Genomic DNA, 144179 nt, shown 5'->3' on the forward strand with positions numbered 1-144179 from the left:
GTCCACCGACTCCAGGTAAGGCCAACCAGCAGGCCTGTGAAGCAGAAGAAAAGAGGCTCTGCTCCGGAGCGACAACGGGCTGCGGCTGAAGAGGTGGACAAGCTCCTTGGAGCCGGTTTCATCCGGGAGGTCTCCTACCCGGACTGGCTCGCCAACATAGTCCTCGTGAAGAAGGCCAACGGAAAATGGCGTATGTGCGTGGACTACACCGACTTGAACAAGGCCTGCCCAAAAGACAGCTTTCCTCTCCCGAGCATCGACCAGCTCGTCGACTCCACTTCAGAACACCAACTGCTAACTTTTATGGACGCCTTTTCAGGATACAACCAAATCCGAATGGCGCCAGAAGACGAGGAGAAGACGGCCTTCATCACCGACAAGGGCACCTACTGCTACAAGGTGATGCCCTTTGGCCTGAAAAACGCTGGGGCCACCTATCAGAGACTGGTCAGCCAAATCTTTAAAGACCAGATCGGCCGGAACATGGAAGTCTATGTGGACGACATGCTGGTAAAGAGCCAAGCGGCGGAACACCACATAGCCGATCTCAACGAGACATTCGCCAAGCTCAGAAGATATCAAATGAAACTCAATCCGGCGAAGTGCGCGTTCGGGGTCACCTCAGGCAAGTTCCTGGGTTTCATAGTGACCCAGCGCGGAATTGAAGCCAACCCGGAGAAAATCCGGGCACTGCAAGAAATGTCGCCTCCAAAGACTGTTAAGGAGGTGCAACGGCTCGCGGGGCGGATTGCCGCCCTGGGAAGGTTCGTCTCTCGGTCAGCCGAGCGATGCCTCCCCTTCTTCAAGAGCCTCAAACGGCCGAAAGACTTCCGGTGGACGGAAGAATGCCAGCAGGCCTTTGAGGAGCTTCGGAGCCTTCTGGCCTCTCCCCCGCTGCTCACCAAGCCCCAGAAAGGCGAGATTCTTTACTTATATTTGGCCGTCTCCCCAGCTGCAGTGAGCTCAGTTCTCGTCCGGAAAGAGGACAAGCTCCAAAAGCCGGTCTATTACACCAGCCGGGTTCTCAGGGACGCTGAGACCCGATATTCTAAACTTGAGAAGACCATCTTCGCTCTCATCATCTCGGCTCGGAGACTCAGGCCTTACTTCCAAGCCCACACGATAGCAGTATTGACCGACCAGCCTATGAAGCAGATATTGCAAAGGTCAGATCGTGCGGGGAGAATCGCCAAATGGGCGGTCGAGCTCGGGGAATTCGACCTCGAATATCGGCCTAGGCCGGCAATCAAAGCTCAGATACTCGCCGACTTCATCGTGGAGTGCACCCTTCCGGACGATCCCGAGCTGCCATCCGAATCCGTGGAAGAGGCCCCGAGGCAGCCATGGGTCCTGCACTCGGACGGGTCTTCGACCTCGGGGGGTAGCGGGGCTGGACTTATCCTCACCAGCCCAGATGGAGTGGTGGCCGAGCAAGCTTTGCGCCTCGAATTCCCGGCCTCGAACAATGAGGCCGAGTATGAGGCTCTCATCGCCGGGCTCAAGCTGGCGAAAGAACTAAAAGTGGAAGACCTGACGGCCTTCAGCGACTCCCAGCTAGTGGTGAACCAGGTCCAAGGAGATTTTGAAGCTAAAGAGCCATCCATGCAAAAGTATCTCCAAAAGGTGCGGGAACTCACATCTGCCCTGAATTCTTTCAATATTCAGTATATTCCCAGAGCGGAAAACCTCAGGGCAGACCAGCTATCCAAACTGGCCACCTCCCGCATGAGCGAGCTTCCCAAGGGAACAGCGCTCGAGTATCTTCGGGTCCCCAGCACGGAGGAACCCGAGCCCACTTTGTGCATCGACTCCGAGCCAAGCTGGATCAACGGGCTCGTCTGCTATCTTCAGGACGGAACTCTACCTCATGACGAGACGGAGGCTCGCCGAATCAAGCGCCAGGCTCCCCGGTATGTCTTGTACGAGAATAAACTCTATCGACGATCATTTACTTCTCCCCTTCTCAGATGCCTCCGCCCCTCCGAGGCGGACTACGCCCTCCGAGAGGTCCATGAAGGGATCTGCGGAAATCACCTGGGGGTCGGGCATTAGCCCATAAGGTCCTGCGACAAGGATATTATTGGCCCACACTCCAGAAGGATGCAACAGATTTCGTCCGGAAGTGCGATCGGTGCCAGCGAAACGCCAATATCCAGCGCCGACCTTCGGCCCTGCTGACCTCCATCATCGCCCCCTGGCCGTTTGCCCAATGGGGGATCGACATCCTGGGGCCCTTTCCCCTGGCCACCGGACAGAGAAAGTTTCTGGTCGTCTCCATTGACTACTTCACCAAGTGGGTCGAGGCCGAGCCCGTCGCCCGGATCACCGAGCAAAAGATGCGGGACTTCGTGTGGAAGTCCATAATCTGCAGATTCGGACTATCCCGTATCCTTATATCTGACAATGGTCGACAATTTGACAATGTTCATTTCAGGGAATTTTGCTCTGAGCTTGGCATTGATCACCGTTTTACCTCAGTCGCTCACCCCCAGACAAACGGGGAAACTGAGGTAACTAACCGCACTATTTTGCAGGGGCTCAAGGCTAGGCTTGATCGGTCCAAAGGACAGTGGGTTGAGGATTTGTACAATGTCCTTTGGGCGTACCGGACCACGTTCCGACTGCCCACGGGAGAGACCCCCTTCAACCTAGCATACGGCACTGAAGCCGTCATCCCGTTGGAGATCGGCCTGCCTTCTCCAAGGGTGGAACGTTACGACCCCGACACCAATCCTTCCCAGCTCAGGAGCAATTTGGACCTCGTCGAAGAGACAAGAGAGGCCGCCCGGGTCCGCATGGCGAGGTACCAACAGCGAACGGCCCAATACTATAACTCCAGGGTCAAGCCCAAGCTCTTCAAAGTGGGGGACCTCGTCCTCAGGAGAGCCGAGGCTTCTCAACCGACCGAGCAAGGAAAGCTCGCCCCAAATTGGGAAGGGCCGTATCAGATCGCCCGGGTGCAACGACCAGGGGCGTACAAATTAAAGTCCCTAGAGGGGACCCTGATCCCGCGAAGCTAGAACTCCGAGAATCTACGAATGTACTACCAGTAAAACCCCTAGGGGTTCAAAACAATCAGGACAATGGACTCAGTTCCTTTTTTGCAAATACTTCCCTCATCTGGATAGCTGTAACTCTCTTCTAACGTTGGGTCGTCTGTGATCCTCAGATTCTCCGGCCAAAATCGGGATGCCTCGAGGCTCGACCGTAGAGTCCCAAACTCCCTCGACCTCGAGAAATATCGCAGGACAATGGAACATCGACTTGGCGCAAAATTCCCTTGACTAAGGTCAGGATGCCCCGGTTCGTCGGGATGCCCCGAGACGTCGGGATGCCCCGGCCGTAGGGATGCTCGAGACGTCGAGATATGAGCACGGTCCTCTCTGACCAGACGAGCTCGGCTCGTTCTCCATCAACTCCCACCTATGAGCACGGTCCTCTCTGACCAGACGAGCTCGGCTCGTTCTCCATCGACTTCCACCTATGAGCACGGTCCTCTCTGACCAGACGAGCTCGGCTCGTTCTCCATCAACTCCCACCTATGAGCACGGTCCTCTCTGACCAGACGAGCTTGGCTCGTTCTCCTACCCCGACCAAGGTCGGGATGCCCCGAGGGTCGACCGTAGAGAACCAGACTCCCTCGACCTCGGAAAGCGTCGCAGGTCGACAGTGCGTACCCAGACCCCTCGACCTGACGAACGATTCCTCGACTAAGGTCGGGATGCCCCGAGGGTCGACCGTAGAGAACCAGACTCCCTCGACCTCGGGAAGGCGCCGTGAGGGGTGGAAAGGGTGGCTCCACCCGGGGTGCCACAAAGTGGACCCCCGGGAGCGGTCGACGATCCCCGATCCCCGAAGCGAGCGATCCCCCGACTAAGGTTGGGATGCCCCGAGGGTCGACCGTAGAGAACCAGACTTCCTCGACCTCGGGAAGCGTCGCAGGTCGACAGTGCGTACCCAGACCCCTCGACCTGACGAACGATTCCTCGACTAAGGTCGGGATGCCCCGAGGGTCGACCGTAGAGAACCAGACTCCCTCGACCTCGGGAAGGCGCCGTGAGGGGTGGAAAGGGTGGCTCCACCCGGGGCGCCACAAAGTGGACCCCCGGGAGCGGTCGACGATCCCCGATCCCCGAAGCGAGCGATCCCCCGACTAAGGTTGGGATGCCCCGAGGGTCGACCGTAGAGAACCAGACTCCCTCGACTTCGGAAAGCGTCGCAGGTCGGTAGAGCGTACCCAAACCCGCCGACCCGACGAGAGATTCCTCGACTAAGGTCGGGATGCCCCGAGGGTCGACCGTAGAGAACCAGACTCCCTCGACCTCGGGAGGCACCACAGGTCGGCAAAGCGTCCACGGATTCGCCAACCTGACGAAAGATCCCTCGACCAAGGTTGAGGCGCCCCGAGGTCCGACCATAGGGTCTCAAGCTCCCTTGACCTCGCAAAGAGCTACAATTCAATAAAGCCTCACCAAATCCTCTCAACCTCGGCGGGCGCCGTTGGGTCTATGAGAAGGCCGAGCCCCCTTTTAGTCAAGAATGACTCCGGAGGTCGACGAGGAAGAGAGGCAATCTACCCCACCATGCAAAGCATAACTCTAAGAATGCAAGAGGTACGTCGAACTAGACGCCCTCCTTGTCAAATTTTATCTACATACTGCCAAGCGGAATCTCGACGTTGGAGCCTTATTTCGTCCCAAAGTCGGGCCTCTCCAATAGGTCGGCTTAAGACCGACCCCCTAACTACATTATGCATGCTCTGTTCGTCAAGTCTCCGCAATTTGTACAAAGGCTTCATAAATTAGGGCCCAACTCGGCTCTTCTGCGTAAACTTCGACGTCCAGCTGAGAAAGTGGTCCCGGCCACGAGTATACCAGCCAAACACGGGTGCCAAGACAGCCTGTGGAAATCCCAGCCTTGCTTACCGAAATCTTGGCAGAGTCCGAGAACAATAACTACGAAAACCTTCGGCAATAACTTGCTTATTAGCCCGCGCCCCCTATGAGAGGTTTGAAGTTAAGTTCGGAAACCCGACTAAACTCCCCGAATAGCGGCACGCGCAGACCTAGTTCGGTCTTATTTAAAGGGCTAAGGCCCGACCTCGATGCCTTGGGATTTCCCTGAAGGCTAAACGTGGTGACTTCCACGACTCTCAGATCCGGGCTATAGGACCTGGAGAAATTTTCTAAAAAAACCTAAGACTCGGAGCTCCTTTTGGTCGGAACGACTGGAACCCGAGAAGGCTAAGACATAGCTCGGGAAAAAGGAGCAATTTCGTTAAGCAACCCGAAAACTAAAATGTGAAGTTAGAGGTCGACGAGGCGGTTAGCTAAGGCTCTAGCCTCGTTCGCAACAAAAAAGAAAGGCAAGCACAGAATGACAAAAATATCTTTTTCATTAACGAAGGGCCGGAAGACCAATTACAAAATTGGAAGTCGGCCACTCAAGGGCCGACCCCGGATACAACGAAAAAGAAAAGAAAAATATGCTAAGCCCTAAGCGGCAGGAGCAACATCCGGGGGGTCGTCCGGCACATTGATGACTTCGTGATCTTCATCCGGAACGGGCTCGGGGTCGGGGGCAGGAGGTTCGGGCACCACCTCCGGGACGGCGTCCATCTCGGCCGCTGGAGCCGCCTCTATGACGCCGTCCGCCTCGGCCACCCCCGCCGAAGGTTCGGCGGGGTCTTGTTCGTATATCCCCGCCTCGGATGTCAAAATGGCGGGGAGGGCTTCCACGTCGGACCCCCAGCCCAGGTCCTCCCTCGGACGAACCGTCGAGAGGTCGTACTGAGGGCAATACCGGAGCATCTGCACCCGGAAGTTCTCGAAGCCTCGGAGGAAACCGTCCACCGTCTCTTCCTCCAACATGTCGCGGAACTCTTGCGACTCTTTGAAGAGCTCCACAGCATGATCGGCTCGGTCGAGTGCCCTCCTCTCCCGGGCCTCAAGTTGCTCGATTCGGAGGCGGGAGACCCTGTCCTCATGCCTGAGGGCCGCGACCTCGGCCTGGATCTCCCCTAAGCGCGCCTCCGTGCCGCGCAAGGCCGACCTGGTTAGGGCATGGGCGGCCTTCTCCTCCCCGAGCCCCTCCGCCATAGCGAGGCGCTCAGCCTCGGTGGCCGCCCACCGAGCCTCGGCCGCCGCCCACCGAGCCTCGGCCGCGGCCAACGCCGCCTCCAGCTCGGCGACTCTTTTCTTGGCCGGCTCCAGCTGTTCGCCGAGCTGTCGGACTTCTTCCCGACACCCGTGGGCGATGAACGCCAAGGTGTCGAGCTCGAGAATATGCTGAAAAGAAAGAAACGAGGGTATTGTGAGTTGAGAAGCACACGAGTACGCTAGTAACACAAGGAAATTAAGAAGGAAGCTTACCCGGGCGGTGTTGCCGTAAGCGCTGCCCACGACCTCCTCCAGCGAAACATTCCGGAACACGGCCCGGTCCGCTGGAAGTACCGCACGCCGCAACATGGAGCGCGCGACCTCGGCATCCTGAAAGGCCGAACTCCCCTCGGGAATAGGGGAGTCTGGCTCGACCGACTCTTCTCGGAAAGCCCGGGAAGAACTCGGCACGACCGGGCCCGAGATCCCAGAGCCGCTCGCTTCGGGGCCTCGAGCAAGCCTGGGTTCTGGCTGCAGCGGGGCCACGGACGACTCCCCCCGCTGGGCAAGGGGGGCAGGGCAAGGAGGGGCCGACGGGCCCGCATCACTAACGACCCGCTCCCGCCTCGGGTCGGCTGCAGGGGCCTCCACCTCGGGGCCACTCCTCCCGGCCGACGTAGAAGCGCCGTCCGTCCTTGCCCTCTTCCGAGGCTGGGGCGCAGCACCCCCGGCCTCGGCCTCTCGCCTCCTTAGGCGAGAGAAAAGTGATGTGTTGCTGGTCGGCATGCGGGGAATATCTGAAATCAAGAATTTTGTTAAGAGTCAGACCAGTGACAGTAAAGACAGAGAACAAAAAATAAATAAATAGAATAATGCGACCGCCCTTACCCTCGGGGCGCGCCGAGCTCAGACCCACGCTTGCTAGGACGTCCTCCCGCAGGAGCTCGGTCAAGTCATTGCCCCTCCCGAGGGCTCGCACTGAGTCCAGAGTCCTCAACTCCCTCCTTGAGGGTTCGGAGAGCTTATTGAGGGCCTTCAACCGAGGGTACCCCCATATCGGGTCAAACCCCCAAGGCGCCTCGGACGCCAGAAAGAAAAACTTCCTCTTCCACTCGTGAATCGAGGAAGGGGCACCCTGAAAGAGTGACATACCGCCCCGAAAGGCAAAGTATAGCCACCCTGCGTCCGCCGGATTTTTCTTTAACAGAAAACACCGGCGGAAAAGGCCTACCGAAATCGGGATCCCGTGCCCGAGGCACAGGGACAAAAACCCGATTATGGTCCTCCATGAGTTCGGAGCCAACTGCGCCGGGACGAGCTGGTACTCGGCCAGCAAGTTGCTCACGAACTCATGGGCGAGAAAACGCAGGCCCGCCCAAAGTGTCTCGCGGTAAACCGCGATCCGACCTGGGGGCGGCTGCGTCACCCTATCCTCCGGCCCTGCAGTTTCAAGGCGAAACCCGGGCTGGAAGAAGAAACGGGAGCGGATCAACTCCAGCTCCTCCTCCGACAGACTCGACCCAACTTCTTCGGGACCCAAACCCATTCTCACAGAAGAATGGAGTAAAAGTTAAAAGCAGAAGATGGAAGTTGACGAGGAGAAGAAAAGAGGAAACCCTAGTGAAAACAGAAAGAAAACCTACTGGACATTGCCGGAAATCACTCCGGGCACCACCGGCAAGATTCGGTTGAGGAAGAAAGCAAGGGAAAAAGACGACGAAAATAAGAGGCAGCCAAACAAGACCTTTAGGGCAGACTCGTGGGGTTTTATATAGACCCCCCTGATGGCCCAGATCGACGGGGCCGGTTCCCATCCTCCCGATCGGGTTGCGCCACGTGTCGACCTCGGAAGCCGAAGCACCGTATTCACTCCGGTTTAATAAATCGGATACGAAATCGAAGCGTTGTCCCATCGAATTTCGGGGCCTCATCATGGGTCCGCAAAATCAAATCGTCTTGAGGAACAAGCGGGCGCCGCCCCCGTTCCCCTCATTTAATAAGACCTGGGACACGTGGAGCCTCGATGCGGCCTCCACCTCTCCAGAATTATGATCCAGTAACACGAAATCGGAAGCGTCCGACCTTGGGTCACGCCGCGTGTCCGTTTTAAGCCCCGTAACGGCACGATCATTGATGAGCGAGAGGTCTCGATTACAGGATCGAGGCACCGCCTCGACGAGCTCGAGGACCCGCATTATTAATCCGTCGTAAAGCTATCCTGACGACTCAAAAGACGCCACCACCGCTTCAAGAAGCGTAGTGATACGAGCTCACTGAATAAAGCAGCCTCGAGACGCCAAAGGGCGCAGGTCTCACCATGAAAGCTCCGAGAAGCGCAAGGGGGCGGACGAGACTCGCCCCCCAACCTTAGTGACAGACTTTACTTCCCACGTCCGAGCCCACAAGTCGCTCGAACTCGGAAGTCGGGGGGTAGTGTTGGGGGGAATAAGATTTTTCCTCCAAATGACATAAATGCCCCTAAGAAGACGTACAACCTCCGACCCCGGACGACCGAAGTCGGCGTCCGACCTCGGAACGTCCGACCTCACGACGACCAACCTCGAGACCTCCGACCTAAGAAAAACCCTGATGTTCGAGGTCTACTCTTGTCAACCACCTGCTACGGCCGTGCACCACTGAGGTCCGGCCAAGGACCATACCCTGACGCCCCTCTGGCATTTATTGCGCCTGGCCACTGTAACCCTCCGGCTTACTCCACAATAAATGCGGATCTCCGGCTTACTCCACAATTAATACGCATGGCTCCTGCCATCTACGGACTCTCAGCTCTCCACAGCAGATCAATCCAGCAGGGTCTAATCGACTATGATAAGTCTCTGATCTCGGCCATACCTCCGGCACCAATGCAATAATTCGCCTGATAGCGTGCTAGTTCGGGCTGTACGACGCCCTCACCGCCGACATCAGTGCAATAATTTGCCTGACCGTGCGCCGACCTGAACAACACGCCGAGCCGTACTGCGGCCTCGCCCTGTTACATCGCAGGTAAACCGACCCCCGCCTATAAAAGGGAGCCTTGGCCTCTCGGGAGGGGGGGGGAAAAAAACATTCATACACTCTAAAAACACTGTTTATCTCCCTTCTTTACACTATTTGCCCCCTTCCTGACTTGAGCGTCGGAGGGCCGGCGCCGGAAAACCCGGCCACCGGTTCGTGTGCAGGCACCCAGACGGAGGACGCCGCCAGCCGACGGATCGCCGCCCCGCTGCGAGGACCCGCTGCTCCTTCTCTCCGACCCCCCAGGCGGAGGACGCCGCCTGCTGACGGATCTTCGCCCCGCCGTGAGAAACCGCCGCTCCCTCTCCTCGACCGAAGATTGCCCCCGGGTCCAATTTCCAGCAACAGCTCTCTTTGGCACTCATTGCTTCCACTGTCGAATTGGGCCACAGCACTCCTCTCAAATGTGAACCAAATTGCTATCTGAAGCTTTTGCCTAGGAACATCAGCCTTCACACAAGAAGATGGTCAACATAAGCCTTATTGTATGCTATTGATTTATAAACTGGAACTTTCATCTCAGTACTGTGAGATAGAGGGGTCAGTACTGTGATCAATTGGAGTCTACTTTCAAGACATAGATTGAGATAGATGGGTCAGTACTGTGATCAATTGGAGTCTACTTTCAAACAAGCCAAACCCTTAAACTAAAGTTGGGACTTATTGGTGCACCAATTGGAGTCTACTGTCACTTGATGTTCAAAGGAGAACTAAAAGAAGTGACATCTGAAACAAAAATCCAAATTTTTGGAGTTGGATACAAGCTTTCACATTCTGTAAATTTGGAAGTAATGACATCCAACTAGCCTAACAAAAACATGTAGCTGTGACATAATTGGTGGAAGAAAAGTAATAGATTTCACTTTATGCAAGCATGCACATGGTCTCTTGTAGGGCATACACCTTCTAAGTCTATTCTTTCTCAATAATTTCAAGGAAGTAGCAACAGTGTTGCATCCAATTTAGAGAAATATCTCCAGACTTTGATTTGGTGAAGCAGAAGTTTGTTGGTCTATTTTTTATTTTAAAATTGTTCTATCAGAATTATAATCTTTTCTAGGATTCTCTTACCTTCATATGACAAATTCCTGTTATCTAATCAAGCAGACAACCTACAGAGGGTAGGGAAAGAGATGATGGAGAATCTAAGGTCAGGACCTTACATAATAGCAAGTCAGTGAACAAAATCAACAAAACAAAAACATAGAATCATCTTCATAATTTGAGATTATGAATATTTATCCAATTAGTAAACCTCTGTGACTAATCACATTCACATACTTGGTCTTCATATGTTACTAACATGTAATTCAAATATCAAGTATTATTCTAATAAAACTATTGCAAAACTCTAATCTATTAACTAAATGGACTTGTGTTAACACTAACTATTTTACACTAAACAGTCCAGATCAATCTTAGCTCAAGTGATTGCATTTAATTTGACAATAATGTCCTACATTCATCTAAGACAAGTAAAGAAACATCCCAAACTAAGTAGGGCTATGTTGAAAGTCCAGAAATTCTAGCGAATAGAATCATTGACTATTGTGTATTTCTTGAAAGACAATAATTTGAACAAAGCATCAGGTTGCTACCTCCTTAATATTTCAAAATACCAATCATATATTTGATTGGTCATACGCTTCTACTTTTTTATTTGGTTTAAGCCAGCTAACATTTTGTAACTTGTCCCCTTTTTTTTTTTTACAAATTATGCCTGTGATTAGTTTCAATTCAAATAGGATTATCCCATAAATAATATAATTTTGTAAGACTATGACCAACTCGGCCCAATGGGCCGAGTTGACTTGGGCTACCTGGGGCGGAAACCAGGCTATCGAAGCTCGACAGCCTGGCCAGAACTTGCTTGCGAGAGAGGGAAGCGTCGGTTGGAATCATTGACTCTACACCCAAGCTTTTCTTCCCGGTGAGCTTTCTTGCCGGCGATCATGAGGAAGCCGGATTCAGGCGGCCTCGTCCCTCCTATTTCTTCCCTTCCTTATTCCATGGCCTCACCCCACCTCCTTCCCCTTGGATCTCTCCACCATGACCTTGTTCCCTTCCTCTTTCTCTCTCTTCTTCCCTTCTCCTCTCTCAATTTCTTCCTCCCTCTTCCTTTCTCTACTTGGGCTTATCATGCCCTGTTTTGAGCTGCCGGATCCGCGACCTCAAGCTTATCGAAACCAAGGTAAGGTCCCTCTTTCGTTCTCTTTCTGATCAACCCATCAGTGGCTAGAATCCGGCAAAGGGTTGTCAAGAGAAAGAAGAAAGAAAGAAGAAAAAAAAGGACAACAAAAGAAAGAGAAGAAGAAAAATGAAAAGAGGAGAGAGAAAATAAAAAATAAATAAATAGATAAAAATAAAGGAAAAAAAGGGAGAGAAAATGGAAAAATAAATAAATAGAAAAAATAAAGGAAAAAAGAGAGAGAAGAGAGAGAATGAAAAAAATTGAAGTGATTCCCTCCTCTGGTCGAATCTTTTGCTCTCTCTACCTGACTTGTAGATCCGACTTGTGAGTTTTGTTTTTCTCTGTGTACCCATTGGGTGGATCCTGATTGAGGATCCAAGATTGGCATAGCTGAGACCCCTTAGATCAGTCTTTCTCTCTCTTTTTTTCGATTTGAGTATAAAGCCAGATCAAGTCCATCTCAATTCCCTAGAGCTTTTTATCTTGTATTTGGATTTCTAAATAGTTGAATGTAAATTACTTTATCTTCTTAAATGGTTGTGGATAAGTGCAATTATTTTGCCCATATCTTTAAAAACATAGTGGTAAGTGACCCTAGCACAAAATATATTAATTTTTAAATTATTGGTTGATTTTAATTTATATGAAGTATAAAAATATAAATTATACTGATATGATTGGTTTTGTATTTTCTTACAAATTTAGAATCAAGCATATGGCTGTGAATTGATTCATATTTTTATGGCATTGTCTCATGGATACTTTTGGGGGAAAGATTTCCAAATTATGAAAAAGTGCATTTTCTTATGAAGGTGATGCATATATGGTGTAATTATAAATTATGAACTTTTATGAATATAGTTGATTTACCGTAAATAATTTTATGAAAGTTTTATTATTAAAGATTATTTATGGATTACAAACTCTATTTTAATATCTTATTCACATATGATTCTAGAAAATATAATTTAAAAAAATGACTTAAGAAATGTGATTTAAAAAATAATATTATAGATTCTCATATAGCTATATATGGCGCTGGAACTGGCATACAGCTCCACCAGTGGGCATAATAGTTGGCAATCGGCTTAGCCAGCAGGCATAATATTTAGCAGACTGTGATATCCAATCGATTATGACCCTATCATGGGTATAAAATAACCATTACAATTAGTCTGAGAAAATTATTTTATGCCATGATATGGCTATTTATAGAGTTTGCATATGCAATAGAATAATTAGTTTCATAACATGTTTTATTATACAGTTATCATGAAATGTTCTAATTACATAGCATAATTGTTTAGTAAATTAGAATTATATTTAAGTTATATGCTTGGACCTGAATTTATGAATCTATATGATTTACACAAACATAGTCGGATTTTCATTTCGTGAACTGTTATATTTCTATCTACAAAATGATTGAGTTGCAATAAATGTTAGTTTCTAATGATGCGTTTAATCTTGTAAAATTTATACTTCATCCAATAGGGTAGTGCATGGTTATTTATTGAGCTGTGAAGTTCACTGTTCTTTTTATTCTTTTCAAACAAGTAAGGTTGCTAGGTGCAGAAAGAGATAATTCAAGTGGAGGTCGAGATAACATATTCCCTCCAGCTTGGCATTGTGTTCTAGTTTTCAAAACTACCATAGAGCATCTCAAACCATCACTGTTGTTGCCCATACTTCCGATTCCGCCATAATAAGTGCAAATTGAACAAATCGCCATCTCCAAGCACCATAATTAGTATATCTTGCCTAACCTGCTTCTGTTTCCCACCTGTCCTGTATTTCTCAGGAGAAAGAAGTGGCACCACAGAGGATCACATAGAAGGTGAGAAAAGTGCAATTCTCAGTAACCGATCAGAAGTTCATGTTCGTTAATGAGGCATTTTCGAAACACCACACAGGCAGAAGTATTCCGAGCAAATATCTCAGCAAGCATGCAAATGAAGAACATGATGGTATGTATAGTAACCAATCATTTTGGGAGACCATTTGAATACCCTACAAAGCATGCCAAAATTCCTAAGCAGGATCTCACAATAGGGTTAAAACTCATAATGTAAGGGATATTTCATCTAGATCTCATCAATGACCTCGAGAAGATCATCAACCTCTTGCCTCAATGCTGAAAGTTTCTGCTGCTGGGAAGCAATCCGATTCTCAATTTCTCGCCCGCCGAGCTTCTTCTCAAAGCAGTCAACTACAGTAGAGTGTTTCTGCATCAGTTTCTCTTGCATTTCTTTCTCCTTCGCCACCACCTCCTCTACCTATAGTATTAGAACCAAAGCACAACTTAATAAATTTATTGAATTCAAGACTAGTAGTAATAGAAGAACACGAAAACAAAGAATCATTATTACGTATAAAGACTAAAGAGAATATGCATTGATGTCACATTTTTGTAATCTATGAAAGTTGAAAGACACAGTACAATGAGTACAACAAAGAGAAGGCCATCTTATGTACCATTCGCTGAAGCAAATTCTATTGCATTACAATAAAAATCAATGCATTCACACTTACAGGCTCAGAAATTTTTCAGAAATATGTAAATCTGATATCAACATGCATGTAAAAATTAAAAAAAAAAATTGTGAAAGGGATGAGTCAATTGGGAAACAGCACCTAGTTAGAGACAACTTTCAGAACTTTGATTTCATCAGTAATATGAACTGCACCCTTTCAATTTACTGTCTAACCAAAAAAAATATAGTAATGCTTAATTGTCAACTCTTGAGACTTGCAAGGATCCGACACGATGTTTTTTTTAAAATCACAAAGGGAATAGATATGACAAACCAAACCTGAGTCGGCTAGTTCCAGGCTGATACTATGGAAACTGCTAGCTGATCAGGTTAACATCAAGACACCGCCAGAGCAGTGACCTGGCAAGATTTATTTGCATTAGTAAAATTATTCCCCCACATATCATACTTTTCATGCAAAGCAATAAGGGTGGCAATATGTCAGATTCTGGTCAGGTTGAGAGACAGGGTATTAGGGGAACCTCGTTAACCCAAACCCAACCAGTTTACCAAGCAGGTTAGAAATTAGGGCTGAAATCGGATCGGATACAAATCAAATACTAGTATATCCATGTCCATGCTTATTTTGTTTGACGCATACAAATATGGATACGGATGTTAGTCAGATGCGAAAATTCATATCCATATTGTTTTAAACAGATACGAATACAAATTAGATACCAAACGTATGAATATAAATACGGATATAACTGAATCATAAATCAAGTTAATAGCATGTTAATGTAATCATTTATTTTTCTTAAAAGTTCATTAGTGGTATATAAAATTAAATAGGATTACAAATGAAATCGGATATTTGGATACGAAGCGGATAGTTGTCTATCCATATCCATATCCATTTTTCTTTAACGGATATGGATATGGATATTAGTCGGATGCTCAAATTTCTATCTATATCCGGATAGTTTTGAATACGAAAACATATCCAGACGGATATTATCCAATCCACTTTCACCCTTATGAGAAATCCAAAACCAAAGCCAACCTATTTATTAAACATGTAACCTGACCCAACCTGCATAACCCGTTATCAGGTCAAGTAGGTTAAATAAGTTCCAAACAGGTTTAACAAGTTAAAAACGTCTTAATCATGTCAAATTGTAACCGTGTTGACTGACCAAATTATTTAACAGGACAAAACAAGTAAGACAAGTCAGGATTCTAAACCTGAACTTGGTCCAATTTTAAGTTGGGTTGAGCAATTTATGTCCTGAACCCATTTTTGCCAACCCAAAACCTGCTTATCCTAGGCCAGTTGCATGTGGATCAGCAGGTTGGGTCATAAATTGCCATACTAGCTACAAGGCAAGAACGTTTCATGGTGGGAACTAATTCAGTCTTAACAATGCCAAAAGGCCTGAAACATTTCAGTATCTTGCAACAAATCCTATATAGACTTGTCAAAGATCATAAATAGGAGAAAAGGCAAACTCATATCACACCTTAGGCCATATCTGAGAAGCCTGTGGAGATGACTGCAAAAATCCCAACAAGGGTTTTAACTCTTTGGTCAATTCTTTAAGTTGCCCATCAGCTGCTTTACGAGCTGCCTTACAGGATTGAACATCTCCTGTTCTGGAGAGATCTCGTAATGATGCCTCCAGCCTGTCATGGACTGCCAAAAAGTGGCTGATAATATTCTGGACCTGCTGAACTGTTGCCTGCACCTGTTCCGAGATCAAAAAAATGTCAAAATGAACTTTCCACACATTAGAAACAATGGCAAAACTACAAAGAAACTTTCTTCCCAGACATACATTGGAAAACATTCTTAAAGAATGCTCAGGTATACTGACAGGAAAAAGGAAACTGTCACAGCACTTAGAGATCCAGGAAGACAGACACAATATGAATATTTTATGGATAAACTAATAGGAAAATTCAAATTCATGTTTGTTTATCAATACTCTGCCATCAGAAAATTATCAGCTCACACCAGCGTATCACATAAACAAACTACAGCACAAGCAAATACAGGTCGGTACATGATTGGACCACTCATAAATACAATTAAAACATACTTAAGACCAAATATTTAATTTAGGAGGCCCAATTGATATCATTTCTCACCAAAAACTTTCTATCTTTTTTGAGCTACTTGTTTTCGTTGTTTTCTGTTTAATCTTATATAATACCTATTTAGGTTAGCCCATGGCTTAAATCTCAATTTTATTCAAATGTTTAGAACCTATTTCGAGGCAACAACATTTTGTCTTCAACATGATTTGAGATGTTTAGATCGCACCTAACAATTATTTCCATTTTATATGTTCAGAACATCCCTATTCATCATAAACCAATCACAAGTGGCATAGAACTTAAGGTTTCGCTAACAGCTCCAAAAAATACCATTGACCACCATATCAAAAATTATGCCAATTGTTCATCCAGTCCAACCTTCGACTGGAATCTTTTTGTCTAAAGTAATGACCATCAACGGCTGCTGCTAGTCATCACAGTAGGAAATAACAGGCAATAATAATGGTAGAATGACAGCATGATAATGATTGCCATCGTTCCCAAAATAAAATGCTGTGTTTTGAATTGATATGGAGAAGTACATTTAAACAAATATCATTCTAAGGAGATGAGAGTGTCAAATAACAGCAGGTTTTCCCACTATATAAAAGCTGTTCGACAAGATAACAGCTAGATGACAATGTAAGGGGATCTCTGAAACTGTCAGAAAGGCTGTTTATATGAAATAGTGCTATTATTTAAGATACGACTACTTCCAGCATATCTTATCATTCTATCACAAAATAGTTTAGAAATGTCACTTTGCATAGGTTTCCATTTTGCTTGCAGAGTGTCAGCAAGGTCAAATGCAAGCTCCTGAGAAGCACAAGCACAACATGTAATACATTGCATTAGTATAACTAAATAAACTATGTACAACAGTAGACGAGCCTGTGAAATCCATACTTCCTGAAGTTCTAGTTGTTATACTTGAATGTGTGCTCATTACTTGGCTGCCAAAAACATTTACCCAAGGTATCAGATGAATTCTGGTACAACATACCTGTATTGCTAATACTTTAACCATTTATTTAACGGATAATCTTTGACCAGTAAAAAAAACAGATTTCTTTCAATCTCACTTTTGCATAAGTCATACAATTTATTGTTTTGCCATTTTATACAACCAATATAACATGTGTTATTCAAGAAAAAATCATTACTCAGTCATATGAAAAATACAAAAAGAACAAATAAGTATATTATTGATAACTCATTTTGTGCATATCTTATCAATCAATGTATCTGTTCCTTGCCCTATCTATGCATCTATGCGACATATTTATACCAACTTGACTTGCATCATTAGGCAGTAGACACCCTTTCTAGTCCAGAAACCCAACAATACAACATTGTAGGCCAACTTGTTGTCCGACAAGTAATAAGTCGCTTCTTAAGACATCTTCAGCCTCAGCATGTCTTCATTGCTTTTTTTTTACCATCTTTAATAGATACAAGCAAACAAACAAGACTACCGTGGGATATCTCTTGGCCACTATTTTAAGCAAAGCCTCAATTTGATTTCTAGGTCCATTAAAATACTAGATATGCACTATAGGTCTACTCTATAAAGCCTTCCTCAATCCTTGTCTAACATCGAAACTATCATTCCATAAGAAAGCACATCAACCACAAATATCATAGCATTTGTTCTTTTATATCATCAGTAAATTCAATTGTTAGAGAGAATAAGAGAGAAATGTAGTCCCATTGTGGTTTCAAATTCACTTATCTCACTACAACTACAAACAATAACTGTCTTCGTTGTATGGCCCTAAAAAACATATAAATATAATCCTTTCAGCCTAACTCTCTTTTATAATACCTGTCAAACTATGTCTTGTGCTACTCTTTCGAGCTACCTTCAAAGTGATGACGATTGTGTATCTGTTCTCTTCTCACAAAATTTTTCTATCAGTTGCATAAGAAATTGGCTGATTGACTTTCCTACTATAAATCAGGATGAGTTCATATAAGTTGCAAACAAATCACATCCAACAAATAAATAGTGCTCGAACACAATGTATATTAGCAATAAAAGATAGCTAGCAGTAGCAAGATTGTGGCCATCTATAAGAATCCATAACAATTTCAATAATCATTTTGGAATATACTGAAGAGAAAAGCATCTGTAAGACAAGGATATCAAGTTAAAATTTCCTACCTCATCCCATTGCAGTTTTGCCAGATATGAAGCAGAAGACTTGGAGATTGACATATCAGTATGCATGTACACAATACAAGCAATAAATAGGAAGAAGAATCCAATAATCAGCATCATTGGCTCTCTAAGCAGTGACAGGTTGTTGAACTTGTAATACACCTAGAAGTCACTAAGAGACAATTAACAAAAGATTTCTGTAACATGTAAGCAAAGATGGCAGTAGAATGACTGTAAACTGACAATTTCATGACATAGTTCTATTACCAGATTCCATTAATTAAAAATATCCAAAATTCTTAAAAAAATAATTATGACATTGAGAACTACATGCATTTCTAAGTAGCAGCATTCAAACTGATATAGTTGGAAATTGGTGTTTCACTGTTTAACTTACACTGAAAGACATCATTTACAAATCATGATGAGTTGGCAAGTTTATGAAATAGAAAAACAGAAAAGGTGGAGATACATTTGGTTCATGTATGTAATACTCATTGCACAAGGTTTATTAGCTGAAATCCAAACAACATAAAAAGAACTTACGTAAAATTGAAATTTAAATCACCATTATGCTTTTTATCTTGAGATAACGCATAGGTAGATAAACGGCAGCCACTTAGGATGCACAGATAATTCAAATCACATATATCCAGCATTAGGAACCAATACATGTTAGATACTTCTCAGATACCTGTCTGAACTCGCATCATTTATCCAATTTTCAAATTAGAAAAAAATACTCCAAATACTTCCCAACTACGCTGAAGATCAAGATTCACCATTTTGGTACTGGACACCATACCAGTCAAATGTTGGTATAGTATCGGTATGTATGGGGTTAGTTTGGTGTACTGAGATCTGGTATGCCCCTCGTACTGAGTCACGTTTCGCTACCGATACGGCAAACCTTGCTCGAGATACTTCCCAATACCTCAAAAAATGAAAGGGAGGTACTTTCTTCTTTTCAATTAACCTTTTACTAGTGAATGGTCAATTCTGGAATCCATGATGTTAACATTCAAAAAAATATATGAAGTATGGTTTGGTATCTATGGATTGATGTCTAAATAATAAGCTTGTAAAACTTGATGCTATTGTATAAAGTATGGATTATGTTATTTTCATAGCGTTACCATGCCTTATGGATGCTTGTTTACATTACACACATACATGTGTGCACATATATGTGTATGTAGTTATGCATGCATGTTTCTCTAAATACATTTGCTTGTTGGCGTGCCTTAGCCATATTGTATCCTACTCTTCAAGATTTTTCATATCCATGTATTACTATCGTGCCATATCCATATCTCAAACCTGTGCCCATTCTCCATAGGTGCTCCCATGTCAAACAGGGCTAAATAACCAATGCAACATTTGTTAGGAACTTAGGAAAAAAATTAATCCTAATATTGGGTCAAGTGAGGTAACTGCAATACTAGTAAGTAGTCATTCATAGGACTGAAAATTGAGTGCATGACAATCATATTAGAATCCAACAGAAAATGAATGATGCTCAGCTACCTTATTACGTTTCCCATGCCAAAGGTATATGTCTGAAAAATACAAACTAATAACAAACAAAGTTAAAGAATTTTTATTCAAAATACTAAGATTTTTGCCTCATGGACTAAATAGAAGATAATATTACAGCAACACAGTAAGGAATGTAGAATGAGTGAATCGATTTTTCCTTGGCACAGTTTTTGATTGTCTGAGATATCTATTTGTAAGAAGTTGCCGGCAGTGAGAAATACTGGAAACCACATTACCTACATAGAAGAACACAATTGGGAACCCTATCTGATAAAAATTTCAAAAAATATAGTATGTTCATAAGAATCGGCTTTGGAAGAAATGTAGAATATATACTGGATGCATTGATGCAGAAATGTCAGAAATTATATAACTTCATAAATGCACTCCAAATTTTGGGAGATGTGCTTCCCTTGTCCCTCCCTTAAAAATGGATGTATTTTAATAAACATGGAAGTCAATATAGAAAATGGAGTGTGGTTGGGTCCATGGGGATGTAACTCACTGTCCTTGTATTTATATTGAAGGAATGATATGCCACAAAAGTAGCCAAGCTCAAGACTTTATTGTTATATAGCACAAGCATTTGGCACATATGCTGCATGTGAGGCATGTAGATGGCTACAATTTCTCCAACAAGGCATGTGAACACAGACTCGAGGCTCTCGCATAGGGATTCTATAGGGATGTGCAATAAGTGTCACCCCACTTTTCTCACTATTAGGAAAAAACAATCCATTTAACTCCAGTATTACCCTGGACATCTATCTAACAGAAATAATAAACAAAAAGTATTTTTCCTCCCTCTCACAATTGCGCTCTAATGCAAGTAACCAGGAGACTTCTGCATAAATCAATTATTATGCCCATCCCAAGCCCGATCATCCCAGGCCCATTGCACAATGCCAACTTTGAGTACGGATTTTGGGCCCTTTTTTGGAGGTTCAAGTTAGGCCCAAGCCTAAAAATTAAGGCCCATTTTTTTGGGCCAAGTCAAACTATACACTGGCCCAACCAAGCCCAGCTTGAAACATGAATTATAAAATTTAAATATAAATAAATACATTTTTATTATAGTATTACACATTATTAATATACTGAAACCTAGCCTTTCTTTGAATGAAAGGTTGGGATCTTTCTTACTTTAAATGAAAGTCTATTTCTTTCTTTTCCCTATCCATCTCATACCACCGACGTCCATCGCCACCTCCAACCATAATGACCTACCTTCCACTAGCAAATCACCTGATATCCAACTCCACCACCACCCTTCAACATCCACCTCCAGTAATGCAACGTCAAGTAGTGTCCTCTTCCTGACATCATGCCCTTCTTTTCCAGCCATGTCCTTACCTCCTCTATCTCCAACATCCTTTCCTCCACCTTCCCCCCATGTCCTAATGTTTGACCACCTTGTCGTTCTTCCCACGCAAGCAATCATTTCAAGTTTCAATGTCATCCCGTCTACAAATCCCACCAGCAGCAGCTTCATCTCCTCCAGCAAACCATTAATTTGATGATTTCATCTTCAGCCCAACAACCCATCAACCTACTCATGCCATCTCCTCCTTCCCATCTCATCAATCAAGTCTAGAGATAATCGAGCTTACTTTGGTCTCATGTCATGTTCGAACTTAGGCTCAGGCCTAGTCTTGAAAAACGTTTTTAGACTGAGGCACAACCCAACTCTAACCTCCTTCCAATCCTCAAATTCCACTAACACCTGAACTCGAACATTCAAAATTTCAAATCCCACTTTTACGAGCCCAAATTTAAATCACCAAAACAATTAATCTTATAAGGCTAGTGGCGTGATTTCTTGGAAAACAATTAGGTGTTTCAAGCCCTAGGCCAGGAGGGAGATAGGAGCTGATTGATCTAAATGTTTCACCACTATTGGTGGGATTTTTGACTCCCCCGCTACCGGATCGCCCGAATCACCTGCTGGATCTACTGTCAGATCTACTTTAGTATGGACTGGCGGGGAGGGGAGCTTTTAGACTGAGGCACAACCCAACACTAACCTCCTCCCATCCTCAAATTCCACTAACACTTGGCCTCGAACATTCAAAATTTCAACTCCCACTTCTACAAGCCCAAATTTAAATCACCCAAACAATTAACCTTATAAGGCTAGTGGTGTGATTTCCTGCAAAACAATTAGGTGTTTCAGACCCTAGGCCAAGAGGGAGACAGGAAGGTTTTTTTTATTATTATTATTATTTGTTGGGGGGGGGGGGGGGTGTGGCATCATCTTTTCCTTAATCTCCACTATTTTCCCTTTTTCGGTTTTTTTTTTGTAATTTCCCTTTTTCGTTGTCTATGAGAAAGTTCTAGAACTAAAGACATCATCTTTAGTTTTGGATATTAAGGTTAAAGATAACTTATCCTCCACCAACTACTGATCCTCCACAACAACCAAAAAATAATAAAATAAAATATACTCATGAACATATCATGTAGTTCAAACTACCACGTGTCTACTCCAGCTTTGTTTGCTAAATCTTAAAACCAACACTATTAGGCCGTGGTTGGGTTTAGAGGTGTCTTATGCATGAGCGAGTTTGCGAGGTAGAAATAGATAAGAACCCAGGCTATGTAAAAGCTTGAAGGTTAGAGAGGGCAAGAGGGTCAACCTTCCATAATACATTGGTAGTCCAATATAATACAAACCCTCTCCAAAACCAATAATTTCTATTATAATGGAAAAAGTCTAAGAAGACTGGTGTGCCAACCAAATCTATAGGTAACCAATACCACGAGGCACTACTGTATGGTTTATCACAACCAAAATGGAAGGCTTCAGAAATTGAAGTTCCTAATATATTAGGCCTAAATTTTAGTTTTTAATATAAAGTATAATAAAACAGCTTTTGAAAATTTGAATTATTGACCAATATCCTGGGAGACATCAAATTATACCAGCTGAGATAACAGGGTGGATATTTTATATATGTATCATATTTGTGAGTGGATAATATATTCAGATAATAGATAACTCTACCAAGATGAAAATCTTGAATAAAAATAACAGTCATTCTCATGCCTTTTGATCTTCAGTTGCATTCATGCTAAACATACATGTATGCAAATTTCCTGTTTACCACACATCCTTTTTTTTTTTGCTAATCACAACTACCAATTGCTACCACCGCCCACTATTATTAGTGTCTCTCGTCCTAGCTACCATCTTTTGCAACAAATACTTAACTCCTTGCAACCATTTGCTACTCTTTATTTTTAGCTAACATCAACTCCAAACCAAAACTACTATGTAGATGTTGCTTTGTGCTAGAGGAAAGGAATAGTTTTCCACGCCCTACGATAGGCTACGCCCATGAAGATTTAGGCAAAGAAATGTGACTCAACCTATCTCTACTACCAGATCAGCATAGGCCTCCATAGCTTGCTTGCTTCCTCTTTGATCCTACGTAATCTTTTATATTGTCAGCGCTCATGCTAAACCTATATAAATCATATCAGTAGAGAGATAAATGACTAAACTAAAATAACATACATCAAAGAAGGTCATTTAGGAAGGGGGGGCATGGTCCCCACTTAGATCCCATTCATAGCCCCCACCCTCCCCCCACCCCAAATAAAAAATGACATTTATTCGTTAATCAATGGTTGGATTTGATTAAGGTTAAAAAACCGATGGTAGATCACTCATGTAACATATCATGTAAGAGATAAGTTAATTCATTTAGCTTAAAATATATTTTAAATTTGTATTAAAAATCACATTCAAATACAGAAGTTAACTTTTTACCATAACAGGACTCTTAACAATTTAAGAATCAAAAGACTATATCAAACAACCAAATATGTCCACAGGAAAAATTAAGAAAACCTAAATGTGCTAAGGTTCGGGCTCAATTTCTTGGCTACTTAACTATCCTAAAACAAAAATGCTAATCATACATCCCTCTTCTAGTTCCTCGAAGCTTTCCTTCTTCCGCGATGGCCTCTCTTCTCTTGATAGTAGACTTTTTCATGGGTCCGACTCAAGTTGGGCCTTGTCCAAAGATCAACAAAATTTTCCAAGGCTTGAGCCTGGCCAAATCCAACCTTTGGGCCTACTTTCTAGGCCCAAACTCGGCTCTTACTGAAGCTTCAGACTTCGAGACGAGCTTCAAGCTTCATGACCATTATTAATTTTTTCTAAAAAACACTAAAAATTACTAAAAATGCTCAAAAACATTTTAAATTGTTTAATATGAATAGTTAAATATTTTCAACAACCTACAATATGTCTATTATCCCACTAAATTCATATATCAACAACAATTACCAATTAAATCTACAAACATATCAAATATGAACAAAAAACACAAACAAAATAAAAAATCGAGCCAAGCCAGGCTAGGGCCAAACTTTAATCCCCAAGACCAAGCCCGGCCAGTTTATTAAACGGGCCAATTTTTCAGGCCCAGCTCAGGCCGATGGGCCTAAATGTTTGACCCAAGCCTGCCCAAAAGGCCTCGAGCTCAAGCAAGCCAAGCGGATCGTCCGGCTCATGGATAGATCTACTTGCAAGGTAAGTCTTCTTCCTCATTAACACTCCCCTATTTGGCATGATGCAGTTATTGAACATAAATATATATATGATGTTTAATAATTAATAGTATTGGTATTATTATATTCTTTTCAAAGACAATGCTTCACTATTTGGTGAAATAACATGAACATAAGAAAATTTAAAAATAACTTTAATTCTTCTTATCTCTTTGTTCTAATAGAGGTACTGAATAAAATTATGGTAGCTTGTGATGATTGAATGCCATGAGATTTGTATAGCAATTGCATTGCTTATATGATTATAATATTTTATTATTTCCTTTGTGCGATGTATTTGCCCCCGCCCCCCAAGGATAATCTCTGTCCCTAGTGATAAGGGACATGCCTACAAGATTTTAACTGCTGCGTATCAATCATGCCATGGAATAGTACTAGGCATGTAAACATCAGTAATCAATTATGTCCCATGTCAGTCCAAGCTTGGCTTGCTAAGTGATAGTCCGTGCCAATCATCATATCTAGCTCTTCTTATGCATGCTTCCATAGAAGGTAAAAGTAAATGAACATTGATAATACATGGATGGTGATCTGAAATGACATCTAAAAGCCATAATGGGGGACTTTAATTCTTGTTAATAGGTAATAAAAGGTGGGATATGAATAAAAAAGAAAATTGAGAGAAAAGATTGGGATAAACTTCTTGAGGTTTTTTAAAAGCTTTAGTCTTTAATAAGAAATATGAGCACAAAACAATGAGACATTTTTTGTTAGGAAAGATTATGGTAGGGTTAGAACTGGGCTGGGTGGGGTCGAGGTTCAGTGCAACTCGAGCCCGGCTAAAATGATACTTTTTAGGCTTTGAGCTAGGCCCAAGGCCTGAAACCTTTTTGCAGGGTCAAGCCCGAGCCCCAGCACAAAGTTGAATCCAATCCCAGCATGGTGAGAGCAAAGAGAAAGGCAGCACCTAAACGAAGGCTAGAGGGAAAAGCAAGAGAAATGCAAGAACGGGGAAGAGGAGGAGCGTGCTTGGCGAGAGTACATGGTGAGGAGATGGAGGGGCGATGAAAAGCAAGATGAATGAGGCTAGTTGTGAGGGGCAGGGCAAGTGGGTGGGCGGCCATCGAGGAAGAGAACTTGGGGCAGAGGAGGGTAGGAGGGAGAGAGCGAGGTAGAGTATTGGAAGAGGATGTAAGTAGGAGAGAGGCGTGGCGGATAGAAAGGGGGTTAGGGTTAGGATTACAAGCCAAGTCTGGTCAGGCCCTAAGTCACGCTATTGGCCAAGCTTGAGTTAAGCCTATTTTATATTTGGGAAACGTCAGAGAACCGACCCAAAGCGGGCGGTTCCGCTTGTTTCAAATTGTACCAGTGGCTCATCGGTACGGTTCCGGCTCCGAAAACAGGACATGTTCCCGGAGCCAGAGAAGGAGAAGAAAGAGAGAACGAGCAAGGGAGGGAGGGAGGGAGGGAGAGCGAGAGAGAGAGGACGCCAGCGGAGGGCCAGTGGAGGCCGCGAGAGGGCCGGCGCCGGGAAAGAAGGGCCGCTTAAGCGAGCCTTCTTCCTCGGCGTCGGCCGCCTCGTGGGCTCCACCGGGCTCCGTCGGCGTCCCGCCCTCCCTCCTCTACTCTCTCTCTCTCTTCCTCTCTCGTTCTCTCTCTCCCCCATCTATTCTGTTGTGTCGGTACAGGCCCGACGCGGCACGACGCAGGCCCGTACCGAGCCGTCCCATCGAAAAACCGGTATAGGGTCTGGTACCGGTTCCTCCAACCTTGTATTTGGGTTCTACCAATGTCTACAATCTCGATATCGGATACAGTTGCGGTATAGTACATTACGCACTTTATACTGTGACAAAAATTTCAGATCCTTTTATCTCAATTTTTATCACAGTATCACCCAAAACCAGGTCGTACATGTTGGTACCCAAGCGGTTCTGCTCGGTTCAGACCGATACGGATTGATTCCCATACCAAACGAGCAAACTGACCTGGTTCCACATCGTTTGGTATAGTACATCTCAAACCAAGCGGTAAGGATCAATTTTGTAGTTCTTGGGCTCTATAACCAAGCCCAAGCTAGACCTAAACTTTCTCAGGCTTCGACCCAATGCTAATCCAAAGTCAACAAAACCTGACGGACCTTAGGGAGGCCCAAGCCCACTTCCAACCCTAGATTATGGTAATATAAATATAGAATTGGTCACACTAAACAAGTGAAAACTCAGACATTAGTCAAAATTTTCATCCCTAAGTTCTCAAAAAGGATTAAACAGAAAATGCACAATTAGCCATACATGAGAACAATTTCATTATATGTTCAAATAGGATATTCCCTGTCATCTCAATGATGATTTGACAACTAAGGCACATGAACATGCATCTTTTTTTTTGTTTGCTAAGAACATGCATCTTCACATGCATATGTTCCGGTCGGATGTTTACCTTGCATGCATATGGAGACAGAAAAATGTGTTTATATGCATCTATACATGCATATGTATAGTGGCATATAGCAAGAACATATACCATTACAATTTTTATGATGATATATATAAGAACAATTCTAGGTAGCTCATCCACTATCCTAGACAAATCTACCACGAACTTGGACCAGTTATTTCCAACCTAGGTGTCTACAATCACTGGGAAAACTGGTTTTTATGGTTCTAAGAAAATAAAAACAGCATTCCTATTGTACCCTCATAGACTTTGCTTTCCATGCTCTATCTTCACCCCCTCTTCATCTTCTCATTCCCACCTCTCCGTTACTTTTCACACCTTTACAAGTCCATGCCACCTCCAATCTACTCTCCTTCCATCTTAGCACTCCTCAACAATAGCAGAAAATGAAGATAATTGACATTGATCCTAGAGACGAGGAAAAAAGCCTCCATGGGGCAAACTGATCTAGATCAAGTAGTAGGATGGATTAAAAATTTCTACAAGGCATTTGATTTCCCATGACATAATAATTAATGATTATTTAGAACATTCGAATAAATCAAAAAAATCAGAAAGCTTGAACCGGCAATTGCTTCTAGCCAATCGTTCTTCTACCTCAAATCTCAAGGAATTTGAAAGCCTTGTCCTAATTATCGTGCCAAAGCAAATATAGAATCTTGAGATGAAAACAAGTCTGATATTTTAGAAACAAGTCAAGTAACGAAGCAGGTGTCAGTGCACAAGGCTGATATTTTAGAAACAAGGCTGATATTCAAGTTTGTTGCCAGGGTCGGGAGCATGGGCGAATGCAGGTGTTGGTGCACAAGGCTGATATTTTAGAAACAAGTCAAGTAAAGAAGCACTTAGGAAGTTTCTGATGCAGATGCTACACCCTTGGAAGAAGATTTGAGCTACTAAGGATTGGTTTGAGAGAAAGAAGGGAAAAGGAGTGTTATATTTGCTGGGTGGACAATAGATTGAGGCTAGGAAAGCTTGGCATGTGTTTTTTTTTTTTTTTTTTTTTTGATGAGATACTCAGCAGTGTTTAAAGGATATATTAGTAATAGTTCTTGGGGAACAGGCCTCTAAGATTTCTTGAGGCACGGAAGAGAATGTGGGAAAGCTACGTGTCACTCCTTGCTTTCTTCTATATATAATTATGTCTTTTCACTATCAAAGTAACAAAACTCGAAGTATTGCTTGGAATCATCTATACATCAAAGTCCAGCAAACAAATGCCGAGCTTTTAATTAAGTCAGAAAGACAATAATCATGCTAGATCAATACCTTAAATAGATAACATGTATATACTTAAACAACAGTTAAGTAAAATAGGTCCTTAGTGAGTCATAATGATAAGAAAAATAGAGACCCACCTGAAAATACAAATTATGCTCAGGAACAATATTATTCTTTTCCAGGACCACCACAGGTCTTCCAGCGATGTCCAGATGTGAATATTTTACCTGCAGTTCCGCTAAATAATGTTTAAAATAGAGCCCTCATGAACTAGCATGAAAAACAAAGAAAACAATTAATCCAACATTTTGCAAAGTTATTAAAGATTCAGGATGCTTTTGTTACCTCTTGCCATTGCCTTGTAGGAAATGGAGCAGAAACAGAAATAGCCTTCGAACCTTCAGGCAAGACAACCTGCAGCCAGCAAGTTAAATTTTATCACACAGAAGACGAAGATTCCAGTCCCAAATGCTTGCTAAAAAATTACTGTAAATCTAATTCCAAAATTTACTGTAAATCTAATTATTAGACCTGCATAAGTAGGAAATGTTATGTAACGCTTTGGAAAAAAATAGTTATATTAATTAAGCAACCTTTAATATGTGCAGAATATTCTGCTCAGGTATCTGAATTCATGAAGATGTATTGCAAAAATAAATGCTCCAAAAGCTAGTTGACCACGTAATCCTTAAATTTTAACAACAAACAAAGAATATTTAAAAGATGGTAAGGAAGACTGAGAACCATTTATTCACATTGGGGGTGAAAGTGGATTGGATAATATCCGTTAGGATCCATTTTCGTATCTGAATCTATCCAGATATGGATAGATATTTGAGCATCTGACTAACATCTATATCCATATCCATATCCATCAAAGAAAAATAGATATGGATATGGTTAAACAACTATCCGATCCGAATCCGAATATCCGATTCCATTTGTAACCCTATTTAATTTTATATAGCACTCATGAACTTTTAAGAAAAATAAATAATCATATTAACATGTTATTAACTTGATTTATCATCCACTTAGTAATATTTTTGATTATGTGGTCATAAAATTTAATTATGTATCCGATTTCCATACTATCAGTATCCGAGTTGTATCCTTATCCATTTAAAACAAATATGAATATAAACATTTGCATCCGACTAACATCCGTATCCGTATCTATATTTATCAAATAAAACAAATATGAATATGGATATGCTGGTAGCTGAACCGTATCTGATCCGATTTCAACCCTAATTCACATTAGGAATGCAACTTAGGCTAGGTTAACCCAAAACTAACCTGATCCAACCTGCAGTTTAGTTGGGTTGGAACAACACCAAGAAAAACTTGGATTGGCCAAGGTAGAAAAATATCGGTTACCTTAATGCAGTTTTGGGTGGGTTTCAGCTGGAGGCTTGATCAACTCAACCCAACCTAAACCCAATGCAAATTGTATAAAGTGGCTAGAACCCCTGCGCAACCTGAAGATAAACTCGATCTAACTCAAATATAGACATACAGTAATATTATACAAATTCTGATTATATAGAACCCAATTCAATCCAACCCAACTCAATTGTGTTTCAATTTGAATAATTTGAAGTAGGTTCAGGTCCAGAATTGAGTGGTCAGGTTCATTCTTGGATTGGGGAAGCTTAGGGTTGGATATTTTGTCGTCAGGTTGGATCTAGTCTGACTCTTCACCCAACCTATATAAGTTTAATCCTTAATTAACATAAATATCAACATCATGGACAAAATGCCACAGCAAAGATCAACTAAATGCTGCTGGCTCGAAGGAACTTGAGGTCAAGTTTTCCCCCAGCCTGGATATTGATATAATCATGGATTAATTAACAAGTTTGAGTCGCAAAAGATTGACCAAATCTCAGTTTAACCAACAAGTTGTTTGATAATGGAAAGCAGGATTCAGAACTCAGTTTCAGTTGACCATGCCAATTGAATTTCAGTTTCAGCAATTTTGGTGACTTCGGTGGTTAAGACTCCACTTTCAGCAACTTAAATAAATCACATAGAAAACTGTCAAAAAAAATAAAAGAATAAGAAAGCTATCACTACTACTATATAAAAGTATCAACATTTTTTTTATGTGAAAAAAATTACCCTATATCCAAATTCACACATAAAGTTTCTCTTATTATGCCCAGAATAAATCTATATGGACTCTAAATGTCCCCTGAGATATTGATCTTTTTAATTTACTTACAATCAGCTACTCCATCCTATCAGCAGTCATGTGCTTGTCTCCCAGCAGCTAAGAGAATGGTCTGCACTTTCTTCTCCACACTCCGCACCCACTATAGAAACACCGAAGAAGACTCAATGACATCTCATAAACCCATGCACCCTAGCCCTCTGCCAACTAAGCCATTTTTTTCTCTCATTCCCACCATGCTTATATGGAGAGGTCTGGTCATCACATTGAACCCTTCACCATCTCTACCACCGTCAAGACTCGCACTTGGCTCCCCCTCCAAACCCTCGCTAGAGTGATCCATGCCCAGCTCCACAAGCATAGCCTCCAGTGCCAGGTCTGACACCAAATAATTTAATTGACCACTACTCCAGTGTAGAAATAGCAACTTAGAACAGAAGAGTTAGAAGCCACCTAGAGGATCTTCAACAAGATTCTAGGGAGCAACATGGCATCCTGGAATTTGGTCTCAAGATATACCAACGCCAAGGACATAGGCCACACTACTGCCATATTCCAATGCATGCAAGAAAGAATACCTCTCGAAATGGGATGCTAAGTGGGTGCACTAATTAAGGAGATATGGAACTGATGAGGTAGATTTTTTTAACAAAATGCCAATAAGAAGCAAGGTATTTTGGATTGTGATGATTTCCAATCATATGCAAAGGCAAGTTGATTTTCCTGGGGAACTCTTTGAATATACAAAAAGGAGGGATCTTTATTGATTGGAATGTCGTGATCTCTCGTTATGTGGATGTACAAAAAGTGAGATCTAGAAAGACGCTTCAGTTACTCAATAGGCTACACAAGCTTGACATGGATGCACAACCTAATGAGATGACATTTTAAATTATTCACTTGTTAAACACAGACAACTTGAACGTTCGACAATTATATACAGAGGTCATATGAGTCAATTGGATCGCTCTCCCCCAGATTTACAAGGTTTTAGATGACGGAAGGTGAGAAGCAAGCGGCCAAGGGGTTGCTCAGCTCATAGGCACTAGGTGGGTTTTTAGGTGAGTACCCAAAGTAAAGAATACAGCACCGGCGGTAGTAGCAGCTAGAGGTGGCACCACTAATAGCAGCAACTGCTGAAGTTGCCACCACTCAAAGCAGGTATTGTTGCTAGAAGCAACCCTAGTGGCGCCTCCATGACTCCACCTTCCCCACCTAAAAAATAAAATGAAAAAAAAAAAGAACTTGAGGAGAGAACAAAATAGGAGGAAGAAAATGGGGAAAATGAGGCATTTACCTCAATTCGATGCCAATTGGCGAAAAGATGCCAACCAACCGGTGCTTGCCCATCTTCGATCAGTGACCATCACCCACAACCCACCGAACCACCACTAGGGTTTACTTAGGGTTTATGGGGAAGATAAGGGAGGATAGTAAAAGACATTGGAAGAGTGAGAGGTAATTGGTGAAGTTAAAAGAGATGCGTAGATTATTGGATCAGCTTGGGCTTTGTGGTTGGGTGCCCAAAACGTTGTAGACCCACATCCGCACCTTATTGCACCCAGATGCTTACTAGAACATAGAACTACGCATGGACGGCCGCCTTACACCCACCCCACAGCAAGCTGATTCAACCTGGCAAGGTGCTAGGGGGTGTGACCTGCATAAATTAGGCACTTGACCTATTTTTTTTAAAACACTGGCTTTTCAAAATTATCTCCTTAAGACCATGCCTCTAACTTGTTCTAACTTGACTCAGTTCTTACCTCAAATTTAGACCCATGGGTTTAGTATGTTTCACGTGCCAAGACCTGAACTCCACTTAAGTTGGGTATAAAGCTTAAGAAATTGGAACCAATTTCAACAAACTTGAATAGATCCAACATTTCCACCTAAGCTAGAAAATGCAGGCAGCTTCCTCAGTGTAAGTTTGGTGTGAATTGGTACCGAGTATTGCCAGGTTGGTAATTGGTACCGAGTATTGGAACCAATTTCAACAAACTTGAATAGATCCAACATTTCCACCTAAGCTAGAAAATGCAGGCAGCTTCCTCAATGTAAGTTTGGTGTGAATTGGTACTGAGTATTGCCAGGTTGGTAACTCACTGATTTACTACTGCTGATTCCATATGTTATAGATCATTATTTTTTATTAGCTATCTTTCTAGACATCTTACATTCATTAGCTTTTGGATTTACCACTTTCGATCCAACTTAACCTCTAAAAACCAACTTAGTGCTTAGGAGCCATGTGGGCCCTTGGCTACCTAGCTATGACCTATAATCATTTAAAATATTGAATAAGATCTAATAAACTAAAAATATTTGTTAAGAATCTAATCGAACCCCATAAACTCATACATGTCCAGAGTCCTAGACCATTAGGAAAGCATGGAAAACTTCTACTCACTCAAGTAACTCTACTTGTCTTGATAATTTACTTTATGCATCTCCAAAAGAGATAATAGCATGGTTGGTCGTACTGCCCTGAACCGTCCGATTCAGGACGTATCAAACGAACCAACAGGGAACTAGGACAATTCACCCTATCGGCTCGAAAAATTAGCCAAACCCCCCATTGGTTCAATTATAAAGCCCCACCCCACCCCCCTCGGGGCGGCTTGCGATCGTTTGGGAGAAGCCCGATTCGTTTCTTAACCATCTCTCTCTCTCTCTCTCTCTCTCTATCTCTCTCTCTCTCTCTCTCTCTCTCTCCCCCCCCTCCCCCTGCTAGGGTTAGGGTTAGGATTTAACCCTCGGCCCTAATAGCAGGTACAAAGAAGAGAAATGGCCACATCAACAACCTCAAGAAAACTCTCAGGCCTTAATTCTATTCGGTCAGCTAATGAAAGTTGAAAATTCAAAATACACAAAAGAAAGATGAGTTTACATGTAACCAGTTTCAGTATGATTATAAACTACAGCAATCCATCTATTTTTAGAAAAAGAAAAATCAACACATGTTCATCACACTACATGGAGAGGACTTCCAGTGACCCAAAAGCTAAATGTTAAATTATACTAGACTTCAACTAGTAATTGGACCTTAAGAAAGATCTTAACAGGTGCTCCCAAATGACTGGTCCTGATCTGGAAATCACCACTAAAGTGAGTGAGGACATTAACAAGTTAAAAGGTTTTATTTGTTAAACTTGCTAGATCATCATAGCTTAATGGGACAGGGTACTGTATTTTGGTCAATTAGACTAGTGCCCCAGCATCTTAAAAAGTATACCTAAAATTTAACTCAGTAGAAAAGTTATTCCACCAAAAAATCCTCAATGGACCTGGGGAGGAAAATAACTCCAAAATAATATCTAGTTCATCATCTGAACAGTTGAACACATCAAACACCACTCTGAGCAAAAAGAAATTCAGAATTTTTAGAAACCAGCACCCAAAAACAACCACCAAAACACTAAATTATAGCACCCAATTTACAGTCTTCAACAACACCATAGAAACTAGAGAAGAAGGGTCTACTACACTTGAATAGGTGGAAATGAAAAAACTTATGACATGGTAGGAGCCTGGAAAACTTCTCACCTTCCATATTGGCAAGCTGGCATGTTTTAAGATCCAAGCAACATTCTAGCAAGTATGTCCCATCAAGTTATGGAGGCGTCAGTTATGGTTGTGACTTGTGAGGAGAGAGAGCTGATAACTAAGAACAGTAATGTGGATCATTAAACCTACTTGTGGCTTGTACCTGAGTACGTACCTCAATCATACACCCTATGACCTCCCAGGCGAGTCAGGGTTTCACTTTTGAGAGGTGTAGTCCCTTAATTTTCGGCCCCCAAAAAAAGGGTCCTGGTTATAGTAGATTAGGCTATGCAAGCACAAGAGCCAAGCTGCCAAGGTTAAGGCTTGAGGTGGGGTTGGGTGGCTCTGGCCTCCCCAGTTTAATAGAAAAAAGAAAAAATCCGACTTGCGGCTTGAGATACTGATCCATCCTATGATCTCACAAAACCAAAAGTATGAGGAGGTGAAAACAATTACAAAGTACTATACTGCAAGAAACAGTAAATCTACAGTTAAGACAAAGGAGCCACTAGAACCCCTAGCAAGTTCAAGGTGTCAATCCAACCTACTATATTTTCCTTTTTGAAAATCATAAATAATTACAGAAAATAAAAAAAATTAAAATAATTGAGAATAATGACAAGGCCGCTCTCCAAAAATTGAATAGGACACCAACAGCTAACAGGATTCCACATCCACCTAATAGTTGGATTAAAAATTGAATGCAAAGTGAGTGCACTATGCATGTTAACCTAAATTACAACTCATGAGCCTTATACCATGCATATGTGCATAAGATTACGAACCAAAATATGATCCATGAACACTCAAGAAACATTCTGGTAGCTCGGAACCAGACATCAACCCTTTGTATCTTGGTGTCTTATTTCCTATATAAGGCAACTTTCAGCAAAAGGGGGCTTATTACTATAGTGTGAAGACCAGATAGCATGGGCATTGACTATGCTCAGAGTTTTAAGGCATTTTCAAACTTCAAACACCAAGAAACCTTATGTACAGATCCTACAAGATATTAGCAATGCCTCGCTTTGATGACTGCCTAAGAGAATGTTTTTCATAAACAACAAGCTAGCATATCCTGTTTAAATTCTACACAAAAACATGTAAGACAAAATCGTATATCATGGTTATATCGAGAGCCACATAAAAGAAGTCAAGCACTAAGAAGAAAATCCTAGAAAAAATATCCCATTTTACACAAGAAAGGATGCATCAAGTTGCACAATTAGATATGACATCATGCATATAATTGCACAATGTATGAGCGGTACCGCCTTGTACCAGGATGCAAACCATACCATACCATACCAACCCGTATTGTCTACTTTCAGATGTTACCATGATAAAAAGTAAGAAAAGGGGTTGGGAACTATCTCAGCATGGGTGCATACCGACCGTACTGAACTGGTAACGTACCAGTATGGCACTTGTACCGAGATTATGGACCTTGCATAAAAGACTTCATGCTTAAAAAAAAAGTTGTATAAATACAAAGGGGATGGGATGTTGTTATGACCACAAGAGATAGTGACAAATGTGGAACATAAAGCACTAACATAATACAACTAAACATGCAAGTAAAAATACTAGTAAATAGTACATGACCCTCAGTCAGAACAATGCTTTTTGCATAAATTTAACATTTGAAACTGCAGATGTTGACTGACTAAAAGAATAAGATTCACCACAAAACAGAGCGATTTTCGAGATATGAATATATAATTTAACGTGTGCCATGAAGCAATATAGCATGTTATGATATTATAGGATAAGTAAACTTGCCTCGACAATTAGATTGTCAATGACAACCTCAGCCATGGGACAGCCAAATGTGATGTTAAGGACTCGCTTTCCCTCTGACTCAAATAGAAAGTCTTGCAATGGCAAACCATAGCCAATAGTAAAGGATGTTCTCCACCCACCAAATATTGGAAATCTGGGTTCAATTTCAAGTTGTGTCTGCAATGGAGATATTTGTATTGTTAATATTAGATATCTCAATACAAAATATCTGAGCCCTTCTGATCACCATATATGTGACAAAGATTTACTAAAATATTAACATCAAGTTATGCCGTACTGGCCCAAACCAGGCGGTACGGGGCATACTGTACTGTACTGGTTCGGTACCGGTATCCGGTATGGATGGCGTACCGAATGTCCAAAAAAATCTCGTACCATACCGTACCGATACTGTGCTAGTATAGCACCGATACGGGGTCCGATACTGAAACAGCGAACCTTGATTAACATATTACCCTTCTAGAATCACCCCACACATGTGATGTTGATATATTGCCGATTTCATCTCTATAATAAATTGAATGAGCCCTTGGTGGCAATCGTGCAATAAGTTGCCTGAATGATGACGCTCCGCTTATTGAGGGCCTGTATTGATAGTCAATCCTGCAAGAAAGGGGGCAAATAAGAAGCATATACATTTGGTCAGTTGAAACCACTGATTAGAAAAAGAAGATAAACACGAACCTAGAAAATCCTCCTTTAGTCCCGGCACCTCCATGAACAAGGCTGTAGTGTTCAGTAACCTGTACATTACCCCAATGCGAAATCTCTATCTCTCGCACTAGTTCCCGTGCAACTACAAAAGGATGGTTGTTTTCAAAATGAACAACTATAGGTGAGTAAGAGAGGGCAGGGACATTTTCATATGGCCCATATCTAATTTCTGATTCCACAAGTTTTGTATTAGGATATTTTGTATATGATTCAACCCTTCGACTGGGCAATCTGATACCAAGTGTCTGAACCTTAACAGCATAAGGTGACAAGTAGTGGGCGCTATCCTGATATAGAACAAGTTGAACATCAGCTTGAGTGATTTCCTCAGGAAATGGTTTTAGAGAACGTGTAAATACAGTCAAGACATCCAAAGTCACGGTCTCCCGCTTCTCCAATCCTTTTGGTAACGAGACTGAATAAAAAGTCAATTCTGGGGGCACTCCTTCAGGCTCAACACGTGCAGTTGGCAGACTACTAGACCCTTGTCCTTTTCCTTTTCCTTCAATATATATTGTCTTTATAGTTGCCAGGTTTTCTGCCTGGCTATTGGGAAAGGCCAGCAACACCTCGGAGACAGCACCAGCACCAACATTCTCTACCTATAAATGAAAAGGTCAAAAATGCAAAACAAAATTCTAATTAATAAGCAATTCTCAGAATTAAACAAAATGATAGGAATGTGCTACTAATGAATTAACCCATCTAGAAGCGCAGATCACTGATCAAGATAATTCATATGTCATAATCTGGAAAAACTTTTGCCTATTTACATGTTTAAGCATTGGTAGTCAGCATGTAACTGGAAAGAACAAGACACATAACAAGCAACCATAAAAACTCAAGCCAAGTTGGAGTCTAAAGCCAGTACAGCATGATCTGACTTATAACAAATGGACTGTTCTATTAGTATTAAAGCATTGCTTGCCTAAGAATCCACATGTATTTTGAACTCAAACTAAACTTTGAACATGAGACATAACATGCAACCACAAAACCTCAAGCCAAGTGGAAGTCTAAAAGTAGTCCAGCATGATCAAACTAACAATAAACGGACTGCTCTATTGGTATTAAAGGATTGCTTGCCTAAGAACGCACATGTATTTGGAAGTCAAACTAATTTATTCCTTGATTCTTTTGAAGCATTAAAAGAAAATTATTAAAAAAAAACCTTGATCACATCACTTATTTTGTTGAAGCTACACCCCTTGCTATTTTTCCGTTGTCAGATGGCAAGTTGGTGCAAAAAGTGATAAATAGACAGTGGTTCAAACTTGCATTTTATCCATCATACATAATCGAATGGAGAACACCAAGGTACATTTCTATGTGGATGGAGTAGTTTCAAATGATGAGATAAAATAGGGGAGCTGCTAGCTGAAATATGTTCAAAAAGCATTGCCAGATGAGAAATGGAAATAATTTTAACCAAAACAGCATATAAATAGTTTAATTATTACCTGTCAGCATACTGTAAGATTTCATTGATCCATATCATACTTAAGTAACTTCAGAGGAAGGTGAAAGTATCAATAAATAAATGGCTGCATGAAACTACAGGAGAGCATGTAGTTTAGCCTTTTTCTTTTTTTCCCTTTTCACTTGTTCCTCCTTTTTCCTTTCCTTTCTAACTTGAGCTCCCCTAAGCACTTTATACAGCAACAAGTTCACTAGTAAATATGTTTCTGTCCTCATGATACTTCATTATTTTCTTTTCTTTACATCATTGTTTTGAAACACAGAAGTAGCAAAGCAGATAGAAGACTGATTATTAATTGTATTTCATTATTTGACACACGTGTACAGCAGATATATTACTGTGTTTTTAGTTAATGGAATTTGGTTAGTATTGCACAAAAGCATGATAATAGATCTCAATTTTCGTTCTCTCTGCAATGGAAATTTCTAAAAGATCTCTAAACTTTGTTTTTCCTCAAGTTAATAATCGACTTTTAAAAGGTAAACTTTGGGGAACACAAGTACAACTAGGGGGCAAGAAAAGATGTAAAGAAAGCCATTAGAATATTTTAAAAAATTGTGTTGTTGCAATTATCAATATAATATATTAAAATCAAAGTCATATAAAAAATCATCAATTCTTAACTATTATTTAAAGATCATGTGAAGTATTACAACAACAATCAGACAAGCATAAGAAAATATAGCTCATTATTATATTATTTTTATCATTTTAATAAAATCTTAGAAAATCCTACAACTATATAAATATGCCTAGATTTCTTCCTGGTGAAAAATTTCATCTTATTCTCAAAACACACATTTATAAAAAAAATTCCTGATTCTCAAAATATACTCATAAAATTTCATTTATTATGTCTAAAATATACCCTAATACTTCTTCCCTGTTCACCTTATTCCCAACATCCATACTTCCACAAATATATAAATATACAGAATGTATCCGACACTATGTTATTGTCTCTGAGGTTCAGGTGTCGGATGGCAGGTTCATAACTAAGCATCAAATCCCTTTAATATCTAAGAATTTCTTCTTAAATAGCTATGACGAAATGTCACACCAACGTCCACACCAAAGTGTCAGGTGCAAGTACTTTAGGCTAAATCAAAAGTTCCGAATAACATTGACTACCATAGCTCCTCTAAGTAGGCATTAGATATCTAGACTAATAAAAATATTTTTGGTAAATATACTATAAGGTTTCAGTTCATTATGCCCAAAATATAGCCCTAGGTTTCTAAGAAGCTCACCGACTATCAAGACAGGTTATCATGCTGGAAATATACCCCCAATATTTCTTTCTTGTGAAAGCTTTTACTTTATTCCCAAAATACACTTTCATTTGTTTTCATTTTTAGGATGCCCAAAATATACACCTAAGTTCCTAAAAGACCCACAAACCGCCAGTTGAGTTTGTCATTCTGGTATAAACCGCTGAATGCAACGAAGGGGAAGAAGGAGGCAAAGACTCTCAAGGGAACCACTTGGTTAGATATGTTTATCGGGTTGCTTCCAAAGATTACAGCGACTCTTATATTACATGACATACCATACGGTAGAGACAGGAGCATGAAATTATCAAACAATACCCAAAATCAAATTGGCCCTGTAGCCGAGTAGACCGTATCATTTTTTTGATATTATTAATTGAATTATTTAATTTTATGAGTTAGATATTGTAGAAGGATTTGCTAGGATATATAAAATTGTTTTCCGACTTCATTCAAAATGCTAAATTTTAGCTGTATATTTTTGGAGTTCTATGGGCATATGCACATATGATTTATGTTTTATAAAGAAATATGCTGAAGCTAAAGAGATTTACCATAAACTAAAACACTTCAATTGTTGCAAAAGCAGATTAGTTTGCTGATTCATAACCATATACTAACCACACTTTCCTAACAGTCTGAATTGAGATAGTTGCAAGTGACAGTTTACTGGCTTTTTAATTGAAATTTTAGGTTTGTTGCCTTCATGTCTCTACTACCATATAAAGCAAATTCCCCCTACGATGTCCAATCAACTACACATTCTACCACCTCCAACCTTTAGAATACTACTTATATAGCTTTATCCATTGTTTTATATATCGATGGGCCAGCAGGGTGTACCACTATCCCGAGTATCATGACAAGACTAGTCAGGCAATGGACTGAGATGGTACAAGACATCCACCATCCAAAGTGTCGAGATGCAGGCTGTTCCGATTCATGAAAAAACTGGGATAGCGCTATCCCATGATATTTAAAACCTTGTCTTTACCAAATAAACTGGTTCTGGCTTAGATTTTTCTCTTTCCTCTAAGAGAAAGCAGGAAAATTATTATTTTCAGCTGAAATAAATTTAAAAAATAACAATGAGATCATCGTTTTCCATTTTTCTTCTCATGTGCACTATTATATGAAAGACTTTCCATGTCATTGCCACTGACATCCTGAGCTGTATAATAACATGGCACATAAAGTTGACATCTGAATAGGATAAGGCATGCAAGTTATAATTATTGCCAATTGCTTCTACAGTTTTATTAATATATGTAAGACAAGATTATCTGCAGCTTTGAGGTTGCGGCACCGAAGCTCAAGTTCGATAATAAATACTTCACCAAATTCTCTTTGTATTAATGCATGCATGGGCATTGAGCACAGCCACATTAAGTTTTGCCTATAAACAAATGTTTCTCCTATCTTAAATTAGACCAAGCAGACAGCATCTTGAAATTGAATGTTTCAAGTTTTAGAAATTGCTACAATCATTCGAACAACTTGCCTTGAAAGACTGAGTAAAAGATAAATATAGTACTAAAAAAATATAAAAGTCATTTCTCTTATGATTTTTCCAAAACTAGAGCAAGATTACATCAGAATCAGCTAGTAGATACAAGTAATGTTATCATGCAAAAATGAAGTGACACAGCAACGAAAAGCATTATAAATTGTTAAAGCTCCCACAAATGCCCTGAAGATCATAAAGAAGAATAAAGTAACAACAGTTACCTTTAATGAGGATAGGACTCGTACGATGTGCGAAGTCAAATCAATCTGTTAGAAAAGAAAACTCTCATGTGGTCAACAGCAACATCAATGAGAAATAAACCTCAATTTAATAACAAAATTCAAATAATTATTTTAGCTATTATCTATTAACAAAATTATGTAAATTTATTCGTTAAAGACTAATATAAGTTGCATAAAAAAGAACAAATTTCAGCAAAGATTGGGATGTAACAGCAAGGATTCTCTTCCCCACCCCCCACCTCTCTCTCTCGTGCATGTATGTCTCTGTGTAGAAGCCTTGAGAGGCCACGTGATCTAAGCAGATTGCTTAAATGAGTTTTTCATGAATGCCCGAAGCTCTGTTCAAATGTAAATGGGCTAATCCAAGCTTCGCATGATTACAAAAACAAGTCTACCTAGAGCTTTAGGCCTGATCTGCTCGAGCTCAGCTTTTTTACACCCGTACTGCCAGTCAAGAAAATACACAGATTGTTTTATTTACTGAACATCCATGCATGTCCGCATGGGGTGTATAAAGCCAATTATGAGTCAAGATCTCAAATGGCATATGTTCCCATACTTTATTCGTTCAAGTTATATTTCTCTCTGCTTTCTTGTCTTCAGACCTCAAACCAGGGCCGGCCCGACCCTTAGGCGACCTAGGCGGCCGCCTAAGGCCCCGGCCCAAAGGAAGGCCCACCGCTGGGCGTAGCTGAAGGTAGAGCTACAGTAAAATTTTGAATTTTCAGCGGATCCAATAGTTCCGATCGTCCTCGTGTCTAACGAACTCGGCAAAACCCTAGCTCGCCGGGAGTTCTATATTTATTTTATCCGACTCCCATGAGATAAAAAGGCCCTCTGGGATGCCGCTGTTTGCTTTCTTCGCCGAGGTCGGCTTCCGATACCCTAGCATTACAAGCCCAACATCCCCTACGAAATGGTAATAAAATTTTCCTCTTCTCCCTCCGATTCGATTGTACTCGAGGTTTTGATATCTGATCTCTCCTTTTATTCTTAGGACTGGTGCCGAAGAAGGAGAAGGCTCCTCCCCCGTCTTCCAGGCCGAACAAGTTCGGTGGAGGGAAGCAGAAGAAGAAGGTAATGCGATATGGTTTTAGGTTAGTGTTTGGGAATCGGGGGATTTTGATGTTGGATTGGCTAACTAGGGTTTGGATTGCAGAAGTGGAGCAAGGGAAAGCAAAAGGAGAAGGTGAACAATGATGTGCTCTTCGATCAGGCGAGCTATGATAAGATGCTCTCCGAAGTTCCAAAGTACAAGCAGATCACCCCCTCTGTGCTGTCTGAAAGATTAAGGGCAAAAGATCTCACCTTTATTATCGATCTGTTCTTTATTTCTGGATTTAGTCATGATATATGAGTATCCTTGGGCCGCGGGAGCTCTTCAAAATCCCTAAGGGTTCGCGAGGATTCACCATTAGACACTCAACGGTCTTCAACTTTCAGGACATTTCTGGTCGAATTCGCTTCCCTCGATCTCAGCTCTCGATTCATTTCCTCTATTTATCAGTTTTCTCCTCGATTTTTCTGGGCAAATTTTCGCCCATTTGATCGAAATCAGTGGGGTTTTTTTTTGATTTTTTTGAGCGAATCTCTGGTTCGCAGGATCATGTCGGATCTCGATGTTCGGGGCAGTGGAAGAATCTTTGGATTATTCTACTGAAAGCCACAAAGTTTGGATTTTGGTGGGATTTTATTTAAATAGGGAAAGATGGAGGCAGGAGCGGCTTTGAGTTTGCAATCCTGTTCTTAGATCGGATGCGAAAAGGCTGGGAAGAAATCTGGAGGGTTCTTGTTGTTCTTGAGGGGATGTGGGGAGAAGAAGAGGGGTTTCAGATTTATTTAATGATCACCCTTATGCTTTTTTTTTTTTGGTAATTTGTTTCTCAGCATCAGCATTGCATTCCCCTGTTTCTTAGTGCTGCATGTATGTATGTAACTTGTCTGCTCTTTATGTTTCTGGCTTGGATTTATGGCCTTGAGACACATGTTAGCCATGCCTTTGCATATGGAAGCTCTATATTGATGTGAAGTGGCCAATATATTGATGCCTTAAGACACATGCTGAACGGCAGTGCTGTTGCTGGTGCATATATTTTTTCTTGTGTATCATAAGATGAAGATAGAAAATTGTTTACTTCTCTATGAGAAGAAGTGCATTATAGATGTTGCTTCTTGCTAATTTATAGAAGAGGCATGTATTTTTAAATTGAACTATTCTGTAATGTATTCCCATTACCTTTTCTGTGCTTGTGTTCGTTATGGATACACAAGAACAAAAAAGAAAAATCTCATTGCAATCCTCTTGTGCTTCCTTGTTTGCACAAATAGGTTATATGAGTTGCACAGTTAAAATTTTCAATTATTTATTATCATGTTAATGTGGTGACCCAATCAATTGGACTTGTCATTTAGATTGTTTTGGAAATTTTTAGTTTCTAATGTAATTTTGACATTTCTATGCATAGTTGCTGTTTTGTAGTATTTTAATGAATCTTCGGTACAAAAGTTTGATTAGTAATTTTGCATCTCAAAAAGCAAAGCGAATTAGGTTTATATAAAATTTTAAAATATTTTATACTTATTAAAAAAATTTATTATTTAAATAAAAGGCCTCTCTTAATGAGTTCGCCTTAGGCCCCCAAATGCATTGGGCCGCCCCTGCCTCAAACCCCCACCCAAAGGGCCTAATTTTTCAAAAGGAACCTTTTTTTAAGAGGACTTTTCAATTCAGCTCTCAGAACAAATCCATAGCCTCAACAACCATCCGCCTTAAAATCTATTTGTATCACTATCTCCTCACCTCTTCCCTACGCATCAAAATATGCCTGTGCTTATGGATTCATATAAGATACTGTTTCGCGCTTTTCTCCAATTAGAATCCGGTTTATGGCCATTAGATGAAAACCCATTAGAGATTTTACCCAAAAATAGATTTTTTTTTCATTAGCAACTCCGGATCAAACCTTTTCCAGATAGAAATAAACTAAAATTAGCGATAAGTTGCTTCAAAAAAAAAACAAAAAAAAACAAAAAAAAATCGAGAATGGAAGGACGGGGCAGATGAGAAGATGGGCTCACCCGTCGATCGACCCTCGAGATCACCAGATCGGAGCGTGCTGTGGAGGATAGAATCGAGAGCGAGAAGAGCAGGAGAACGAAGTGAGGCACCGTCGGCATCATCTCCCTCGATCGGGCCAGAGTTAGGGATTCGAGACTCGAGACGGGGACTTTTGTAGTCACATAGGGGGCCAAATCCACGAGCGTCGGTTCGGATAACATTCAATGAGATTACATGTACGGCCTCAAGATCACCGTCCATCCGCGATTGTACTCATCACTGATGGAGGGCAAGCCGCCTGTAAAACTTGTATTGGAATTTTTTTTTTTGGTCTACTTACCCTTCTAAATATTAAAATTTATATAAATATTTTTTAAAAATTACTATTTACACATATATTTTTATAAAATATTTATTATATATATTTTATTTTATTTTATTTTTTAATATATTCGTACCATCTAACATCGTTAGAAAATTAGCAGTTTAAACTTAAAAATAATTGAAATACTCTTGAGCGTGAATGAGTCCTTGATTTCCAACATTACTGCTACCGCTATCGCTCACTCTGAGCGCGAAAACAAAATAGGTATTGAGGGCGACTCGGCCACTGTGGTTGGTTAGATTAAGGGTGGCTCTAGCTCAATGAAAGCTACCCTCTGCTTCGGAATATTCGAGCTATGGTGAGCAATGGAGTGACCTTTTAGGCGAAGTATGTATCCAGAGTGGTAAACGAGGCCGTAGATTGGGTGGCGTCTTACGTAGCCAGTCACTCTGGAGGCACCCTATGGGTTGGGATGGAAAAGCTGCTTAGAGTGTTCCAGGACTGACTTTATTGGATATATCCATATCAAATATGTATGAATCATTCATTTTAGCAAAAAAAATAAAAAAAAAAATAAAGACATTCTGAGTATAGAAAAAAATGGCAAGTAATTCAATAGCATGATTCAAGATCTCAATTAAACTATATTATCGTTTCTCATGGCCAAATATTTTGATTATTCAAAATAAAAAATGATGGAACAAGTGTTCTGCCTGCTGCCATGGAAGAGCAGCGTTCTTTGGTTTCTCCTAACGACTCTGCTCTTCATCCAAGAAGTCCTTGATCTCTAATGTCACTGCAGCCACAGCCGTCCTCCTGAGAAAATGTTGGAAAAAGTGTTCTATCTGCTGCTATGAAAGAGAGGCAATGGACAATGAACTCTCACCGATGTGGAGCATGCACAAAACACCAACAAACCAGTACAAAAACAATCGAAGCACTCCCCCCCCCCCCCCCCCCCCCCCCCCCTCCCGCGCCCTGGTGAGACGGGCTAGGACTCTACCCGCTTAGCCCAATTGTTTGATGACTAGCTCGTGGAGAGGATCCGGTCAGTACCGGTTCCAGTTTTCCCTAGTCCTAATGTGCGGGTATGAAGCTTGACATGCAGCTCTAGAGTCGAGGTTTGCGATGTTCTCGGCCTTCTCCAAAGTGGGCAGGACACAGGGGTCGACTGCGCTTGGTTATGGCGGTTCGGTTTGCATTCAAGGGCAATGTTGTTTTTCTGGAAGGTTGCCTAGGATAGGCTACCAACGAGGCTAGTCCTGAATAGTAGGGGCATACAGATTCCTTCCCAGTGCCCCTTCTACCATGCATTGTTCCAGTGCCACCATACCAGAAGGATTTGGGAGCTAGCCAGGGTTCCTCCCAGTGACTCGGCATCCTTTCTGCAAATGACTAGATGGTGGCTGGCATCACTACACTCCAGGCAGGCGACTATAATGATAACATATATGGCATATCAAATCTGGCTATTTAGGAATGCCTGGACGTTTGACAAGAGTTGTCTCCCCCCGCGGCTCGTGGTTGAGCGAGCTTGGAGCCAGGCAGCTGAGGTTATTCAGTCACATTTATCGGATGGACCCTTGATAGCTCGAGACACCTAAGGCTCCTTTTTTGCTCATTGAGCGTTCCGTACGGTGTTTTTCACATGGAAGCCCCCACCCCCGAACTTCCTCAAGGTAAATTTCGATGGATGTGTACTTGATGGTGGGAGTAGGGGAGGGCAGGCTTCATCATCAGAGGTCCGGACTTCAGGATGATTGCGGCTGGGGGCTGCCAGATCTTCGACATCTCGGTTCCGGGGCGGAGTTGAGGGCATTCTGGTCCGGTTTGAGTTATGTCCGATGCATTTTGCCTGCATGTGTTGTAGTACTAGTGGGCGATTCGACGACAGTCATCGGTTGAATCTAGCAGAGTGCGGGTGGTGTGGGCGATAGCCCCCTGTTGCTCAGGGACATTTGGGCTATGGTGTGGGTGGGATGGCCATTCAGGCAAAGCATGTGTACCGTGAGGTTAATGAAGCAGCAGATTTGGTAGCCTCTTACGTGACTAACTATTCTGGGGAGACCCTTTGGCTAGAGGAGGAGGACTTACCCGGAGCGCTTTGAGAATTGTTATCTTGTAACTTTTTTGGATGTATCCGTACCCACCATGTATGATGCATCCGCTATAGGAAAGAGAGAGAGAGAAAAAGAGAGAAAGAGGAGAGAAGAGGCATTCTTAGGTTTCTTGCTGAGCGGACCGTGCTCCTCATCCAAAAAGTCCTTGATCTCCGCCACCGTCCCCCGAGCGCGAATGAGTCCTCAATTTTCAACAACATTGCCGCTGTTGCCACCCTCCTGAGCGCGAGATCAAGAAAGGCAGAGAGAACAACAGCGAGGTTATGTCAGCTGTTTTAATAAAAAGTTCTGAACATAGAAAAAAAAGGCGAGTAGTTTAATAGATTAGCATGATTCAAGATCTCCATAAAACTATATCATCTCTCATGGCATAATATTACGGATATTCAAAACAAAAATGTTGGAAAAATGTTCTAATTGCTGATGCAGAAGGGCAGCATTCTTTGGTTTCTTGCTGAGTGGATTGTCTTCCTCATCCAATAAGTTCTTTGAGATTACTACAACCACGCCACTTCCCGAGAGCGAGGGAGGGCGAGTGCAAAAGCGGGAGAAGGTGAAGTTTTCCTTCATTTTAAGGTGTCTAAATTGTGCATTTTCCCTTTTTTTTCAGGTTTTTTTTTTTTTCGGATTTTGGGGAGAGATCTAGCTTTCTATTATATAGATAGATAGATATTGTACAGTCAAAAATTAAAATAATAAAAAAAATGCGTTCGAGAACCACTTTGAAGTAAGAGTCGCAATTTATGATCTGATCTATCCATCTGATCCACAAACAATCCGCTTTAAGCAGATTTGGATTTTGACATAAACGGATTTGAATAGGTCAATTTATCCAAACTAATTTATTAAATAGGTTAGATTCCAGTTTAAATCTTTGATCCATTTAATCTGTTTTGACTCATTTAATAATTGGGCCGGATTATGACCTCTTATGGTTCAAATCTGGCCCGAGAGTGACCATGCCGGTGGAGCCAAAGGAGCTGCCAGTGCTGAAAGGGGAAGACGGGAGCCACCTCTTGCGCGACAACTGTGGTCCTGCACAAAGCCTCACCGGTATTCCCGGTGAGAACCCTTTGACGATCAAGTTAGAGTGAGTAAATTTGGTCCAACCAAAGGTCCCTTAGAAATTACCTGACCGAGCTATTTATAGCGTCGGTGGAGTGGCCCAGGTGACGGAGGTACTATCAGTCCCCATCATGAGGGGGGTATGGCTCTGAACCGGATGGCGTGCAGCTCAGGTAGGCTGGTGACGTGCGGTACAACCCATTCTTAAGAATGGTAGGGCGTTGACAGTCATAGCAGGGTATGGCCGGAGTAGCCAAGGTGTCGTTTGACTGCTGTTGGCCGGTTACGGAGACATGACACGGCAGTGTGGTAGAGTACGACCATGTAGGTGGGCGTAGGCCCACACAAGGATGTGGTCGTTGACGAGGCCGAGCTCATTAAGTAGTCGCGTCATGCATTCGGCGAGGTCGGCTTGGTGGAGACTGGGAGTAGTTCGATTATCCAAGTTCCGAGGTATACTCGAGGGAGTGCTCCAAGCTCGAGGGTCGGAGTGTATGCTGTGTATCGCTGGGGTTGGCATCTCAAATTTGGTCGGGACGGGTTGACGTTTGTCTGGAGGCACCCCGAACTTGGTCGAGGAAGTTGGCGAATATCTGAAGTTAGTAGAGCTTTAGGAAGAGTTCCGAGGACGAGCTGGCCCTGGACCGAAGTGAAGATTCAATCATTCATCGTTGATGTTTATTGGGTCGAAACAGGACGGCCTTTTAGTTGTGGGCTGGACGATTCATTTTTCCCTCTATCATGACCCGACCCATTCAACCTATTTAAAATCTGCTTAACCAATTTTTGATCTGTTTAATCTAACTTGCTTGACCAGTTAAACTTATTTAAATCTATTTAATCTATTAAAAACTCATCTAATCTATTTAATCCATTTAACCTGGCTTTACTTATTTAATAATAAATTATATGAGTTGATTTAAATTTAATAAATAATTTAAATTTAAATTAAAAATTTTAATTTATTTCTTAAATAAATTAAATTTAAATTAATAAATTTTCGATCTGTTACGCATGTAATCCGATACGGCACCATCCAACCTGGTTGCCACCCGTGCCTGAGCCTTGACTCTTTTTTTTCTTTTTTTTCTTTTTCTTGTTTTGGGCTAAAGAAGCCTTGACTCTTCCGGGCCCATAAACTACAGCAGCAAAAGGAGGACTCGGCCTGGTCGAGGAGGGACTTGATGCCGTCCTAGTCGGAGAGATCGGCCGGCGGCGACCGCACGAGGACGGAAACGAGTTGAACTCAGAGGCGAGGAGATCGACGGCACGAGGAGGGTCACGAGGATGGGGAAAATTCAGATAAGCGCTTCCAAGGCCTTTGCGCTGCATTTTCTGTGCGCCGCGGCCTTGGCGGCCGGCTACTGCCTCGCCCGAGATGTCTACGCTCTCAACCTCATCTCCGACCCTGCCCAAACCCTCCGCCTTCTCCTGGTCAAATCGAACTCCGCCTCCTTCCTATATTTCGAATCCCTTCCCGTCCTCATTATTCTCCACTGCAGGTCTTCGAAGGGCCGGTCGTTATCGGAATCTACAGTTGGATTCGTCGTGACCCTGACAGTTGCTCGGTAACCTTGCCATCTGTTTGTATTGTTGCTCCAAATTCAATTTCGGTCCTGTTTTTTCTGTTAGTTTATGATCTGAAGATGAGAGTCTTTGGCAGTATTTGAAGGCTGTTGGGCGAGGATTGCTCGGGCTTCCCATTGGTAAGATTTGATTTTTTGGGGCTTTCCGTGATTTTTAAATTTGTAATTTTAGGAGATATTTGGAAATTGTTTCTGCTGCGTTGGTTTGGGGTAAGGTAGATGACACCACAAGTGCTTCATTAACCAATCTTCTTTTGGCAAATCATTCTCGAATTATGCCACGATCTTGTTTAGATACTCTGTAGAGAATTATAGATGGCAGGAATGCTTTCCATGGTCTCTGTACAGAAAATTGAAGGCAAAGAAAGATCCTAAAACCAAGTTGTATAATATTAGTGTTTGGTTTGGTGTCTGCTGAAGTTTGCACGATAGGTTTTTGGGTAAAAAAGCTGTAGATAGTGTGATGTATCTCAAGTCAATTACCTCATTGTCAAATTTTAAGTTTTGATTGTTAAGTGCTGCTTGTCAGCTATCAAAATTTACTTTTTATAGGAAAATTATCGCCAGCAAGGTCCAATGGCTGTAGATTAGGAAACCACTTAGCAGCAGATGTTAACTTGTGTGTTATATGGTTATAAGTCGAGCTCACCATATATTTGAACTCACTTTGTGAGCCAGTTGAGCATGAGCTACTCTTGAGCTGAGCATGAGCTTCTTCTTATATTTGTTTGCCAATGGCTTTTTGGGTTCCGCTGGGGTATAGGTGACACTGATGTGGCTTGAATTTGGCATGTGTTTCAAATTTTATATTGTTAAGGAGTTGCTTATTGAGGCCCGAGCTATTCATGAACTTGTTCGTTCGTTCATTGCTCTAGTCATCAATCCCATCTTTTTTTTTTCCGTTCTTGAACCCAACAAAGGAGGTATTTCCAGGTATGGATCTTTGTAAAATGTTTTATTCATGATATATAAAGGTCATCGGTTGTACCAATCTTAATTCAGAATAGTTGTGCAATGCTCTGAAAAAGAAGAACAACATAAGCAATACAACTAACTTGCATCTTAGTGACCAAGGTTTATACTCTTGATAATATTTGTTGCTCCTAATAAATTCTACATTTGTCTCTCTATGCTTTTTTTGTAATTTTCTAAAATCAACATTTCCAGTCAGGGGACTACTTCAATTTCACAATGTGAAATTAGCTATATAAGTAATTAAACAAGGGCTAAACTATGCAAGCTATATTGAATGTCTACATATACAATGTTAGGTTGATGCAATTGATGAAAATTTACTATCATTCTTTTATCTACTAAATGCTCTATGTTAGCAATAATAGAATTCCAAGGTCACTTAAATGATGTCATGGTGATAAAGTGATAACTCTGAAGTTTTGAGGTAACATTTGGAGGTTCTGATCTATGAAAGAACTCAGCCATGATGAAGAATCTTTTTTTGAGGCTATCAACTTCAAGCACATAATGAGGTTTTATTAAATTGGAGTAACAATTTTATTAGTCCCTTCCAAGTGTTTCTATGGAAGTTAGGATTCTCTTATCTTGAGAGAAGAGTAACGTATTTGTTGACTTTAAACCTTATTAAACCTGCATTTACTTAGAGTTTAATATAGGTTTTTTTGCGTGTATACTCTCTAATATTTAATATATTCAATAACATCCTTTGTCCTCTCTTATATTATTCATGATAGTTCTGACCATTCAACTTTGTTTTCTCCCTACGCTGGTAGTCTCTATTTTCTCTTATTCTATACATGATATTACTTGAGGATTTGGTATAATTTAATGTGGCTTTTACCTTTTAGGGGCTTCAATAAATGCTTTTGGGGCAATTGTTTTGGGTGCACCTATTGGCATTAAGTAAGTATAGACCAATGCTGTCAGTTTTTTCCCCTAATATTATGTTTCAAATTTTAATTATTATAAGCATTGGTGGCATATGACAAAATACACTCAATTTAAAGCCCCTTTTCTGAGCATTGAGTTGAAAACTATTTCTTGAATGTGTTATGGATAAATTTAAAATAGATAAATTATTCATCACTATTAAGGCTTTCATATTTTTTTGTCGGATGCAGATATTTGACAAAGACAATCTACTGGTCATTTCTCATGTCATTATTCACTGTAAGTAACTCATTGTTTGTTGTTTATAACTACCTCCGGGTTAGTTTAGCAAAATATAAATGATAATGCAAAACCTGCATAGATAGATTCTAGTTTGGTTTGCTATTATGCAGATGATTCGTTTTACCAACTTATGTATTCTTGTTTTAAGCATCACAGAATACCTATCCTAGCCATTTTGTTTTACTTTTCTTAATTATTTTATCTGATCCTTATGGCTTCCCACCCTGTCATTATCATAATCAATCTAGAAAGCTCATACTTTGCTTTATTTTCATTATTTTTAGCTCACTTTTATCCTTTATATCAGCTTTCTTGATCGAACGCTTTGCTCCCACCGAATCTTTTTTAAACAGATCTCATTTTCCTTAGGAAAAAACATTCCAGATCCAAAGAATGATGAAAATTCGAAGAAATACCATTTTGCTAACACTTTTCCACCTTGGTCATCTTATCTTATGTCAAAAGTCAGTTCTTAAGTCAGCCAGCATCTGATCCATCAATTCTAGCTTCAACATCCAATTTTGCTCCAAGCAAAATGGAACTTTGAACCCCTATCCTTCAATTTTAGGAACCTTTCTAAGGCATTGCTAGAAAAATGCCTTTCACTTGAATTGGACATTAATTTCACTCATCTAGTCCTCATTCTCTTCTTAATGATGATGATGGTCTATTTATCTGTTAAAGCAGCAGTGCTTTTAGTTGTAGGCCTGATTATAGATAGTAAATATGAGAAATTTTGGATTCTGTTTTGTCATCTTTGTAGCGACCCAAAAAATCGGTACATAGCCATGGTGATGACTAGATTAGCTTTAAAGGGAGGACATCTAAATGAAAGTTTGTTACTGACAAAATAGTGGCCATCATCTATGTTACATGGACTTGAATCTGTGTCAGGTGTGGCTACATGTCTAAGCCTGAGAGCCTTTCAATATCTAAGAATTTCTTATTATGTATCCATATCCTAGTGTCATACCAGTGCCTATGTTTAAGTGTCGGGTGTGGATATTTTAGGCTCAATTGAATGGTCCGGGTAACGTAGACCTTGATTGCTTAAATGGGCAAAGACCACGGACTTGACCAGACGATTAGTGGTCCTCCTTTCAAGTTAAAAAAGGAGAAGACCAGCAGGCCTCGGCCACCAAAATACTAATGGGCATTACATTATGGCATGACTGATACATTCATTTTCATCTCTACAGAATCAGATCAAACCAATATTATTGAATTTAGATACTACCTAATAAAATGCAGATCTACCACCTTGAAGTAAATTAGTTTGAGAATGGAGGGAAAAATCAGCAACTCATGACTTGGGTATTTTGAGAAAGAAATATAACTTAGCTGAATTTGGGTTAATTAATTAACCTAGTTAAGAAGATGTACTTGACGAACTTTAGCTGTGTTCCCTGTTTTTATTAAAAATGTTGCTAATTTCTGCTGCGGAGAAAGATTCATACTCTACAAGCATTTATATAGACATGAGACAAGTGTGCAGATTCAATCAAATCGCTAGTGACAATGCTGTTGGTTTCCTGGCAGTTTGTTCCTGCATCTTGTGTTTTTGGCAAATCGAGGATGGATTGGCAACGTATTCTAGCTCATTCCAAGTAGGTATTCCCATGCTTCTCTATGTGCCAATTCACATTCACAGGTTGCTAATTATGTGAAGCTACTAAGCCTTTTGCTTTAGTTCTAAATTGTTGTTCATCACTAGTTTGTTGCTTGCTATTCCTCTTAGTTTGTTTTAGTATGTTGCATTTGTTTACAAATTGGTAGTGTCCAATATGCTTTTTGCATTATGAAGTATATTGTCTTTTACAGGCCAATGGAAGGTGTGGACTATATGATTTCTTTACCAGCACATGGAGCTGTTATCGGTGCATGGCTTGGTGCTTGGCCGATGCCACTTGATTGGGAAAGGCCATGGCAGGTAATAGTTCTTTTGTTATTAGTTCTTGTCTGAAGAGGTTATAAATTGAATGTTATATATTTGATCTCTCCTGTAGGCTTTTGCTACCTTGTAGATGCCAACCTAATGTGTCTCACCATTTAAGATCACTGCTGTCTAAATTTATCTTGGATTTTGCTGGACGTTAATGGAGATATAGGAGAAAAGTAGATGAAACTAAATTTTCAACTATCACTTGGAGATCCAGATGTAATGGTCTTATGGTTGTTTTTAATTTAAAGGCATAATTAGGATACTCGTTTGTCCCACATCCATTGCCTGATATTATCTTTAGTATTGCCTAGCAGAGCTGGATTTGGCCACATTCAAGTGGATCTCCACTCAAATCTGGTAATGTCTATATTGGACAATAAGGGTTCCATATTGATGATGTGAGCCGTTGGATATGATCTACTACTCTAAACTGCTTATATACAAAAAAATCGTGGAATTTGGAGATCCCTAGCCTATGCATCAAGTGATCAAAAAAAAAGAAGTGTTATTTAAACTTTTGGACCATTTGATGTATAGGCTAAGCGTTGCCAAACTATATGATTTTGGTTTGTAAGTAATTTAAAAAGAGTAGATCATATCCAATGGCTCGGATTATCAATGTGGCACTCTTATCATCCAATGTAGAGCTGACCAGATCTGAGTGAAGATCCACTCGAGTGTAGCCCAGTCTAGCTCTTGCTAAACTCTAGCAAACTCTAGTATATCTTTTTTGAGCAAACTCTAGCATAAGACATTGTCTTGTAGGAAATTAGATTTTGTCTACTGAAGCCCACGTAATTCACGATCAGTCTCAATTTTCTTTTTTGGTTCCTCAGATATTATGTCTGATAACAATTCTCATTGTACGAAATATAAAAATTTGAGTAAGAGGGTACTAGTGATGGCCCTTGGAAAAGAATTTACTGTATTGCCTCTCACCCTGCTTTGGAGTTGCAGGAATGTGGTCCTCTTTCTGGTGACATTTTGAGATTATCATATATCTAGAGCATTTGTTGGAAATAGTTTAAGCAATCTACATCCATACAGCATAGAAATTAACACCTTCTAATTATTTTGGTGCCACCAGAACATTGCTTTAAACTTTTTACATCACGTATTGATGATCTAAAACCTGGCAATCTCCTGTATTGTTCAAGGGAGCTCTCTATAATTTCTAATGGCTCCTAATTATGAGGCGGCCATGGAAAACCATGGAGCATGTCTCCCAGTTTCACCACCTACTTATCCAACAAAGCTTTTTCTTTTTCTTTTCAATCTTGAAATCTTGATGGTGTAGTATTTTCTTTTTGTTTTGTTAGGTTCTAATATGAAATTTATTATGTATGTAGGAATGGCCTATTTGCGTCACCTATGGTTCTGTTGCTGGATATTTGGTCGGGATGTTGGCTTCCTCGGTGTTCATACTAATTCTCAGAAGACAGGATCCTGTCAAAGTTGACTAACTACCAGATCACAAAGGGACTTATTTTGGAGTTGATGGCCTTGATCTCTTGTAACCATCGCCAGCTTTTTAATGTCAGGATGTATATGCTGTTAATCCATGTGCCATTACGTAAGGGTTTAGCCATGCGGCGTCGATCAGTTTTGATTTTAACTTAAAATCACTTGATTGTCCTCTCTTAAGTGAGTCCATTATTTTTTCTTCTAGAATTTATCTACATGATTCTCCATTTCTGATGAGCTGATGGTATATAACTTGTTACTGCCTTTTTTTGGCAAAGGAAAATAAATCATAACTCACAATTGTGCCTTCTAACCTTTCCTTCTGATCATTAAATGTATAATAATAACCATAGCTGATAAATTTTGGGACTGCAGGTTGATGATAACCATAACCATAAGGTTTTGCCAGCCTACCAACCCATTCTGGCCAAAAGAGAAGACTCCCATCTCTTGCAACTAGTCTCTTGTCAAAATTACAATTATTTGAAGAGGAAAATGGCCCCATGCATTCTGAAATTGTTCATGCGAGAAGAGGTGAAACTGTTGTGTGTTTGATTATATGAAAAGTTGTTAAAAAAGGTTTAAGCTATCAGGGAATGAGTTAATGATATATGTTAGGCATAACATCTCTCTCATGTACAGTTGGGATCATGCATATGGAGTTTCAAAGGAGCAAGATGACAAATAGACCAGGTTAAGTAAATAAATAATCAAATCTAGGAGGGGTTTTAATTCATGATCTTTGGTAACCTGAGCTTTGATACCATCATAGTAGTTAGATAGTTGACCCCAGAAGCTGAAATTATTAGAGAATTAGCCAACAGTATATGTTAGGCGAAACATAAATTGATTGCAAGTCTGGCTACTAAAGTTGCCTGTTTCTGATGGTTCTTTTGCTTCAAGGACAATTTTGCATGCGTTAAGCTTTTAGGAAACAACCCAAAAGCTCCAGATTTTAAGGGGCATGGTGATGTCTTTCAGGATAAAATAATTTGTGTAAAGGGAAGTAATGAGGGCGGCATATCTTTGAAAGACAAATGTAGAAACATAGCAATGGCCTGTCCAAGGACTTGTGTAGCCAACTGGTTTCCTGTCAACATGAAACTTTAAAATGGGTTCAGTAACTTTGAATGAAGGTGCTTGATGTCTTGCATTCATGGATATCTTGAGGATTCAATGAATTCAAGCTGCCAGCTAGTCTATTGATGAAGTCCCTTAATAGGTGTGCTTGGGACTTGTGATTTAAATTTGTCTTTGTGAGGGTTTTGGGAGTCTTGGGATATGTTATCACCCAAATTGTCAACAAACATTGTCAAGAAAAGGGGAGAAGAAAAAGGATTTGATTGGCAAACGTCAGGTCGTCTTGTTATATTTTTTTTCCCCATGTTTCTGCTACATAACTTGATGAATTAGTACTTCTAAGTGGGCAGTTAATGCAGTTAATTAAGATGGAATTGATTCCTCCCCCCCCCCCCCCCCCCCATACTCCTCTGCTGAGCCATTAAAGGTTCAAGTTGGATCATCTGAAACTTTTGTTTGATTAATCGATAATTAAATTACGGCAGTCACATTTCATGAGTCTGTTGTTATTATTAGTTTCTCCTCGGGTAGTCAAATCACCATATCGCATGATACCCCATTCTTCACATTATCAAGACAAATCCGGTATTAAAAACAGTACTATATGACACCAATCTAAGGTATACTTATTTTACTGAACACAACCATTTTTTGCAGGGAGTGATTTAAGTGATTAGATCCCAAATAATAAACAAACAGATTGCTTAAATGGCTTTCTTTTATGCCACCAGATTTCATTCAAATAAATTATGTTCACATCATCAAGGACGGTATCTTCCTCAGAGGAGTCCATCCAGATTTTGTGCATGGTCACATGTAAATCAAATATATTAAATTCTAAATCCAGTGATTTGAAGCATGGAAGCTTTCAAATTTTACATATCCGAGGCATGCAAATAATGCTATAGCTGAATGGTTTCATATGAAGGAGATTCTGTGATTGAGCCACGGAAGATGTTAACCCTGAACATTCTTATTGACCCTAAAGGGTTAATTTTGATGGTATAAAACAATTGAGTAAAAAGTTGACTAATCTATTACTTAAGTTTGATTGCTTTATTTTAGAAAGCCTTCAGTTACTCCCAAATGAAGATCATCTATCTGAAGTTTTACATTAAGAACAACTACTCCAAAATGGCCATGAAATCGTTCCTTAGAAGCCAACATGCAAAGACAAAGAATCTCATTCGGAGCTACCTCAAGAGTCGACTCCAAGTTTGCAATGAGTCGACCTTATCATATTATCGTTGACTAATACGCTTTCACGAGCTAATTCCAACAGATCACAAGTCGACCCAGAAGAGTCTTAAAGACAGACAGAAAGCTGAAAACTTCATCGTATTGGCAAGTCGATCCATGGAAATCACGAGCCAACTCTAGATAAACAATAGTCGACTCTAGAAAACGATGAGTCAACCCCTAAACGGCCACAGTAAGAAGACAAAAAGCAATGAAACTTAGTCCGTTAAAAAGTCAACCCCAAAAGTAATGAGTCGACTCTTGTCACTAGACAGTCAGACCCTTGATCTGAAAGAGCCGACTCCACAATGTACACAGAAGAAGGACAGTGCAACTGAAATAGAAGCAAGCTTGACTTGACTTCTGAAGATCATGAGTCGACCCCTAAAGATATCGAGTTGACCCTATGCGCCTGACAATAATAATATCTAGTTTTTCTGTGAGTTAGAATGACTGTTTTTGACCTCACAACGACTCTATTATCTGTCAAACGGCTATGAGTGTGTTCCAACCTCTTTCAAAGGGTATAAATACATAAGAACACTAAAGAAAAAAGGGAGCTCAAGCACTACAAAGAAAAATTTATAAAAGCAAGAAAGAGAAAGAAAAAGAAGAGGCCTTTAAAGAGAATATTTTTTAAGAGCATTTACGAACGATCACATCTTCTATAGCCAAAAGTTGGTGAAGCACATTCAATTTCAATCAAGCCAACAAATGGAGTCAAGCTTCATTTATCAGTTTTGTATTTATTATTTAAGAGCTATACTTTATTGAGCCTGCACTTAATTCTTTTTATACTTTATTGTAACAAGTTTCGAAAATTGAAACTCGAAAAAAAGTCGATTCAAATCTTGAACTGAATTGCGAAGGTTTTCGTTGATTTTCTGAAAAAATCAACTGGATTAATTGTGATCCCGAGTAAAACAATTAGTGTATATTTTGGTTGATTACCTGAAAAAATCAACTAGGTTGATTGTGAGCCCGAGTAAAACAATTGGTGTAATTTTTGGTTAATTGCCTAAAAAAATTAACTAGGTTGTTGTGAGCCCGTGTAAAATAATCGGATTGTAATCTCAAAAAGATTATAGTAAAATTTTCAAGAAGAAAGTTTTAGAAAGTGGACGTATGTGCAGGGTTGAAACCGAACCACTATAAATTTCTTGAAATTGCATTGTTTGTTTTGTTTGCATTTATCTTCAACACATTTACTTATTTGTTTGCTACTGAAGTTTATATTTATTTATCAAGCTTTTAATTCCGCTGCATTTAGCTTGAGCTGCATAGCTGGACAACAATTCTAATACATCTTTAAAAAATAATTATAATTAAATAAAACATATGTAGACCCCTTAAAGAAATTTCGGATTCTCTCACATCCATGAGCAAAACTGAGAGTTAAGTTCCTCAATCACGGCATCCATATTTCTGCATCATGGAGGGCCTATCTTCTGGTTACGGTCATTCATGATTGGTACGATGGTTGCGATTGGAGGGGTCTAACCATAACGGGGCAACATGCTGATAGGCTTTTTTCAATCATGGCCGTCGTGCCAATCATTGACGCCTGTAATTGAAAGATGAGTCCTCTCTAGTCCAAGTGGAGACATCTAAAAGACACTACCCGGAGAGCTGGAACACCAGTTAGATTACCCATGTTAGAAACTCTATCTCCAGTGTGAAACAATTTTTATTTTAAAGGATCATTGGAGGAAGCTGGCATTTAGTATTTATGAATTTAACTGACATGCACAAACACCAGCTGCTATAGATTCATTAGGATCAGAATGTGGCATGCACAATGCACATATTAACTTATTTTTAATCAAAATTATATGTTAAAATAAAATCTATGTAAAAAATAATAAATGCTAAAAGGTCATGAATCTCTGATTTGGTGGTTAATAGTTACATGGAGAAAGGAGTAACATGTGGATAGAATCTAGGAGAAGGGTTTGTGCCGGGGGGAGGGGGGGGGGGGGGGGGGGTGTGGAGTTGGCATTATATAGTAGAACAGATAATCTAATACAATTTTAAATGATGCAAAGATCTTAATTTCAAGTTACTGGCTTTGATTTTTTATTTCATTAACAAATCACCCTTTTGTCATGGTTTACATAATACACATTTTGCCATATGGCCTCTGGTACATAGGTCAGGGCATTACTCCTACTCATTCATGTTACAGGGTTCTTTTCTTCTAGTTTTTGTACTGGATCAAGTGATATCCACTTTACATTTTTCTTTTAAACCAGACTGTTGATATTAAAACACATGAAATGAACTGAGGCAGCTATATGATATCATGAGAATGAGATGGAAGGTGGCATCATGGATTTTTTTGGGTTTGATCAGACACCTTCACAAATGAGAAGTCCTCTTCACGGCGTTGTTCTTCCGGATGTATGTGTTGTCTGGCTGGTACAGCCTCTTGGCTATTTGGCTTGGTGGAGGGGATCAAACTGGTTGTCGACGAGGGTGACACCTCAAAGTCTGTATCTGAATACTCTGGGTCTGAGAAGGATCTTCTCGGAGAAAGGGTTGTGTGTCCTATACTCTTGCAGCGGTAGAGTTGGTGAAGTGGAGATGCATTTGGACTTGACCGTGGGCTTGTACCTGGGGTCCTTGGAGAAGAAAGCGACGATCCTCTGCTGTGCTTTTTCTTCACTTCTTGGTGCCATTTCCTGAGGGCCTTGGCTGTCTGCTCATGGAATATGGACTTCTTCATGTGCGATCCCATCTGAAAAAGAAGGCGCGACATGATCAATTAAGCATTGAACTACATTGCTTATGAAGCAAAATTGAAATTCTTTCGTGTCATATAGGCTCGTTTCTACACTAATATCAGTCAGTGGTGAACTAATATTTCTACTAGCGCACATATGTCATGCTTGACAAAATACATGACAATAATTAGGTTTTAAAGGATTATGCTCAAAGGTCGACCTCTCATGTGGGACCACATCAAAAGGAGAAAAGTTCCATGGTAGTAATACAACAGATTAAACTTCAAATCTAAGTAATGGATGGTTTTAAAAATGATTTGTTTACTGTGGTATTAGTCATTCTACAAATTATTGATGCTATCATCAAAAAACGGTGTGTTTGAAATCATTCAGCCCAATCACGTGGAAGGCCCTCCCCAAGCATGGATAGGAGAGCCTCCTCAAAATGTCTGTCAACACATACTGATGAAATTTCAGTTACGCATTTAAAATGGAAGGTTGAAAGTTTGGATCGAAATAAGGAGTTTGCTCAGAGGATCTATAGGATTTTGTGCAGACCTAAGGGATTTTGTGAGGATAACTGGAGTCTGAACGTGTGTAATCTTTTACATGTTAAAGAGTATTTTGATTCAATTATATGTACGTATTTGTGTATATGTATGTAGCGATATGTGTATGTATATATTGTTAATCTACGAATGTATATATTGTTAACCTTCGATCCTACGCCTAGGATTTGAAGACCAACCCTTCTCAAGGCTCCCAAAGGCTTCTAGAAGCTCTCCACCACCTTGAGAAATTGATAGAATATTGATGGCAGCAATTCAGCCCTCCAATTGTAACTATTGGTAGTTAGGCTGCTGTCTGATTAAATTCAACCTTAAGTCAAATTTTAGCTTATGGAATGCTTCACTTTGTAAGCTTTCCAACTTCTCAACAGACCCTAGAGGACCCTTGAACCCCTATCAATATACAGGCTCGGGATCCTATAAACCCTCTTTTTATACTTAGCTTTGATCATAATGAAGGGAATAAAATTTAATTTGAGTGCAATCTTGTTTGTTCCCTATTGGTTGGTGGATTATGTACAAGCTTTGGTAGATTCTAAAGCAATGATGTGGATTTTGAGGTATGAAAATGAGCAAATAGGCAAACTCTAATGAGGGGTAAGTAATCTTTTAAGGCACTGGTGGATTCTAGTTCTCGAAGAAAACTTTTGCTAGCAAGGCATAGCTGCTAGTTATGCTCCATAGCAAAGTTTGCCGTCTCGGTACTGAACTCCATACCGGTGCTACACTAGCACAGTGTATGGTACGATACAGAGTTTTTCTAACATACCGAGTGTCGGTACACCACTCGTATCGAGTACTGATACCGAACCGGTATGTACGGTATGCCTCGTACCGCTAGGTTCGGGCCAGTATAGTAAACCATGCTCCATAGCATTCTCATAATATTTAAATTGCCTAACTACTTCTAACACTTGACTAGTAGAAGTTAGTTCTAGAATCACTATTGTCCTACTTGAGTATAGGGCTTGAAGGGTTTTGCCAATGCTTGTTTATTCACTATAGTTAAAACACCGGCTTGTCACTTGATCAAAGAAAACCAACACCGGCTTGTCACTTGATCAAAGAAAACCAACATCCAACATCAATAATCTTTAGTGAAAACATGCTTTTATTTCTTTTCCCGCAAATGCACAAGACCTGAAAGAAATAGGCGGACATTTACCTGTTGTATTTGGTCTCGTCAAATGTTCAATGAGGATGTATGTGGACCCTAGGCTAAGTAGTATATGTAGCCTGACTTGAATTACCAATGATGATTTATGGAGACTGTTGGCTATGTTTTACATGTGGACCCCAAGGATTCAAATGGCCTCGTCTAGTTTACCCATAGGATATATGTGGCTTCATTGGCACTAGCTAGGACGCTTCATATGGCGTCGAGAGTAAAAGTAAGTTTCTTTTAAGAAAATGTGGCTTATGTGCATAATTGAGGAATTCTTTCTACATGTTCTGATCTTTTCAAGATGTCTGATTCCTTAATTAGAAAACTGTGGTTTTCCATTTCATTGTAAGATTGTTCCATTGAATCTTCCTCGAACACACTAATGAATTTGATTTATATGTTATGTCCTAAAACCCATTTATTTTCGATCAAAACTTGAATTCATTTCGTTATGGTAAAGCTGCATATTGAGTTTTGTAGCTCACTCCCCTTATTATTTTCAGAGCTTCCTCATTAATTAGCAAGTAAGCTATTGAAGGAAAGAGAGAACAAATTCTGAGTGCATTTTTAGGATCTGGCGATTGAGGCAGTACCAACTATATAGTACTCTAGCACAAGGTTGGCTGCACCGATACCAGCATCAGTACCGGTCAGCCACTAGTTCGGTACCGTACCGACACATGATACACTATAGTGGGCCGGTTTGATGACCGGCATGCCTATTTTTTTTGTGTTTTCAATTTTTTTAACATTTAATGAAATGTAATCAATTTTCTTTTGTTTTTTGAATGATTTTAACTCTAATTTGATGCTTCTTGATGTCTTTTAATATTTTTATTAGGGTCAACATCCTAGTTTGATGTTTTTATCATCCGGTACATCTTAAATGATGCTTCTTGACCCTAAATAGACCATAATTATATCATAAAATGCAATTAAAGTAGATCATGCAATATATTTGTAAAAAAAATTGTTAAATACAAAAACATACAACGATGCTATCAATTAGATATATTTAAAGTACAACATACACACCGGCATCTAAAATCTAGTGGAGTATTGATGTCTCTCGTAGATGTCGGGATCATGAACGTAATCAGTCTACTATAATATTGTTTTACAACATTTGAATGTCTAATGTTTATGTAAGACTGCAATTTGTGATTAGATTTTATAGGTGGTTTGCTACATTTCTAGTTATGCCCTGTTTCAGTCAATTTGCTTACCGTGAAATAGTTCGATTGTTATTAATTGGATCTAGATTTAATCAACTATGATAGTCACACCTTAGGATTTAATTTATCCTGAGCAACCATCAGGAATCAAAGGAAGCACACTACTTTCCATAGAACAATCGACTAATTGCAGAAGGTCTTAGCGGACCGCCAGTACAAGTTTTCTATCCACCTGAATGGATTTTGGCAAATATTTCTTTTAGATCTCTAAATCAGCACATGGTTGCAATAGAGGAGCCAGGGACTGAGCTATGGTCCCTTCAAGTATCATTCAATTTCCTCTGATACCGAACTCAGGAAAGTGGGCAGATCTTTAACTCCCTTTATGTCTTTATGAGGGTTAAGAGGTCTCAAACTTCGAAATGAACTCATGCTGCATCTCATTTATCTACACGTTATAGGGATCCCAATCATTCGTGGTTGTGTCAAATAATTTGATCAAGTTGTGTCAATTACTTCCAAGCTCTTCATTTAAGATTCTATTCATCCAACCACCTGTTTCACAGGATTAACCTTCCCCCACTTATATCTGAATCATTATTACCTTGTACCGGATTACGTTGGTTGAGCCAATCTGTTAAATTATTTGGGTTCGCATACTTGTCTTACATGATGTAATCTTTATGTTTCATGCTTTGAAGATTCGAAGAGATAATAAAAATTCGCTCTTCCATTTTTTCCACTTATAAATCTGCTTGCCTATTCAGTTAGCTTTTACTCATTTTCTTAAGCCCTTGATTTCAACCATATATTTAGATGATCTTGACTGAGGTTAATTGTTTTTCCACTTGCACCTTCTTGCTTAGTTGTTTAGAATGGTCTCCACTCGGTACATTTTGAAAAGTGATGGTGTTTTTCTTCATCATTCTTTCTTGTTAAACATTTTAGTTTTTTATAATCCTACCTTAACATGGTATCCCTTTGAATGGAACCACCTGCACTTCTTTACAACTTGTTTCAAATATTAGACTTTTCCACAACAGAAGCATTTTCTCTGCTGCTGTGAGCTCTCACAACTTTGACACCATGTGCTTTCTTCATGTCAGCTTTTGTTCGTGGTTGTCCTAACAAGTTCCATCATTTGGAGTACTTTCCATTACTTGCTACCTCCCTAATCATGCTCACTATCATGGATGGCTTGTCACTCACACTGATTGCCAAGAATATCAGCATTATCATCTTGCAGTCTCATAATGCAATTTTAAACTCATCTATTTGTTTATTTTCCCCGCCGCTTTCCTCATGAACTTTACTAGTTCACCAGTCAGTTCCTTTCATACCAGCCTTTCCAAGATACAATTCTATGTGACCACTTAAAAGTCCATTTGGTCAATGGAGATACTGCTTGCAGCTTTCTCTGGATGTACCAAACTTTCTATGGCTTGTCCTATCCCACAAGAAGAAAAAGGGTTTTAGTGCTGACTTTTATAGTAGCAAATAATATTTGCCTCTAAAAATAGTTTGTATATGTAGCAGCAAAATAATTGCCTTTACAAAATATGTAGATCTATAGCAGCAAAAAATGTGGCCATTAAAAAAACATTTTATAAAGGCATTTATTTTTTCCGAGATAACTATTTTTTTGAGTCAAAATGTAAATATTGCTGCTTAACTTTTAGTGATGGTGGCAAGGGAGGCTATTATCTTTTTTTTTCCTTTCCTTTTTTTTGCCACTAGTCCATTGCAATAATTCTTTAGTAGAAATTTTAAGACTTTTGCCAGTAAAAGCCTAAATGTTGTAGTGTCACATCTACATTTCTATGCTATGCTAATGATTAAAAATCATGCTCCATGGCTACTTGGTATCATCGTTGTGTAGCATCATTGCTTGCTTGTGAATTTACTTACTTAGTAAATTCACACTGTTGTCGACTAAATTATTTGAGCACAATGCTCATCATATTTAAATTATTTTTAGATCTTGCACTTGGCCCCATCCAATCTAAACATCCTGACATTTATAATACTGCAAGCTTTCCTGTGCTCCTTCGAAATGGTCAATCCGTCTTCCTTGTGAAAAGCTTGATTTCCAATTTGAAGATCTGAAGATGGGTGATCGGAAGGGGAATGTAGTAGTCTATTATATAATAGGAACTAGGAAGTCTAAAATTAGTGCATAATTCTAACAGCATGATTTTGAGCCAAAATCCTATTAGTAAAAAATGCATTGATAATTTCCTAGAACCAATGCAGGTGATAATAGAACATACAAAATTAAATCTTCTATCAACATCTATGGCCACAAAAGATGTATTAATAAATAATGAAAACAAGATAATTACCTGAGATACAAGTGCATAAAGTGGAAGTGTAATATAGCTGCACAAAAATTGGACTCCAACCCTGTGCAAATTTAATGGAAACGGTCACCAGACAGTAAATCATAACATTAGCTAATCAGCCTTATCATATCGTTAATCATAGAGAACTTTGATTTGTCAGTCAATCTGAAAAAAAAAAATATATCATTAATCAAAGAGAGCATCTGTAATTGCTGATTTGACAATCTATTTTTAAGAGGCAAATAGTTAAACACTTAAACTCAATGTTGAAATAAATTGAAGATGGGAATATATTTATCAGGTGGGACAGGAAATTCATGCGATCCCCATAATGGCCATATTTTGTTATAAAGGCAATGAAAGATACAACATCAATTTATTTTCTCTTTTGTTATACCCAAATGACTATTTTGCAACTCTATTTAAAAGATCTCAAGCCCACTTAATGGCCAACCATTTATTATACTGTCATCAAGCTAAGGTCTTCTCAACTTAAAACTAGCTTCAACCCCATTCATAAAAAAGACATCAAGAATTGGCAGAATGGTGCTATGCTGATTACTCCCTCAACATGTTTCAATTTCATAAAAGTTAAATAAAATTTGGCTTAGCCTATAGTTTAGGAAATAGCAAGGATTGAAATGCTAGGTATGCAAGCACTGTGTTGGAAATACAGACCCAAACGAGTGAATGGGGGGTAGATCAGGCCCGTATTGCCCCTGAACTGGACTTGACGTGATCAGATACTCAGGATGAGCTTTTACATAGAATTTTAACTCGTTCCCTACTATTTCAGTGCGGGAACAAGCTGCTGAGAAGCAAGTTCCTGTGCCTCTTTTTTGCAAGATTGGATTTCAAGCAATCACCATCAACTTTTTGTGCTAAAACAACGTTCTAACAGGTAAACCATCCCCACTCTTTTTTCAATTTCTTGAAAAATCTGACAATAAGTTAGTGTTTAATTGAAAAAATTGGGAGGGATGATGTTAATTTTTAACATATACATGTATATCATCTTGAATCTTGGTAGTCTTCAATATCATTCATTATTGATTTTAAGTAACCTGATTGCATTTTGATTGTTAACTTGATAGCATGGCCGGCTTTGGTTCAGCTCTCGGGGCCACCTCACACAATAAAAAAATCTAAGCTTCCTTCCCCTTTTGTTGAATTGTCCCGAATTGCCCAGTTCGAGGTACTCCTGACTGTACTAGCATGGAAATGGGATAGTTCCAGATTTTGGTCTAGGATAGGTGCAGAAATGGTCTGAATCGGTGTAAACTGAGTGGAATCACCTGGTTCTGCTTGGTTCGGCTCAATTTTGACCATACTTGCAAGTTTTAGACCTGTTATAGGATAAAAGAGGAGAAAGGTCTTCCTAACCCTTTCTCCTCTCATTTCTCATCACGGATGGTCTTTGGGCATGGGAGTGTGGAGGAAGTGAGGTCACAATTACCCCAATCCCTGCTCTAGCAAGGTGATTCCAAATTCAAGCTGCTATATAAAACAAATCCAAATGATCAATGATAGAGAGACGAGGCTGCCAAGCATAGAGCATTTGAACCCTTACAATATAAGGGGATTTTGGTTTTGGGGTTACCAGGGCAGATCCAAGCTACAAGAGCTAGATAGTGAGAGCCACTTTGCAGAGGTGGCAGTAGAGAGCATTTATGTTTGAAACATTTTGTAGCAAGAAGGGAAGAAGGGAAAGAAGGGCAAAGATGTGTTGGCAATAGGAGAGATCATTCATGACCTGGATCCACATACCCGTCCTAGAGGAACTCAAAGTAACATAATTGATTTGATGCTATAGAAGGACAAGAAGAGGGGCATGTAGAGAGAAATTAGAAAGTGGTTCCACTTCAGCAACATCCCTACAAATACAGCCTCCAAAGCCTACTATTGCAGCATGGTCAGCCATCCAGAGATGCCGGTCAAGGTATTGATCCTTCTGGACTGAAGGACATATACGATGAATTACTTGATGCAATCAGGGAGGAGCAAGAGAAATGAATAGAGTCCTAGCAAAGCAAATGGGGTACGTATGGGTTGACAATGATGTATGAGGATGGTGTGGGCCAAGTAGGTGAAGCATCGTCAATTTTCTAATATATTATGACAAGAAGACATTCTTCCAGAAATCAGTTTATGCTTCCAACAAGGTGCATGACAGATGGTACATGCTAAGCTTGATGAAGGAGGTTATCGATACGATAGAGGACCAACATGTAGAAGGCGTTTACAGATAATGGATCATAGTATAAGGGCACCAAAAAGATTCTTATGACTAGGAGGCCATGCATTTTCTGGATCCCACATGCTGCCCACTGAATTAACCTAATTCTAATGGGCATAGACAAAATCCAAGGGCTAAAGCATTTGGTGGAAGTGGCCTAAACCACAAAATTCATAATCAACCACATAGGTGTTAGCTTTGATAAGGAAGCACAATGGAGAGAGACTTGTTGCACTTTAGAGTCTTGTTGATAGTAAGGCAGGATTGTAGTCTATGTTCGTGAGCGCAGCAGTTGGACAACAGGTATGCCCATCATGGCATGAAGGAAAGCCATGTGGAAGAATTAGTGACAGGCTATTGATTCTGGAAACAACCAAGGAATTAGTTAGGACACTCACACTCAAGGTACGTGGTACCGATTGTACCGACGTATCGGTGGGCATTGGTACCGGTACGGTATCGAACCAAACCGAGCCGAACCGGTACTATACCGATGGGGCTAAAAGCCAAAAAAAAATTGGAGCCGGTACGGACCGGTCGGTTCGGGCCGGTACCGGTCGGTACGGGCCGGTACCGGTCGGTACCGAAATATGTAGCTATACCGTACCGGTAGGGTCCCGTACCGGCCGGTACCGGCCCGTACCGACCGGTACGGCAAACCATGCTCACACTACTATATCGAGTGCTAATTGCTATTGATAATAAGAGGTTTCCCTAGATGGACTTCCTTTATGATGATAACAACCAAGGCCGAGATCAGATAGGTCAATCTGTGACATGCTGAAGATTATATCATTATCATAAAGATGAGATGGGATACTCAAATGAGGAAGGATTTTCGTCTGGCTGGTAATCCAAATATAAACCTTGCCTACTCGAATGTTATTATAAGTATTTTAGTTCAATCTTTTTGTTTGCTAACATATATATCTTGATAGCTTCCTAATGTAATCCAAAGTTTCAATATAAGTTCTGGGAATAGGCTTGGATGAGACAGTTTTAGCTGCCTTGCTAGATGTGATTTATAAGATAGAACCATGGTTTCCTGATTAATGGAATGCGATGTTATGATCCGATGGTGGCCCAGGAAGAATTTCCTTAACCCATTTAACTCGAATATCTCAAAAAGATTTACGAAAAAGTAGAAAGATGGAGAAAGTAGGGTCTAGATCCCTTTTTCATTCATTGATGCCTAATACACTAAGATATATAGCCTATATTTAAAAAAGTGAAACTTGCCCTTGCACAATTCGGTTCAGATTCCTCTTCTAGTTCTAACAGGACTCAACTTTTCCAAAATAGACATGACTAGTGAAAAAATAAACATAAAAAGTTAAAATTCTACAAAAGATAGATCTCGACTCCACATTGACTTTATCTCGAATTGCTCTGCCTAATTCTTCCTAAATTGGGATATACGTCTAATCAATTTTTTTTTTTAAAAAAAATCAATTTGATTGGCTCATTTTATAGCCCAAATGATGAAATTTGAGCTTGATCGCTCTATAAAATGCACCTTTTAAGGAATTGAGTCACATCATAGAGCTTGAAAAGTCATCTAATTTTAAAAAAGGATCGTCTCAATCAAGCATCATACAACTAAGTTATGGCCTCCGAAAGTTTAGCTTACGATTCAGCTTTCCAATGTAGCAGATCTTGCTCTTGGACCATGTCCAACCTTACTCGTAGTAGCTAAAGTATTGAATTTGGTGATCCTTCTAGATCAGGACTCCCTTTACTTAGGAGATTTAGTTCCTGCTAAACTAGAGCTGAAGATGGGGAAATGCTTGCTTCCCTATTTCATGGCTGAACCACTTAACTCTCCTTGGAAGCTAACCCTTTTAGCCAATCTTCAAATGCTCAATCCTTCTGCACCTAGTTTTGGTGACCTTTATTTCGATGACATAGTCCAGTGGCCTTTCTTGACTTTAGTCTTTTTTGCTTCTAGAACTCAGCAAACCACCCATCCCACTTTTGCATTTGGACTCCATGGTGAGGGCGCTCCTTGCCATCCTTCCTCGGTGATGACGACAATGGAGACTTGCCCTTGGTGGAACTAGGGGCCAGAGCTTAGCCTCTAATGAGTGGTAGAGGCTTCTCGTATTATTACAAACTTATTGCAGGTGTTAACAAGTCGCTTCGCTTGCATAGTGGTCACAAGGTCTATATTTCCTTGTATTTTGGAGGCATTTATCGTAAACTTCTTCCCATCCTTTACAAGTCAATACTTCCTCTATCGTCCACATAAGACCGCAATTTGATCCCAAATGTATGACTTCCTAAGGATAACTTGGCAGACAACCAATAGAACTACTTCACAAGTTACGTCGTCGATATATCTCTCAGTGATTGTGAATTTGAAGACACACGACTTAGTGATCTTCAACTCAACGTCCTTCTGAATCCAACTAAGTGGGTAAAGACATGGATGAAGCTTCGTTTGCAACCATATCTTCTGAACCAAACCTTTATACATGAGGTTCTTCTAGCTTTCGAGATCTACAATAGCATTGATGACACTTTGTTTCACCTGGATCTTCAAGTGGAAGAATTCCTCTCATGCCTCTAGAGCCGCGTCAATTGCTGCCTCAAGTTTTCTCACCATTAGACTTAATTATGCATCTGCTAGCTCAAGCTCAGATAGGTCCTCAACCTCTGTCACATTGGGAATCATTTTCCTTTTTCGCCTTCGTATCCTCGTCTTTCATCTTATCTCGGCTGCAACCTGGTGAAGCTTCCAACACTTTCTCTTGGTTTGTTTATTGATCCTATAGTGGTCGTAATAATTTTTTTGAGTCGTGTTGGCTTGCTTCCTTATTTTGTTCCTCTTCATGAATTGCTTTCCATCATATTTCTTGAACTTATCACCCTTCTTGCCTTACTTAGGTCGATTCTTCTCCTCGATTCCTATGGCCTTCATGCTAGTTTCGTTGATGTCTTCAACTTTGAAGAGCTTTAGCTCCATCCGAATACTCTCATGGAGACCTTTGATGTACTTTATGAAGACTGATGATCATCGATGGAGATCCTTAGTGAGTTAGCTTACTTGTGGAACTTAGTAGCGTAGTCCTGGACAGATTGATTATACTCTGCAATAAATACTGCCACTTGATCCACCGATCCTCCTTATGGCCGATTGGGTAGAAGTGCTTCTTGATTAGGCCCTTGGATTTGCTCAATGCCAGATTAGAAATATCATCATTTCTCATGTATGAATTCGACCACGTAAGGGCATTGTTGGAAAGTTTGAGATGGCAAAAGCTACCTTCTAGGAACTAGTGTATCCGTAGATAGTAAAGTAGGCTTCTAACTGGTCTAGTTAGTTGTCCAGTTTCTCTGCATCAACAGTTCCGTTGTATACAAGAATCTCGATTCGAGCTTCAACTTTAAAAGATTGAAGAGAGAGATTCCGAGTGTCCGCAAATTACTTAACCTCCTCATTGTACGGTAGATCCTCATCGCCAAACGTAGGAGATAGCTTTCCTAAAGGAGTTGCTAGTGCGTGTGTTGAAAGTATCGCCAATCCAAAAACAATCTTAGTGAATTGCGCAATCTTCTCATCTAATTACGTGAGACGTCCCTCCATCTCATCATTCAACAAGGTAGCACTAGTAGACATACTCACCCTTATCCTTTGATGTATATCAAGGACATCCTTGTGTCGCTCGTGCGTCTAGACCATAAACTAAGGCCCACAAATATGTAGAGAATCCAAGCTCTGATACCAACTTGATCCGATCAGAAAAAGAAAGAATTCTCTCAACCTGCCCAACCCAAGTCTCTTAAAAAAAATTTAGAAAAAAATAGAAAGATGGCAAAAGTAAGGTCTACATTCCCTTTTCTTTCATTACTGCCTTATAACTAAGATACATAACCTCTATTCATCATAATGAGATCCACCTTTGCACAATTCAGGTCAGATTCCACATTCATTTCGAACAAGACTTAGCTTATCCAAAACACATATGACTAGCAAAAATGCATATAAAAAAAATAAAACTCTATAGGAGGTAGATCTCTACTAGAGCTGATCAAAATCTGGGCCGGGCCGGGCTCAGGCCGGGCTCTACAGCAAAAATTAGGCCCGATGGCTATGCCCAAGCCCGGCCCGGCCCGACTGTCGGCTTAAATTTTTATCCAAGCCCGACCCGACTTTATAAATCTGGTCCTAGGCCCGCCTAGCCCGGCCCGACCCGACATGCCCGATTTTTTCTTTGTTTGGAATCAGAAAATGGGCCAAAATGGCCCGACCAGGCCCGACCCATTTTTTTTGGCCGGGTCGGTTTTTCTGCCCAGGCCCGACCCATGGGCCTTTTTTTAATGCCCAAGCCCGAAAAATTTCGAACCGGGCTGGGCGGGCCAGAAGGCCCATGATCAGCTCTAATCTCTACTTCTATATCGACTTTGCTTTTAGTTGTTCTACCTAATTATTCCTGGATTGGAAGATACGCTCGGTCAAAATTTTCTCGATTTTTTTTTTAGTTTGACCGGCCCATTTTAGAGCCCAAAAATAAAATTTGGACCTAATTGCTTGGTGTATTGTACTCTTTAAGGAGCAGCGCCACATCAAGAGCTCAAAAAGTAATCTGATTAAAAAATTTATCTCAATTCGGCATCGTACGGCCAATTTATGGCCTCCGAAAGATTGACATGCAATCCAGTTTTTCTGATGTGGCGGATCTTGTTTTTGGGCCACATCTAGCCCTACCAATTGTAGCCAAAATGGTCTACATTAAGTCTGGTGATCCTCTTGGATCATGTCGCTATAGGAAACAATTTATGTTGTTAAACATGCAAAATAATGCCATAAATAGTATGTGTTTCACAAACTAAAGCATTTAAGGAATGTACCTATAGTCACCATGGTCTGCTGACTGGTCAGTTTAGCCCTTACCGGACCGACACGAAGGTGGAAATCGGTTCCGACCCAATCTGGATCGGACCGTTCGGTTCGAGGGTTGTACCCATAGTCTGCCGTACCGGTCTGTACCGGTTGGTACGGGCCGGTACGTACCGGTCCGGCTTGGGACCGGTACCGGATCAGCGTAAAATCCGGTACCGGTAATTTATTGTTGAAGAACCAGTTCGGACCGGTACGGGACCGGTACGAGACCGGTTCGGACCGGTACGGACCGGTACAGGACCGGTTTCGTACCGGTCCGGGCCGCCACCGGTACGCCGACCCTCCTATTCCCCCCCGAGGGGGGCTTTGGGGAGGTAACGTTCCATAGCCTAAGGAAGAGGAGGGGGTTCGGGGGAGGGGAAACCATCCCATCCCCTGATATCTCGAAAGTACGGCGGACCTTGGTTGTACCGATGCGAACCGGCTTGGTTCGCACCAATACATGCCCGTATCGGTGCGAACCGAGCCGGTTCGCACAGGTATGGGGTGAGTTCAGACAACGGCTAAAGCCACGCGCTAAGTGCCCGGTTCAGCCCGTACCGGACCGGTACAGACTGGCACCGGTCCGGTACAGGGGTAGAAATAGGTTCCGATCCAATTTGGGTTGGAACCGATCGGTACGTGCTTCGAACCGGTGCGAACCGCTACGGGTCTATGGTGATAAGTGCCAGCACTATGGTTAAAGTGCCACAGCGCTGGCCAGAGGCACCTTGAAGTGCCAGTGCCTCTAGCGGTCTAGCCAAAATGTGGCACTTTTGAAAGTGACGCGCTGTGGCACTTTCAAAAGTGCAACAGTGCCTCAACGGGTGGCACCTTCACCCGTAGCGTGGTTACCGGAGCCGTTCTTCGGCTGTAAAAGCCAAACAAATGCTAAAGCCAAATCTAGAAATAAGGTGAAGGAAAGGCAGAGAGCAAGGAGGAAAAGAAGAGAAAGGCAAAGGCAGGCGTGAAAAAAATTAGAAGGGTCAGAGAGCGTCGTTTTTCTTCAAAAAATATGCAGCAAAAACTAAATAAGTTAAAATTTCTTTCCTCTACATTGTTTTTTTAATATTTCATTTAAATTGCTTAAAAAAATTAAGTCAAAAATTGCCAGAAAATAGGAAATGATTCAATGATTCCATTTCGTCTTGAATTTTTTAATATGTTGTCGATATATGGATGATGTAAATGGTGACATTAACTTTTGTTTTTACAGAATTTATATAATTTATAATTTAATTAAAAATTTTAAAAATTAATTTTTAATTACAAAAAATTAGAAATTGAAAAAAAATTTAATGTGGTCATAGGAATGGAGCCATCAAAGAGAGGGCAACCCCAAGAGCGTAATATTGGCTGGGAGCATGGAAAGATGCTCAGTGAACGGCACCAGTTTCAGTGCAATTATTGCCACAAGTGCTTCAAGGGAGGAGGGGTAACCAGATTAAAGCAGCACTTAGTCGGTAATTCTCGTAAGATATCTACGTGTTCGGAGTACCCACCGAACATCCGTCAGCTGATGAGGAAAAACCTTCTGAGATCAAAGCAAGCAAGGAGAGGGCTGCTAAGCAGAAAGCGGAGGTGGAACGCTAAGCTGCAGAAGCACCTTCTTATCACTTCATGGAGTCACAGGAGGTCGAGGGTCTAGATGAGGAGGCACAGATCTAGGCTGCCATACAGGCGAGTCTGGATGATCGATGGCAACAGAAGGAGGTGGCGAGGCATCGGGCTCGATTTGGGCCCTCGTTTTTTGAGTCGAGCGCCGGTTCTGGTGGAAGCTGACAAGATCCAGAGTTTCAAAGGACAACCTCAGTCAGAGAGGGCGAGGGCAGAGGACGTGGCCGGATTGCATCTATCCTGGGTGGTTTTGGTAGCTGAAAGAAGTCTTCCGGAGGGATTCCACCAGGAGCGTCAATCCATGATGTAGATCCGCATGCCTTCCCCAGGAGAGATTCGAAGCAGCAAAGGGTAGACACAATGTAGAAGAAGGAGAAGAAGAAGGATATGTGGCGAGCTATTGGATCCTGATTCCACTTCAGCCACATTCCAGCGAATGCTGCAGACAATACATACAAGTCTGCCATTTTTGCCATACAGTCTGCCGGTCCCGGTGTCGATCCTCCAGGCCCGAAGGATATTTACGGTGAGCTTCTTGACAACAATAAGGAGGAGCTACAGAATTGGATTGGCTCATATAAGAGCAAGTGGCCCACATATGGGCTCACTCTGATGTGTGATGGTTGGACCGGTCCGACAAAGCGGGCCATCATCAACTTTCTGACATACTGTGATACGAAGACCTTCTTCCACAAATCAGTTGATGCTTCGGATAAGGTGCACAATGCGTCATACATCCTCAGACTTATGGAGGAGGTGATTGATCAGATTGGAGAGAAGAATGTCGTGCAGGTCGTCACTGATAACGGGCCGCAATATAAGTTGGCCGGGTAGGTCTTGATGGAGCGGCGACCCCAAATTTTCTGAACCCCATGTGCTGCACATTGCATCGACCTCATCCTGATGGACATTGGAAAGATCCGTAGGGTGCAACATACGGTGGAGATAGCCCAACGCATCACCAGATATATTTATAGCCATACTTGGGTTCTTTCATTAATGAGAAAGTATACAGGAGGAGAGATTCTTAGACCAGGAGTCACACGGTTTGCTACGAATTATATTGCACTTGATAGCCTTATCGAGAAGAAAGGAGCCCTACGTCAGATGTTTGTCAGTTCCGACTGGCAGAAAAGTAGATATGCCCAGGCCGACACTGAAGGAAGCAGAATGGGAGACTTGGTAAGCAGGCAGTCATTCTGGCAGCGGGCCAATGCGATAATCAAGGCTATCAAACCATTATATGAAGTGCTGCGGGCCGTGGATAGCGAGAGGTACCCCCAAATGGGCTTTTTGTATCACATGATGGAGAAGGCAAAGGCTCAGATCATGGAGGCAGATGTAGCCCATGCACATGAGTACATCGACATCATTGAGCGGCGGTGGGGATCCCAAATAGGTAGAGAATTGCATCTAGCAGGTAAGTGATAATATTGATAATTATACTGATTGATATATTTGTATAATTATAGGTCTTGATGGTGTTATCTATGTGCAGCATACTACCTGAATCTCCGGTTTCAGTACGAGAGTGGAATTGGTATGGATGATGAACTTCTTGATGCTCTGTGTAATGTTATTTATAAGATGGAGCCTAATCCAGAAGTCGCCACGTCATGTATAGAAGAGGTAACTATGATTTAGTAGTATATGTAAATATATCGAATCTTATATTATTAACATTCTACAACAAGCTTCTTTTCACAGACCAAATTATTTAGAGAGGGCAGCCACAGCTTTGGACAACGACCAGCTGTCGTGAGCAAGACAACTATGAATCAGGTACAATACAAATCTGCAAGACATTTTTGCAGCTGAATTATCTTCAACTTTGAGGCCATCATATATGTAAAATGTAATTATCTTCAATATTTTTGCAGTTGAATGGTGGATTCATTTTGGCGGATCCGCAAAAAATCTTAAGCGGATAGCTATCCGGATCCTCTCCTAAACGGTCTCCTCAAGTGGCTGTGAGCGCAACTGGTCCACCTTCGCCCTCATCCACAGCAAACAAGGAACCGTTTGACACAAAAGCGCCTCAACTACCTAATTTATGTGCACTACAATCTGCGGTTGAGGCTAAAATGCATTCAGGAGGAAGTGAAGCTCAAGTATGCAGATCCCATCTATAGGACTTTTACAGATGATGATGATAATCCTATGCTCGACTGGCTTGCGGCCCAGCAGCAGGAGCCCGAGCTTGATGAGCCAGGATCGCCTCGACGACCAGCCAGCATCATAGCCACCGAGGCTATGGTCGATCCACAGCAATAGGCTGAGCGCAACATTCCATGCACTCCTACAGCTGATAGGACGTGGCTAGAGGGAAACCAGTCACCGCATGACTGGTACGACGCTCCCGTTCAGAAAGATGATCCTCTCATGCGAGGACGAGGACACTCTAGTACCCAGTCGACTCGATCAGGAGGGCGTCAATCCCAGCAAATGAAAAAAGAAAAGGGCCCCAATGGAGGGTGTCGAGGAGGAGACTTGGACTAACAGCGATGAAAGTTCTGGTGGTGATGGATCTACTAGCCATGAAGGGAGTGGAGGACAGTATGGTACTACTTATGAGACACAGCCGGAGGGAGATTTTTGATACATTGGTGAGTCTCAGTTTACGCATGCTACACAAGATACGGACCACGGTAGGCCGTCTGATATAGGCCGGTCGGATACCATTGCATATCGAAGAAGGGCTCTCGAGGTCGTTCAGGAGGCCAGGATGCAGCTGCAAATGACCTCCCATGTGGAGTCAGATCCATTGATGTATCAAGTTCTGAGTCTTTCTATTATCCGCGGCCTCAGCCAACCTATGGATATGGTGCATCGGAGTCATCTTCCGGTGGCTACTACCCTGCGCAGCTCGGAGGGTCTTACGGGTCGGATTTTGGTGCCGGAATATTCGGATGGGCCCCTTCACAGCCATATTATCAAGACACCTCTCTGAGCCAGAGCTTCAGCGAGAGATCCAAGAGTTCTTATGACCCGACACGCATTCCTCGAGAATTGAGCATACAAGACTACAACACCGCTTGGTTAGAGGGATGGGTTGATCTGCCTCCATATTATGCTGATGATCCAGATATCGACGAGAAGCATCGCCACTCGACCCGATTTTAGATATCTGAGAGTGCTTTAAATGTATGTAATTGATTGTATCTTAATTTGAAGATATTTTATGTTCTTCATCTCATTATTTGAATATTTGGAAGTAATAAGTTGCATCATCTAGTTTTAACCTTAAACCTAAACATAGAAACATCAAAAAAATATCCAAAAGTGAGAGAACTCCAAAAAAAAAAAACGATGGGGTCGAAACCAGGCCGAATGTGCCCCATCGGTACGGTATCAGTTCAACTCGGTTCGGCACCGGTACCGTACCGTTACCGAAGCCGAACAGTACGTCGGTACGCTCAGTACCGCGAACCTTGTGCCCGCGCTGTGGCACTTTTGAAAGTGCCACAACGCCAAGCATGGTTGAATGGCACTTTTAAAAGTGCTTGGCGCTATGACACTTTCAAAAGCGTCACAGCGCTGGCCGAAAGGAGAAAGCAGGCGCTGTGGTTTGAATGGCACTTTCAAAAGTGCCACAGCGCTAGCCGAAAGGAGAGGGCTGGCGTTGTGACACTTTTGAAAGTGTCACAACGCCCAGCGTGGCTGCCACAATGCATGCGTTCGGCTATAAAAGCCGAACAATGTATTAAACAGAGGCAGAAACAAGCTGAAAGGAAAGGCAGAGCCAAAGGAGTAGGAAGAAGAGAAAGGCAAACACTAAGGTGCGAAAAAAATTGAGGGTCAGAAAGCGTTGCTTTTCTTCAAGAGTAGGATCCATTGATGTATCAAGTTCTGAGTCTTCTTATTATCTGCGGCCTCAGCCAGCCTATGGATATGGTGCATCGGAGTCATCTTTCGGTGGCTACTATCCTACGTAACCCGAAAGGTCTTACGGGTTGGATTTTGGTGCCAACATATTCGGATGAGCCCCTCCATAGCCATATTATCAACAGGACACCTCTTAGAGTCAGAGCTTCAGCGAGAGATCCGAGAGTTCTTATAACCCGACGCGCATTCCTCGGAGATTGAGCATACAAGACTACAACGTTGTTTGGTTAGAGGGATGGGTTGATCTGCCTCCTTATTATGCTGATGATCCGGATATGGATGAGAAGCATTGCCACTCGACCCGATTTTAGATATTCGAGAGTTTTAAATATATGTAATTGATTGTATCTTAATTTGAAGATATTTTATGTTCTTCGTCTCATTATTTGAATCATTTGAAAGTAATAAGATGCATCATCTAGTTTAAACCTTAAATCTAAATATAAAAACATCAAAAAAGATCAAAAGTGAGAGAACTCCGAAAAAAACGACGACGGGGTCGAAACTAGGTCGAACCAGCCCCATCGGCACCGGTACCGTACCAGTACGGTGCCCACCGTACCAGTACGGTGCCCACCGTACGTCGGTACGTTCGGTACCGCGTACCTTACTTTTAACTAATATTTTATGAAAAAATGGTGTCTAATATGCAATATTTGTGATTGCATTTGTAGCTAAATGGTGGTTCATTTTGGTGAGTCAACTAGAGACCTCAAGAATAGCAATTCGAATCCTTGCATAGACAATCTCCTTGAATAGCTAGAAGCACAACTGGTCAACTTTCACATTAATACATAGCAAGCAAAGAAACCGCTTGCCCAAAAAAGATTAAATGTACTAGTTTATGTGTACCACAATGTATGCTCAAATTGATGGGCATCACGAAGGTGGAACTAAAGTATAATGATCCGTTGTACAATGACTTATACATACTAAAGATGACCCTATGACTGGATGGCTTAGAGAGCCAGCAAAGCCAACTAGGCTTGAAGAGCCAAGATCATTCCCCAAACTAGCTAGTATCATAGCAGATCAAGTAGAGTAAATTCAAAATAATGGATAGAGTGAAACATGGTAGACTCACAACCATTTGATGCTGTGCAACAACAACAACAAAGGTTAGGAGGAGCCAATCAAAATTAGATAGACTTTACGTTTGAGACCTTAAGCTAAAGGGAAATGTTAAGGAGAGGTTACCGTGATGCATAGTGAGGAACCAATTCACTTAGATTCTAAGACAATTGAGCTCTTGGATGATCAGTTGCCTAGATGATCCTGTGATATGATAGTGGTAATAATGACAGTTCAAGCAATGATGGATTTGGTAAGCATGTGGTAGTGGATATGATGGGTGTACGTATGACTGGTAGCCACATTGTATAAAGCCATTCATTGGCGAGTCTCTTCACACTTGGGCCATGTACAACGTGGACCACAGGGCATGACATAGAGCCCATGAGGACATAATAGCATATAGGAGAAGGGTGATGATGCAGCACATATAATAGGAACATTAAGTGTCATGATCTGGTGGATACTTTGAATCATCATCGTATACCAAATCCCATTTAGCAGAGCCACCGTATGACCTGCATCCGTACCCTTCATCTGAGGCTTCATATTCAAGTGGCTACTACCTTTCACAAGCTCAACTAGATAAGAGTTATCCAAGTCATCTTCTCTGAGATGAGATGGCCAGCCTATTATCAGGCAAAGGATCAGTAATATGATTGCCATCCATGTCAAACAGAATGCTGGACGCAGTGAGAGTGCAATATGTAGGTTGGAGTCAAGTCCCAGGCTTTAATTATGAACAATAGCCTGACGTCTATATGAGCGACAAAGATACTCCAAGGGGAATTAGACGAGATCCTTAATTATCTTTTTTGATTTATGAATTTTGAAACATACCAAAATAAAAAATTAGAACCTAAATCTAAGTTTTGAGAGCTTAAAACAACTTAAATCCAAAAAATTGAGAAAATAAAAATAACAAAGGTTTTTACCGTGAACAGGTACTGTACTGATATGATCCAGCATACCTTATCGACATGGTATCATACGGCATTGGACTGGTACCTAAGCGATATGGGTCATGGTACCCATTCACAAAACCTTGCTTAACACACATTTTAACTGTACCTTTAGTTCTACGTTGTGTGATGTTATGTCATAACATACAATGAAAAAACCTTATCCACATCGAAAACCACAACCAGAGCACACAAATCAATATTTGTATCATATGTTTTGCAAAATTCAGCATTAAGATAATAAAACATAAGGCAGACAAAAAAAGATCAATTTCCTAGGCCAAAATAGGTCATAGCAAGAGCCTAGTGGCTATGTCAAAGCATATTAGGTCGATACCCTTTATCATAGGGTGCATATGTACAAATCTGTACAATATCCACCCATGTTAGGTACCAATTTCATCTTGATTTTTCCAAACTTTGGCTAATAGTTAAAAGTTTTTGTTCTAAAAAGTATAACACTGATAATATGTGGGAACCTGTAATAAAATTTATGGAAGGACCTAATACAAGTATATTCTTCTAATATTTTATGTTATTCTGATCAAACATACTGCCATCACTTTTTACTAAACAACATAACTGTCATTTAGTCATTTTATCCAATATTCAGGTTTCCTTTTATTTCTGAAAATATGAAAGTAATTGCTTCTGAAAGTAAGCTACAAAATATGAAGGTGCCTGCAAAAAATCAATTGATTTCTTTGCTGGACCAAGTCCTTCGCAGCATCAACACAGCATTGGAGAAAGAAATAAAGTTCGTAGATGACATAAATTTCTAGCACAGTGAAAGAGCAATGTTTTCGAAGCTTACCCAAGACAAATTCTGGCAATGATGAGATCAAAATTCTCGTGGAAGCAAGATTTTAACCCAAATTCATACTTCACAAAGAAAAAAGAAGCATTTATTTGAATTGCATTCAAAGAAAACCAAAACATATAGCTACAAGAAAATATTAGGACCTAGAAGAAGTCTTACCCATATCCAGAAAAAATATATAAGTTGAAATGCATTCTGCATAAAATAGAAAAAAAATACTTTGTTTAATCAAATTAAATGAAATATGCTAAGTCTAAAATAAAACATGAGAAACTAACATATGATGGAAAATAAATAATGTCACCAGGCTAAACATGGGTTGTGAAAGTAAAATTATTGTCATAAATATTTATACAAAGTTTTATTTCATACCTGTGGCATGCAAAAGAAAAATAGCTATGTACCCGAAATAGCATAACATGGATAGGAAACAGAACTATTTATAGGACTGAAACTGAGTGAAAAAAATTGACATCCAAATGATTTTTTGGTTTTCATGTGCTAGTAGTAAATCTCAGAAAAGGAATGCCCTTCAAACCTGAAACAATGTAAAATGAATGAGAAACAGAACTAATTGGGGACGCCCAAACCAAAAATGTCGGTCACTGAGTTGCACAAGAGGAATTCCTTGAATTACTGAATGCCTCTCTTGAATTTGAATTGCCATCTGAGTGATAATAGCCTGAAGCTTTGTTCCAACTGCTAAAATTATCTACATGACAAATCAAAAAATTGGTAAGATTAATGATATGAAAAAAAGTAGAATATCTCAATGCTTCTGCAACTGGTTAGGCTTACAATTAGAGGAATTATTGATACCCAGAACAGTTCGTGCCATCCTGAAGGGAAAAGGAAACTGTCAAATAAATTGGTCTGAGTTTTTGTGGTAGATGGACATATTTTCCTTTTCTGGGTGAAGATGCAAAGCTCTAGCTATGACTTACCATGAATATTAAGAAGCAGAACTATTACAGCAGAAGCCCACAAGAGAGGACTGGTCAACAAAAAGTCAAAACAAAGTTCAGAAAGGGAAGCAAAAGACAACAACTGCAGCAAGGGAAAAAGTATGCAATCTACAGTTCTAGTCATAAATATATGAAAGATGGCATTCACAATGAAAATGTCCTACGGTGGTAAATGTATATGCACACATATTAACATATTTGTCTGTGTGTGCGTGCTTGCATATGGTAGTAAATGTGATGAGCAACTTTGTTAGTACTCCTAGTTTAGTTGGCCATTTGTTCATTATTTTTAAACTAGGTCCGTTCAAGAGTGCTGATTGGGCTAGTGATCCGTCAATGAGCATTCAGCCACTACCTCTCTACCATCTGTGCATCTCTCTCATTTGAATGGGAAAAGCATGTGAGAGACTTCTTCATCAGATGATTCTCTCTGCACCAGTCCAGAAGATCAAGAAGTGGGATATTGTTTTCTCCTCCATACTAGGTCCAAATATTGTGAGATGGCTAATGCGGTGCTACCTCAATGATGATCATTTGGCTTTGTCATCTTATATATCATGGCATTATTCTCTTACGACTTTTAGTTACAAATTCTGGAGTCTTATCGAATTGCTAGCCTTCCATCTTTTTTATCTTCTCTCAAAATTGTGTGAAGCATATTACAGAGCATACCATACTCCTTAAGCATTTTAAAGACCTATAACATAGCATGCACTTTCTTGCTCCTCCTCCACTGGCCTGACAGATGGACATGGTATATGAAAGTTAAAACCTTAGGGGTTGGTTATACTTGGAAGAGCCAATCTTGACTCTACAAGGTCATATGCATGTTCTATTGATGGGTGTGAGTATGCCTATACATTAGCAACTAGTGGCAGGCGAAGCTTTTTTATTCTCCAGAAGTCCACTTGCAACTATATGTTTTTCAAGGTTATCAGTCAGTAATAAAAGTTTAAATTTTGGGCTGCAACTCTAGTAGATGACTAAATCACTTGCAAGGATATCTCAGAACTTTGTGCATCAAATTATGATACTTTGTAGAGGATAAGTAAATGGCTTTAGATATCTAGACAACTAAAATAATGAGTCTCTGACTGGACAGAAGGCAACCAGTCCTAGTGATTTCCTTCAAAATGAGAAATGAGAAAGTTCAGAGATCTTAGTACCTGATCCCCACAACCACCTTAAAGTCATCCTCCAGAGACCTTTTAATATACTTTTGAAAGTTAAACTTACTTCCTGGAGCCAAGTGAACCTACAAAATGTCAAATTATTAAACACGTCTTTAACATAAGAGATTTTTAATAACAGCCGTTGGAAAAAAAAACATACATTGATAAATCCATGACGCATTGCCAAATAATCCGTCTTACGAACAGACCTGAAAAACTGTCGAAAGAAGCTTACCTGCAAAAGATGATAGTTAAGGAGATAGTCATATATATGCAAAAAGATGGATTGTCATATATATGCAAAAAGATGGATTGTCATACATATGCATAAAGACATAAGGTTGGGCATTTGACATACAGTGCCAAAAAAAATTATATGGAAATATATGAAATGAAGCAATGCGTTTAATCCATCAAACAAGATTAACTTTGAATTTTTAAATATGGTCATTCTTTCATGTTAGTTGAAAGAAATTGTATATATCGTGCCAAAAACATCAGACAAGTATCATATTTTGTGTCAAAGCGTAGGTGCAAACTGTCAGAACTTATCAAATAGCAACTCTCGTCATTTTTGAAAGAAATAGGGGCATGTTTTGCTCACTTAGCAAAGTCCACTTACAATATACAATAAGATTGGAATTCTATTCCAGAAACTTGTATGCTGCTTCACAAAAGTTGTCTCATTAGCAAATCTGAATCTTGAAGGATCTGCATTATGTATACAAGATGAGGTCATTAAGACAATCAAATACTAAAGGAACTGGGATTAGAAACTCCATGAGAAAGAATAAGGATTAAATTTGGAAAAACCACAATAATTCAATTCTTTACTCCACCTAACAACCTAGTTCTGGACATTTATGCTAATTATGTTTAGCTTCAGCACAACTTTCATTTTACAGAATTCTGGGTAGTTTTATTGTAACCATTGATTTGGCCAAGGTAGAATTGGAACTTTGGATATGTACCAACCAGTTACAATCACTTTCCCAGTTGAATCCTCAATCCTCGCCGAGTAACATATTTTCTTCTTTAAAAGGACAAAAAAGCATATAGAATAAATGTTCCATTTCTTACCTCACCACCAACCACCACCCTGCCCCAAACCATCATTTTGCTGCCTCAACTTCCTCATGTTTCAACATATAAGATCACTTCCTACATTCTAGACTCATTTGTATCCTTCACCACCCTTCCACACCTCGCTCAGCACCACCAACCTACCCTGACCTCTTTCCGACCACTCTACCCATCCCCTCCCACCAACCCTAGACAAATTGTTTGCGGCTCAATTTTATCGAGTCTAGCTCGAACAAAGGATTCACTAGAGTGATTAATCAATTGTGAGAAAAAGAGAGGAGGCTTCTGAGTTCTGAATAAGTTTCAGAGTTGGGGGGTGGGGTGGGGGGGACTTAAAACTTTTTAAAAAAATTCCTTACTGATACATTGCAGAACTTGTATCAGTGGAGGTTAACAACCTCCTCATTTTACTTTCAACCCACTCCTTATTCAACCAACTAAAGCTTCCTCCCCACCCTCCACCTAATGACCTTAAGATGATTGCGTTCTTAGCAGTCACCACAAAGCAACAAAGGAACAAAAAGACAGAAGGTGCAAGGCAGAAAACTGGCTAGAGAAGAGCAGCAATTGGATGAAAAGCAAGGGATGCAATGGTGCCTTTAGCAGATCAAGGAATGAGAGAGATGAGAGAGAGAGAGACTGAAGCAGGGATGGCAAAGTGATTGTAAGAGTTGCATGGAAAGGACAACAAAGGAGGGAGGTGGGTTCATGAGAAATAGGAATACATGGGGGAACTATCCATTTCAATCCTCTTATACAAATCTTTGGTTACCTGCTCGGTTATATGGCATTTATAAGAAGATCAAATGCCTCTTAAATGTTGATATAACTCACGTACTTCGTTAATAAAATTAATCTAAGCCACTTGATGTGATTCATGGACAGCCTAAAATAAAAAGGAGCCATCAAAGCAAAGATCTAACTAATTCTGTAGTAGTATAATAAACAACCCTAGCTAGATCAAGAGGAATAGTCAAAAGAGAGAGAACAATAATAATTTACTAGTTGACTCATTCATGGAAATGATGAACATAAATATATCAAAACAGGCTCCACTAAAGTATAGACATTCTTAAAACAAATGAAGAATCTACACATATAGACTCAAACCCAGGTCAAAAGCATCAAAACAGACATTAATTCCCTCTAAATTGATACAATGCCGATAGGTATCCATAGGAGGTCCCATAGTAGTCAACTACTACCAGTTATTCATCCGCTTAAAATATAACTCATGCATGCAATGTTCACCTTGGAGTAAGCACAACACTAGTGTATATTAATTACACATGTGAACAACTAGATAGAACATTGAATCCAGCATGATATGGCTTGCATACCAAAGAATGGATAGAGATGGAACAGAATGAAGTGCGTAACGAACTTAGAGATTGGACCATGGCATGATTATTATCAAACAATCATTCAAAAATCACTTTTTGGAACAAACCATGAAGTGCTTTAGCTTTATGCCATCAATATGACCCCATATGTCTATTGATTTATATGACACATGAATGACATATGGTGGGATGATTTGATTATATGCCATTAGAGGTTGCTTAGTCATAGATGTACCTGACTCAAGCAAAGATCATTTCAACAATGTGTAGATGGCATATCAATATTACTAGCCACTTGTTAAGTAAGCTATGTTCCTTTTTGCCTAATTAAGTGGTAGTCCAAGCTTTAATGAAATATAAATGCCATTCAGTCCCAAACTAAGACTCTGCAGCATCTCTCTTGTCTCCCACGTGTGTCTCCTTTATCTCTTATTTCTCACAATAAGAACCAATATCTACTTCAAAAAAAGGAATATATGTGTACATTTGTCCAATCTTTAGTGAAATAGATATGCCGTTCAGTCCCAAACTAAGATCATGTAACATATCTCGTCTCCCACATGTATGTCTCCTTTATCGCCTATATCTCTCCACAAGAACCAACTTGTGCTTCAAAAGAAATATATGTATTAATATATGTAAAATGTAAACATCAATCTCTTTTTGCCAAACTATAGTATGCTAGTTAGTGCTCCACTAAATGAAAATATTTTAGAAACTAAGATATAAAGCTTCTTACTAGAGTTTTGGATTTAGTGATTTTGGACATCATAAAATCATGAGCATTTCACATTTGAGAAAATCCCTTGGCATTTAAAATTCACTTTTTACACCTAATTCTCAAGACCTATTTTTTTTGTTGTTAACCTAGAAAGTTGACCCATTCTAATCAAATTTGAATTTGTTTATTTTATTCAATGGGGGTAGTTTTTTTATTTAAAGTAGTAATTGGAGAAAAACAGTGTTCCTATTTTTATAACTCGGTTTCTTAATTGAAGCTCATGATGCCATCAAAAGAAGGCTGTATGTTGAATTTTTGTGATTGTTCTGTACTGGATCTTATTCAGGAGTCAGAGAACATAAAGTTTGCTGTCTCTGAACAATAAGATCATTGGGAAGACTCCAATCAGAACTGATCTGCAGACCTACTGTTTGCTGCTCTTTAACAGCAGAATTCAGCAGTTGATGTTCCCTTTGGCCAGTAAGTCTTCCCTTGTTCATTCCAAGTTCTGTAATTAATTGTCATTTTGTCTCCTATAGCGAAATATTTCTTTAAACATCTCTTGCTTCAGTTTATCTATTTCTAGTTGGAATTTGATATCACAGCATCAGGGCAGAAGGATACGAATATTGAAATCTCTATGGAGAACTTTGGAGTCTAGATGACATCCATCAAATATGTCTAAACGTAAACTATCTTCAATGTGCAAAAGTAGTTGAAATAGTTTTGAAGGAAAAAGTGAAGCATGAATATCTCATCCTTCAATAATGAGAAAATGAAGGAATATCAAAAGGAATATAATCAATCTATGACAATGTTAAGGAATAGCATGGTCATCTAAATATAAGTATGAGTTAAAACATGATATTTTATATAAAGAGATCATGTTGATGTCTTTGAGAAAGCAAATTGTATTCACTTTACTTCCATTTTTAGTTTCTTCTCATTAAGAATTAAACATTTTTATTCTACAGAGAGTTCCTTATGTTTCTGAATTAAAATTGCTAACAGTGAGGTAAGGTGTCAATGCTTGTCAAATTGTCAACAGAATACAAAATCATAAAGCAATAGGTTTCCTGGCATATCCTTACATTTTGTTAGAGAATTAAAAGCAGGGTTGGGTACCTGCACATTCTTTTTTTATTATTTTATTGAGATTAGGAGAGGCTACTCCCCGTTTGTTTCTAACCTATACCCACCCCACCCTTGGTGGCTCATTCTGACCAGAATCAGATCCCCACCCACTTGCCCAAAGGGTGAGGGGTGATACCATCCGAGCAATTCTTTGGTGGTTACATTAATAAAATTTGATATGATCTTTTTTGAACTATTAAGAAAACATTGGCTAATATCCAGTTGCTTTTGTTATCTTCACATTTTTTGTCATCAAAATTTCTTTATAACTTCTATTAAGCTGTGCTAGTGGAAGTTTAAATGAGCTATATTCACTGAGTACTTTCTAGGTTAGAAAATTGTCTAGTCTCTTTGCTAGAGTTTTGGTTGGTTCCTGGCCATCATTCAAGGATATTTTCTTGTATGATGTAATGACTGTTGAAGGTCTTTAATTGCATTTTTAAATATGTTCAAAGAAAAAGTTAACTAAACATAACAGTAAGTTATTTAAAACCCATTTAATAATGTCTTTGCTGCAAATGATTCTCCATGAGTCTTAGATCTTAGTGAACTGGAAGTGAAAAAATTGTATTTTCCATGAAATCTTCTCATTTTGACTTTGCAGTCCCTTTTGAAGGGACAGAGAGTACCAAATTTCAGGCTTATTTCACAACTGGCTAATGGCAGCTTGTGAATGCACTCGATAAGAGCCAAATATGTGTTTACCTGACTTGAGGCTAATAATATAGCAAAGAGCTCAGCTAATGAGGGAGCAGGGAGAGATTCTGCATAAATCTCATAGTCTCAAGGTAGCTGCAAACCTTTGTAACTTTCTCTTCCTTTTCTGTCAGCATTTCTAATGAAAAAAACAATGATAGCTTATATAAAAGGGACTAAGGATGAAATCTCCTTTCTAATCATATGAACTAATTCCATATACACATTGGGTCTTATGGGGATAATACATGGAAAGCCTACTTTTGGTTTATAACGCACAGAATACCTGATGCTGAGTGAATAAGAGCAGTGACATTACTTCTCAAGTTGGTAATTGTAACAGAATGTCTTTTCGGATGGCAGAATAAGCCAAAAGAAAATCACATAACATAATGAAAGACCTATAATCAGTAAAATACCATTAGAGAATTCATAATATGTGGATGAAGTCTCCTTCTCCCACTCCTTCCATCTCCGTATCTGCATGAAAGAAGCTTTCAAGACAGTTAATGTTCAATTTATCAAGAATGAGAAAGTTACCATGTAATTTGAAGTCATTTGAAAACAGTATGCAATAAAATTCTAAGGTCCCACCCACCTTTGCTCTTCCAAGGGCCATTGTAATAGCACTATAAGCTACATGAAAGACGGCCAAGAAAAATATAAACATGTGCAACTGATGCAGTGCATTCAATGAAACAAGTGGCACGCTCCCCTGTTGATAGGAATGCAAAAACGAAGGAAAAAAGTGTTATAAGGTTAAGACTTGATAGTCTTAATTTCATTACTTGAAACAGAAAAAGTAGTCTAATTTTAGGGTCCGTACTCGCGATTGACAAAAGTGACTCAATTATAATGCAAGTGTAAGAATAAAATTAGCAAAAAAAACATGATACTAGATTTCATTATAGATACACTAATTATTGCTAGAGTCCCTTCTATCAGTTGTTGTGATGGAATGACATATTTGTATACAAACATGTAATTATTAAACTGTAAGACATCAAAGTATTTCTACACATTTGAGGTTGGAAGTTTCATCTTTGTGGGAAGGCATATTGTCAGATTGGCACTTCAGTTTTCTCACCAAAAAAGGCTGCAATCAAGTTAACAATGTGTAATAGTTTAAATGCCAATAGCAACCTACAAATGAGGGTGCAAATTAGCTAGCACAAACATACTCTATGACTAGAACAAGTATCTATGTGCCATTTTGAGTTGTATCATAATTACAATCATGATATATGAGATTTATATCATGGTCTGCTAAGTCGAAGTATAGGTTTAGCCTGAGCACGAAAAACCTTGAACAACAGGTAGGTCGAACCTACCCCAAGCCTTGGTGGGCTCTCCCGATGTCCATAAAGCCTTCCGGAACACGTTCCAAATTTACAATGCATATAATAGAAATGTGCCATGGTAAGTCTGCTCTGTTAATCCAGGGTGGACTTAATTTTATTTTCAAATAAACATAGATTAACTAGTTAAGTAATATTATTTTAATTTCATCCCCATTTTCTCCCCAGAAGAATTCCAAACCATTTCACAATAAATAGATTCATTAAATTAGAGAAAAAACTCAAAACAAAGATCAGCTCAAGCTTTTTTAGAGGTCGGCCTATAGCTACCAAAACTGCTTGCTCTACATTGTGACTACACCTAGGACCATGGCCTTCCCCGGTGGCTAATATACTAGCAGTGATTACAGTGATTATCTGCTGATAAGTAGGAGATAAAGTTTGAGAAAATATAGGGAATGATATGATTAATACCTTAGCCGTACCCAAAAAATAATAATGCATATTTAGGATAACTGTGTTGAGCTGATCCTAACTGCAGACATTTATGACCCCCCTTGGCACTTGAGGAGATCTCTTCTTGCTTTTTATCACGTGTTAGTTAATTAGATAGCTCATACCAACACTATCTCTTCATGCATACCATAGGATCTCTAAAAGCTAATATTTGTCTTCTAATTGTAAACTTCTACTTTGTTCTTCCCAAAAACAACTTATCTACTTTGAGCTTCATCTTTTTGATTGTTTTAACCAAAACACTGCCAGTTTGTGCTAAGATTCTCAAGAAACCGAAATATTTAACATAAATTTTATTTCAATATGGGAGTATTGCTCCCCTTTTGAGTATATGTTTCTTTAAACAATATGGGCTTTATTTATGAGTTACTTGCAATTATGTATATACTACTTTAGTTAGCCCATAAGGGCCTTTTCACTTGGTGTATAAAAGCAAGGATTAAGTGCTAGTGCTGGTGGTTCTGTTGGCCACTCATCGCCATGGCATAGTTGCCCCACCAAGCTGAGATTAAGAATTAATAAAGGACTTAATGGTGCTTTTATTCAGAAATTTTTGAAAGAAGAATTAGTAGGTTTCATGCTGACCTTTGCCAAGTTGGCACCTGACCTTTGCCAAGTTATGGTGCGAGCCTAAATACTATGCGCCAGATGGCCTAAACTGGCACTTGAAACCAATGTTTGGCGAACCATGCCAAACTGGACTAGTCGATTACTGGCACAGTTCATCCCATCAATTCGATACATCAACCTTACCGCCCCTGCATCTGTCTCTCCCCTCTTGATGCATTTGAAGCCTCCTCCTCCGGCCACTCCTCACACCAGGTGACATATTTGAAGCCTCCTCTAGCCCTCCTCACTCCAAGTGAGTTCTCTCTCTCTCTTAGGGTTCACTCGAAGGCCAAATCCGAAGCTCGAAGCCCTCTCCCTCTCCCACCTCCTCCTCCGACCCCTTGGAAGCTCTGTTCGATGCTCCATCCTCGTTCGAAGCGCTTCGTTCTCATTCAAAACCCTAGGTCCCTATTGTAGGGGTGACTGAAGAAACATCTAAGCAAGTCTCTCTCTTCCTCCCTCTCTCTTTGTTCCTCCCCCTCCTTCCTCTTCCTCCATCTCTCTCTTCCTCCCTCTCCCTTTTTCGATATGCCATGGAACGACATAGTACAAATCCGTACCATACCGAAATAGTCGTCTGCCGATACGGATTCCAGTACTAGTTCAACAAATCTTGCTTGAAGCCTTGCATTGAAGCATATCTTATTGTTGGCGATTTCATGTTTGTTATGTTTAATTGAGACACTTACATGAGTATATTTTAGATTTAAGTATGTGTATGTGCATTATTCATTTGACTTGAGAGACAATTAGTGTGTCCACAAATTGCATTTTGCATTGCCTTTAAGAGCCAGGTGTGTCTGTAGATATTACTGCATGCACCTGAAATGTTACATTCAGGGCATTGGGCCTACTATAAATTTTCTCTCTGGGCTTACCAAAGTGGTTATTGGTCAAGTCATTAGCCAATGGTAGCTCACACTTTTGCATGGATGTGGAATGGCATATTGAGCAATCAAAGATTTTTGAATCCCCTTCTGAAAATCATCTCGTCATGTGTTGAAGCATTTAATGCACCACTGCATTTTTGACTATTTAAATCCTTCGACTAAAATGCATTACTAAATGTAGACTTGATTTAGTTGTTTTTAGAGTCAAATCGAAGTGCAAAAAATGCACAACATATGAAAGTTTTTAGGCGACTTAGTTGAATCAAGTGACAATAAGTTTTCTGACTATTTACTTGTTGGTACTTTCCAATACTAGGGTATCACAATTAACATGATTAGAAAGTAAACCAAGACATTGGTGTTCGTTGATGCATTGTCAATGTTATTGAAACTAAATTATTACTAGTATGAGCTAGCTTGTTCTTTCAAAATAAATCAAGTATAGTGCTTTTCTTAGCCATCCTAATAGTCCCTTCTATAATATTCAGTAACTTGTTTTACAAGTATAGTAGGATGCTTAATAACCAAAAAACTTATTACCAAAATGTTTCCTCAACAAGAAATGTCATAATCCCAAAATACCCTATAGAGAAAGACCCCAAAAATTAGCAGACAATCTTCTCCATTTCTTACCCTATAGATTAGAAAAAAGAGATTCAGAATGATATCAATTCAAGAAAATATAGCATATTAGCTATTTACGCTAGCACATAACATCATGTACTTGCATAATCAAGATCTTTTATTTTCAAAGCTTTTATGAATATGGCCACTGGAACCACCATAAGCAATATGATCTGGCAGATTAACTTACTGAAGAACATGAAGAACCAGCTGCAGGTGCAGCCAAGATCCTTCGCTTTGGGTTTGAATCCAAGAGTGTGTCCCATAATAGTCTACTATGGTTTCTTTCACCACTCTCTGCTGCCACTTCCTCCTTTTCTAGGCGGCATGGCAACATGGTGCTTGCAGCTTTCTCAGATATACAGACTTTCACAATCCAATTCTGTCCAAGAGTCAGCAGTAAGGAAATGAAACCAAGAATCATCAACTCTGCAATGCCAATGAAAGAATGGAATGTATAAGACCTATATTAGCAGCAAATTCATTTTGTAATGATACCTGAAATCCATAAAAGAAGATGACACGATGTCATTAATTACCAGAAAGAAATGAACAAGGCATATAATGTTCAGAATGAAAATGCTAGACTATAAAAATTAAGATCAAACCAAAACATACTAATCAGATTTAAATTATTCATTATAGAAGTATTAGAACATATGAAGAAACATTTGAAATTTTGAATTAATAATGACCGGACAATAAAAATTCATGTCATCATAGAAAAGAAAAGTTTGCTCTTACCAGCTTTAACCTTCTCCAGAGCTTCAAATAAAGCCTTCTTGTGTTTCTTAATAAGCCACTGAAATTGAAATCCATGAAGCAAAAGTTAAAAACTCCAGACTCCAAATTATACCAAGCAATGAAACAAAATACACTAAAAAAAACAATGGAAAAAACTAGCATCAAATTTCTCCATGACACAGATATTGAAAATTACAAGGTGTATATTTTTACAACAAATGAAAATCCCAAGGCAAGAAAATAAAGAATCTAAAATACCAGGCTTTCATTGTCTTAAGTGTTGTAAAGGAGGAATAACTTAGATTCCTTATCATTGGAATTACATTAAAAATAGAAAGCTTTTTGTGATAGCAAAGCAATAAAACTCTTTTTTGTATAACTCAAGAAATCTGACTTAAAAAGTATGGAAAAGCATTGAGCAAGAAAGCAGATAAACACAGGAATGATATAACTCTGAAGGTCTCTAATCCAGATATAACAAATACAAGAAAATGTTGAATAAGCAAACCCAGGCTAACACAAGCCAAAATGAAATTTTGATTCTTCTGAAAACCATTCAAAGGACCAATTGATGCAACAAATACTAAGGATAGAAAAGAACACATTTTTCCACTAAAAGAGCAAATACATAATTATGAAGAAGAAAAGCTCCTCATTGTGGCAGGATTTTGTTTTTTTGGGGGAGGGAATATTTATAGCTCTAAAGCACTCAAAAAAACATAATAATAAAAGAAAAAAAATAGAAATTATATGTTTATGAATCTCAAAAGTCAAAACAGAACAAAATTCTCAAAATAAAATGAGAAGATAATTTTTTGATCTTTTAATGATTATAGGACTTCTATATTTGAGTGGGAAAAATTGACAACCAGTCTTCTACGAAAAGTGAAACGGTAAAGATGACACCAAAACAAACCCAAGAAACATTGATTTTTATGCATAGTTAACAAGTTATAAGGAATGAAAAAAGGTTCCATGAATAACCTTGAGAAACCAATACCATGGAATTAACGATGACTTTGTAGTTCTAAAGGCCTATGATCCAAAACTGATATAAATAGAATATTCTTTTACTTAAGCCCAAAAATAAAAGAACTAGCCCAAGCGAGGGGAAAATATTAAGCTAAAAACCCAAAAGAGGCAGTATTTTTTATGCAAGAAATAGCTAAAAGAACAAAGCAATCATATATTTCTTGGATACCTCTCCGAGATGATGAAGTCCCTTTTCCAGAAGCAAGGAGAAGAGGATGATAACAGCACAGACAGCGGCAACGGCCCACGTCGAGGTCTGGTCTAGCTCCCTAGAGTTCCCTCCTGCTCCTCCTGCCATTGCCAAAATCCAAGTCTAGGAAAGACCCAACCAGCTCCAGTTACTCTTGCTCCAAAGATATGCTGCTAGATTTCACCTGAACTGTTACTTAGACAAAGCAAAGCAATGGAAGGAGAAGTTTGATGATGATTCAGAGAGAGAAGAGATTTGGTAATGGGAGGAAGAAATCTTCATTAGTTTTGTTGAATGGAGGCTAATGGGCCCAAGCTTTGAGCATTGTAACAATAATAATAGGGGCATGTCTGACGGGGTTAAAGCACTACTTAGGGCACTCAATGGAATGCGAACCCAAATTTATACTCTCTCACAAATACTTGGGCTCCGTAAGGGGGATATACTTGTATTTTTCGCTTTCTTTAGGGGGAGGGGCCTGCCTATATTTGGCAACTAGGCGGACTAGGGATTCTGGATCTTTTTCTGAAGAAAAGGGATTATGGAGCTTCTGAAAGGTTGTAGATATCTTGTATAATATAAGACCAGGTTTTAGATATCTTGTTTGCATATTGCTACCACAAAAACTTTTTTAAAGGAGAGTTTATGTAGGTTGCATGATATGTAGGCGATTCTCAACTACACATGCTAGTACATCTAGTTGCTAAGATTTTTAACTTTTTCATATATCACCATCTTGGTGCATCATTAGTAACTAGATGAATCAAAAGCTCAATTGCCTCTTGCTGAAATGGGAGTTCAGGAAGGTTTAAAGAAAATCCTGGTTGTTTATTGATCTCCTGTTGACTGTCCTTCAGATCTTATAAATAGACTATTTTCTGACTTTGCTGGATGTATTTACACTCCATATATTTGAACGGTATTTCTATCTGCTGCTATACCAAAAAAAATGAAGATAGATAATAAAGGAAATAAAAATTTCTCAAGTGATATACTGGCTACATTGAGGTCTAGTCCTCCACCCTAGAGTTCCCTCTCCTTCCGCCGTTGTCAAAATCCAAATCCAGGAAAAACCCAACAAGGTCCAGTTCCTCTTGCTCCAAAGATTCGCTACTAGATTTCACTTCAACTAGTAAGACAAAGCAATGCAATGGAAAGAGTTTGAGAAAAGATTCAGAGAGAGAGATTTGGTATTGGGAGGAAGAAATTTTCACTAGTTTTGCCGAATGGAGGTTAACAAGTTCAAGCTTTGGACATTGTAATGGTAATGATGGAGGCATGCCTGATGGGATTATAACACTGCTTAGTACACTTAATGGAATGTGAATCCAAATTCTTACAAATACTTGGGCCCTCGCATATCTATTTTCCTACCACTCGGGACTAACAAACATCTGACGTATGACTGCTTTTTTCTCAAGAAGGCAATCAAGTGCAACGTAGTTAATAGCAAACTGTATGACTTTTGGTCTCAAGGTCTCTCTCTCTGCATACCTCCTCATCAGTGAAAGAACCCACGTATGGTTATAAATATATTTGTGATAGTTTGGGCTGTCTCCACTGTCTTCTGCACCCTACGAATCTTCGCAACATCTATTAACATAAGGCTGATACAATGTGCAGCACATGAGATCCAGAAAATATGTGGCAGCCGCTCCATCAAGATCTCCCAAGTGACCTTATATTTGGCCAATGACTTGCACGATATTTTTCTCTTCTACATGATCAATTTCCTCCTCTATCAGTTTGAGGATATACGCAGCGTCGTGCACCTGATCAGAAGTATCAACCGACTAGTGGAAGAAAATTTTCTTATCACAATATGTCAGAAAGTTGATAATACTCTGCCTGGTAAGACTGGTTCAACCATCACACATCATCGTCAGTCCATATGTAGGCCACTTATGCTTATAGGAGGCAATCCATTTCTCTAGCTCTTTATTACTGTCGAGAAGCTTACCGTAAATATCCTTCGAACCTGAAGATCTACACCGAGACCAACAGCCTGTATGATAGAAATGACAGACTTATAGTACATCTTGTCTGTTACATTCATTGGGATGTCATTGAAGTGGAATCAGAATCCAACAGCTCGCCACACATCCTTCTTATCCTTCTTCAGCAAAAAGCATGTAAATGTAAATCATGGATTGTTGCTCCTGAAGGAATCTCTCTGAATGACTTCTTTTTGCTACCAAAAGCCTCTAGCATAAATGCAATTTGGCCATCGCCTCTGCTGACAACCTCTCTGACTGAGAAAGTTCTCCTGAACTCTAGATCTGCCCTGCTGCTCGTAGAACCAAAGCCTGACTTATAGTAGAGGCCCAAATCGAGCCCTATGCCCGGCCACCTCATCCTGCTGCCACTGATAATCTAGATTCACCTTCATAGCAACCTGGATCTGTGCCTCATCGTCATCTGAAGCGGATGCCCTCTCTGACTCTCTAAAGTGATAGAATGGTGGCTCTGCCGCTCGGCGGTCCATCTCCACCTTCTTCTTGAAAATTCTCTCCTTCACTGTTCTGAAATAAGCGAAGTGTTTCTTCATCAGCTGGCGAACCTCCTGTGGCCATTTTCGGCACAGATACGTCAGGATAACCACCAGCTAAGTGTTGCTTCAATCGGGTTACCTCTCCTTCCTTGAACTTTGTGTTGCACCAATTGCACTTCCAATGGTGCCGATCCAAGAGCCTTTGCCCATGATTCTAGCCAATGTCATGGTCTAGCTTCTTTTTATTTTGATGGCTCTATTCCTATTTCCTACAGGTCTATCAAGTACGTCAGTTTATCAATTATTTAAAAATAGCAAAATTTTGTTATAACAAAGATAATTTTTTTACTTCAAAAAATACATTTGATTTACTTAATGCATAATACTATTTTTTTATATTTTTATTTATTTATATATTTTTAATATTTTTAAATTTAAAAATACGTTTAAATTTTATAAATTCAAAAAAATATGATTTCTAGCTCAAAAATTATTTCTAAATTATGTAATACCTACAACTAATTTTTTATAATTTTTAAAATTATTTATATATTTTTAATTATTTTTTAATTTAAAAATAATTTTTAAATATAATGTTTTAATTTAAAAATAATTTTTAAATATTAATATTTAAAAAAATTAATTTCAGCTCAGATCCATATCGGGATGCTTTGATCCTTCTTTCATTCTTTAGAGGGGAGTCAGTCGTCATGGAACTGTCCTAACCCTCGAATTACGAGCTTTCCACTTGCTACTCAAACTAGAAAAAGAGGACGGCATTGTTACACCCTTCCCTCAGTCCGTGACACTATCTCATATGCTTGCTTTTCTGCTTTCTGTCCATTACTTTTGTAGGCTTGTTCTACTTTCCTTCCTTGATCTTGAAATTAAGACTGATTATTCACTTGAGACTTCTTCGCTGACTTTTCTGTGGTTTCCGTCAAACGTTATCTACTTTTATTCCCGTACTAGCCTATCGTAGTCAGTTTCAGTTCTGAACTCAGCTCTTGCTTGGTATACAAAAAGAACCCAATAATGGATGCTACATATTTTTTCTACGCCCTTGGGCATGCATCAAAGGCTGCTTATTTCTCAATTTTTTTCAAATTTAGGCCTAAGCCACTATGCGCATGATCGCATCGAAACTTGAATGAATGACACCAAATTTTTATGGAGAGTAGGTTGCATGCTCCTAAATACATTTCTGATTTTACATTTTTTAATTTTTATTTACTTTAAAAAAATATTTTTTAATCCAAAAATATATTTCTAATTTTTAAAAATATATATAATTTGAAAATTAAAAATTTCATATAGATTGTCTATAAATCTACAATATATAATAAAATCAAGCCCAACTCAAAAATTTTGGCACGATCTTCTCTTATTTTGCTATTTTCGAGCTATTTTTTCAAACCCAAAAAAATGAGAAAATGAGATAGGAGAGAGGAAGCACACCTTATTTAGGCTTGAAACTTTCTTTAGAACTGCTGAATCGGCAAGTTTTTTGAGTGGTTGGGAAGGAGAAGCGGCGGAAATCTCTCTGTCGCTTTCAATTGTAGTTAGGAAGGCCTTCTCGGGCTTTTCCAACTATAATTAAAACATCAGACAAGTCACTATTGAGGGCCCGGTTCGGAATCGGATTGATTCAATGCAGCCCGGTTCGGAACCGGGTTGACTCGATGCGGCCTAGTTCGAAACCGAGTTGACTCAGTGCGACCCGATTCGGAACCGGATTGACTAGGTGCAAACCGATCGATTCACACCGAGTTTGAACTGGCCGGTTTCAGACTAATTCGCACTAGTTCCAGCCAGTTTCAGTCAGTTCGGAACCGATTTCGGCCGGTTCGGTACCGATTCCGGACGGTTCGGGGCCAGAACTGAAAATAATAAGCAAACCAATCCAGTTTTGCATCGGATTGGCTCGAGATTGCCCGAACCGGGCCGTTCGGCAAACCATGTTGGTGAGTGACTAGTAACTAGATGAATCGAAAGCAATTATCTCTTGCTAGAATGGGAGATCGGAGAGGTTTGAAAAAAAAAATCCTGGTTTTTTATCGATCTACTGTTAACAGTCCTTCACAACTTAGAGATAGACTATTTTTTGAGTTTGTTGGATGTATTTATACTTTACAGTATATATAGTGAGCTATATTTTCATTTGCTATACCAAAAAAAAGCGATAGATGATAAAGAAAATAGAAATTTCTCAAATGATAAATTGGTTTTGGTAGTGGCCAATATATTTACATATATTGGTTTATGTTGGCCGAGACAATGAGGGACAGAATTTTAGAATACATCAAACCAAAAGGTGTGTAACATCAATAAAAATCAATAGCTTGTCTAAGATGAGAACATTGTTGATAGTACTCAAGTATTTATTATGTTGTCATTTCTTCAAAAGTTGTTGCCATTGGCTAGTAAAAATTATAACATCTAATTATATATATAAAATTGACAATCCTAAGAGAGTTTCATGATCTGAAATGCAATTCTGGATAATTCTAGAACCAAATCAACATGCTAATTAATTTGGTCTGATAGGGTTCACCTCAGTTAGGTTTAGTTGGGGATAGTTTTGGAGAGTGCATGGAATTTTTCTATTCATTCCTATATTATCATATTAAACCATGCTTGAACGGCATTGATGTCACTCCCTTAAAGACTTGCACATAGAATAATCTCTTTTCAAAATTGGGTGCGAACCACCAGTTTACTAGGTTGTCAGCAAGTTATGGGATTTAATAAATTGAAGGAAAATGCCCTAGTGTAGTACTCAATCATACAAAAAACCTAGGTTTTGTTGATATGTCAACTTATGACTCAATAAACATCCACCCACTTCTTGCATTCACAATACCAGTTTCAAAAAGTAACACCAATCATGTGGCTGCATATGGCACAATAAATCTTTTTGTAGCAATTTTATATCAAACCATCTCTTGTGTACAGCACTAATTCTCATGAGTTATATCCATCCCTTTCTTGCTGGTAGAACTATCCATGTCCATAAATGGACATCCCTTAGCGTCATTATTATAATCAGTTTCAAAAGTTTTTTTGCAGGTGTAAAATCAGGAACGATAACGTTGATGGAGGTTGGAGTGTTGGAGAAGTTGAAGTTTGTCAAGAGGTTTGGGAAAAAAAAGAAGGAAAGAAATCCCGGCTCACAGATGGTTGTTCAAAGGAGGCGAGGTATAAGGCTAATTTCATGAGCCGATATGAGTTGTATTAATACAAATGAGACTCACAAACTTTATTATAAATGTGATTCATTCAGAGATCCACAACTTGGATCTCAGAAGGGTCAAACAAAATGAGCTTATCTTATTTGAAGAAAGAAAAGGATTGTGAGTCATTTTGGACAAAAGCACTTTCTCAGAAAACCTAGAAAAAAAACTATGAATGCAAAGCTACTGCTAGAAAGGCAAAATATTATTTCATAAATAATAATATCCAAAATAAATTATAAAGTGATTTGTAGCACGACAATGTACAATAAGTTACAGACATCCTAACAATCTTCCGAACTGCAAGGAAATAGCAACAGTAAATTGAACCAGACAACCCATTATAATGAAACAATGTTAAAGGTTCAAGTACGACCACGAGGTACAGAAGATCACTTGCCACTGGGTGGTTAGGCATGCATGAGTTTGAATTACAGTATCATCCAGAAAGAATTTTGCAGACAGAGGCAACATGAGATAAAATTTTTCACTGAAAATTAAATCAAGACTGGTTGACAAGCTTTGTGTTCTAGTCGCATACGTCATTAAGGACTTCACACCAACAGGATGCAACTGGTAAAAAACCGACATCTGGATCTAATAAAACCAAAATACATTCACAATTTATACCCTAATTTTAACTTGCCCGCTGGATTCTTCAACAAGTAATCCTTAGATCCATTAGCGGACAGATAGAAGCAAGTTTCACCAGAAAATGGACCGAATCCATACAAGATTTTGAAAGAGGCATCTTGCCGGACAGAAAATTGCGGGCCGCCGGGCACTGTGACAAGCAGCACAGCAGCCACAGGGGAGGCAGAGAGAGGAGGGGACGAGGAGCCGCCAGCCACTGGCAGGGCTCAGCAACAGAGAAGCAGGGAGGAGAGAGAGGGTGGGGGGGGGGGGGGGGCGGGGGCGCCGGGCAAGCCACAGCCAGAGAGGAGGCCGGGTAGGAGGGAGAGGAAGACAGGGGAAAAAGAAAGAAGAGAAAGCGATAAAGAATATTACCGGCCGGCCTAGCCTCCGCCCGCGTCCACCACCTCCGTCGTCGTCGGCCGTCGAGAAGAAGACTATCGGAGAGGGAGGGCCTTCGGAGACCAGAGAACACAGGGAAGAAAAAGAAACGCTTAGCGTTTCGGCCGGAGAAGAAAACGCCCGAACCCCACGAGAAGAAAAAAAAAAGGACCGAATCCATACAAGATTTTGAAAGGGGCATCTTGCCGGCCAGAAAATTGCTGGCCGCCGGGCACTCTGACAAGCAGCACAGCAGCCACAGGGGAGGCAGAGAGACGGAAGAGAGGAGCTGCCAGCCACTGGCAGGGCGCAGAAACAAAGAAACAGGGAGGAGAGAGAGAAGGGGGGCCGCCGGCCGGGCAAGCTACAGCCAGAGAGGAGGCCGGGTAGGAGGGAGAGGAAGACAAGGGAAAAAGAAAGAAGAGAGAGCGATAAAGAATATTACCGGCCGTCCTCGCCACCGCCCGCGTCCGCCACCTCCGTCGTCGTCGGCCGTCGAGAAGAAGACTATCGGAGAGGGAGGGCCGCCGGAGACCAGAGAACACCGGCAAGAAAAAGCAACGCTTGGCGTTTCGGCTGGAGAAGAAAACGCCCGAACCCCGCGAGAAGAAAAACCCACGAGAGCCGCCCAGGCTTTCTTGACAGCGACACAGCAACTTATAACGACTTCGAGCTTCACTTCTTCGCTGTGATAACATCGCTCCAGGCTATGACTTTTCAAGTAACGTTTGATAGATGTAAAGAAGCATTGAGTTCTGTTGGCTTTCAGCAATCTTGGTGGACCACATTGGCTGTTTCCTTGGGCTCATAACTATCACATCAATATCTTCTTTTGGTTTCCTCAACCGCGAGAGATGCCATATTTAGAAAACATTTTACGTAGACCAAATCCAATAGATCAATATAATAGCAAATAATTTATGATCAAAATAAAGATAAGAATTCATCTTGTTATCCACCTGGTCCATCAAATAACCTCATCATATTTAGTGGGCCTTATCTTGTGGAACATGAAGTACAACGAGTAGAATAATTTCCAAAAACCTAAAGACAAATAAATATGTTCATGTGTTAATTTGTTGAACGTTGATTAAGTTACTTGATTTGGTTCATCTTGCCAATCTATGGTGCATTGAAGCCTGATTAGATGGTAAATGAAGATTAATCCAAGGGACGGACCTTAATTTTCTCAACGTAAACTAAGTCATGGTGATATATAAGTAAGCATATAACTTTTTTTTTTTTCCTTTTTTGGTACAATTAACTATACAACCTTCCTCAAGTTATAAACTTCTGGACTTTCATACTGACAAAAGGGAACACGTCTTTTCTCTAAAGAAACCTGACCATTTAATTGGCCTAACTGCTTAGTTATTAGTGCTTAGATTCAATGAGTGGGTAAGAGAGAGAGAATACAAAAAGTGGGGGGGAGAGAGAGAGAGAGAGAGGAGAATAGGTGGGGTGAGATGGGCATTTTTTTAGGTTTGAACTAGATCCATTTTCAGGATCGGGTTTCAGGATAGGCCCGAATCAAGCCAAGCATCAGCTAAAACCTAGTCCAAAATTTATTCATGCCCTATTTTTTGAACCGAGCCGAAACTGATGGTTCACAATCGCAGGCTTAGTTCAAGGCCCGACCTGAAGCTGGCTATTTTTAACTTTGCTAGATGTTTTTATGCTCAATATATTTGAGCCAATTTTCATAAAAAAACTAAGATAAATAATAAATAAAATAAAATTTTGTCTCGTGACATACTAGTTTTGGTATTGGCCAATATATTTAAATATGTTGGTTTATGTAGGCTGAGACAATCAATACTCTGTCCAAAATGAACACATTGTCAATAGCATTCAAGGATTTATCATGTTGACATTTCTTCAAGAGTTGTTGCACGATTGACAATCTAAGAGAATTTCATGAACCAAAATGCAATTTCAAATAATTTTCAAACCAAGTCGATATGCTAATTAATTTGGTTTGCTAAGGTTCACCTCGGTTAAGTTTAGATAACAATAAATCTGGATAGATCATCGAAGACCAAGTAGGCTGTCAAGTTTTACTAGTTTATTCCTATATTATTTTACTCATTGAATCTTATTAAACCATGCTTGAGCAGCATTGATGTCACTCCCTTGAAGACTTACACCTAGAATAATCTCTTTTCAAAATTGGGTGCTAACCACCAGTTTACTAGGTTGTCAGTAGGTCATGGGATATAATAAATTGAAGGAAAAAGCTCTGGTGCAGTACTCAGTCATGCAAAAAATTTAATTTTTGCTGGTGTCTACTTATGACTCAATAAACATCCACCCCTTTCTTGCATTCATCATACCAATTTCAAAAGTAATGGCAATCATGCAGCTGTAGATGACACAATAAATCTTTTTGTAGCAATTTTACATTAAACCATCTCTTGTGTATTTCACTAATTCTCTTGAGTTATATCCACCCCTTTCTTGCTAGTAGAAGTAACATTCCATGCGCATAAAAGGACACCCCTTAGCATCACCATTATGATCAGTTTTGGAAGTTTTTTTCAGGTGTAAAATAAGGAAAGATGAGAGGTTGATGGACGTAAAGTGTTGGAGAAGTTAAAGTTTGTCAAGAGGTTTAGGAAAAAATAATAATAATAAAACCCAGCTCAATAGATGGTTTCTCAAAGGAAGCAAAGTCTAAGACTAATTTCATAAGCCGATATGATTTAATTAATACAAATGGGACTCACAAACTTTATTATAAATGTGGATCGTTTGAGATCCACAACTTTGATCTCGGCAGGGTCAAACAAAACGAGCTTGTCTTATTTGAACAAAGAGAGAGATTGTAAGATGAGAATATTACTCAATATTATCACACAAGAAAAGGTTGACCTGCAGATATTGAAAATAATAGATAGAACAAGCTGACTTCATAGTTCATTATACTTTAGAAACTAAAAGATAAGGATCGTTCCCATTGGTGATTAATAAAAGAAAGAGTACTGACATAGCCCAGTGCAATTGTTAAACTAGTGATTAATGAAAGAAAGAGTACTGACATAGCTCAATGCAATTGTTAAACTAGTTCATGATCTGATGCGGCACAAGAGGATTGGTGTGGCTCAAGGGAGGTTAGCGTGATTAAGAGGGTTGGCCATTCATAAGGCACCATGTCAGGCACCGGCTTCATTTGAAAAGTAATTCCTTTTGCTACAGAAGAAATTATCCCTCGACTCGACTTCTTCAGAGGTCACTCATGGTCCTCGGAGGGCGAATCAAAAAAGCGCTTATTTTTGCTGTATTCTGTCCTTCGCCTATAGCTATTTTAGGGTCGACTCGTGCGTGTTAGAGGTCGACTCATAAATATGTTGGTTTTCACTGTTGTCTATCTTTTATCTTCAGCCATTATGGGGTCGACTCGACTTGTTCTAGAGTTGACTCATGCTCGGTAGGGATCGACTCGTAATTTTCTTAGGTCGACTTATAAAAAACTATTTTTATCCTCTTTGTCTTTTGCCTAAGACTATTCTGAGGTCGATTCGACCAGTCCAGTGGTCAACTCGTGAAAACATGCTGGACCATTTTGTCGAGGTCGACTTGTGTGCTTCTAGCGTCGACTTCTTAATTCCTTCAAAAATGAAGTCTTCTATCTTCGCTTGTGGATATTCAGGAGTCGACTCTTTGTATCCAAGGGCGGACTCCTCTTACACTGAACTTTATAAAATTGATTTATATTCTTTCCAACTAAAGCATTTTGAATTGAAATTATCTTTGCTTCCTGTAAGCATTCTTGTACACTCTAAAAAAATAATTAACAAATTTTTTACTCAAATATTTTGTATCATCAAAACCAAACCTTTTGGATCAACACAAGGCTATTCAATTCTCGATTTGCTAGCCCATGCGAAATCCAAGCTAGCTGCACGCATTATGGTGTCTCCTTGGTGAGTCCTAGAAAGATGGTAGAAAGAAACGAGAAGGCTCATTAGGAGAGGGGAGGATGCTTTGCCATCTTCGAATGAAACATAATCCCTCAATATTCTGTTCTGGTTTGCTGCCAACTAAAACAACTTAGGGAACAACAAAGACAAAGGATGCTTTCTAAGCCAAGTATCCTTCAAAAAAAAAAAATCAAAAATGTCCTTTCCATCACCAATCTTTACTCTGATATTTCTGAAGAACTTCTCCTCTATCCATAGAACATCCTCCCACAATTGTGATGCTGTTTTCCTTATAGAAGGTTTCGACCATCTAATTCTTCTTTTTCGAAAGTATCTCAATTCAGAAGCACTTCCAACATACAGAGCCTTCAACCAGAAGCCTCTATCACCATTTGCAAAACATGACTTTATTGAAAGCTTTGAGATCTCAAATGAGCAATTTTTTTACTTTGAAGGGCCTGCGCACCAATCCCAATTTACCAAGTAATGGCCTCCTCTGACCAAAATACTTACTTACCAAAAGAACCTCCTCCAAATAGTGTCAATCTTCTTGCTTACCTAATTAGGTAATTCACTAAAATGGTAAAGACAGCATAGAATTCACTAAAATTAATCTCTCCTATGGAAAGGAATTTAAACTTCCAACCTGCAAGCTTCTTTTTTAACTTTTTTAATCAGAAATAGCCAATCTTCCTTTGTGAGCTTCGAATGATGCAAAAGCAAACCTAAATATTTGAAAGGAAAATGAGATGCAACAAGGTAATTTTCTCTTAGTGCACTTGCAGCCTGAACATAACTTCAAATCTCAATAGGATTATCTTCAATGTTTTGACTGAATTGACCTCAAGCATGCACAATATAGTCAAGGTATCGTCTACATACTGATCTTAAAGGCAATACCAAAGAATAAACACTAAAAGCACTTTTGATCAATCCATCTTGCTAGGCTAAGTGCAGGATTTTGCTAAGAGCATCTGGCATAGATTTCATCCAACTTTTCCATCAAATAATAATTAACTGTAAATCATAAAGACAAATGCCTATGTTTGATTTCTAGGAATGGAAAAAAAATCTGAAACAAATCTAAAGTGAAATCTTAAAGACAAGGAATAGGGATCACCTTCATCCTCTGGGTGAAAATGGAAGGAAAGAATGAAAAAGAAATACTAATTCAATTCTATTTTAGTTTTAGCTAGTCATAAAATACAATATACCTAATTCAACATCATTTGAATTTATATTTATATTTTATTATTTTTAGTCAGTATTTTTTATTTTGTTTTAATTTTTGGTATTTTCTTTGATTACTATGATCTCTAATTATCTTACAAAATGTGTCTTTAGTTTTCTATTTTATTAATTGATTTTTTTTTTGTATTTAGGATTTCCTATTTTGTATTTTTGATCAGCATATTTTCTTATATTTTTATTTTTTTATAGTTTTTAATAAAGTTTGTTGTAATCTTTATTTTTCTTTTTATTTAATCTGTTATCCATGGATCCAAAAAGAATGATGGATCCATAAAGAATGATGAATTATGTATGATTTATGTATTTTATTGAACAAAGTAACTCTTTTGTCAGACATTTTACCCTCTATTATTATCTCTCTTCTTTATGTTCCTCTTCCTGTCCATCAGCCCCTTCTTTTTTTCATGAAAAAGGATAACGTTCAAATCTAACCAGATTTGCAATTTAATGATGTACATATCAATTTTATGTGCAGCCCTAGAACTACATCACTCTCACTCAACCCACCTACAATAAACCAAGCACCTCCCTGTAGTCTTCTCCTCTCTTCAATCCCTTCTTCTCCCCTTTCTATGAAAAAAGAGAAATATAGACATAAAATCACATTTAATTTTTATTTTATTTTTGCACATATCAATTTCATTTGTAATTAAACAGGCCTCTAGTGTGACTTCAGGGGGAAGAGTGAGCATGGCGGCAATGCCGTCGCCCTGCCGGCCTTGTTCAGCTGCAAATTCTGCACCTGCTATTTTTTCATTTGTAAATTCTGTAACCTAGTCTTTATCCATGGATAAGATATTTGGGCATCTGAACACCTAGAGCTCAGGGTGTCCCCAGTAACTGCCCATGGCTTCAAACAGGTGGAAAACAGACTGCTGCTTCTTGAAACTTAGGAAGGCCATTCAGATTCCACAACTTACTATGACATCTATATTCTTGTAATAGTTTTACCGACCGCATCTAAACATCATGTAGAGAAGAATTCCAAGAACATCAAAGGTTAAAGAATAAATTCATGAGATAAAATTATAGATTGCCGCTAAAAAAAAGCAAACAAATTCCATGTCCCTGGTTTGAAATGCCTCGAAGCTAAATAGAAACACCAAACACCAATAACTCCCATCACCTTGTTAATTGCCTGAACTCCCTTTTTAGGCCTTCCCCCCTCCATTCTTTAACTTCTTTTACTTTATCCCCATCCTAATCTTCCCAAAGACCCACAAGATAAATAATTTCAGTATGATAAAATGGTTACAGCTAACCAAGAACATGACCTGGGAACTCTGAAAACTATGATACCGTCACTGCAATTTTAAAGCAATCATTTTCTTGCAGCTTGTTTTGAGCCAAGTGCAAAGAACTCACTGATGACCTCAAGGGGCATTCCCTTTGTTTCAGGAACCTTCAAGTACACAAACACCAGAGATAGGATGCAGACAGCCGCATAGATTCCAAAAACACCAGTAAGGCCAATAGCGTCTAGCATCACAGGGAGAGTGTAGGTGATGATGATGTTTCCAAACCAATATGTGATGGCACAGATAGCAATGCACACACCACGGACCCGAGTTGGAAAGATCTCCGCACAAAGGATGTTGGGGATTGGACCAAATCCCATGACAAAGCAGCAGAGGTAGGCAACAACACTACCTGTGGACAGCACAGCATGGACCACTGTTCCCATGTCCACAAGGTTTACCACAACCGAGAGAACCAGTGATGCTATCAAGACAGGGATTGTAGCCAGCAAAAGAAACCTGCATGATAGAGAAAACAAGGCATATCAATTATTTCCCATGACACCCGTATTGTGAATTCAAGCAGAGGAAGTTCTGCTAAGTATGCTAAATGTTACATAGATAAAAATGATATGTATGAAGTGAAGGGGAAAAGAGAGAGTAACCTTCTCCCTGAAATATCCATGAGCCTCATAGCAATGCCAATACAAGGGAGCATCAACAAGGTTGTAAGAGTACTGATAAGGATTGATGCTGAATCAGATCCGATGCCAATATTTGCAAGAAGAACATCAACACCAGCTTGCTTCAGTATCTGAGGGGTGTAGTAGAGAACGCCATTTATGCCAGCAAACTGCATTAGTAGAGAGAGCATTAGAATGATGTATAGAAAGAAAAAAGCTATGAAAATAGTCACTTTCCTTGAAACTAAACTAATTTGGAGTCTATATCATTTTATCAGACCTGAATAAGTAGATAAGATAGATCTATTATTTTTTTTTCAGCGTGACCAAATTCCATAATGACTATAAACCAAATACAAAAGTTAAACAAGCGAAATTCGATCATTATGGATGTTAAAAGTTTAAAATAGTAAGGATGAAGGAAGAAACTCTAAAGCAAACCCAATGTGTAGGCTCCAGAAAACAAGTTTCAAAACATTCTAGCAATCTCTATTATGCAGAACATGAGCCTTTTTTCCGTTTTTTTCCTTTCATCTCACATGCATGCCTCCACAATGGTGAACACAAACACGTGAATATATGGTATAGTTACTTGAGAATTATTACATCCAGATTTCAAGTGTCGGAAGGTTGCATTAATGCCATCAATCCAATGTTTGGGTTGGGCAAAACATATAAAACATAAGTCTATTTATGTTTTCACGCAATATCTGACCATAACAACTTCAATAAGCCACAGGTAATTATAAGCCAAACTATGCCCATGGGATAATGGAAGTACATGATAGCATATACCTTTATGAAAATATCCGATGGCTGCTCAATAAACCAATAAGAAGGATTTAAAAGTGCAGTCAAACCAAGGTGGAGGAAAAATTAAAAGCTAACAAAATTATCTACCACTTAAATATTACCTACGCATGACTTCATAGTCCTAAGGGAGCAGCAGAAGCAACACAAAGGAGAGAGAGAGGCAAGAAATCAGAAGTTGCCTCATGAGGAATGCAAGATATTGCAAGACAATCAATCTCAGAGCAAATGGATAGGATATGACACCTGGAATCTTGATCTGTCAAGCAATATTAGTTGGAGACATGACATGAGTGTCAAGTCTCCAAGTGTCCAAAAGAGTTGGACAAGTGAAGCTTCAAAATATTGGACACAGACACGACCTACCAAAAGAGTTGGACAAGTGAACCATCAAAATATTGGACACGGCCATGGCCACGGCCACGGCCACACTATATAGATAGATGTCTTTGCAAGTATGTAGAAGTGTATACATATAATGAATAATTTATTGGCCTAGTTTTTTTTTATTTGTAGAATTGACAAAATATTTGCTAAATGTGATGCTAAACTTGAAAGTTTCTGGATACAAGTGCTAAGAGCCGATATACAACCATGATGATATTATGCTCCAAAGATTAAAGTGTCATGGAGTGTCATGAAGAGTCCAGGGGTCCAAACATCTTTCAAAGTAACATGAAGGAAATAGAATAACACTTAGCTGACAAAGCTCACAGTGACTAAGATCCAGACATTTATTTATTTGCTAATTTTTGTATAATCATTTGTTTGTGGAATAATATTCAACTGACCAGGTTCGTCCTATCCAATCCAATACCACGTCTACTAAGAAATTGTATCCATATCTGCTGAGAAAAAATACGGACAGAACTTTAGTATCTGATTGATATAAATATGTATATTTAGATTTGCCAAATAAAAGTTGATTTTTATATGGTTGTACCAATATCTGATCTGTATCCTATTCATTTCAGCCCTACGAAGGCTGCATGATCATCATGAAGAAAATATGGGGTAGGCAATGGAAGTGATGTATGAGCGGTAGGCTTCTTGATGAATATCATGAGTAAAGGAAAGTAGAGGCATCCCCTGGGATACAATAGTGGAGTTGAACAATCGCATAAGAAAAACACAAAGAAGGCAAAGAACCAAAGGAGGTGCCAAAGGTGACATGAAAACAAAGACAACCTCAAAAATGAAGGTATAAGATGCTCAAGAAGTCCTATAACCTAGACAGAAGAAGTTTGTGTTTCCAGGGATAAGAAGATCTGCACGAAAGAATCATATCAATGATAGCCTAGTTCTAAGAGATGTCTCCAAAGTGACATCTCCAACCCAAAGGGAATTGCGTTCCAAAAAATGGGCACTTCTTGTGGCCAAAAGATGTAAAGATGCCCATGTGCAATAGGAATAGACAAGCTGATGGATCATTTATTTTCAAAATCTTATCCCATGAAATTGCAAACAACAAGGGTAACATTAGATGCCAATAAAAATAGAAAAATAAATAGAATTAGAAGCAGAAAGCCATTCATTAAAAAATTTTAACCATCATCTTCTCCTTCTGAAATACCTTATGCTCACTTTAACAACAATAGAACATAGATTGATTTTCTTAAATCAACAATGTTACCTTATACCATGTCATGAAAATGAAAAAAATTAGTGGCAATATATGAAATTGTAATGAAATTCTGTAAAACAGGAATTGTAAAAAAAAATATGACATTAATGCAAAATTAATTCAAAAGAAGATAATGAATGCTTAGAATATGCGGACTTGAGAACTGTTGCTTGAAGAAGTTATAAATATTAAACAAACAATCAAAGTCAACAAAAAAGGGAAAAAACATTATAACATAATTAACTGGGTTCATATTCTAGGTCAATAGAGAATGGATGAACCAAGGTCCACCGTACCGATACCAGTCGGCATACCGGTGGCGGCCTGGACCGATACGTATCGGTCCCGTACCGGTCCCATACCGGTCCGTATCGGTCCCGTACCGGTTCCATATCGGTTCTCCAATGATAAGCTACCGATACCGGATCAGCTGATCCGGTACCAGTCCTAGGCCGGACTAGTACATACCAGTACGGACCGGTACGGCCGACCATGAGATGAACAATGTCCCTTCAACAGAACATAGAAATCAGCAAGAGTATATAAAATGCTTAAAAGGAACTAAATCTCTAAACATTTGAAAGTACATAAGTTTGATAGCCAGTTGGCTCAGCACCAAGAAAGTACAAAAACAAGAAGATCAGGTAGTTACTCTAAATCTGGGAAGGTTTAGAAACTGTATTTATGATATTTGTTTACCCACAGTAGAAGTTACCTGCTGAAGGATTTGAATGGAAACTCCCACCAACAAAGCATGTCTGACTCCAGGTTCAAGAAGATCTGCCCACCTTGGCCCCTTAGCAGCTGTCTCTGATGGATGAACCATCGCTGGCCCAACTAGATGCTGCTCCATTAGCTCCTTCGAATAAAGAGCAGGCTGGCCTACCAAAGCAGCAGCATGGACAAATTCACCATCTCCTGGGACTTCAGCTCCTGGAAGCGAAAAAAGAGATCCCCTCATTGAACCAGGGACACCTTCTTGGTGTAGATAGATTCTTTTGAATCCTCCCTCCTTCCCATCTGCACCTTCTCTCTCAGACCATTTCCAAGCCACTTGCCATCCTCCACCAATACCCATACTACTGACTGACTCCCCAGCATTCCCTTGCATGAGACTGCTATTTCTCCCCATACTTAGAACAGTCCCATGGACAGCATGCGGTGGGGTAATATCCTTCACTTCCATGCTTGTTGTTTGGCGAGAGAGCAGTGGACTCTGTAAATTGTCATCTGTATCAGCTCCTCCAGCATCAGATGCATAACCTTCACCCACCCTTTGAAGACTCTCCTCATCCCACTGCTCAGTTTTGGGGTGCTGCTCCGCCACACTAAACATGCTGCCAAAATTTGGAAAGAGTATGCTTCTCATGCTTCCCATTTCTGGTGGCTTCTCATGGACACTCCCAAAAAGAGTGACCAGAGGGTCCTTAAGACTATTACTCTGAGACTCCATGCTACCATGGCGAGAAACAAGTGCAAGGGCACTTCCAAGGGCACTTTGTCCCTTCACAGGCCGGGCAACCCAGGAGAGACCCTCTTCAGGCCCATACAGTGTAATCTGTTCCTTATCAGCAGTTTCTCCATGGTCATTCACAAGCTCATTAGCAGGGCCAATTATGTACTCTTCAATAGATGTTTCATCCCCTATCCCCAAGCCTTCCACAAGAAGAGCCATTTCTCCTGTATATTCAAAAGAAAAATTCAGCACATTATTCTCAAATTTGTCGCCTATTCATGCCCTTTAATTGGAAGAACAATGGAAACAATATCATTAAATCAGTGCAGAAAAGAATAAGTCAGTGTCACGTTGGTGGAATTAGACGAATGTATATGTCGTTTTAAAGTTCAAGAGCAATGGTTTTCTAGAACAGCTGTTTCACTATAGACTTAAAAGGGAACCATAAATAGGTTTGAATAATAAAAATTCTCCATCTATAGAAGACATTTGAAACTAGACATGGAAAAATCAGCAGCAGCAGTTGTCATTGTTATTGTTGCTACTATGAAAAATAACTTAGCAACTATCAAGTATAATAATGGCATCAAATTGCAGAAAAGCGCAAAATGGAAACAGTTTTTAGAGTTTAAGATAATAGTATAATACTGATCACATAAGTCATAACAATATCACAATAACCCCACAGAGCAATTATGGGCCAAGATATCTGGCCTGCATAGATGTGCCATCTTTCAGGTAAAAGTGTGCCTGCCCCAAGAAATGCACATGCATAGGCACTTGTACATAAGTATGAGAATAGCCACCAAATTATGTCAAATTAATGTGCACAAAAATGTATAGATGGAACGATTTAACAAATTTTGGATGAAAAAGTTTTATGAGAAAATCAAGAAAGAAAAATTCAATAATTGTTATGGTTTCAGCTGATGCTCCACTAGACATACTATGTGCCCACTTTACTGTATCAAGCTAATTAGGAATATCTTATCCGGAAGTTCAACAAAATCAATGATTAAATAATCAATACAAGAATAACATGCAATATTAAAAAACTGCCCCAATCTCTGACTCAATGATAGAATTATTTTAGTAAGACGCATGTAGCAAAACAAAATAATTTTCTAAAATTTTTAGAACCAGACATATTTTCCAAGCCATTACAATAACCTGAATTTCAAAATAAATTGCAGAATGAGATCAAAAAGTAAAAACGTATTATAACAATAGCATTGCATCTCTTCCTAGACAAAAACTTGAACTCCCAGCTTATCTTGAGGAAGTTTTGAATGCAAGCAGAAGTGCAAAAATAACAGATTGCAACAAACAGATTATTTAGATTACATCATTAGGTAAAGAGAATTTCACAAAAATAAAGCAACCACTTTTACAATAATTTAAATTAATCATTGAAAGCATATTAGTTTTGCTTTTATAGGTCTTATGATGGACTTACCATTAAAGAAGAATCATGGATTCAAATAGAAAAAAATCATTAAAAAAATACTATAAATAGTCCCATGTACAGAATGAGCTGATCAATGTTACATGATGCTGGGCTGTATAGACCTGTTGCCAAATCAGCATGGGTCGATACAGTTCACTGGCTCAGTAAACACCCCAGACCTCTCTCTCTCTCTCTCTCTCTCTCTCTCTGCTTTGCATTTGAAGCATGCAATGGCTGCAGAGGATTGGAGAGCTGGAGAGCTGGACGGGAGATGAATTTGCCATTTGATCAAGGAGTAGAATTGACCATAACAAAGGTGGTGCCTGCATGAAAGCTTCTTTGTTCGAAACTTGCAGTCCAAATGTGCACAAATTTGTCAATTGAAACTAAATACCAACATCATCATTTTTTCCATGAAATTTTTGCTAAACATTACATGATTAATGCTCAAGCTTCAGGGGTTTGGAGGAGGAACAAATTCCACTGAGATCCTCCTCCAAAAGGGGCAATGACAAGCAGAAAGAGTGGCTACTGACTGCTATAAGGGCAAGTAAATTCTACATATCTTCTAGATCCTCCAGGGAGTAGACTGACATCTCGAGAGCATCGATGTTATCATGGAATGAGTTGGGTCAATGGGGATGGAGGGGCTGATGATTGATCAATATTCACAATGGAATGGAGGCTTGTCCACATCTTTAATTTCATACCAACATGGAACATGTCAAACTTATCATCAGAATACAAGGGATGTCCCCAATTTCTCCAGTAATTGGAGTAGCATGCAGGGCCTTGCACACACATACGGTTCATATGATTATGGCCAATCAGGGAATCATTCCTTTGACTCCATGAAATGTGATCAGGGACATGATACAGGTGGTGCATATGCATAGGCCCACCTAGAATGCGGCCACACTGATCCGCACAAGACAACTGCAACTGGTGTTTCAGCAATGCCTATTGTGCACAGAGTTCAAGCTCACTATTACCATGATCTGGTGTAGTACATGGAGCGAACATAGTTCAAGCTCACATAACATGAATCCGACCCCAAGAACATTTATGAACCCACCAGGCCCATCTTCATAATATCAAATATTTTAATAAGATGGTTCCCAAGAATGTAGAAGGACTCGAAAAGTCCCACATGCATGTCAGACACATTGGATATGTCAGAGGGAGAGCAAGTTATCATTGTGGTGAATTCTAATGGCCAACCAATAGGTATTGAAGCATGTCTTGCTCATTTCATAGGTATTGTTTGGCACCCATCAATTTTGAAAATTGGCTCCACATGCCAAACAATAACAAGGAGTACAATAGAGGTATATCAATAGGCTCCATTTATTATTATCAAAATCTGCCACTAATTTAATGTTAGTGAACTGTTCAGATATCATATTAGTTTAAAATACAATACACAAATTCACCATGCATAAAAACCCACAATTTATTTATATTACTAGATACAGTGTAGGCTCTAAAATGTTATTTTAAAGCTTGAAATGATTTTAGAAAATTAGAAAAAAAAATACAAAACCCCATGCACATGCCATGCATTGCATGCAAATGTGCCAGCTGTGCTCTCACCCACTGCAATGCAGGACACACCGTTTGTCAATCCCCAACGGCATGTGGCAAACGCCATGCCAACCAATGGAAGATACACCCTGCATCAATCCCGACAATGGCACTTAAATCCTTGATAGAGACCATATAAACCCCATAGAGGACCATTTAGGAGATGAAAATTCCATATGTATGACATGCTACAGAGTTACAAAATCTAGATATGCTGTTGTATGTACTATGCCAAATGTAAACTTTATAGAGTTTATCTAACACATGAATCTAAGGTTCCTGCTATAGAAAGCCTAGGACAGATTAAAAGTGGACCTTAAATACTGAAAATGTCCTTGATCCTACCAAAACTGTCTGAATGAATTCTATAGACACAAAAAAGTAGTGCACCAGACAGTTGACTCCTACTAAAATCAAATAATAATATAAAATACAAAATGGACCAACATATTTGCCCTTGCATTAACTGCCATAAATTTGCATAGTGTTCCTCAGCTTGTCTATCTAATTACTGCAAAATGAAACAGTGAATCAAAAATGAAACAAAACAGTCTTCAAATGGATGCCACAGGCCAAATGAAACATCCCAAACAAATATGATATTTTTTAATGTTGAAAATAATCCTGAATGTTGAAAAAAGAAACACATATGGAAAGAGAATGAGATAAGCATTAGATTTAGTAATTCTTGACATTGGAAACATTAAAGGGTGGCCCAGTGAATGAGTCTTCCACCATTGCAAGGTCTAGAGAGGGCTAGATGTATGCAGCTTTACCTCTGCATGCAGAGAGGCTGTTTTCATGTTCAAACCTGTGACATCCAGGTCACAATGAAACAACTTTACTGGTGCATCATTGGAAACATGACATAACATATTTGTTAGATACTTAAATTCTAACTTAAAACATGCTTGTAGAATAGAAGACAAATTTGCAACAAATAATAATAAATTTTATATGACTTAACTTACAAAAATTGCCAAGGCAAGCCCAATACATGGAAGAATTTAGCATTAGTAACATGAATATGAAGTCAATCATAAATTCTGTTTGCAAAGATGTTCCTTAATAATTTGATGACATATTTTCTTCCCTAAGATTAAGCACTCTCATTAAGCATTTTCAGAATAAGAAAGAATTATTTCTCTTAATCAATAGAGACAATTTTCAAAATTTATTTTGTGACTCATATCATTTTTCTTTTAACTTTAGGACATGTGGTTGAGAGAGATAAGCAGAAGGTGTCCGTCAGTATTGACAATGACAACAAACACAATTATCTATAGAATACAAATGAAGCAAAATGCCCTGTTACTAATGATTCACTGATATAAACCAGGATAAACTTTTTTATATGTATTACACATAGCCATGCAGGTTTGTATGAAGAATAGACAAAAATAAATTTACATAACTTAAAAGCAGAGTGAAGCTTGGCAGTAACTGGCAGCAACAAATGAGTACCCCTTAGAGACAGCAACAAAAATAAAAAAAGAAAATACTAATCATAAAATGATCCATTAATTAAAAGAATGAAAGGTATTAATAGTACAACAAACCTGATACATCTTCTCTTCCACGTAATCTCTGCAAAACCTTTTTTGCCTCTACCATTCGCCCTTTGCTTACAAGCCATCTTGGAGATTCGGGCAAATAAAATACAGTCAATGCAAAATAAATAAGGGAGGGGATGGAGAGAACACCAAGCATCAATCTCCAGTCTGGGTTTGACATTAATGACATTCCAAAAACCACACAGTATGACAGAAACATGCCTCCAGATCCACAGAACTGCGGTAGGGTATTTAGCAATCCCCTTATCTCTGATGGGGCTGTCTCAGAAATGTATACAGGAACAAGTGTGACTGCTATCCCAACTCCGAATCCATATATTAACCTTGCCAAAAGTAGGATATAGACATTGGGAGACCATAGCATCACCAGACCACTCAGGAAGGTGAGGACTGCTGCGACAATTAGTACCGGGCGCCTGCCTACCCAGTCTGATAAAGCTCCAGAAAATGAGGTGATAATTGTGGCCCCAATAAGTGACATGGCTACAATTAGCCCCTCTATAGTGGGATCTGCCTCCAATTTGAACTCTCTATTTATATAAAGAACAGCACCTTAAAAAAAATGAAACCATAAGAATTTTTAGAGTATTTGACTTCTTCTTCTTCTATATATGATTAACATTCTTCGGTAAGTAAAAGTAAACAAAGAATTATAAGAATAATCAAATTTCTGTAGCACTAATCAGAAAGTTCACAGGGCTATCATGTTCGACCAAGCAGAAGTTGCAAAAGTGTTAATTATGAAAATTCTCCCTGGAATTTTAAGGATGGGACAACTGTAATAACAAAAAAAAGGGGGGAAAAAGAAGAGATCACCAAGATTTATACCAATAAGATGGGGTTGCCTTTCAGAACAACTCTAAAAATAAAGCACCAGAAACTACAGAACAGATTAGCAATAATCCAATATCAGCTATCAACTTAATGTCAACACACCAATGGATCGTGCCAACAATTATGGTTTTTCAGCCACTTAGCAGGTAAAGCTCAAGGGGAAATATAAAATAATGGTCCAATAATTGCTCCATATATTTTGGATCCATTACAGGCACAAGAAGAATTTACCGGCCATAGTAGCACTGTCCCATCCCTGCAACAAGCTACCAATTGCGGCAGCTATAGCAACCAGAACAGCTCCTTGCATCCTTCCTGCAACTAACAAAGAACTTGCACAATAATAGAAGAACCTGCAAGAGAAATTCAAGAACAGATATTTATATCAAAAGGGAAAAGAAAAACTCTGATCAATGGACCTAAAGAAGCCAGAGATTCATCAAAAGATAGTTAGATTTTAATCGAAACTTAAATCCTAAGCTCTATGGACATAAATCAATAACCGGTATTGAACTCAAGAGACTAGAACCAGCCCCAAGGATGGAGCACCAAATGAATTCATAGAAGTTGAGAGAATTCTCATCACCTTCTGATGAAAAGCAAGATCGGCCAATCAAGGAACCGACGACTCAGTTAGGGCAAACATGACTGCCACACCGAGACACCACCGCCATGAGCAATGGCTGTCCGGAACCCCACGAAAACCAATACAAGCTCTCTCCTTGGTAGGGTCTGCGAGTGAGGAAAATGGAACTACTCCTGTATCCAAATAGAAAAACAAAAGAAATGGGGACAACAACAGCAAGCGCTCCTATACTCGCCAAGTATTCTTCTTCTCTCTCCTGAAGAATGGACGGCTGAGAAACCCCTAAAAGAACACACCAAAACTCTCCGAGTTCAGTACTACAGCCTCTTCAAACCGTCAGAAAAGCCGAAAAAGATCTCACCTTTCTAGGGCTTTCCGCACCGCTTCGGACCAAGATCTCAGCTTTTTTCCGCCGGAATCAACCAAACGACCTCTAGAACGTAAGAAACCAGAGATTTCAGCTCCAACACCGCCGAAGTCCTAAAACTCTATATCCTACCAAAGATGTCCAAGTTCGCAAGAGGGAGAAATCATGGCAACCACCCAGCGTGTATCTCTCGCGTTCCGATATGGACTCTTCCGGCCTGGAACATTTTGGAAAGAGCCTTAAAGGAAATAAAAACGCCACCAGGTACTCTGAATCATAGCTGGTACCAATCTGTCAACGACTCCAGAACGATGGAAACCCACCAAAATCGAATGCTCTCGGCCTCCCCACTTGGAAACTTCAGGCAGCGGAAGAGAACTTGCCTCGGTGATCTCTACGCCGCTCCCTCATTTATATGCCCGAAAAAAAATGGGATTTTTTGAAACGCGCTTAGGAAGATATGGATGCTTGCGGAGAATATGGCAATAAATTAATGCGGGAGAGAATGCATGAGAATTGGGAATTTTCTGGCGGCAAAACTGGCATTACAAAGTGACAGGGACGTCAGATGTGCTAAACACCCCAAGACGTCTGATGAGGATCTCATGATTCAAGACTTCCTTAATTGAGATCTCCGTCCAATTTTCTTTTCTTTTTCTTTCTGTGCAAGCAATTAGCCAGCGCTGATTTTTTTTATCATGTTCTATTTTGAAGAGAAGTTTTTTACAAATAAATGATGAGAAAGATTTTTTTATATATATTCTTAAAAATATTTCAAAATATACATACATTCTTACAAATTTACTATTTATATATATATATATATATATATATATATATATTCTTAAAAATATTTCAAAATATATGTACCTTCTTACAAATTTACTATTTATGTACACATCCTTATTCTCTTTGCATATACATACATACATACATACATACATACATACATACATACATATACATATATATACATACATACATACATACATACATACATACATACATACATATATATATATATATATATATATATATATATATATATATATATCGGAAAACGCAGGTATATTCTTACAAATTTACTAAATGAATGTATACCCTCATAAAATATTTAAACTTATAGAATACCTTTTATGAATTTACTATTTGTATGTATACCTTTATGAATTATTTCTTTTTGCATGTCTATCTTTATTGAGTTAAAAGTATACACACATATTATCATAGATATCAATTCTATTAGTAAAATATAATGTCTAAATAATTATATATAAGTTTGTGTCTTTGCCTCCACCCTAGTGTAAGTACTTTTAATTCTAATCATAGTTTCACATTAGCCAACTCTTTCCAAGAAAATGAGTGAGAAACAAGAGAAATATTGCTTTCCAAAACTAAAAATGTGTATACATCATTTATAACAAATAGAAATTCTTGTTTCCAATGATTTTCTCGCTGCCTAGGGCGGGCATGCCTGAAAGTTTGTTTGATAAGTCAATAGCAATATTGGTAGATGTGCAGGCATGCCACCAATGTTTGGGCAGCTACAAAAAGAATAATTAAAGAGAGAATAATGAAAGTAGCATTAGTCTAGGTGCTTTGGCCTTTACAGATTTTTTTGCTTTCATCATATTGCTATTCAAAAGGTATATTTGGATAGGGTATAACTAGGGCTATAATAGGAGAGAACTAAGTTACAACTACTCCTACAGTAGAATCTTACAAATAATCTAAGTATCAGATAAATTAAAGATAAAAGCAAAGATTATTAAGATCAAACTAAATTGATTGATATGTCAAAGATCCTTTCCAAAATATAATTCCACTTATTTGTATTAAAGACAAACTGTAAGTATCTACCCACTCTCGGCAACAATCCATGTTTGGTTCCAACTTTTGGCATTTTGGTAATTTACGCCGGTTGTACTCCTACTACTCTTGCTTAGTGAGAATGGCCAAACCCTATGCTGCTTAACAAACCAATATCTTTCCTTTTAGATGGAACAAACCACTTGTAGTAGCCCAGCTCCTCGAGCTTGTGGGCTGGCTCGAAGAGGCCTAGGCCCAAAGCTTGAACGTGCTCTATTTCACGTGAGATTCTTCCCCGATCTCACTGGACTCCAAAAGTCCTAAGGTGATCCAAACATTGGATAAACTCTAGGATTTCATCTATTAAGATTCTCCACCTCTGCCATTGAATACCATCCCTGATAACTCAAGGAATAGCTGCCGATCTTGAATTTCCTTTTTCGAATCTCTTTCTTGGATCTCCTTCGTAAAAGCCATCAGACCACCTTGTCGGACCGAGGTAAACGTCATTTGCCTCTCTCTCTTTCTTTTCTGGTCTCCTAGTCGTTGCCACCTTGATTTGTGCCGGCAAAATGCCAAGATCCATCCAAAATAGGGGTCCCCTATTTTGGCGTCCTTCTTCCACATTCACTATCGTCAGCCACTAGTTTAGGCCGGACTTTACTGCCTTTCAAGACCTTAATGATTGTGTGATAGTTGGTTAGTGGACTAGTCAGGATCTAGGCAGAGTTACCATTGATCATCCTCTTTACCTTTTCTAGATTTTCCTCTCTTCTTTTTTGTGTCGGCCAACCACTATTGTCGGTGGTATCGGACCGAAGGCTGCCCGTGGCCGTCATCGTTGGGGTTGGGTACCCTCGGCGGTCGTCACCCCTAATCTGAGAAGAAAGGGAGAGTGGGCTCTCCCTTATTTAGGAAAGAAGAAGAGAGCCCTCTCTTCTTTCTCTCTCTCACTTTCTCTTTTCTCTCTCTTTTTGTTTTCTCTTCCTCTCTTTCTCTCTTTCTGCATGAGTTAATAGACCCAGCGGGAGGGTCCCAGATGTTCTCTTTGTGGACCTAGATTGACCCTAGTAGAAGGTCCTAAACTAGTGTTGCTATGACCACTTGTCTTGTTAGTCTTCACTCTAGTATTTATCAACCTTCCATGGACCCCCACCATCAGCAACTTAGCATGTTACCCTTGTTGTATTTAATACCTTTTATTGATCTAATTATTTGGAAAACACTATTTTGATTGATTTGGATGATCAGGTACCATTGGATTTTATTATCACTATTCTCTATTTTATTTTTTGTACCATGGTGTGATTTTTATTAATGAGTTGAATAGTTTGATTGGTCAGAGCAAACTGACTTGGATCGTCGGACACTGCTACCTAGTCGACCTTGTTCTTTCTTTACTCCGACCTTGATCGGCTATCATTGAATCCATAATTAATAACTCCTGATCTATTATTCTTTTTTGATTGGATATATATTTCTTGATCAGATAGATTAAGTTATATTGTGTTCACTGATTTAAACAATTGGGCGTTGTCATCTAGCTGGCCTCATACTTCATTCTATATGAATCTATGTTCATAGTTGGCCCTGATTTTGGATAGGGGTTGCAGTCATCCGAACAGAAAAAACCCCAACGAGATTTTATATTCTAGTTTCTAAATCGAGGCAAGGCCCTGGCCCTTTATTTATTTTTATTTTCAATTAAAGAATGATAGAGAATATAGGTAATTCAAATATTATAACTCTAAAATTAGGTAATTGCTGAATAATTGATTCATTAATATTGCTAGTGATTAATAAGGGATAAATTAGTTTTATATTGATATTAAATTGACTTGATATGTTAGGTGTAGTTTGGTAGCATTATAGTTGTGTTGGATTGCGATGGAGGTAAGAATCCCTGCACCTGGTTACCATTACATATACATATTTATTGAATTGTATCACTGTTTTTGCATCATAAGGTTTGTGTTTATGGATTTGGTTTTGCATGAGAGAGTATGTTTTATATGATTTTTAGAATGAACATACTTATATGAATATTATACATGTAGGCCAACTATTGGAGATATGATATTATGAACTATGATCATAATTATCTTGAAATTATGAGAAATGCACCATGTAATTAGAATTTGGTTTGACAAGGATAATATATAAATTAGAAGGATAAGATGTGGTTTGGACTAACCTCATCATGAAATAACCTCCATGATCTTATGCATGGGAGAGCCTCTACGGGCTTACACGTGAGACAGTCTCCACGAGCTTATGTATAGGATAAACTCTACCAGCTTACGCGTGAAATTTTGTTTAGCAATCTTAGACTGAATCATGATTTTGGTTAGTCCAAATTTGGAAAGATAATTTCTATGAAACTTGGAATTGAAATAATGAGAAATGGATGATAAGACATATGAAACCAATGCTGAATAAAAAATTTTATTTGTTATTATTTATGATATATTTCTTTTGATAAGTCGGATAGTTGATGTTTATATATGTGGAAATTTGTTGGTTTAATTGAGTTATATTGGATATTTAAAAAGCAATTTCATAATTTATATTTTTATTTTGTTGTCGATTCCTATTTTCAAACTAGATTATTTTATTGGTGTGAATTTGCAGAGATTCTTACTAGGCCATAAAGCTCATGACCCCTTTCTCTTTTTTTTAGAGTTGCAGGTTGTGTAATATTTGGCTATGATTGAGATCACAGATGAAAGGGATGATTATATATGGGATCATTATTACTGGTTAGATGAATGAATTTAATTTTATACAAGTTTATTACTTGTTATTAAATGAGATTATTTTTGTTTTCGGATATTGAGGTTGGAATAAATTTTTCAGCCCTGGCATATTCTCTAGGGCCCTACCCTAAGGAGTGTGCAACCATGTCACGTGGTCAGACCTAGGTGTCGAGTTTGGGGCATGATATAAGTAGAATCAGAGCATAGGTGTAAGATCATTAAGGATATCACTAGGGACTGAAATATATCAGAGCTTAAGAGTATATCCCTAGGGACATGACAAAAGTAGCATAATTAAATTCAGAGCTTAGGTGTAAGATCGCTACGCATTGTGTAAAATGTATGCACTGGGTTTGATATACGATAAGTACAAGGGGTTGGATGATTTATGTCTCTAATTTCAATGAGTGGGGTTAATCTAAGATAAGTGTAGGACAGTTAACCATGTCATACTATATTAGTAGGCTATACCGTACCGTGTTTATTTATTCATATGTTGTTTAAATAACTCGAAAGTTCAATCTTGACATGGGTGTAAATGTGATAATACTTTTAGCTTTGCTGCTAATTATTAGAGCGAAATTTGTATGTAGATCTTTCATAATATTAGAGTAAGCTGAGAAAGATATTTCATAGTATTAGAAAGGAATGTTCTTTAATGTTAAATCTGTATATGGATTATATTTGGTATTGGCATTTTCGGATACTGCAATAGGTGAATTTGTATTGGTGGATTTAACTTTATATTTAAGGCCATAGAGTATGCATATTGGTGAAAAATTCTATAATTTGAATTTTTATGTTTGAGTCGGGCTGCTAGATCTTCTCTCTCTTCATTTCATTCTCTTTTTCTTTCTCAATTGAAGGCTAACAATGTTAATCATTTTGATTAGAGCCTTCAACTCTATAGGAATGTCACTTCTAGGGATCAAGCAACATGTCGAAAGCTGTGATTAGTCTTACAAGAAGAAATTTTGGATTTGGTCTACTTAGGATGGTAAGTTTTCTTAACCTCTAGTGATCTATAGTGCACTCCATATATTTTAAAATTGGAATTCATATTGCTTAGCTTTGAACCAGTGATTGAGAAGAAAAATATTTAAATATTTAGAAATTAGAGATTTTGGAAAAATATGCATGATTATTAATATTATGCATGCTTACATAAAATGAGCAATTCAAGAATTATGGATCAAGCATAATTTGTTATTCTGGCATGATTATGAAAACATTGAGTTACTTTCACATCCGCAGAGTTTGAAATAAGATGACATCTTGGTTTTAATGCTTCACTCCTATTTTAATTCTACATGAATTTTTGAAAGGAAATGATTTTCCTCCTTTTTGAAGTAATATGTGAAATTCCATTTGATATTGCTTATAAAAATAAGTATGCTTATGTATATACAAGAAACCGTTGTTATGGATATTATGAAAACTTTCTAGTTTGACAATGATTCGGGTCTAGCTGATAAGATTGATCGTTGGATACGCGTCAGAAACTAGTTTCTTTGGGGCCCAATCAGTCGAGGATGATTGCTGACACACGTTGATGGTTTGTGTGTTTATTTTTTAAGACTAATCTTTTTGCCCTGCCATGAGGTGAACCGTGGATGTAGGATTTAGAGCTAGTTCTGTTTTAGGCCTAGCCAGTTGGGACTAATCACTAATTCATGCTGATAAATCACATATTTAGAGGCTAGTCTCTTTCGAGCCTTGTTACGGGGCTGATCGTGGTTGTAGTCATCAAAGACTAAGGAAGAGTTTATGGTTTACGGTTATGCATGGAATATGTTGAATAAGAAAATTGTGTTAGTGAATGCATCTTAATATTGTTAAATTGTTATATTTGAAAATTTTTATTCTATCATCAAAGGGTAAGGGAGAGTTTATGATTTACCATTATGTGTGGCATATTTTGAATAGAAAATTTGCGTTGGTAAATGTATTTAATTTTGTTAAATTGTTTATATTTTTAAAATTTTATTTTATGCCTGATCCTACAAGAGATTTTAGTAACTTACTGGCCTATAAAGCTCATTATCTCTCTTCTATTTTTTTTATAGATACGACATAGACCAAGTAGTGAGAAGCTTAGAATTTAGAAGATTTTTTGTTAGCTTTTTCTTGAATAAATTTGATTTGGACATAATCTTATTATTAGTGATCATGGACTATTTCTTTTGAATAAATGTATTAGGTTATTTGTTTCTACCATTGTCTGAGTTTAGAATGGCATGAAGATGTATGTCCTGTAAGGTTAAACTTTATGAATATACAATTGGTTATCCGTGACATACTCGGCTCGGTCTATCAGGTCGAGGGTGTGACAACTATTATTGCAGAATAAGTCCTTATAGTCCAAATGGAGTAAAAAGGTGAAGGTAAAATAAAAATGAAGGACAGATGGGGAATTTGCATGGGATATTTTTATCCTCAGATCAGGGCTTAAAAATATTTCACCCCTCCCACAATAATAGTTCTAGCCCCTTTGACAGAGGATAAACGCCTTTGACTAGAATAGCAGTATTCTCCAAAAAGGTATTCCATTTGGCAAGATAAACATGGATATCTGGGTTTATTCAAACTTAACCTACAATTAAAAAGGGCCTTGGATTACACCACGCCGTTCCTCCTTTTGGGATGCCGGAACATACTAATTTAATATTCTCTGTGAATTTACCAAAAAACTATCATAAGAATAAGAAAATTTTTGTAAGGTATTTTTGGTGATTAAATCACTAAGATTCCATCCTTTTTTTTTATTTTTTTTTTTCTTAGGAAAAGAAAGGGGGGGGGGGGGGGATTAACCCCACCCGCGTAGCGGTCTCCATTGGCCCCCCTTCTACCAAGAAATGTCTGATGCAGATAGACAGCCCCTTTCACATGTGAGTATGTCATCTCAGCACCATTTCAATACCGACTAATCAGATGGCAACTTTATCAGACAAATCAGACGGACTCCTCCGATATTCGTATTTAATTGACGTCCACACATTTCGAATTTGGGCCACTTCGATAAAATCTTAGTTCTATTCCAACCATGCCACCCTCTTGGTGGTGCTAAGATTCCCTTTCGTTTTAAGGCTGGTACAAGTTTTGATACGGACCCGGTCAGCTGCAATCTTAGTGGGTTCGGATTCCGCTTTGCAAAGGATTTGATGGCTTTTCAACCCCTGGCTTTAATCTGGTGGGCCCCACAGCCGTGGGGGCACATGGAAGCACGAGCACTCGTGGCCGTTCAAAAAAAAAGCGTTGATGGTCCCGAATGAGATCAGGGGGCATCATAAAATAGCAATCATGTGCCGTATGATGGGAATCTTACGATAAACAACGTCAAAATTGTCCAAAATAGACCGGTGTTTGAAAACGCGCTAACCAGAGACCGCCATGACGAAAGCCTGGTGTCGCCTATGCCTCCACAAATTATGGGCTACGTGACAAAATATCACGTCAATTAAATACACCAGATTCAGCAAGCTCATGCCTGACATGTACACTGATTTCCGGTGGAGCCCGCACTTTATTGTAAAAATAAAGCTTGCTTCATTTATTATTTATTTATTTATTTTTTCTTAGGAGCAGAAAACTCACCAGCATAGCAACCCCACGTTGAGCTCCCTTTCTACTGAAGAATGTTCGATACGGATAGATAAATTTTACTCATATTCTTCCTATCCATAAGTTGCCTCACGTGTGATTACATCACACCAGCATCACTTACATACCGGCGGAACAGATAGTGATTCTATCGGACAAATTAGGCGGAGGACATCTGGTCCCCACATTTAATTGACATTCGCGTATTTCGAATCTGGGCCACTCCGGTGGAATTATAGTTCCGTTCCCACCGTGCTACCACTTCGATGGTAAGCTTGCTTCATTTGCTGTGGGTTCTTAGTGGGTTAGTATTTTATTGTTCAATTAATATATATTGGTTAAAAAAAAGAAAGGTGGCATTTGGTCTTTGAAATTAATATATTAATTTGCTTGCAGAGCGAACATGGCAATGAGTCGGTTTGAATAAGATACACATCGAATCAAACATGTGGTAGATTAAGAATCTATCAACTTGATCTGACCGGGATCAAAAATCTATATTTAAATTTAATTATTTTATTTAAATAAATTAAATAAATCAAATGATTAAGCATTGTCATTTTTACCGAAGAGTGGTCCAACTTGGCGCCATTGTAGCTTTGATTAGTTTAACATTTACTTAAGTCAAAAGTAAACACTCTCTTGATGTGAACTATCTAGGCTTAAATAACTTAAAGCTTGTTTTGGCTTTCTGGCAATCATTATAATGGCATGTTGTTAGAACAAGTTTCTACGTAGAGGGGGTTCGTTCAATACTCCCATGACTATAATTATAGTTTCTGAATTGCTATTAAATTGGGGTTGGATATTCATGTAGTTTTCAAATAATCACTGAACTGTTGAAGTGTTGGTTCATATATAATTAATCCAACTATAATTTCTTTTGAATGCAAGGGAAGGGCTAAAACCCATTCAATTTATTAGTAGAAGTCATGTTTCATAGACAAAATGGTATACCAGATCAACTGATGAACTTGCAGCACTTTAGAGTTACATAGACAACACCAATCTTTGTATTATGTCATGTTTCTTTCTCTCTACTGTGTCCAGCAACTGGCTAAGACTAATTTATCCGCAATCATGCATCTTTTGTCAATTCTTTTCTTTTCTCCAAAATATCTAAAGGGAGAGCAAAGTCTGAATTTGAGTGCTTATGGGGTAGTGTAAGCAAAGATTCTCTCCACTTGCTTTCACAACAAAAAAAGTAAGCTAAGCTCATTTTCCATCCTTTCTTTTCAAGTAACTTCCTTGTCTGCAAGTTGTTCCTACTGGCCACTATCATAAATATTCCAACTTTCTCAAGGCTGCAGCTTTCCAAAGAGAAGGATAAAATGGATATTTGACTCCCTTCAACTTCAAGAAAGGGTAGAATATTTTAACAGCAAATTTATGATCAGAGTTAAATTTTCAGATCCTGTTCCAGGTCTTACAAGATTCAGAATGTTAATGAGCTTCTCCCATTCACCATTCTTCTTATAGCTTATAAGCCTTCTTAAATGCATACACTAAGAGTTGCCTTTCTATTCCAATAGCCCGAAATAGTTGGTGTTACTGCTAAACTCTGATTTAAAGACTTGAAAGAGCACCAATATGCATACACAAATAAAAAAGAAGAGGGTTGCCGGAGTTGTATCAAGCGAGGAACTCTCCGATGGTTAAGTTGGCCAAAAAAAAAGAAATTTTAGAGAATAGAGAAGAGTAAAATCTGAATAATGAATTAGAAAGAAAAATATTACGTATCTGGTCCGTCACCTCTTTTTTATAGATACAGAATTCTTGTCCAACTAGTATTGGACTTTCAAGCTTTAAGTCAAGTAGAAAACAACCTCGTGGTTGTCCTTACCTAGTTCATGAAGACTTGTCCAACTAAAACAAGTTTTCTTTTCCCTCAGCACTATATGTTACCTCGCGATTGGAGGTTGGATTTGAGTCATACTAGCTATGTTTTATGTTCTTGTTTGATGGAAGCTTAATGTTAAGCAGGAAAATGACATGCATAAGGAATTATTGTCTAGCCATGTATCTTCCGAAAAAAAGATGGTTTTTCCTTGGCCCATAATTAGAGCAATAAAAATGTTGAAGAATTTTGCAGGTATCCTACTGTTAAAGTTGGTAAGCATTGTAAATGATCTTCCCCAAGTGAACTTTTCATCCCTATTTTCCTAAAAGGTCATTGCTGTATCTGGATTCTCACATCTGACACCTAACATAAAGATCATTGGTCAGGGCCTTTCTTGTCACCTCCATTGACTAAGGTCCCAACTTTCTGAAGATTTTTTTTTTTTTTTGGTCGGCCTTGTGATTCCCTTTGTTGGCCCTCTAGCTTAGGACCACAACCATAGGCTAGAATCTTTGAGTTCATAACTGAATTCATATCATTGCATGAAAAGTTTTCAAAATAGTACTATTATTTTCAGTGTAATCATCAGGTGAGCTGTTGTTGATTGTGAGACTCGAAGAATATAATGGTGATATGTTGAAGAAGGCTTCCATTGAGAAATTCTCAGGTTTGAAGAGAAAAGAGCTTAATGATTTTCGTATTCTTAACTACATCTACTTGAACATTTTATATAAGTATCATATTTTCTTTAATGAGCTTAATAATTTTCGTATTTTTAACATCTTAAGTTTTTTTTTTACAGGTTCCTGATACTTCATCTGCACGTAGAGATGATGATGCCATCGATCCCTGATAGCTTTTATTTAAGAGTTTTTATATGTATTTTTTATATATTTTTCAAAAATACATTGTAAACATAAATTGACAGTATGAATGTATTTTGACAATATGAATATTTAGATAAATATGTTTGATCGTGACATGTGTATATCGCGTTTATTGTGCATGCGTTTGATTTTATAAACAGAGTTTTAAATTTTTTATAAAGTTTTGTTAAATTTTTTTTTTACCCTAACGGTGCTTTAAAGCATCATTAAATGTGGTGATTTAGCGATACCTTAAAGCGTCGCTAAGTGGTGGTTCATTGGCGGCACTTCTAAAAAGCGTCGTTAAATTGCAAGTAATTACTGAAGCTAAAAAATGTTGGTAAAGCGCCGCTACGTCCCGACACTTCTGAAAGCGTCGGAAAATATTTTTTCCACTTTTACATAGGCGAGGCTTTACCGACGCTTTGGAAAGCGTCGAAAACCATTTTACCGACGCATAAAAGCGTCGGTAATGGCCAAAAAAAAGCGTCGCTAATGCTCATTTTCTTGTAGTGATGCTGCAAATGATGTTCGATACATATGGTTCAAAATGGAGAGTGTAGGGTACAAATGCTCTTCTTGGGCTTCAACTGCCAGGGAAATTGCATCTTATAGACGATTTCTTTGAATTCCACTGCAATAGAAAATTTATGGGTTTTAATAAGCTATTTCGTGTCATGAGAGTGTTAAACTTGGGAAGGTGGGAGTCGTGAGGCTTGGGTTGGGGGTGTATCTTTCGCGTAAAAAGAAAGGGTGAATCCACCATTAGATCATGCAATAGTAGCATCAAGATCCGTGCAAATGGATAAATTAAAAAGTTTGGAATATTTAAAGATCTGTGCAAGACACAATCCAACGACCCATATCGGGAAAGAAGATCAATCATTCTTCTACGTGAAAGAAAAAACTCGAATAGATAGATGTCGTTCTATTCCAATAGCCTATAAGTCTTCTTAAATGCATACACTAAGAGTTACCTTTCTATTCTAATAGCTTGAAATAGCTGTTATTGCTGCTAAACTCCGATTTAAAGGCTTGAAAAGCATATGCATACACAAAAAAAAAGAATAGGGTCGTCGCAGTTGTATCAAGCGGAGAACTCTCCAATGGCTAAGTTAGCCAAAAAAAAAAAAAATTTAGAGAATAGAGAAGAATAAGATCCGAATAACGACTCTAAAAGAAGAGTATTGCGTATATGGTACGTCAGCCTTTTTCTTTATAGATACAGAATTCTTGTCCAACTGGTATTGGATTTCCAAGCCCTAAGTCAGGTAGAAAACAACCTCATGGTCGTCCTTACCTAGTTCAACCTATGAAAACTTGTCTAACTCAAACAAGTTTTCTTTTCCCTCAGCACTACATATCAGCTTGTGATTGGAAGTCGGATTTGGGCCACACTAGCTATATTTTATATTCTTGTTTGATGGAAGCTTGATATCAAGCAGGGAAGTAAAATGCACACGGAATTATTGTCTAGCCATGTATCTTCTGAACAAAAGGATGGTTTTTCCTTGGCCCATAATTACAGCAATGAAACATCAAAAATGTTGAAAATTTTTGCAGGTATCCTACGGATAAAGTTGGTAAGCATTGTAAATGATCTTCTCTAAATGAACTTTTCATACCTATTTTCCTAAAAGGTCATTGCTGTATTTAGATTCTCACATCTAACACCTAACATAAAGATCATTGGTCAGGGCCTTTCTTGTCACCTCCATTGACTAAGGGTCTCAACTTTCTAAAGATTCTTTTTGTTTGTCGGCCTTGTGATTCCCTTTGTTGGCCCTCTAGCTTAGGACCACCACCATAGGCTAGAATCTTTGAGTTCATAACTGAATTCATATCATTGTATGAAAAGTTTTCAGAATAGTACTATTATCTTCAGTGTAATCATCAGGTGAGCTGTTGTTGATTGTGAGACTCAAAGGATATAATGGTGATATGTTGAAGAAGGCTTCCATTGAGAAATTCTCAGGTTTGAAGAGAAAAGAGTTATAGGTGAGTCCAACATCAGAGATTATGTCAAATCTTTATTCTGAAGTGAGGATTGTTCATGCTGCAAATGATGTTCGATACATGGGGTTCAAAATGGAGAGTGCTGCAAATGGAGATTGTTCTTGGGCTTCAACTGCCAGGGAAATTGCATCATCTTATAGACGATTTCTCTGAATTCCACTGTAATAGAAAATTTATGGGCTTTAATGAGCCATTTCATGAGAGTGTTAAACTTGGGAAGGTAGGAGTCGTCCTACTATCTGAGGCAGGGTGAATCTTTTGCGCAAAAAAATAAAAATAAAAATCTATATCGTGCAATCTAGTCTCGAGATCCATGCAAATGGATGAATGAAAAAGTTTAAAATACTTGAAGATTTGTGTAGGATGTGATCCAATGGCCTGCGTCGGAAAAGAAGATCAATCATTCTGTGTGAAAGAAACAACACGAGCCGAGAGGCTTCAAACTATATATGCCACCTATTTGGGTCATTTCTAGTCTATCATATCTGACCTACAAGTGATTTTTCCTTTTCCTTTTTTATTTTTAAATTTGAGCTTTCATATGTCAAAACTTCCGGATGCTTTTTAAGCTATTATATTCATAATTTTCTAGGAAGAAAATGAGAAAGCAAATTGCTTAATTTAATTTACTTATTTGGTCATCTATCATGCAATACTTGGATAGGCCTAAAAATGGGCTTAGGCCGGTCTGAAGCCCATTGAGCTAGGCTGACTTCAAGCAGGGCTTTGGGCTAGACCTAAAAAATTCAAACCGGATTTGGGTTTAAATGTAAATCCCTTTTGTTTTTTAGGCCGAGCTCAGATATATCACTAGCCTGGCCCGAGCCCGAACAGAGCCCGAATATAGGCTCGAAAATTAATTTATTTTTATATGTTATTATTTAGAAAGAATAATAAGGAAGTAAATGATAAATTAAAATGGGTTTAGATGAGAATAATGTATTATGTATCATTTGCTTGTATTATAAGAAAGAGCCTAATTTTTAACTAACTTATTTTCTTGTGAAACAATATTATGAAATATGAAATTTCAATCAGATTTGGGCCGGACCTATTTTGACCCAAATGGGTAAATTCGGGCGAGCCCAATCGGGCTGGGCCGAGCTCGGGCTTGGGCTTGAGTGCCTGGATTTTTCAACAATTTTGGACCTTAGCCTGGCCCAAAGCTCAAAAAAAAATTCTGCCAAGTTCGGGTAGGGACATAGTCCAGCCCGGCCCGGTCCACTTTCAGCCCTACGCTCGGATAAAAGAACTGGAATGTTCAAAACTAGGTTAGGGATTTAGAACTGTTATGCCTTAGTCCACTGTATTAACTATTTGGCCTTCTTAATTCAACTGCTTGCACTGGTGGAGCACAAATTTGGATCGAACCAAATAGCATCCATTCTCTCTCACGCACACATACAAAAAAACTAATAATATAAAATTTTCTTAAATTTATTTGAACATCCTATACCTTACAACTATTTGTTTACTGGACAATTTCAAAAATCTATAAGAATTAAATTTTAAAAAGCTGATATTATGAGATGGGTTGGTGAACTTATTACTTAATAGGTGATCTATGTAGCCAAAAAAATCTCGCAAAACTACGAATAACAAGACAAGAAAGTACAAGGCAATAGTACTAGTACAACATTTGTTTAAGTTAGAACTACAAACATATTGTTTTGATGTTAACTACAAGAAGAAGACTTTGATTAAAACAAAGGTTTCCTCCACCATCTAAATATTATTTCTGAATTTCTTATTAAAAAATAACTATAGAAATATTAAGAAGACCAGTACGACATTGTAAATTTTTCATGCCAAACTACATCAAATATATCAATTATGAAATCTATTGAATATTAGATGATAAGGGGAGAGTGTTTCGAGACATGAATGTTCAGATCCAAGAGACTATCTTTCCCTAAATTGTTGTTATGAGATGATTTTTGAAAATAATTAGACATAGAGGAACTTGATATGGGAAACTGAAAGCTAGCAAAATAATATTATTAAATAAAAGTGAGTTTACAGCAAGTGCTATAAGCAAGCATATATGGAATGATTCACAAGAAAATAATGGCATGGATCCTACTATAATGAGGACGAAGCTAGTTTATTGGGATGCATTACATAGTTTGCTCATATATACAATGTGATCACCTAATATAAGGACATGATCAAATATATTTTTTTACTGGTTAAGTGTGATGGAATGCTATTGACTTGCCATATTAGTTTTAGGGTACCTCCAATGTGGGACTAAACATACGCCCATATAGCTTCTCACATACTCTGTTTGTTTAAATCCTGACGTCCTCATCAGGCTAAGGGTTCAAATCCATTTAAATCTAATTACAAGCACCACGATCGGCCCGTGATTAGCCCTAATTTTTTGCAGTGTGCCACACATAATCTTGCGGAAAAGTTCTTCGGGATCGTTTATCTACTTGCGTTATGTTGCACATTTTCTTTCAACATAAACCTTTCAGGACAAACCAAGTGCTAATGTATTAGCCCTCATTGGCGAGGCCTTTAGCATAGTCAGGTTGAGAGTTCAAAACAATCATGCAGTTTATATCTCACTTTACCAAAAATATAAAAAAATCATGCTATATCGAAATCAATAGAACGAGTTCAATATTTCCAACCATGCATCATCATAATATTCTAAAATAAAGCATATTCAGTAATAAGATACTGTTCATCAAATTTATGCATCATAAATAATATGATTCAAATTTATTAATATAATAATTTTATAATTTAATGATAAATTTTAAAAAAGGTCATATTACTTATCTTGCGAGTAAAATCAAACTACAGATTCAAATAATTTCAAAACTCTTTCTCAGAATCTAAGACTTCGGCGAGCATTCAACTGAAATCTCTGATGACCACCATGAGTCAAGACTGTAGGAAGTCAAGAGAAAAAGAAGAAGGAACCAACGATGGTCTAGCGGTGGTGATCGGCAAAACTATTGGTGGTAAGACGAAAGAAAGTGTGGGAGTCTTTAAATAACTGATGGAGGCTAGATTTTTTAGCTCCCTTAGAAAATTGGGGTGGAGGCGGAGTTCGTCGCCTACTCCAAGTCGAATAAGATTTTTTTTTTATTTTTTTTATTTCATGCTTCAACTCTTTACATCTAGGTCAATTAAGTAGACCAGATCCAGTTTCTTATTAGCTCGACTCGATATTGCAAACATGTTGACCCTGACATAGGCATAAGCATGGCATGACCTATGCTACGAACTTTAAGTATAGTCGTAGTTATTGACTGTAGAGCAAAAATTGGAAATTAGATATCCGAGTATAGGTATTTGTACAAGTATATGAATGTAGGCATGGTATGATCATGAGACTTGGATAATCAATCTTATTCTAATTCCAAGTATCGACTTGTTATGTGTACATCAATGGAAGGATGAAATGTATCATTTATGTGAATATTATTGAAACAAATTGTCATGAAGTTACTTGTGCAAATATACTATGATTTTATGTTTTAATCGAACTGAATCATGTAAATTTTACTTGATCCAATTCTATAAGGTAGATTTGTTGCTTACTGATATGTGAAGCTTATAATTTTCACTTATGTTTTTCAGACCTAAGGACCGAGAAATTGGGCAAGTATTGGCACTTTGGGGAAGTGTAATTATAGGCAAGGTTGTCTTGCTAATTAGTATGCTTGGTTTTGACAAGTGGTGTATATCAAAATGTAGCTTGAATTACATATAAATACTTCAATATTGAAAGTTTGACTAGTAAATTTTGAAAATAGATCTTTGTTTATAACTTAGGGTAGTGGGTATGATTACATGATATTTCAGTTTGATAGTTTAGTTGTTCTGATATTACCATTATTTAGAGTTGAATTATGTGATTCTATGTTACATTAATTCATTGACAACTAAAATGCCTGACATGCTTGTAAGAATAAACCTCTGTAAATATGCGATGGTTGTTGTATCCTCAAATCATGATTTGGAGGGTAGAGGCGTGACAAGAGGTGAGAGAGGCAAGGATGGACAATCCTCTTACCTCTCTCTCTCTCTCTCTCTCCACCCTCCAAATAACTGATATTTTTCTTCAAATAAAATGCCACTAAATAATAATCATTTTATTCAGAAATTGGATTAAGAAATCCACCCTCTAAAATCGAAAAAAAAAGGTTGATATGTTTTTATTTTTTTAATCATCTAGATGGATTCAAACGAATTGTGAGACAACTACTCGCTACGGGAGACAATTAACTCCTATTACCAACAACAATGCAAGGCCAACCATTCTTCCACGCCCGGCTTTCGTATCAAATCAATGCTCAAGTTGAGCCGCTTCCCGATCTCGTATCCCCCCCCCCCCCCCCCCCCCACCCCTTTTTTTTTTTTACCTTTTTTGGTGTACCTGCATCTCACTACAAACCACGAGAACGCCTAAAATAATCACAAAGCAAAGCACGCTCTAGTGCTACCTGTATTCGCTCCAAAGCCCCCATAAGACGGCCCCAGAGTGGTGTGTTGCGAATGAGGCAATCCAGTCCGTCACACTATTCACCTTCCGAAAGACATGCGTGGCTCGGATTCATAAGATGGCAGTATCATAGACAAGAGGTGTAGATGTAGCCTGACATGCCCACTCCGAATCCAGTCGAATCTCTGTCAAGTAGGACCTGCCGAGCATCCACATGCACTCTGGCCTGAGCGAGGCCCTTCCATACTGCTCGCAACTTTGCCACTGAGACAGACTCATCAAAGGTACGCTGACCTTCAGCCGCAATCAGCCTAGAGTCTTAGTCTCTTATCACAAAAACTACACTGCATCTGCTGCCGTCCTTTGAGATGCTACCTTTAAAATTTATCATAAAAAAACTAGAAGGTGGGGGTTTTCAGGATACCATCAATATCATCGCGTACCTAGATGCTGGAAGAGTCAAAGAGGAACCTAGATGTTCCTGTCGCCTCCAGGTGAACTTAGGACTGCAGCGCTCGTCAGCTCGCCCTTTCCGCCGTTGCCATTCCGAGTCCAAACCCTCTGCAAGCCAAGGGAATTTGGAAGTCCGAAGATCCCCAAAGTGGAATGAGATCAGCTCATAGGACCAAAGCTTCTCCGATCTTGGATGGTCAAGCTCTCATGGCCTTGCCGCTCGAAGCCCTCCTCTCTTCCCCAGCTCCTCCCCCTCCCCTTCTCCTCCCATCTCGAAGCCTCGGCGAGAACAACTTGCATGGCATCTCCCTCCGCCGCTGCTCCCCTGGAGAAGCCCTACATGGCACTCACCCAGGAGATCTTCGACGCCATGAAAGCCTGCCGGTCGATCTCCGAAGCCCGAATGCTCCACGGTCGTCTCGTCTCGATGGGCTTGGAGTTGTCCCTGTTCCTCCAGAACAATCTCTTGAACACGTACATCAACTGTGGCTCCATTGGCGATGCCTACGGTGTCTTTGAAGGCATCTCCTCTCCGAATGTCGTCTCTTGGAATATGATGATCAATGGGCTCTCTAAGTTCGGACGTTTGGGAGAAGCGGTGCGGTTGTTCGATGAAATGCCCGTGAGAGACTCTGCATCGTGGAACTCGTTGATGTCGGGCTACTTCAGAAACGGGCAGTTCAGAGAAACTATACAGGCGTTTGTTTCTATGGTTCGATATCCAAATTGTGAGCCGAATATGTTTACTTTGACCTGTGCTATGAAGGCTTGTGGCGCCCTTCAATGTCGTGAGCTGAGTCTTCAGCTGCATGGGTTTGTTAAAAAATTTGATTTTGAGAGAGACCCACAAGTTGAAGGATCCATTATTGATATGTACATCAAGTGTGGAGCCACTGACCTAGCTGCCCAAGTGTTCAAAAAGTTGGAAAGCCCGAATCTTTTTTGTTGGAATTCTATGTTATTGGGTTATTCGAAGTCATGTGGTGTAGAACGTGCTCTTGAGTTGTTCAGCAAGATGCCTGAACGCGATGTTGTTTCCTGGAACACGATGATTTCCATATTGTCTCAACATGGGCGAGGCAGGGAAGCCCTTTCCATGATCATAGAGATGTGTTCTGAAGGCTTTGAACTTAATTCTACAACTTACACTTGTGTTCTCAGTGCTTGTGCCAGTATTCCTGATCTCGGATGGGGTAAACATCTTCATGCCCGAATTATTAAGTCCCAGCAGAGCATTGATCTATTTGTTGGCAGTGCCCTGGTTGACATGTATGCAAAATGTGGCCACTTGGAAGTTGCGAGGAGAACTTTTGATGCCCTACCTGACCGCAATACTGTGTCATGGACTGCACTTATTGCTGGGTTTGCTCAATCTGGATGTGTGGAAGAAGCTATGAAATTATTCCATCAAATGAGATCAGTCCCTATCGCTGCAGATCAATTTACCCTGGCCACTATAATAAGTGCTGCTTGTAGTATGATGGATATACATCGTGGTATGCAGTTACACTCTCATTCACTCAAGATTGGATATAGTTCATCTGTTCCTGTTTCCAATGCTCTTGTTACAATGTACGCAAAGTGTGGAAGTGTTCAGAGTGCAGAATCTGTCTTCCAGTCAATGCCTCTAAGAGATATAATATCATGGACCAGCATGATCACTGCATATTCTCAAATAGGTAATATTAGCAAGGCTCGTGAATTCTTCGATAACATGATCATATGCAATGTGGTCACCTGGAATGCAATGTTAGGAGCTTACATACAGCATGGTTTTGAGGAAGAGGGCTTTAAGATGTATATTACAATGCTACGAGAAAATGTTGTAAGACCAGATTGGGTTACACTTGTGACTTTGCTTAGAGCTTCTGCGGATGTGGCAGCAGTTAGACTTGGTAACCAAATTGTTGCCCATGCTGTTAAAATGGGGCTATTTTCTGACACCACAGTGGCTAATAGCATAATCACAATGTACTCCAAATGTGGAAAGATTGCAGAAAGCCGAGAGACATTTGATTCTATTGTGGATAAAGATTTGATTTCTTGGAATTCCATGATCACTGCATATGCACAACATGGCCAGGGTAAGGAAGCAATAGATATTTTTCAGAACATGCAACATAATGGTATGAGACCTGATTATATAAGCTATGTTGCAGTTTTATCTGGTTGTAGTCACTCAGGACTTGTACTAGAAGGGAGATTTTATTTTGACTGCATGACCAGAGTTCATAATATATTTCCTGGTTTGGAGCATTTTGCTTGTATGGTGGATCTTCTTGGCCGGGCTGGGTTCCTAGAAGAAGCCAAAAATATTATAGATAACATACCAATCCAACCAAGTGCAGAAGTTTGGGGAGCTTTGCTAGGAGCTTGCAAAATACACAGCAACACAGAACTTGCAGAGCTTGCTGTAAAACATCTGTTTGAGTTGGATTTGAAGGATTCTGGAAGTTATGTTCTTCTAGCAAAGATATATGCTGATGCTGGGAAGTCAGATGACTCAGCAGGAGTGAGAAAGCTCATGAGAGAAAGAGGGATAAAGAAAAATCCTGGCTGTAGCTGGATCGAGGTAAAGAACAGGATACATGTGTTTACTGCAGATGAAGCAAGTCACCCGCAGATTGATGTTATTCAGAAAAAGCTGGATGAGCTCATTAACCAGATTGAAGCTGTGGGATATGTGAATGTGGCTACTTCAGGATCTCAAAGCCATCATAGTGAGAAGCTGGCTGTGGCTTTTGGACTAATCAGCTTGCCTGCATGGATGCCTATCCATGTTATGAAGAACCTCCGTATCTGCTCTGATTGTCATACTGTGATTAAGCTGATCTCATTGGTAACTGAGAGGGAGTTGGTAGTCAGGGATGCTAACCGATTTCACCATTTTAGAGGAGGATCTTGCTCTTGCCATGATTATTGGTGAGTAATGTCAAACTCAGATGAAGATTGAAGTTCACTATCAGAATTATAAATATGAGATTTATAAATATTCTGATATTTTTTTGTGTCCAGTCAGGCATAATCATCTAACTGAAATGTTGCTGATCCATCTAGGTTTCTAAATGTGAGATTTTGCTGAGGCATACTGTTTCCTTAGTTGGGGAAAAAAATGTACCATCACAATTAACAAGTTGGGATTGTTATAGTCAATTTCTTTATCATAAATAACTAATATGAAAGTAATAGGCAAGGTTCCTTTATCTTGTTATTCTTTGTAGCTTATTATAAAAAATTCGCATCATTGTTTCACCTTTGAGCAAAGATTTGGTTCATCATGTTCTTTTGCTTATATGAACCCCAAAAAATATCAGAATCCTCTGATGAATTTCCTAGCTTGTTATAGAGTCTCTGCATTTTTCAGTAGAGGCATCTGACATCTCCATGCTAAATTATGGAACAAAATGAAGATTCTACAAGCAGTCAAGTTGTGCACGTGTATGTGTGTGTGTGTGTGAGAGAGAGAGAATAATGCTGTTGATATCATTGGGCATTTGAGTCCAAATGCTGTTCGCAAAATTAGTAATAGATCTTTCTTCAAAATGATATGATCATTTACAATGTTTAAATTCCATAAAAACCAAAAAACTAAGACCATGTTGGGTATTATTTTTTTCTTGTTTTTTTATTTATTTAAGGAGAACAATGGAATCCGGTTGCTTTGTTTTTTTTTTTTTTAAAAAAAAGTAACTTTCATTATTTTTGGAAAAAGTGAAAGCAAAATTTTTTCACTTTCATTTTCTTTAAAATGCGACATTTTAGACTTTCTTTCCACATGCATCCTAACTAGGGGTGGCAATCGGGTCGGACATAAACGGTCAGAAAATTATAAACATGAATCCGACCTGTTTATTCAACAGGTCAGAAATTACAATCTGAACCTATCATATTTAATAAACAGGTAACCCGACCCGATCCGTTTAACCTGTTTAATAAACAGGTAACCTGTTTGGATAGGAGAAAGGAAAGGCCTCACAACCCAAAAATTGTTGGGATCTAAATATATTAATAATCACAAGCGTGAGGCCCAGTGAATAAATTATTCTGTCGATCAAAACCCATCTAATCCATCACATAGAACATATTTTTTTTATAAAAAAAGTAAAGTCAAAAACTTTCAAATTATTATCAACGAAACTGACACAAAAAAGCCACACCAGCGGTCGAGGGCAAACACATCCAATTGATGAAGACCAGAAGAAGATGAGAGAAAGCAATATAAAAGTGGGAGGGAGAAGGGGGGGTGGACAAACCAGGGTGTGGCGCTCTCCAGCCTGGAAGGAGAACTTCTGTCGCCTCTCTTGTCACTCTCTTCAGCCGAGTGCTGAGTCTACCGATAGGGAGGAGTGAGAAGTAAGAACCCAAGCTCAAGGACGGCGTCGCAGCGAACGGGCGAAGGACGGAACTCGGAAGAACTAAGGAACAGGAAGCTGGAAAGAAGAACCGAAGTCTGAAATAGAAGAGGAAGGAAGAATGCCGCTCTCGCTCTGGTCCTCACTCCTCCGTCCTCTAGACGACTAGACCCATGGACAGCTGGACTCTGGTTACTACGGTGGAATGACGGATGGAGAAGACGCGCTATGCCTATAGTCCTATGGGCTATCCGGCTATGGACGGCAGGAGGACGATCACAGTCTCATAGAGGCTATGGACGACAGGAGGACAGTCACAGACGTCTTATCTGTTACTCCCGTAAGCTGTAATCCGTTGGCGAGCATGTTCCGAGTTCCGAGTAGGCAGTAAGAGGGGGCCTTTTGGGGCTTGGGCTGGCCCTGAACGGGTTAAACGAATTAAACGGGTCAGACATCTAAAATATGTATCCGACCCAATTGATAAACAGGTTAAACGGGTTAACCTGTTTACGACCCGATCTGTTTAGGCCAAACCTAAACTTGTTTATGGCGGGTCGAACATGGGTCGGGTTGGTGGGTTGGGTCATATTTTGCCACCCCTAATCCTAACTCGTCCAATTTATCTATCTATTCAACTTCTTTTCCAACTCCTTCCGCCATCCCCTAACGTTCACCCATCCCACCATTGCACCATCCTTTATTTCTTCAATGCCACCCTCTTCGTCACCCTACGCATCCTCATCACCGACCTCCTCATTTTTCGTGTTCACCCCTCTGCCATTGCTGGCATCCTTGTCTTCAGTACTCATTGCCTCCTTGACACCTCCTCTAAGACCTTTATCACTCGTGTCATCCACTATCTTCCCTTCTCCTCCGTTGCCCTAGTCTGTGCCTTCTTTGCTTGGCCCCATGCAATGGTCGCTGGCTTCACTAAGGCCAAGCGCATCCTCAAGTGCCTCTTCCTCTGCTGCCTTCATCTTTGTTCTTATTTACTTGACATGTTTTTTTAGTTTTATTGTTAAAAAAATAGTGACCACTAAATTGTTAGCAATCTAAAAAAAAAAGGAAACAAAATTTTCTGTTTTTGTAAAAAAAGTGACAGTGATGTCGAATGCAACCTAAGTTGTTTTTAGCGATCTCTTGCTTGCTAAGTGGATACAAAATTTATTTTTCAAAGAAAATCCTTTTGTCCATTAAGAAATCTAGGCAGATATTACGAGGAAATATATATAGATCACTGAAAAATCAATCTTCTTATTAAATCAATGGAAGGAAAATGTCATCATAAGCTCAAGTCCCCATATTTCATCAGTAATTCTTCATTATACATCACTTCTATATCCTATTTCCTAGTACTACAGTCCCACAATGACTCACAAGGCTGAATCCAAGAAAGTGAATATTTTTTTACTTGCAGAATACTAACAATTTATGGTCAGCTCATTTACCATTGGTTTTGATCTTCACATCCGGGTTCCGCATAGGCTTGAGCCACATATCCGCCATGACTCGCGAGGATAAGCTCCATAGCAAATCCTGTGTTCTTTTCGTTGGCACAGTTTTGGTTTTCCTACCTGCGTTTCCAAGCCCATAAGCCACTAACCATTGTTTTGCAGTCAGCTTCTGCTTCTCCCCATCCCAAACACTCCTCATCCCTCCTGACCGCAACTTCAGAGCCCCAAGATGGAGACTTGTCACTTTAAACCTGCAACCTTCATCTTCTCCTTCTTTCTCCACTCTCTCTGCCTGCACCACAACCATCATTGGAGCACCCACTGCTTCTAAGCTCCTTAATGGATTCCTCAGCTGAATGATCGCTAACATTGTCATGGTAGTGTCTGAACTGCAATCTTTTTCCCAATTCTCAGGTGAAATGGCTGAATCCAAGAGGTTATCGTGGTTCGGATCATCTTTTCCCAGATGTGGGGAGAATTCAAAGGGAGCTTCTTCTTCAGCCATGTCAGCCTGGACTTTGAGAGCCTCCACTGACATAGCCTCCATTTTCTGCAGTGAGAAGGCTAATATTTCCTCCATGGTTACTGGATCCTCTTTCACAAACCAAATTCCTGTGGACATCCTCTCCTTTCTGCCTTCACTCATTGCTGTTGCCATCTTCTTAACAGCTGCTATCAATTTAGCTGCGCTGGAGCTTGCACCTTCTTTGTTCCTGCCGCTTATGATGGCCGATGCGATCCCTTCGAATGCTATTTGCTCGGCTGATTTGCCTCTCAGTTCATCCATCGCAGTCAGCGAGAAAAGTTTGCAACTCAAATCTTCCAGATCCATGGAAGCTAGTCTCTGAAACACTTCAAACCCGCTGCCCAATTTCTGATACTGGAGGATGTGTGGTCTTGAAACCTGCATCACAAGCTTTGGAATCTCTTTTCTTTCTACTGCCACATTGAAAGGATTCGTGGATACTAAATAGCCTCCATCCTTCGTCTGAACCACTGGACCCAGACTCTTTCCAAGATCTGAAAGCAATACCTTTGCTTCATCACCAGTACCTTGAGCTGCTTCCGACTTCAGTGAAGCAACATGCTCTGGTTTGATATATTTATGCTCATCATCATCATCATCATCATCTTCCAACTCAAGCATTTGGAGGAACTCTCTTGTCACAGTCTCCTCTCCGTGATCCAACTGCTGCGTTTCGTGTCCTCGCGCCATGTTCAGGGGATTGATTCCATCTCCAGTCATCATCGACTCGATGGCCTTGATCTGTCGAGAAATCGAATCAAGCTCCGTTAAGCTAACCTGGCGATCCCGGTCATGCATTACCTCTTTCACCACCTCGCTCGAAGCTGATGTCGCTTCTGCGGCGTCCTTTGACTTCACTTCATCTCGCTCTGCTCTTTCTCCCTGAATTTGAATCCCCATATCAATGACTTCAAACTCCGGGAGGTCAAGATCTTGCATCGTCGACTCTGGCTCCGACTTGTGGATAGAAGTCGGAGGACGAGTCTCGTTGAGTCCTTTCAAATCTTTTGCTGATCTTGTTGCCCTCGGGCTTATGACACTGAAAGAAGACCTTGTTTGCTTCCGAGCAACAGAGTAAGAGGAATCCTTTCCCTTGTTTGATCTCACTGCCTCAGCCTGGCTGTAGATCCCGACTCCTCCATCTTCCATCATCTGAAATCCCAACCTGAGAGCCAATTTTCCTCCTTTCGCCTTCCCAGAGAGCTTGAAGCTTGTATCCCACTGCCGCACCCGAACCCCTTCCAAGCTCTTTTCAATGGAGTCCAGAACCATTAAGCTTAAGTCGACCATGTTCCTCCCAAAATCCAGCTCTGGAGCATCGATAGCCAGCATCGAGATGAGGAACGGGCGGGGCTCAAACTTGAGTGGCTTCCCCGTGCCCACTCCGCCGCTGCAGTATAGATGGCATTTGACGAACAGAGTCTCATCAAAGTCGGCGGAGCCCTGAAGCACCGGCGAGGGCATCGTCTGCACTGCACCATCCTTGGCCTCCTTCTTGCGGACGGAAATCGAGAGGCGGAGGCCATTCAGGGATGCCGGGAGGCCATGGACAGCGATGACCTCAACGGAGAAGAGGCACGCCAAGCGCTGCATCCCGATATGCGACAGGGCTCGTAAGGGCTTCCAATTCCATATCCCCTTCCTCCCCCCATCACCAGGCCTCGACTTATGCTCAAACTTGGATGGAGGGTGGTGGTGCTGGTCATCAGCATCTATGGCGCCGCCCGCTTCAGTTTGAGGTTTAGGGCGGGATCTCCAGGGGGACAGGGAGGCGTATCGAGAGGAGCGGCTGTACCGGTCCGATCGAGCAATTCCCTCAGTGATCCCGGGGCCATCCACAGGCGCAGTCGCGGAGTAAGCAGAGCGAGGAAGAACAAGGGAGGTAGTACGCCGGCGGCGGCTAGCCTGCGATTGGTGAAGGGATTGGCTCAGGGTCTCGAGTTCTTGAAGGAGTTGAGAGCTGGAATCTCCTCTCTCTGAACGTCCCGCCATTAATGGAAGTGGAGAGTTCGTATTTGGTAGAGGAGGCCGGCGGGATCTATAGGTTTCGAGAGTTGGCAGGGTTTATGTTTTAGTCTTTTAGAGGGTGCCATGGGTTAGTGCTTAAGTCCAGGGTTTGGAGAGATGGGTGAAACGTATGGAAGAGGAGAGAGGAGCGTAGGTGTCTCTTTTGCCTGTAGTTCATCTCACTCTTCCATTAATATTGGACAGGAACACATGTCTCATGAGAAAGATATAATCACAACCCAATCAGTATTATCCATACTTATTTTATTTATAAATATAGATAAAATTTTGTCAAATATAAAAATTTATATTTATATCTATTTTAAATAAATCCAGATAGAAATTAAATATTAAAAAGATAGATATAAATATGAATATAAGTTAAATAATTAAATTTTATAACTATAGAAACAAAAATATTATTAGGCAGATAATAGATTAAGTTAATAGCATATTAATATAATTATTTATTTTTTAAAAATTTATCAAGGTAGTTTTCTGTCAATATTAATATTTTTTATAAATATAGATATTAGCCTAATATTTAAATTTTTATTTATGTTTAAATAATTTTGAATTTAAAAATAAATTTGGATGACTATAGTACTTGTTCACCCTGAAGGTAGACCAAAAAGGAGAGGGAAGACAGTTATGTTTGCAACTTGGCTACGCTTCTTGGCGGGAAGGGTGGTCAAGGAAGCAAGCTTAGATTTGCCGACTTCCATTTGAAAAGTAGACCGTTAACTGAGTTGCTTGGGAGCGGCGCGGGAAGTGAGTGGTTGTGGAACGCAGAAGAGAGGTGAGTACCTGTTGAATGGCACTGATGTACGTTGAGGTTTGGACAAAGTACATTGATTTGGTTTTGACGATTAATGGCTCTAGACATGCCACGTGCTGTGTTTTTAATGGATAGAGG

General features: G+C 39.5%; 6 protein-coding genes and 1 long non-coding RNA gene across 15 annotated transcripts; 2 read left to right on the forward strand and 5 right to left on the reverse strand.

Moving 5' to 3' along the window:
• Positions 1–13145: 13145 nt before the first annotated feature.
• On the reverse strand, positions 13146–43841 carry LOC103704938 (dolichyl-diphosphooligosaccharide--protein glycosyltransferase subunit 1A). Of its 4 annotated transcripts, none has more exons than XR_003385244.2 (11): positions 43598–43841; positions 40499–40543; positions 35990–36621; positions 35761–35908; positions 35285–35461; positions 28126–28194; positions 27918–28007; positions 18046–18204; positions 15305–15529; positions 14121–14201; positions 13146–13583 (listed from the first exon to the last, which is right to left on the reverse strand). XR_003385244.2 is itself a non-coding variant. In XM_008788463.3 (10 exons), the coding sequence occupies exons 1-10, from the start codon at positions 43796–43798 to the stop codon at positions 13392–13394; spliced, it is 1938 nt and encodes a 645-aa protein (XP_008786685.2). In that variant the 5' UTR covers positions 43799–43841; the 3' UTR covers positions 13146–13391. The 4 variants fall into 4 exon arrangements, 1 of the variants encoding a protein (XP_008786685.2); XR_003385245.2 differs by lacking the exon at positions 13146–13583 and adding an exon at positions 13861–14006; XR_003385246.2 differs by lacking the exon at positions 13146–13583 and adding an exon at positions 13861–14010.
• LOC120104764 lies at positions 29899–35278 on the reverse strand. Its single transcript, XR_005507137.1, has 2 exons — positions 31254–35278; positions 29899–31171 (listed from the first exon to the last, which is right to left on the reverse strand). It is a non-coding gene; the product is annotated as an uncharacterized LOC120104764 (long non-coding RNA).
• Positions 43842–48209: 4368 nt separating the features above from the next.
• LOC103704937 (phosphatidylinositol-glycan biosynthesis class F protein) lies at positions 48210–54527 on the forward strand. Its single transcript, XM_008788462.4, has 8 exons — positions 48210–48521; positions 48590–48655; positions 48751–48793; positions 50497–50551; positions 50770–50818; positions 52361–52428; positions 52643–52751; positions 54113–54527. Exons 1-8 carry the CDS (start codon positions 48375–48377, stop codon positions 54224–54226), a joined length of 651 nt encoding a protein of 216 aa, XP_008786684.2. The 5' UTR covers positions 48210–48374; the 3' UTR covers positions 54227–54527.
• Positions 54528–58594: 4067 nt separating this feature from the next.
• Positions 58595–100453, reverse strand: LOC103704936 (MLO-like protein 9). 3 transcript variants are annotated; one of them, XM_026803799.2, is made up of 16 exons: positions 100194–100453; positions 92990–93180; positions 91789–91846; positions 91235–91473; positions 87706–87822; positions 87527–87587; positions 82753–82841; positions 82291–82365; positions 82125–82213; positions 80938–80987; positions 80792–80832; positions 80532–80705; positions 80153–80188; positions 79988–80055; positions 64521–64581; positions 58595–59283 (listed from the first exon to the last, which is right to left on the reverse strand). In XM_026803799.2, exons 2-16 carry the CDS (start codon positions 93116–93118, stop codon positions 58873–58875), a joined length of 1698 nt encoding a protein of 565 aa, XP_026659600.2. In that variant the 5' UTR covers positions 93119–93180; positions 100194–100453; the 3' UTR covers positions 58595–58872. The 3 variants fall into 3 exon arrangements, with proteins under 3 accessions (XP_026659600.2, XP_017697723.2, XP_026659601.2); XM_017842234.3 differs by having other exon boundaries at positions 92990–93199; XM_026803800.2 differs by lacking the exon at positions 100194–100453 and adding an exon at positions 91509–91542 and having other exon boundaries at positions 91235–91426; positions 92990–93031.
• A 5466-nt stretch (positions 100454–105919) lies between these two features.
• LOC103704939 (monosaccharide-sensing protein 2) lies at positions 105920–117588 on the reverse strand. 4 transcript variants are annotated; one of them, XM_026803796.2, is made up of 8 exons: positions 117446–117588; positions 117117–117339; positions 116756–117037; positions 116401–116522; positions 115321–115887; positions 109990–110954; positions 106823–107010; positions 105920–106676 (listed from the first exon to the last, which is right to left on the reverse strand). In XM_026803796.2, the coding sequence occupies exons 4-8, from the start codon at positions 116477–116479 to the stop codon at positions 106241–106243; spliced, it is 2235 nt and encodes a 744-aa protein (XP_026659597.1). In that variant the 5' UTR covers positions 116480–116522; positions 116756–117037; positions 117117–117339; positions 117446–117588; the 3' UTR covers positions 105920–106240. The 4 variants fall into 4 exon arrangements, with proteins under 4 accessions (XP_026659597.1, XP_038972439.1, XP_038972440.1 ...); XM_039116511.1 differs by having other exon boundaries at positions 117117–117588; XM_039116512.1 differs by lacking the exon at positions 116756–117037 and having other exon boundaries at positions 116401–116484; positions 117117–117588.
• A 17319-nt stretch (positions 117589–134907) lies between these two features.
• LOC103704940 (pentatricopeptide repeat-containing protein At3g24000, mitochondrial-like) lies at positions 134908–138141 on the forward strand. The gene has a single exon (XM_008788469.4). The coding sequence runs from the start codon at positions 135118–135120 to the stop codon at positions 137848–137850; it is 2733 nt and encodes a 910-aa protein (XP_008786691.3). The 5' UTR covers positions 134908–135117; the 3' UTR covers positions 137851–138141.
• Positions 138142–140502: 2361 nt separating this feature from the next.
• Positions 140503–143475, reverse strand: LOC113462583 (protein PLASTID MOVEMENT IMPAIRED 1-like). Its single transcript, XM_026803795.2, has one exon. The coding sequence runs from the start codon at positions 143246–143248 to the stop codon at positions 140717–140719; it is 2532 nt and encodes an 843-aa protein (XP_026659596.2). The 5' UTR covers positions 143249–143475; the 3' UTR covers positions 140503–140716.
• Between the last annotated feature and the right edge of the window lie 704 nt (positions 143476–144179).

The sequence above is a fragment of the Phoenix dactylifera genome, unplaced genomic scaffold (genome assembly GCF_009389715.1).
Source record: "Phoenix dactylifera cultivar Barhee BC4 unplaced genomic scaffold, palm_55x_up_171113_PBpolish2nd_filt_p 000097F, whole genome shotgun sequence".
NCBI lineage: Eukaryota > Viridiplantae > Streptophyta > Magnoliopsida > Arecales > Arecaceae > Phoenix > Phoenix dactylifera.

What these genes read in the sequence shown, in the direction of transcription:
- LOC103704937 (XM_008788462.4), top strand. Translation starts at nt 48,375, where the DNA reads ATGGGGAAAATTCAGATAAGCGCTTCCAAGGCCTTTGCGCTGCATTTT. An exon ending in ATTGCTCGGGCTTCCCATTG is followed by an intron (nt 48,794 to 50,496) that starts GTAAGATTTGAT and finishes TTTACCTTTTAG; the next exon opens with GGGCTTCAATAAATGCTTTT. An exon ending in ATTGGGAAAGGCCATGGCAG is followed by an intron (nt 52,752 to 54,112) that starts GTAATAGTTCTT and finishes TTATGTATGTAG; the next exon opens with GAATGGCCTATTTGCGTCAC.
- LOC113462583 (XM_026803795.2), bottom strand. Translation starts at nt 143,248, where the DNA reads ATGGCGGGACGTTCAGAGAGAGGAGATTCCAGCTCTCAACTCCTTCAA.
- LOC103704938 (XM_008788463.3), bottom strand. Translation starts at nt 43,798, where the DNA reads ATGTTATCCGAACCGACGCTCGTGGATTTGGCCCCCTATGTGACTACA. An exon ending in TGTGGGGTGATTCTAGAAGG is followed by an intron (nt 35,462 to 35,760) that starts GTAATATGTTAA and finishes TCTCCATTGCAG; the next exon opens with ACACAACTTGAAATTGAACC. An exon ending in CTTCTCAGATATGGCCTAAG is followed by an intron (nt 13,584 to 15,304) that starts GTGTGATATGAG and finishes CTAATACTATAG; the next exon opens with GTAGAGGAGGTGGTGGCGAA.
- LOC103704940 (XM_008788469.4), top strand. Translation starts at nt 135,118, where the DNA reads ATGGTCAAGCTCTCATGGCCTTGCCGCTCGAAGCCCTCCTCTCTTCCC.
- LOC103704936 (XM_026803799.2), bottom strand. Translation starts at nt 93,118, where the DNA reads ATGGCAGGAGGAGCAGGAGGGAACTCTAGGGAGCTAGACCAGACCTCG. An exon ending in CTGGTTCTTCATGTTCTTCA is followed by an intron (nt 87,823 to 91,234) that starts GTAAGTTAATCT and finishes TCCTATCAACAG; the next exon opens with GGGAGCGTGCCACTTGTTTC. An exon ending in TTCATTTTACATTGTTTCAG is followed by an intron (nt 80,189 to 80,531) that starts GTTTGAAGGGCA and finishes TATTTTATGCAG; the next exon opens with AATGCATTTCAACTTATATA.
- LOC103704939 (XM_026803796.2), bottom strand. Translation starts at nt 116,479, where the DNA reads ATGCAAGGAGCTGTTCTGGTTGCTATAGCTGCCGCAATTGGTAGCTTG. An exon ending in GGACAGTGCTACTATGGCCG is followed by an intron (nt 115,888 to 116,400) that starts GTAAATTCTTCT and finishes ATTTTTTTTAAG; the next exon opens with GTGCTGTTCTTTATATAAAT. An exon ending in ATGGATATTTCAGGGAGAAG is followed by an intron (nt 106,677 to 106,822) that starts GTTACTCTCTCT and finishes TCTATCATGCAG; the next exon opens with GTTTCTTTTGCTGGCTACAA.